The following is a 140,421-nucleotide window of genomic DNA, read 5'->3' on the forward strand; positions in this document are numbered from 1 at the left end:
TGTGGGTTTGTCCTGATGGGGATCACGTTCCAGTTTCATTCCAGGATGATGCTCCCCATGGTCCTGCCTCTCTCACTGCCTGCCTGGCAGCTGCTCTGCACCCTGGACTTGGCTGCAGCTCGGTGGTAAAAGAATTCCTAAAGAATTTGTCACTGGGGAGCACTTTGGGATGAATGGTGTTACATAAATGTAAGGTTATGATTAGGCTGCACTGGAGTAAGGAGGAATATTTAAATGTGCTTTTTTTTCTAGCAAGTCTTATTTAATATGGAGGGGTATCAATTTATCACTGTCTTGCTATGGCTTTTCCCTACCCCTCCAGCTAATATTGTGCATTGCAGGGGAAAAAAAAAAGGGGTGGCCATCAATAACAGAGTGATTACACGGCTCCCTGTGACTTAAAAATCAAATCAAAGTTCTTTTTTTCTCAGTGGCTTTCGGGATTCAACTCTCAGTGCCTGTGACCCTGAACCTACAAGTCTGTGTTACACAACATCTGGGATCAGGTCTGGGACATGGAATGGCAGATCCAACCCTTGGGCACTGAGGCTGGAGGGATCAGCTCCAGGGAGTGATCTGAGTGCCAGGAAAATTTGGAGTCTTGCAGAAGAGCTGACTCGGAGTCTCAAATTTAAGACCTTTTGCCTGGTGTTCAATCCCTTCTAAGTAAACCCAGATCTGATTAGAGACACTAAAGTTCTTTAATTACTTGCCTTGGGTACCTTGATGAGCAGAAGGAAAAGCCTTAGGAGTCAGTTCTTGTTTTTCAGCCTTGTGACTCCGGTGGCTGCACAGCAAAGATCACGTAAAATTTCCCTGTGAAATCCTCCCCAGGAGGAAGAGGAGCTGCCCAGCTTCTCCTGGATCAGCCTGACCACAGATCTATCAGGAAGTTGAATCCTGCTGATAAATCCATCCTGGGCATTATCTGTCTTGCTCTATTATGATACCAGAGGATTTGCAACCATCACTTCCAGATTTCAGGGTTGTGCTACAACACAGAGATCTTGTGTGTCCAAAAGAATAGAGAGAAAACACAGGAGAGACCTGAGTTGTTTTATTTCAAATGCAGCTTTGGGTGGTTTGAAGTGCTTGGCAGCGTTTCTAGAAATATTGATCTGTTTTTGTGCCAGTTGCCTGGTGTTAGATCTGGTTAAACATCTCCCTGCACAGGGTGATCCTTGGAAACTTAACCCCAAACATCAGGGCTCTGTGAATGAGCTGCTGTGGCTTTCCCATGAACTGCTTACTCAGTTCTCTCTTTAATTTCAGATAGAAAGAAGTGGCCCCAGACATGATCAGTTTGTTTGGTGACATTCACCACAGAGGGACAACAGGGGATGTTTGCTTACTTTGTATTTAACACCTACAGCTTCACTGTCAACAGAAAACGGACTGAACTCACTTAAAAGTTGGCTCACTTCTAATTCCAAGCTCGCTCGAACAGGCCTGTGTAATTAAGGTAGTTCATAGTAGAACTTCCAGTTCTTTGTGTGCAGATGGGGAGCAAAAACAGAATTATGGACTTGGTGGGAAGAAATTACAGTCCTTTGCTTCCCCGTGGGAGGGCAGCTCTGCCCTGACACCGGGTTAGCTGGGAATTGGGAAGGTTATAAATGACGAGTGTTGAACTGGCAATAGGCAGGATTGTATTCCAACTGTTGTGTTACTCATGCAAAAACAATCAGAGGTATTTTTAGCTCACGAATTCTGTTGGAAAAAAAATCTTTGAGGTGTCACCTTGCTGGCTTAATACTGTAGTCACATCGTGATCAGGTTCGTGCAGCATGGAAACCTGGCAAAAATTTGAATATTGAATTGCAGAAGAGTTAACTCACTAAGGCTGAGAAACTGTCAGCTTTGTCAACCTAAAAAGAAAGCGATTTTTTTTTTTTTTGGGTTGTCTAAAACATAATTATAATTGTAAAAATGTAATTATTCTACTATTTTAATACAAGAGGCTATTTCATTGTTTGGATTATCTGATGTCATTACACATCCATATTTATTACAGCCCTGAAGACTCTGTAGTCCAAAGCTTTTATTTCATGAGCAGACATAACATAGGAATTCAAAACAAGACATACATATACATATATATATATACCAATATACATTTAAACAATGCAGAAGAGGTAGTACCGTTAATTAAGAAATACATAACATGCAGTAAAAATACCAAGACAATTCAGATCTGTCTTTATTGCACCCCTTTCAAGTATCACAAGAGGCTACAGAATGATTTATTCAGCATCAGTCCAAATTTAAAAGTGTTCTCTTACATGATTTTATCTTGGATTTTCTGCTGGTGACCCTTCAGGTGAGTAGCTGAAGGGGACAGTACTTAGCTCAGAAGTTAAACACCATGGTTGTAACCACAGACAATGAGCTTTGAATTCATTACTTGGAGGAACCAGATGGCCTTTATGCCTCAGGATGTAAAGTTAGGCCTGAACACCAAATATTTCACCTGATCTCTTTTTCTTTCTCTAAAAAGACCCAGTTGCACGGCTGAGCTGTGTTTTGGAGGGCTGCCTACCCCATAAAGGGAAAAAAAATAACGTATAAAACTGGATGGGTTTTGCTGTTGACCTGAAGAGAAACCTCGGTGTAGCCTCCAAGGTCTGTCAGACATTAAGGAACTGCAGAATTTAAGGGGGGAAAAAATATGATCTCTATGGAGACAAGATCCTGAAAGTATTGCCAGGTAAAGATGGGAAGTGTCTGTCAGAGCCCCATCAACCAGACTGATTCTTTCTCAAAGAGTTTGAAGCTGAAAGCAGCTGAAAGATTTTGCTCAGTGAAAAGTGCTTCAGGAAAGAAGAAAAAAACACAGTTAAGAAGCTGTTGAGGCTTCAGAATAAAAAGCAAAACAGACCTAGACCTCAGTAAATGCACCTTCTGTTTGCATTTCCAGATCTAACCAAGGAGGATCTCTACTCAGAAGATTCAAGAGTCCAAGGAAGGCTGCAGTGAAAGAGGAAGATGCTTTCCTTTTTTAGGATGGTTTTCCAGATTTCCTGGTTGTTTTTTTTCTGTTGTTTAAGCTCTGATGGGCTGTCAGGAAAAAAAAAAAAACCAACCCAAACAGCAACAAATCCAGGGAAGAGGCTGTAGATAATCCCATTTATCTGATGTACTCCTCCTCAGAGGTACAGGATGGATCTTCATCTGTGCTTTCCTCCAAATCTGGCAAGTTGCCCCAGAGCAATACATTCACACCTGGTGGGAAGGAGGTAAGGAGAATAAGGAGGGGGGGCAAAAAAAAGATATTTTTGGATTGTGACCTTAATTTTAAGTCGTACTACTGTCTGTTTTGAGAGGAAATAATCATTGCAAAACCCGTTAAGTCACGTCCCTGATAAATATATCCCTTTTCTATTTTTCTTCCGAGTGATCTTGGAAGTGCTGTTGCTGTTTACATCACAATTCAAGGAATAAACCCACTGAAGCTTGTTTCTATAACTAATTCATGGAGCTATTGATAACCCCCCCCGTGGCTGATTTACTTTTAAAAGCCCTGCTCTGAGACCCAGGTGACACTGAGAGGTTGAGGCAGCGAGTCTGTGAGGAGGAGAAGTGCTTTGTCAGGGGGGGCTGTGGATTCCTGAGGACTCCAACCCTGCCAGACTCTTGGCATCCCACCAACACCCAGCTGAAGAAGCTGCAAACTTCAGCTTAACGAGGATTCAGTGGGAGAGTGTCGGGGGTGACAGCGGGTCTGTCAGCACCTTGGCACATACTGATGAAGCAATAGATGTTGACCAGATCAAAGTATACCCCTGAGATGGACTGAAAAGAGAGGACTGAAAATGGAGGCCCTGATCCTGACAACATACTGATGCATCCTGAAGAAGCTGTGTGGGAACAGAGAACACTGTCTCATGAGAACAGGAGCACTGTCTCATGAGAACAAGGACCTGTTTTGAACGAGAGTGGTTGGGAAGAACATCAACATGAGAGAAAAATAAGAGCAGGTGCTCGGGACTGTTGTGGGAAAGAACTGGGCTGTTTTGAGAAAGAGCAAAGTTGTTGTGAGAAAGTAGAGTTTAGAAAATGCACCTATTAGCTGTAAGAATTCTGGTGTGAAAGTTTGAACTGTCCTATCCATGTGCATTACGTGTGTTCAAAAACTGTACTTAAGGGGCTGCGCAGCAGCCCCGGGGTCCCTGCTTTTTTCTTGGAATAAACTTTGCTGGAACCTTTTTTTGTGTCGCTTTGGCCGTTCCGACACTTATCAGCGACATCTGGCGACGCCGACGTGATTGCAACGTTGAAGATGGATTTATCTCCAATTGCGGAGCTGCCGTGACTTCCCTCCTAGAGGGGGAAAGAGCAGAGGATTTTCTCTCCTAGAGAGAGATTGGACCTGTGGGGCGAGGCACAGGGGGAACGGAGCCCGGTGAAGCTTGAGAGCGGGGGGTTCCCGCGAAATGGTCCGGACCTGAATTTTTTGACCCTCATTAGGTAAGCTAACGGGGGTGCCACCGGGGACTATATTTTAACAAGGGGACAGCACATAACGAAGGAGGAAAGTGTGGTTCTATCCACATGGAAATCCCTCTTAAACCGAAAGAATGTCAAGGTTGTTGAATTTAATTTACGACGTGTGCTGTTATAGTACTGAAAATAAGGCTTTGAAGCTACTACGTTAGGTTGCATTTCATGTGTTTGCCTAACACTTGCTCCGTGAGACTTTGAAAGATTTAGAAGAGTATGGGAGGCAACGATCTATGCAATAATTCATATAAGAACTAAAACTCTGAAACGCAGTTGCCCAGAATGATAAGCAGGTTGCCAATGTAACAAATTGTCCTTGAACTACACCTCCAAGCAAAAAAATGCAGAAAAATTTAATAATTCACTCCCAGAGACAGAAAAGAAGTAAGGACCCCCCCTCTCCATTGCCACTGCTGCAGAAAAAGCAGTTTTCCCACCAGATAACTCCACCAAGAAAACAACTAAGAAAAGAAATTCAAATCAAGATATATAAGCGAATGAAGAGGGACAGAGATAAATTAGAACAATGGGAGCTGGGCAGAAAACAAGACAGCAAAGCCCGTCCCTGTATAAGCCTTTGAACTTAAAAGTCAGCATCTACCTCCTTTTCTTGCTTCTTCGCAGCCTGAGTTACCTATTTTTTGTTCATGTACTAATTGGCTGTTTCAGTCTCACAATGTGTGTAAGATAAAACACAGAAAAATATGCAACAAATCAAGTTTGGTGTCATGGAAGCCTGAAGATGACGATCCCTACTGGGGGGGGAAGAAAAAGGGGGGCAAAAAACTGCCTTCTGATATTTCTGTTAATTCTCGTGTTAACTGTAGTGTTTGTTGAATGTGTTTTTGTGAGCTCTCAATATTCTTGTTACTGTGTGTGTGTGTATGTGAAGAAACAAAGTTTTTTGCCAGGAGAAAAAGGAAAAAGGAAAGTAAAAAGCCTTCCCTTGAAAAGATTCAGCCTTGCCAGGGAAAGAAACAGAGTGTATTTCACATGATAGAGATGGTCTGTTGCTTGGTAACTAAGCAGAAACTTTATTCACTCCCTCAGAGCTGGGAGGAGAATCAAATATCCTACTTTGTAGAAATTGCAACTTTGTAACCTTCTGATTGGAGAAAGAAATTGTCTTACAATTTCATAACATAGTCTCACTAACTGTTTTCTGAAGTTGTTCATTAAAATAAGCAAACTTGTTTTAAAATACATACATAAATGTAATGGAGAAATAGAGTTTTTAAAGTAACTGCTGACAACTGTCTGTAATAAGAAAATTCCAATGCATGTGGGGGGAGCGGTTCTCCGGCAGAGCTCTAAGCACAGCTGCTCTACCTTCCCTCTCCCCCCCCTGCTCAAACAGCTCTGTAAACATTCTTTTGTTGCTTCTGTATTTTACAGTTAGCTTTAAGGTAGACTTATTTGGTGGAATACCTAGCTCAAAAATATCTTATTTGACAGGGGCAGTTTTTGCCAGAGCAAAAAGGGAAAAATAAATAAACTGTTTCTAGCTGAAAGTTTCCACCTTTGTGGAAAGAGAGATAAAATCTAAAGATATAATACAGGAAACTGCCTAACAACAGACAGTGTTTCAAGTTTAAACTGCATCTGTCCTAGTCTCTTATGCTAAGCAGCAGAGGTGTGTCCCTGTTATCAGGTGACAAGCTTAAACCAGAACTGTTGCTGCTTTGCAAGGTGTGCATTCTGGATCCCCTGGTATACTCTTATGAGCAAAACCCTAGTTTAAAGCAGCCTGAGTGAGTTTTACTGTGGCTTTATGTAAATTGCTAAAGTTGAGAGCTACTTTAAGAGTGTTAACTTCTTAAATACATGGATATAAGTTAAACTGTTACACCTATTTTGTTTAAATAAGATGTTTAAAGTTTTCAGGCATATCCCAGAAATATATATATAATATCAGTAAAAATTCAGAATTAGCTGCTTATAAATCCTAGCTGATCATATCGTTTCAGAGGCTGGGTGAGACTGCTTAAGTTTTAAAAGGACATGACTGTTCTCCAGTTTCATTTTTACATTCAGAGAGGCAGGAATCTGCCCTATGAATTTGTGAATCCTGTTCAAATCACAAGCCATGTGTGGCTTGATAATAGAAAAGTAAAAGATACAAAACTATATTTAATCCAATTATGCAACTGAGACCTTATAAAAATCAGTAATCCCATCCTCTGAAAGATTTCCATATGCTGGGATTTTGAACGGTCAATTGTTTCTTCATAATGAAAGCTGCTATTTGCTTTTATTGAAGTTACAGTGACCTTCCTGAAATTCAGTGTTTTCCTTTACAATAGGAGAGAATTTTTCTGCAGTACAATATGATAAAATGCTGCTCAAAATGATAAAAGCAAAGTAAAAGTAAATACAGAAGTTAGAGACCTAAAAAGATGAGCAAAAACTAAATGTGATTGTTCTAACCAATGTTCTTTGAGAAGCAGGATTGAAGAATGCTCCAGGAAAAAATTCATAAAACCAAGCCATATAACCTATCTCCTACAGAGAGAATTATACTGCAAAGAATCATCACTAGGCCTTCAGATTCAAAGAAAAACTGCAAAATTACCCATGATACCCACTTAAAACTGACTGAACTATTAATAACAAATTTGTGAGTTTTTTATTAAAGGTGAAGAACAACTAAAAGAAGCAGATGAACAAGAACTGAGAGTCAATTACGTCCCAGACATCAGAGACGACTTGGACTGACTTCTCACAGAAGACCCTGAATTTCAAGCTGTATTAGCAGACTGTAATAATGATTTATCTATTCATTTTTCTAGGTACCGACTATAGACAGAAATCATGTGTTGCTGCCAATCACACATTACTCATGCAACTCAGACATTGCTTTAATTCTCCACAATTTAGGAAGTTTTGAAAAACTGTAAGGACAAGTAATGTTGTAATTTGCTGGTTTTCCAGAGCTAAAACAATTATGCAGAGATTCCTAACTCACTTATAGGACAAATTGTTGTCAAGAAAACATTTTACACGTCAAATGAACATTTTAAAATATAAAAAGGGGGGAAAGAGACCATGCAGGTGCATAAACAGATGCTAAATCGGAGTAGATCTCATTTAAATTTGTTAGGCCTTATGTTCCTTGTATGTATTCCTTTTCAGGCCAGGTACAGTTGTTGGACGTGACTGCCAAAGATGACAAACTGAGAAGTACACAGTCAATAACTACTTAAAATATAAAGTGTGTAATTAAAATGTAAAAGTATAATAGAAATTCCAGCTATGTGTGAGTGAAGTGTGACTGAGGTGGCCACCAATGAATGACTGAAGAGAGATTGTGTGAGAGAGAGAAACTGTGTAGATATATATGTGTGTAGACTTAAAAATACTTTACATGAGTGTCAAGATTTTAAAGGAATGTGTTACATGAATCTGTCGGACCATAGTGAGTCCTTATTCTAGATGGTAGATGAACTCTCTTTTTTCTTGGTGAAGTGTTGTTATTCATCCTCGTTGGAAAATGGTGCATTTCTTCTTAGCTTTGAATCAGGGGTTGTCGATACTGATGCCTTGCTTGATCAGCCTGTTGCAAAGGGCCCTGCAACAGACTGTTAAGGCCATCTTTGTCGCACAAATACAAAAAAGGGGGAATTGTCGGGGGTGACAGCGGGTCTGTCGGCACCTTGGCACATACTGATGAAGCAATAGATGTTGACCAGATCAAAGTATACCCCTGAGATGGACTGAAAAGAGAGGACTGAAAATGGAGGCCCTGATCCTGACAACATACTGATGCATCCTGAAGAAGCTGTCCCGTGGGAACAGAGAACACTGTCTCATGAAAACAGGAGCACTGTCTCATGAGAACAAGGACCTGTTTTGAATGAGAGTGGTTGGGAAAAACATCAACATGAGAGAAAAATAAGAGCAGGTGCTCGGGACTGTTGTGGGAAAGAACTGGGCTGTTTTGAGAAAGAGCAAAGTTGTTGTGAGAAAGTAGAGTTTAGAAAATGCACCTATTAGCTGTAAGAATTCTGGTGTGAAAGTTTGAACTGTCCTATCCATGTGCATTACGTGTGTTCAAAAACTGTACTTAAGGGGCTGCGCAGCAGCCCCGGCGGTCCCTGCTTTTTTCTTGGAATAAACTTTGCTGGAACCTTTTTTTGTGTCGCTTTGGCCGTTCCGACACTTATCAGCGACAGGAGAGGGTCAAAGTGACAACATGACTCACCCAAAAAAGAGTGTCCCTTGGCCAGCTGCCTGCGAGCCCAGGAAAGCCACACACCCCCCTATAAATAGCTGGGTTTGGGCTGGTTGTAGGATTGCTGCAGAAAACCCCGACTTGTGGCCACAGAGGGGGGAGGTTAAAGTTTTCTGATGGAGATCAATTTACACTCAGATTTTCATTTACAGCTCCAACCACCCCCCCCCCCCCCCCCCCCCCGAGCAGTTTTCCAGATTAGCAGTGCAGTAACACTTCCTTGTGCCTCCATATGGTCCCCTCCCTCCATATGCTTGGACTATATTGAGCTGCCTCGTTAGAATGGGGACTTTGGGAGTCGAGATTTTTAGGGAAGAGAAGGAGACAAATTTACCAGAAGGGTCGAGCCTGTTGATGCCAATGACTGCTTGGCTGTGGAACATCCAGAGGTGGCCATTGTTGCAGGACAACAGGCAAGGTTTGCAGGGAGAAATCACATGGTAACCAACAACGTTACCACTGGAAAGGCAAGTGAAATAATGAGCAACACAAGTGCCTGATGAAAGGACAGATGTTGGTGGCTTTTTCCAGCCCAAACTAATGTTAAATAGCCACGGTACCAGACCATTATGTAATGCTCCTATTTTGATTAAGTTAAGGGAACGTAGTTAAACAAGTATCTTAAATATTTAGGGAACATCTGTCAGGAGTTACAGAATATCTGAGTTTCAGATCTTTGGCATAGAGAACCATTAGTAACCTAAATTGTGTAATCCAGATTAGTTTACATACCAACAAATGCTGGTGCATTTTTTTTTTTTTTGGAAGGCCTGTGGTTGCATTGGCATCAGCTCAGAAGTTCATCACACACAAACCCCACCTGTACAGGAGCCTCGTGCACAGGAGAGAATCAGTGGTAGGAGTAATGAGACTGAGACTCATGGAATGGTTTGGGTTGGAAGAACCTTAAAGACCATCCAGTTCCACCCCCTGCTATGGGCAGGGACACCCTCCGCTAGCCCAGGTTGCTCCAAGTTTATCCAGCCTGGCCTTGGACACTTCCAGGGATGGGGCAGCCACAGCTTCTCTGGGCAACCTGTGCCAGAATATTGAAGCCTTATCAATTTTCCTCAATTAAAACCCAGAACAACCACTTTTCTGCTTTCACATGCTCTGGTGAGATATTTCTGTTTCTCTGCTTCTCCCTAAAAACTAAAATATTGTGTTTCTATCACAACCCCCCCCCCCACTGTTTAAATCTGAACAGGGTAAAAGTCTTGATTAGGAAGCCAAAGGGATCATCTCAAATGACTGTGAGCTATTTGAGAGTTGTTGTTTTTACTCTTAAATATCAGATACTAATAAGGAGGATAAAAGAACTGCAAGAACTTTAGTGACAGCATGTTCCATCTGCTCGCAACAACTCGATCTGCCAAGAGGATGTTCTATTAATTAGAATATGAGTAACTGCTTCTTACTGGGGCCTTATTCACACAGTTATCTCAGAGTTGAAGCAGACATTTAATCAGGCAGGTGGCACACAAGCTTTCCCATAGACTCAGACTCCTGACAAGGTTGTCACATTTTCACTGGGGACTTGCACAGAAAATGGACTGGCAGCCATGCCCAGGAGTGGTGGGCTGAGTTTCTATCAAGCAGCATTAAATCTGCGACAGAGAATGCAATCTGTTCGTTCATCCCTTAACCCTTGCACTGCAGGAGTCGACAGGGAGGGGGTTAAGCAGTATTTTGGAGTGTCAGGGTCACGGGCTGTGCTCTCACCACTTCAAACACGCGATGTTCTTCAGTTTGCATTTGCAGATTTCGGTGAAATAGCAGCTTCCTATGAAATCAACAGTCCTGGTTGGGAGGGAAGGAAAGACAGAGGAGTTTAGATGTGGCTGTGATCACAACTGTCATGTTTTAATAACACAGGTCTGAAGTCACAACAAAGTGATGCTGCTGCTGGTCACAGTCTGGTTTTAAAGTGCTCCAAGACCACAAGGTTATATTTTCCTACCGACTGCCAGCCACACTCATATGGAAACAAGAAGAGACCCACGTGACATTGCATTAATATCACAAGTCCTCTCAAAATAGCTCAAAAAGCAGAGTTTCTCTTGGTAGAGACTTGCAGGCTGGGGCTGGGTGGCACTGACAGTCAGAAACCTGGTTACAAATGTCGCCAGAGTTCCTGGCAAATCCCAACTAAGATACAGAGCAATCCCTTAAAGGCTGGGACATTTAAAGCCAAACCTTTGATTTCTTATCTCCTTTTCAACCCATACTTTCTGATTACCATGTCATTTCACAACCTGATTTCCTTAGTATTCAAATCTTGCTATGGGAAAGCAGCACACAAACCGACTTTGGGGGAGAGCCCTTCTGGGAGCAGTGACAGATCAGGTTTGTTCTGTTTGCAGGCCTTTATTTCAAATTCTAATCTCTGCTTCTGCAAGGAGCTAGAGGAGCTCCTGAGACTGTGTCATCCCCACGAGTGAATTAAATTTGGAGGGGGGGGGAGCGGGGACAGCCTTGCTCTTGCCATCCCATGGTTTCTGCAGGGCTGAAGGAGAGCCAGGTGGGACTAGAAATAGAGGGATGGGCTGAACTGCGCCCTGTGGGGCTGTTTCGCTGGCGACAGCGGGTTTTTAAGTGCTGGAGCCGCGGTGATGCTCCTGCAGCTCCTGACCCCGCTCAGCTGGGTCAGGCTGAATCCTGGCACTGCCAGCGCCGACCCCTCCCCGGAGGGACCCCGTGGGACCCCCCCGTGCCCGGCGCTTACCCAGAGGGCGGGATGTCGGTGGAGTAGAGGTCGGTGTCGGTGTCCGCCAGCAGCACCGCCCGCATCCCGCGGGAGCTCAGCACCTGCCGGCAGAACCGGCAGCACAGCACGGCCACGCTCCGGTCCTCGAACGTGCAGCCGCTGGAGGTCATGGCGGGTGGGGTGCCTGTCCCGATGTCCCGATGTCCCGATGTCCCGATGTCCCGATGTCCCGATGTCCCGATGTCGATCCCGGTGCCGGCGCCTCCAACGGCCACGCTCCCACCTGTCAGTTTGAATTCCCGACCTCGCCCTCCCATTGGCCGCGAGAGGCCACGCCCACCCCCCATTGAAAAAATCGGGTGGCCCCACCCCCGCCGCGCTACTATTGGCGGGAGGGTGCTCCGTGCCTCCCTCCCATTGGCCACGCCGCCTGTTACTCCTTGCGGCGCGCCCCGCCCTTACTACACTTCAGGGCGGGGCCGCCGGCGGGGCGGGAAGAGGGGGCGGGCCTATCTGGAGGTGGGGGTATTCGATTGGTGGAAGCGCGTGTCGGTCATGCCCAGCGCGGCGCGGCGATTGGCCGAGGCGCGCGGGGGGCGGGGCGGCGGCGGGCCGGTGCGGGGGCCCGGGCGGCGGGCGCTCAGCGGCCGGAGGACGCCCCGGCTGCGGGAGGCGGCTCCGCAGCGCCCAGGTAACGGCCCCGCCCGGCCGCCCGACCCCCGACCCTCCTCTACCACCTCCCCGGCGGGGCGGCCAGCGGCGGGCAGCCCTCCGCTGCCTCCGCGTCCCCCCAGCCCCGGCCCCCTCTCGCCACCCCCCCCGCCCCGGGACCCCCCCACGCTTCCTCTCTCCCCGCCGCCCTCATTGTTCTTCCCGGGCGGGATGCGGATCCGGCGGGTGCCGTGTGTTTATTTATTTCTTCCTCCCCGTACGCGCATCTTCCGCGGAGGGCTCGCGCCCTCCCTCCTCCCCCCCCCCCCCCCACCCCAAAAAGAAAAAAAAAACAGGGAGAGGAAAAATTAAAAAAAAAAAAAAAAAAGACGGGGGAAAAGTTGTGTCCCGCCCTGCCCCGCGCTGGAAAAACCCCAATCACTCCCCCCCCAAAAAGAAAAACCGGGGGAAAAGTTGTGTCCCGCCCTGCCCCGCGCTGGAAAAACCCCAATCACTCCCCCCCCCAAAAAGAAAAACCGGAGGGCGAAGCTGCGGGCGGAGCCGCCCGGTGTGCGGGGGCTCCGGGGCTCCGCCGGGGCGGGGCGGGCGATGCTGCGGGTCCCGCCCGCCTCCCGCAGCCCCGGGAGCCGCGTCCCAGGGGACCGCAAAGGAGTCCTCGCTTCCCGGGACCCGCTCCCAAAGGAGCCCCCCGAGACCCGCTTCCCAAGGGAGACTCGCACCCCAAAGGCGCCCCCGCTGTCCCGGTACCTGCACCCCAAACAGACCCCGCTTCCCAAAGGGGGACCTGCTCCCCGAACAGACCCTGCTCCCTAAACCAGCTCCCGGTTCCCAAAGGAGCCCCCGCACCCCCCGGGAGCCGCTCCCCGCACCCCGAACCAACCCCTGCTCCCCCAAGGAGCTCCCACTCGCCCCCCGGGGACCCGCTTCCCAAAGGGGGACCCTCTCCCCAAGGAGCTCCCAAAACCAGCCGCACCCCCGGGACCCGCTTCCCAAAGCAGCCCCCGCTCCCCCGGGACCTGCACCCCAAACCAACCCCCGCTCCCGTAAGGAGCTCCCTCTCCCCAAACCATGCCCTGATCAGCCCCCTCTCCCCTGGGAGCCTCTCCCCGGCCCAGCCCCGGGGTGGGTGCGTTCCCTGGGTCACCTGGCGGGGCTGCAGCTGGAACCCCGCGCTGCTGCTCCTGCTGCTGCTCAAAGGACGATTTGCAATGTCAGGGTGGCAGGGCAGCGTTTCTTCCCATCACAGATTTCGTCTGCAAGCTGCAATTTTTTAACTATCTATCTACATATTTTATTTTATTTTTGTTTTCTTTTCCATTTGCAGGCGAGCAAAACACCAAAGGGAAAAGGCTTCTCGTCCTCCGCTTCTGCTCTCAGTTGGGGTTTGATTTGCATCATCTCCCGAGCCCATTAGGAGAAATAAATAAATAAATAAATTAAAGGAAAAAAAAAAAAAAAAGAGAAAAGGCAAACCAAACCCACACAAAACATGTTGTGCGGAAGGACTTCCACTCCCTGGCTGTGCTGTTAAGGATCAGGAAGAGCCTTTGGGGGCTGCAGGATCTCACTAGGCTGATGCTGCTGCTCAAGGATTTGGTGCAGGGAGACAAAACTGCTGCCTCTTCCATCCGCTGATCTCAACATCTGCATTTTCCTGCTGCTGTGCTCCCTCTCACACCCTCTCTCCATGGACTGATTTTTTGGATTTTTTTTCCCCCCCTTTTTTTTTTTTTGGGTGGGGAGGGGGGAAGGACGAGCAGAAAATCGAGGCATCGCGTGGAGAGGAGTGAAATTGCCCTTTATATCTCGCGTTCTGGGGGGATCTCTTTTGGAGGCGAAGCTTTTTTGGAAAAGAAAACATGACGTCGCCAGCAAAATTCAAAAAGGATAAGGAGATCATAGCCGAGTATGACACTCAAGTTAAAGGTAAGGAACGGTTTTATTTCCGTGCCTTTGGCTGCTGCAATCCTGACTCGCGATTGTAGGAGTTTGCAGTGGATGTTTGGGTGGGGAAGGGGGGAAATCATTTGCAGATTGCCTGGAATTTGCAGGGCTTTTTCGTAATACAATGCTGGGTCGGGTTTGCAGCGCTGTTCCTCGTCCCCATGGGGTAGTTCCTGCTTTGGTGTTGCCGTTTTAAGGTGTCACAGCGAGGGCTTTTCTTCTTTTTTTTTTAACGGAATACACACATTTTTGAGTTGGGAGAGATCCGTATTTTCCTGCCTGCCCGTTGTGAAATACGGCTTTGCATGTGAAATACGAGAGCCGGGGAATTGCTTTTTAATCCTCTGCCTGTCATGGGAATCTTTCAACAATCTGTGTAGTGTCAGAAGAGCATATTTCCACTGGTGGTAATGGGGACTGTGCTGAGGGTCCCCGTGAAGCTGTTTGTGCTAGAAACTTCCATTTTTCAGGATTTTGCTCCTGCTGAGTCCATAATATTGCTGCCTGGTTTTCCTGACTGTGCTCATGAGTGTAACACCTTAAGGCTGCAGTGCGTGGGTGTGGGTGTACACACACACATATATATATATACACACATATATAAATGAATAAAACTGATGCATCAGTGTTATCCCCATCATCCTAAGGAATAATAAACAGAGGTGGATTTGCAGTGACCGTGCAAGTCTTCTGCAGAATTCAGCTGGCTGGGTTTCAGGCCATCATGTGCCTTAGGTTACAAAAAAAAAAAAAAGCCCATAACATAAAGGATGGTGAAATGCCTCCCGAGCTGCTTAATTTCGCCGAGTTTTCGAGATAATATGTATTTAAAAAATTAATTATGGCTTGTGCACGGCTTGATGTATTGCTGTTAGGAAGTTATGAGATTCAGTGATTTATCTAATTGGCTAAAACTTGCTTGGTATGCTCAGAGCTTGCAGGAAAGATGGCCTTCGGGCAGGGCTGATTGAGCTAAATCAATGCAATTTGGCAAAAAAAAAAAAGATTTAAATCTGAGTAGGAAACCTAAATTAAAGCTGACAATTAAAATATTGTTTTGCAATTAGGTGCTGGGTTCTTTTTCCTGCTGGGGGGGGGGGGCTGCTCGTTGCTTGCAAATCATTAAAACATGTTGTCCTCCAAGTCATGTCCTACACTGACCCCAGTGCCCTGTACCTAGAAGCAGTTTGGACATTTCTGTTGAAAATGCTTATCTGAGCAAATATAAAGCTGTGTAAGAGTTTATTTTGATTATTTTTTTTTTTTGAGTTCTTATGTTCTCCAAGTTAGAAATGGAGAAGGGCGTGTTTCTTTTTTACTGGGTTAGTTTCTATTCCTGTTTTCTAGCTGTCTTTGGAAATGGGAATTGAAGGCAGTGTGAAATTAGAGGCTTGTGTGTTCTTTCATTATTTACCCCATCAAAGTGTGCAGTGATGGATCCAAGCCTGTAGTCACAATATTTGGGAATGACGAGAAACCAGGCTTTAGAATTAGCGAAGCGCATCTTCTCACCTCTCAGTGCTTTCATGAATTGGAAATTTTCCCTTCCTTTTCAAACAAGAGGCCAGGAAAATGGGGAAGATGGGAATGAGCCTTCCCCCTGTGCAGAGTGTTGCTGCCAGAACTCAGCTCATCTGTGGAGGTGCCAACGCAGGGACCTGTAAATGTGATCCCAAAAGTCACCCATGATCACATGGAGTGGTGGCACGTGGATTTTTTTTTGCTTTTTGCCTTATAAAATGTCCCTCTTTTGAACAGCTGAGGTTGAGAAAGCTGGAAGTGTGTAAATGGATCAGGAGGAGCCGGGAGAAGGGGGTTTCCTTCCTGAATTGGTGTTGAGGGCAGCGAGGAGTTTGTCTGGGGATGTTCATCCCTCTCACAGTTCGGCTTTCCCCGCACAGGGATTCCAGGAGGTGCTAATCCATCTCCTGCTCTTCCTTGAGAGGGAGGTGTGGATGGACCAAACAGCTCAAAAACACACGTGACAATCCTGTGACAACCCTCTCCTGCATCCCCTCATTTCTTTGGGAGCACAGAGGGAGCTTCCCTTCTCCACCTGGAATGAACCTCTCAGCTTTGACCACAGCTTTGTCTCTCTGCTTTTAGGTGTCAACTTTGAGGGCAGACTTTGAAATCATCTACTCCTTTTAAAATGCCATTAAACTCGCTTGACATCTCACAGAAGCCTTGGTTCTGAGCTGGACAGTGACGTGATTCCTTAGGGAAACTCCCGGGAGCAGTGAGACCCCTCACCTCTAATTCCAGGGATGTGCTGGTTTCCCACCCAGGGAATGAGATGGTGCTAAAGACACATTTAAATCCACAACTGTGGTGCTGCCTCACCATCAAACATCACACAGAGGAATTTTGGTGTCCTCATCAAATTCTGACCTTAACTGGTGGGAACAGCATGGAAATGGTGTTAACTCTGATTAAGGTTGTTTGATGTCTTTTCTCTTGTGTTGTGAAATGAAGCAGTAGCTGTGGGGGTGAGGTGAATGAATTGTAAGGTATCATCTGCTTCTCAGATGAGAAAACTGATATTTTTTACTGGTTTTTAGAAACTTGTGACATTTTTTTTTCCTGCTCTGCTCCGTCCTGGAAATTGTGTTTAGAGGCTTCATTTAAAACCATTAATCCACAAACACCTACTTAAGCACTGTAAATGATTGCTAATGGAATGATGGGGCTTTGTTTAAAAAATTTAATAGTCTTTAAGTTGCTAATCAAAAACTGTTTAAAGAATAGTTTGGTTAATAGATCATTGTTATGCAAAATTTTTGATTTGCTGTTGCTAAATGAACTGGGGGGGGGGTGGTTTGTAAGAAGTGCACGGGGGTGACAGGGCAAAGGGTCCTGGCATGGTTTGGGTTGGAAGGACCTTAAAGACCATCCAGTTCCACCCCCTGCCACAGGCAGGGACATCTTTCACTAGCCCAGGTTGCTCCAACCTGGCCTTGGACGCTTCCAGGGATGGGGCAGCCACGGCTTCCCTGGGAAATGTGTTCCAGGATATTGAAGCCAATATTGGAATCAGGCTGGACACAGCCTTGAGCTGCTTGGTCTGACCTTATTACTGAGCACCAGGGTATGGGCTGGGTGACCTCCTGAGCTCCCTCCCAAGCTGGATTATCCAATGATCCCGTGGTCTCCAGCACCTGGAGGTTGAGCTACAAACCTGGTCTTCTGCAGAAGGGAATTAACCCCCAGAGATGCCCAGACAGGGTGATTTTCCTCAACACCCGCCCTGACCTCGAGTCTTTGGCCGTCAGATGACGCCGAGAGCCCACGCTGTGCTTGGTTTTGTGGCTGTCCCCTCTGCACTTGGAGAGGTCCCCACTATTAGAGGGCTCTTCTGGTGAGATTTGGAGAAGCCTCTCTCTTGGAGGAAGCTCTGAAATGCCTGTGTGTCATGCGGGAGGAATTCTCCTGACGAGATGAACACGGGGTCAGCAGGGGAGGGAAGCGCTGCTTTGATACCTCTCTGTACCATGTGCTCACAAAGATTGGGGAGTTCTGTGAAGCTGGAAAGTGAGATTCTGTGGTCTCCATATGGAGCCTTTGATATCTCAAGCTCATCCCCTTGTCTGGATTGTCTCTCCCAATTCCTTTGTGCAAGTTGTGGTAAAGCAGAGATAATTAATTTATGCTGTGCAGTGTGTTCCATGTGAGATTTGGATGCTGCCTATCTGTGCCCAACCAAGGACTGTCAGAGTGTTTTTTGGTTTAATATATTAAATTGGAGTGTACACTTGCTGAGGAAAGAAAAGCCAGTGATTTATCTCTTAATTCTCCTTTTCTTTCTCCTCGTGTCCCACGAGAGCCTTATATTTAATTAGTTTGTAGAAAGCTTCAGTAAATAGCTCCATGGTTTGAGCGGCAGAAATTTAATACTGACATTTTTTTACACAGCGAGGGTTCACAAACCACTGCTGTCCTTGAGTAGTCTCTAGCAAAGGTTAAAATGCATCTCTTGCAGATCTTGCAGCACTGCCCAAAAAAGTGCTAAAAATATGACAAATGGATGAGGTAATTTACAGCAGGAGCAAGCACAGCCCAGAGGTGGCTGTGTGGTTATTGAGCTGTGCCTCAGCTGAGAGAAGAATCCTGATTAAGAACAACTTGCTGCCATCACACTCAGGCTGCTATAACGCCCGAAACTTTCTTTTAAATCTCCCCAAAATGGCTGATAAATTTCGGATAAGTCCCTTTTCCCTCTCTGGGTTGAATGTCTGATGGTGTGTTTGACCTGATTGTGATTTGATTTTTTTTTTTGCCTTAAATGCTGTGTGGAAATCTCATTTGTATGGTCCATCTCCTCGAGTGGAGGTCGGCAGTTTTTAATCCTGGCAAGTTCTTTGGAGTGGTCCAGCCCTTGAGTGTGTGAAGGATTGCAAAAGTAGCTGTGATGGGGTCAGCAGCTGTAATTTGGGGGCTGGGAAGGAAGTGTGATGCTTTTGGTGGCGATTTGAAACAAAAATTGCCGTTTCTCTTGACATTTGCAAGTTTTCTTGTGAACACTGAGCTTGTCTGGAAGGAAAATATTTATAGAACCGTCTTTAGATTTTTAGATCAATGAGTTGAAATCGCTGCCATTTGTTTTACTGCTGAACCTGTGCACCTGGGGGTTGTCAGTGCTGTGGATTTTACACATAAATGTTGATTTCTCTCCTGTGTTCATCTTCTGTTCAGGTCACCAGGTTGGTCACTGCACACCGTGACTCCAACCCTTGCACCACACGTGTGGGGATCCCCAGAGTTAGGGCTGAACTTTGTCAGCCCCTATTTAATACACCCTGTAAATAGACTTTTCAGCCCAGTGTGGTTGAGTGAAACAGTCCTGAACTTTGATATTTTGACTTTGCACGTGTTGGATTAACGTTCACGTTTCAAATGAAAAACTACCTTTTAAGGGGTTTTTGCAGTTAATCACAGCTCTGTGCGTGTAAGTGATTCCATTTGTTTGCAACAATGACTTGCTCCAAGCTCTGGCTGTGGAATTGCTGGGGGAATCATCTGGTTTTCTGCAGTTCCTGATAGTGTTAATCCCTTGAGTTTTGGAGCTGGATTGAGCCAATGGAGCAGCCAGTGCCAGGAAGGGGGGAAGGGGCTGTTGGGAGACGGGTTTGATGTTCCAACACTAGTTTGTATTTTTTGTGTCCTGTGCACAATTCCTACTAATGGATTATTAACGAGGATGGGAGGAGGTGAAAGAATGCAGTGTCTTCCTTCTTTCCTCCTCTCTGGCTCCAAAATCCCTCTTTTGCAGACTCCTTTGTCAGGTATTGGAAGGCTGGAGACCAAAGCTGACCAAAGCACTCTGTCCACTCAAGTGTTGCACTTTCCTCCAAAAGCAGGAGGAATTGCCAGTGTAACTCCAGTAGGATTCCATAAAAAGTTTACAAGTAATAGCCAGTTTTCCCTAACTCCCAACCAAGGGAGCCCCACGACATTTTTCCTCGGCTCCAAATGATTTCCTTTCGTGGTGAGGTTACACATCAGTATCTTTTCCTTTTTTTCCTCTTAGCTAAAAGGCTTGACTTCTCTTTTTATTCTTTTCCTTTTAAATCCTTACTAATTTTTGCCCATTTTGGGAATTCACTTGGAAGGATCTGCTTGCCTGGTCAACTCTTTCAGCTGTCGTTACGGAGAGCGAAAAATCTGAACCTTTGTTGAGATGGAAAGTCTGTTTAAACACATGTTCCCTCGAATAGCTTTTGCTGTGCCATGCACAGTTGATATTCATTACTCGTGACTTTATTTAGTTCATTTTTGTACGACTTTCACAGATTTCATGCCTCCTTCTTTGAGAATTCCTACGACATGATGGGACTCCTGCTCTTGGAATGTTGTCAGTGTTTTGTAGGCGATGGAAGCGAACTCAGAGTTATGGTTTGATTTGCTGTGGGTTGAAAAAGCGCAGGAGAAAACGGGAGAAAGGGTCTTGACTTGGCAGTAATTCCATCCTTAGAGATCATTCTTCATTTCTACCTTCTCTTTTCTCCTTTCCTTTCAAAATAGCAACGTTGCAGAAGACAAAAAAGGACCTTTTTGTGGAATCCTTTAAGTGATGGGTCAGTGAAACTCTTGATGTCTTTAAAATCAGAAACCATGTGGATGTAGAGTAACTGTGTCAAGGAAGCTCAGCTGGTATTTTTTTTCCAGGCAGATGCTGCAAATGGATTTGAACCATTTAAAATGTTACTTTTTCTTTTTTTTTTCTTTCTTTTTTTTTTTTTTTTTGCCACTGAAGTAACTGTTTATTGTTGTGAAACTCAAAATCTTCCGACCCTGTCGTTTTGCTTTGAATTGATGCAGGGAAAGTTAATCACAGCTTGGCAAATAAAGTGTAAATGTGGATGTGAGTGTAAATCTCAGCTGGTACACCCAGCACAGCCCTGAGGTTTAATCCAGTGTGCACCCTTAGCGCAGTGAATCTTTGGCATGAACCACAGCAGCAAATTTTAAAACATTCCAGGGTTCCCCCCCCTCTAATTAGCACTTTTTCTCCAATATTTTCCCTCAAGGTGTTGCTAAACGTGCTGCAAAAATTCTTAGGTCTTAAGTGTTTCCAGACCTTTTTCTTCATGTATATTTGTGTGAAATGGGCTGAATTAGGCTGGGGGATCTGTCTTAGCCCGTGGCACATAAGCAGCTCCTGCCTTTTTGACTCTGGAGAAGGAGCCAAATAACCAGATTAACTCTAAACCAAGCGTGGATTTTAATCTCCAGCCCTGAAGTGCTGCAGCACAGGGTGAGTTTGATCAGTCCCAGTAGTTCTGACGTTGATTTTTTTTTTGTTTTGTTTTATTTTTTTTAATCATAGGACTTTCCAGGAAGAGCCTCTTGGCTGCTTCTTCTTTCGAGCAGGGCAGGATTTTGGGTTTGTTTTTGTAGGGCTGCCATTGGATGACGGTTTTTCCTGCGGAGAGGAGCCCGTGGAGCTGTGCAATTTATAGATGGGGAGTGCTTGCAAATTGAATCTGGCTTAAAATAACGACAGTTGTTGCCTGGGAATTAGTCCCTGAGCGGGTTTTTGGCCAGCAGTGCAGTCCCACTCGCATGGTCTGCGGGGAAGGGGCTCTGTGGCTGCCAAAGCTGTGGAATTCCTCGCTCTGAACAAGTGGATGGATTGTTTTCCACCCCAAGATCCCGATTCTCAGTCAATCCCAACAGTTCCATGCCCCTGGTGGGTCTCACAAGGCAAACTGTACAGGGTAACGAGAGTGTTTTTCTTGCTTGTAGCTTTTGTTTGCTGCCTGAGAAGGGCCAGGATGATTAGCAGCACAAACTAGAGCTTATTCCGTGAATGGGTTTGTTTAGAAAGGTATTTTTCTCTTTTCTTTGGGTTTTAGCCTCTGCTTGACCTGCCCATGGCACGAGGGAAACCCGAAAAGCTGCGTTTTGTAGAATCCCAAAATGGTTTGGGCTGGAAGGGACCTTAAAGATCATCTCATCCCACCCCCTGCCACGGGCAGGGACACCTTCCATTAGCCCAGGTTGCTCCAAGTTTATCCAGCCTGGCTTTGGACACTTCCAGGGATGTTTTAATCCATCCAGTTTTGTTCTGACTGTGCCTGGGTATTGCAAGAATAAAATCTGATCCTGTCTGGTGCTGCTGGAGGAGGCTCAGTGGGGAGAAATGGAGGGCAAACCCACTTTGGGGTGATCAGTCCTTCCCAGCAGCAGCTCTTTGTTGCTGTAGGGATCTGAATGAAACGAGGAGGAATTGTCATTTCCCTGTGTTAACCTCATATTTAGGCATTCATTGATCTCCTCCTTCCCCTTCTCAGCAGGGAGCAAGTGATCCATGCAGGGCAGGAGGAAACTAAATTGGTGGACAATTTTAAGGAGCTTTCTGGACCGTGACATGTTGTGTATCATTAAGCCTTTATTTGGGAATATTTAAGATGCCTGTTGGATGAGGTTTAAATGTAGTGGGATGAATTACTCTGGTATTACTCTGGAATTACTCTGAATTACTTTGAGGATACTCCTACTCATTAGCACTTGGTTTGTGAATTTAGGTGTTAGAGGAAATTCCACAAAATCCTTTTCTTTATGCAGGTTAACGCTGAGCAGGATTCTTGCTGTTCTGTTGCTGTCAATCTGGTGCACATCTTATGTGATGTTCCTGCTTTTAGGGAAAAAATAGGAGCTATTCCCACGTTTCATTAGAACTGTTTGTTGTTCAAACATGAAGAAGTTTTAGAAACTTCCACTCAGATACCAGATGTAGTTACTCAATCTGGGCCGTGCTGTGGCAGCCACAGACAGATGGTGGCTGTTGTGGGCTCTCTGGAATATGACAATTCTCCTTCTTCCACCCCAGTTCATCTGGGGGGGGCCTGTCTGAAGTGTTTTACTGGGAAATCACAGCTATGACGAGTTGACTTCTCCTGAGGGTATTGGTGGCACTGTGAATAACCATCCAGGCAGTTTTGATCTGTGAACAGACGTGAAGTTTGCTGGAAAGCTGATGCTCTTCCACCTTCTGGGAAGCCCAGAGCTGTAACAAATGCCTTTAAAAGCAGAATCTGTGCTGCACGTCCAAAGGCAAGACTGAGGGAATCAGAGGTTTTATTTGGGTTTACCAAGATGTTGACACGTCTGCCCTCTGAAAGGGCTCAGGAGCTTTCCTGAGCGGAGCACTTGGCAAATCCTCTGTCTAAGCTCTATTTATTTATTCATTTATTTATTTATTTATTTATTTATTTTGGTCGTTGGTTGTTGTAAATTCAGACCCATGGCCCATCAAACAGGTCTGTTACAGGTGTGTTTTGCAGAGCCCTGTGTCTGATGAACACGAAATGCTTTCAAAGCTCCGGGACAGGAGACACGTAAATGAGAAGCCGCCGTTATTGCTGTTAAAAACCTCGTCTCCATTTTTTTGGTTAATCTGTGCAGTAGATGAATTAATGAGTGACAATGACAAACCAGAGTGTGGAGGTGCAGAGCTCTGGGCAGGCCCGTGGAGGTTTCTCCCCAGCGTTCGATAACCAGTTCCTCAGAAATTTTAATAAACGACGATCCCTGTGAAGTGGTTTTGGAAAGGAGCCCGCCTTTGCTTGGTCTCTTTAATGAACATAACCCTTCCTACTAACTCTTCTGTGTTCTCTCCCATCTGGTGAAGAAGGAAGAGGCTTCATCCCGTTCACCCTTGAAAAAATAAGCAGTAAACCACCAAGTGTTTGTGCTGCCTGTGCCCGTCTGTGCCCCAGCTCGACGGGGCGGCTCCAGAAAGATGCTGAAAAACGAACAAAAGCCTTTGCCAGTAAACGACTTAAAACTGTGCAGCTGGAAAAGGGAGGGGGAAAGGCTTTCTGAGCCCTATGGAGGGAGGAACAAATGCAGCACTACAAAGGTCACAGGATGCAGTAAATGATGTTTGGATGGAAACTGAGCTTGCTATGAATGAAATTGCGCTCTTGTGTTTTCCCCCTGGAGCCGAATGCCTAAAAACTCTGGATACTTGTTGTTCTGTTTCTTTTTTTTTTTTTTTCTTCCCCCCTTTCTTTTTTTTTGGGGCTCTTAGGAGCTTCCGTGAGTTGTGCTATAGAAATGAAAATGAAAAAAAAAAAACACATGGAAAACTGGAGGATGGACAGCACCCACACACACACACTGGGAGAGGCTTGGATAGACTGATCCCTGTCAGGTTAATCAGGGCTGTGACATTATTAGTTTCTGGTTACTCCAGTGAAACTATTTGCAAGTCAAAGTTTTGTCTGTGCTAAGCTGTGTAAGGTTTGTTGGCAGGGAGTTTGTGTTGCCAAAAAAGCCAGCTCTGCTCACCAGGGTTGTTGGATAAGCTCAGAACTCGGGCTGAGCATCCCTTGGGGCTGACTTTTGGACCCCTTGAGTGTTGATTTTATTTCCTGGGTGGTGCAAAGGCTTGTTCCTGATTGCTGAGTTGCCTTTTCTCCCTCTCTGTGCTCTTATCCCATCCAGCTTGCCTGTATTTTCTCTGAGGTTGGTTTGATCTTTTATCAATCCATATGCTGGTGTTACCTTCCATTATATGATTAATTCCTGCCTGTAATGCTAAATTGCTTTACCCAAAACTGTGACAGAAATCCTTTTATTTAGGCCACTTGTCCAAGGCCAAATGCATTTATAAGCATTTTCTTCATACTTAAGGAATTAATCTTTACTTAGGCTTTAAATCAAATTATTCTCCCCATCACGGCGAGTCTGACAGGAGAGAGCTGGGAAGAGTTTCATTAATTTCCACCTTTCAGTCTTTGTCCCCAGAAATCTTGGCTAAAAATGCTCCCCCCCTAAATGTGCCCTTGGAAATCCAGGTAGTAGTTTGGTTTCAGATTTAAATCAAGGGGGAAAAAAAATTCTGGCAGTGGCCTCTCTGGAAAATCCCTCCACGTGGAGTCTTCTTTTATGCGTGGAAAGCAGCGGCAGCTTTTGGCAGCAAAGGGAGTGTTTTGGTTTGGTTTTGTTTTGGGTTTTTGCCTCATTTTGTTCTGAAGCTTCAGGTTATTTTGTGGTAAACATCCTCTGAGGGTTGGTCAGTTCTTGCTGTGATTTATGCATTTTTGCTTGACTGTTGCTGATGCGTTTCTAGCTGGAGATTAAGGAGTGTGGAGCGGGCAGGAGTTATTACAGTAGGGGTATTACAGTGCTACAGCCTTCACAGGATCACTGAGGTTGGAGAAGATTCCTCCAGGATCTCCCAGTCCACCCTGTGCCCCATCCCCACCTTGTCCCCCAGCCCAGAGCACTGAGTGCCACGGCCAGGCCTTCCTTGGACTCTTCCAGGGGTGGGGACTCCAAACCTCCCTGGGCAGTCCCTTCCAATGCCTGACCACCCCTTCCAGCGAGAAATTCCTCCTGATGTCCCACCTGAGCCTCCCCTGGCACAGCTGAGGCCGTTCCCTCTCCTCCTGTCCCTTGTTCCCTGGGAGCAGAGCCCGACCCCCCCCGGCTCCCCCCTCCTGTCAGGGGGTTGCAGAGCCAGAAGGTCCCCCCTGAGCCTCCTTTTCTCCAGGCTGAGCCCCCCCAGCTCCCTCAGTTCTCCTGCTGCTCCATCCCCTTCCCTGGACACTCTCCAGCCCCTCAGTGTCCTTCCTGAACTGAGTGACCAGAACTGGACACAGCAGACAAGGCTCCATCAGAATTTTGGGAAGGAACTGCCAGTCAAACACCTACGGAGGGGACGAGGCTGGAGGTTGGTTTTGTGCTGCTGGAGGTTCCTCCAGAAAGCAGCATCTGCAGCTTGTGAATTCCATAAGAAATCCTTGCTGGGACCTGAGGGAGCAGCTATAATTTTGCCCGAGCTCTGTTGCCTTTTCCAGCTCCCTCCCATCGTTCCAGTGGTTTTATGATCAGGCTCCATGCAAATAGTTCTCATCGTGCCCCACCCTCTCCCAAACCCAGAGCAGCTCCACCAGCTGCTATGGTTGGGATGAAAGTGCTGCTAATTTGCTGTTACCTTTAATTTAGGGATTCTGGATCCTGTGGAAGGCTTGCTGTGGTCCTTGCTGTGAGAAGCTATTTCTGTGTTGACTATTTAAACACATTTATCAGTTCTAAAACATCAATGCCTCTCCTTTCAAGGAGGAGGTTGCTTTGAGGTCCTGCCTGGAGAGGTGCAATGAGAGGATGAGAACTGTGTGTATCTGTAGGAAAGAGTGAGTTGATTTTTATTTTATATTTTATTTTATATTTTATTTTATATTTTATTTTATATTTTATTTTATATTTTATTTTATATTTTATTTTATATTTTATTTTTTATTTTATTTTTTATTTTATATTTTATTATATTTTACTTTATGTTATATTTTACTTTATTTTATATTTTATTTTATTTTATATTTTACTTTATTTTATTTTATTTTAATTTTCTGAAAGCCACCAGCATTCAGCCAGCCCTGCCTGGGCTGTGTGTTGTGGGAAGGCAGCACTAGGTTTGCAGGATTACTCTGAATATTTGACAGTGATGGGAAGAATAAATTCAACTCCCTGCACTAAGGGCTCTGTGATGGACCAGGAAAACAGGTTCATTTTCCTTCCCCACCTCCTTTTTTTTTTATTGCTTCTTGTCGTGTGCCTCTCTTAAAGCTGATTTTGTTAACAGAGCAAAGATCCCCCTGAAGCCTCACTCCTCGTGGTTCTGGCTTATGGCAATAACACCAAAATCTGTTGACCATTAACTTTTTTAGAGTACATTTCCCTTCCACACTGTTCATTTTATCAGACAGGAGGAAAGCACTTTTACTATGATTTTTTTTATCATTCAGTGTATGAAGTATTTATGTACTCGGGAGAGGTGAGTTTGGTTTTGAGCAGCCCAAACACAATGTTCTTTTCAGAACACTAACGAGCTCTTCAGCTGTATCACAGATCTCTGGAAGTTTATATTTTATTACTACATCACTTTCTAAAGTCTTCTTTCACTTAACAACTTGTCTGCACTTAGGTTTCGCTCTCCCTTGCCTCTCAGTGTTAGTGAGGGTGTTCAGGCACTATATATAATATTTATAATTGAGAACTCCTGCATCTTTGATGCTTAAACAAGAAACCTAAAAGCCAGGGTTGTGTTTTGGAGAATTTTCTCGATTCTGAAACTTCCCGTGGCATATTTTCAGCATTATAAGTGTTATTCCTCAGCTACTTTGAAGCTAAATAAATCAAATTATTGGTGGGTATAACTGCATGTGTCTTTATAACATGCGTAAAATAGCAATTTGCTTTCTTTTCCCTTTAAAATTCCATCCATTTTCCTTTCAAAATAGCATTACATGGTTTATGATCCCTGAAGGACCATCCACTGAAATCAGCCTTTGTGCCAGAGCTTTGTGAGAGCTGGTTTTTCCCCTGGGTGAGGAGAGGGATCCTCCTGCCCTTAATTCAGATCTCTTTTTGGGAGTCTGTGTCCTTTGGGTCCCTGAATTGGGGCTTTCAGCAGGTCTTGCTCAGCCATTTGTGCTCCAAGTGGCCTGAAAGTCGGTGAAAAGATGAACTGGGAGTGAATTACTCGAGATGACCTAAATCAAGGTCTCTGGTGAGATTTGTGGGATTCAGTTACAGATCCTGAAACGCGTTTAGGGAACGCTGAACTTCTTTAAATCTCTTTTTTTTTTGGTCTGGCAGTGCAGCCTGCGTGGCTGGACAGGATGTGTGTCTTCTTTTTAAGAAAAGTTACTCAGGCAGAGGAGATAATTGCAGAGTGCTTTAACTTTTTAATTTTATTTTTTTTTTGTTCCTTTTTGGTTTCTGGGAGGCAACGAAATGACAAATCCCAGCAGGATTTTGACTGAGATGTCTTGTCCAGTCAGGAGATGCTCACTGGTCCAAGTGGAAACAGGGAGAGGGGAGGATGATGTAGCTCATCCCTCAAATAAAACTTGTAGTTTCCTGCAAAAAAAGCAGTCAAAAATAATTCCATGAATGAATTCCTACAGCCTTGAACTGGATTGTCAGGAAGCTGGAATGTGTCTTTAGGTATCCCTTCATTTAATTCCTCTCTCCCTTCACTTTTCTCCCTCCCTGCTTTCTGCTGTTTTGAGGAGTAAGTAGAAAATAAACACCCCCCTGAAGTTTCCCAACACAAACAAACAGGTTTGCTATTTTTAAGCACCAGTTTTTTACGATTCTCCCAAAGTTCTTTTTTTTTTTGCTCCGCTGGGATTGACTTTGAATGAATGTTTTCTTTTAAGATTTATTTTTAGGAGTGAAAGGCTTCTGTGAACTTCAGTGCTGGCAAAGATACCGGTTTGCCAGCCGTGGACATCCCATTTCTGTTTTAAAATTTTAAAAATCTTTTAAGATTTTTAAGAAGAGAGACCAGGTGAGAAATGTGGCAGGGGCTCATTTTGCCACCTCCTGCACTGGGGTGGTGTTGCCACTTTTCCTCCATCTGTGAGAAGTCCTCAGTGTTGGAGCCAACCTTCACTGCTCCCACTGAGGTTGATCTTCAGAGCTTTGGGAAGGTTTTCAGTTTAAAGGGGAGGAAGTTTGTGGATGGTAAATATATTTTTTTTTTTTGGTGGTATAACAAGCACAACGAACTCTGTGGGGGTTGATTCCCTGTCCATTAATTGTGTAGGACGTGCTCTGGCTCCTTGGAGTGCACTCCTTCCTTCTCAGGGGATGGATTTTTGGGGTGTCTGTGGGGATGAGGGGGTTGTGCCAGAGCAAACAGAAGAGCCCCTGTGCTGCAGAGACCTTTCCCTTGGTTTTAGTGCCTGGTGCTGGGAATTTTCTCCTGCTTTCTGACCTGTTTATTCTGTCCAGCAAGAGGAGGTTCTGCTGTCAAAAAGAAGAGGCACTTTCTCAATGCTCCCAAATGCTGTTAATCCACATGATGGTGTTAATGCCTTTTTTTTTTCCTGTGTCATCTGGGACTGGAGCAGACAAGGAAGATGCTACAAAGCCATGGGATGTGTCTGAGGAAAGGGAAGAGTTTGTCAGGAGCAAAGAAAAATCTGCTTTGCCTTGTCAGTAATTAGGGAGGACTTAAAATTTTAGCAAGTGCCTGGTTCCTTGGGGATTTCATTTTCCATGTGCTGTAGCTTGGTTTGAGGTCAGACTGTTCATCCCAGCGTGTTTTACACATTGGAAGTTCTCTGCTGGCGGTGACAGTGGGTATGGCTGTTATTCCTGATGGCAAATTGGTTAATAATGTGGTTACTCTAAATAAACTAATAGTGCAGGCTCTGTGTCTTTCATTGCTTGAGTTAATATTTTTATAGACCTACTATTAATTTTCTGGTGTGGGTTTTTTTGGGGGGGTTAATTTTAGTTCTTTTGCTCAGCCAGAGGCAGCTGTGGCTCCACAGATGCAGCTTTTTTGTGCATCACTTCTGTAACCATCTCCTCAAGCCCTTGGAAAGTTGTAACAGCAAGTGGTGGTTCTTCCCTAGAAAGGCTTAAAAATGCCATTTAATGCTACAGGCTCATGGCTTGAACTCACCAAGCAACTTGTTAATGGCTTAATTGCTGTCATTTTGATTTGGGTAGAGGCTGATTTCAGTTCTCCCCTGTTGGCAGGGTTGTTCTAGATGAAGTGAGAAGTCCAGTGAACGCAGCAAGTGAAAGAGAACTGGGCATCAGTGAATTAATTTTTGGGGCTGTTTTTTTTCTTTGCTTGCTAAAGGCTTCCTTGATTATATTTGAAGATCTTGTTCATATGTAGCAAGCTGCAAATTGGGAATAAGCAAAATCCAGTTTAATGAGCGAGAAGTCAGCGTGGATGACTCAACCTTCATCTTTTTTAGGTCCTGATTCAAATCCATCCCCTGTTTGTAGCGATGGAAAATGTCACCAAATGTTCACAGTGTTGGGAGAGCTGGGAGTGACTCCTGTCTGGGTGCTGGAGTGCTCCAGGCTGCCAAAGGTGGTGGGCTCGGGCTCCTCTGGCAGAGAGAAGCAGGAGCCTGGATGGAGAGTGGGAGGATGAATCACTTTTCTGCTCCTTTGGACCCAGCTTGGGGCTGGGAGGAGCTTTTTTGGCCCTGCACAGCTGCAGAGAGAAGAAGAAATTCTGCCTTGGGTTTGCAGCTGTCTTACGAGGCTCTGATGGGGCTCCTGGGGCTTAAGAAACGTGGGGTTTTTTTTAAAGGCTGATATTTCTGTGACAATTACAAATCAAAACAATTGATGTTTATAGACAGCCTGAGTACATGGGTTTATTTTGTGAATGGGGTGTCATTCATAAAGAATGAAGAGGCTGGGCTGAGATGTGTGCAGCATCCCTGGGCAATGGCATTCACTCCCAGGCTGTGTCTGCTGGTTTGGATATATTTGGACTTCCTTACAAATGATGGAGTTTAAACTGATGTTGTCTTGTTCTTGGAAAGCAGAGTGGCTGCTGATTTCCACTTCTGTGACTGCCTTGCCTTATGGTTTTCTGTGATTCACTTAATACCTGTTATCTTTATTAGTAAAGGAGTGATGCTGGATCAGGGAGCACAGTGGGATTTTAGTAATTTAGTGGAAAATTACTGGATTGCTGGTTTAGTGCAGGGATGCTTGGAGCAGTGCAACTGGGGTATATTTACTGGGTGAGGACAGTTCACTGTGCAGTCTGTTCTGTAATTCTCTGTGCCTCTGTCTGTCAACTGATGCTCTTTAAAACCTTATCCAGCTTGGAAATGGAGGTGGCCTGGAGGCAGCAGGAGCTGGCACTCCAGTGGCACTCAGTGCTCTGATCTAGGTGACAAAGTGGTGATGGACTCGATCTCAGAGGTCTTTTCCAACCTCAGTGACTCTGTGATCCTGTGAAGATGTTTTCTCAGGGATATGCTTGTTGTCATGTGCAGCATTCCAGACCCACACTTGGTCCCTAAACTCTTAACAAGTTATTTCCTCTCTTATTGCTTTTATCCACTCTGCAGTGCTCGGTGAGTGGGCAGAGTTTTCAATCCAGCAACCTCAAGCCTGCCTCAGCTCTGAACTTCCCATCCAGAGCTGACATCCAAGGAAAAACTTGCTTGTTTTAGCCTCTAAATAACTCTCTGGAGGGAGGTGGACAGGACAATGTGGCCGTGGGGGCTCGGCAGGGCTATTCTTAGCCCACAATAGCCGGAATGAAAAGCCGTGGCTGCTGCATCACGTTTGGGCCATTGTGTGCCAGAGATGTTTTTAATTCGGAGAGCCAGAGGTTTTTCAGGGAGCTCCTTTCCTTCCACTGCTCGTTGGAGACCCCTTTCTGTTTTCCTTTGCTGGGGAGAGTGGAGGTTTTTGAGGGGAAATGGCTCCTGAGAGGGGACCCAAAGGTGTCACCCGAGGCACAGCCTTGTCGTCCGCCGGTGACGCAATTTTCGAAAGAGGGAACCGAAACCTCTTGAGGAAAGAATTTTCTGTTCGTTCTACTTCGAGTATGTTGTGAAATCAAGGAAAGCACAAGCTAATATTAAATTGAAATGCAGAGAGCTGTTTGTGGTGGAGCAAGAATCGATGTTCAGGGTGGAGTGTGTGGAGGTGGGGAGGGTGCGTCCATCGGGCAGTTCGCAGTGGAACTCTCCTCCTGGGGGAGGATCACCCGGAATCCTCCCTGCAAAGCACAGGTGGGAGAAGTCATTTCTCTCACAACTTCATTTTTAAGGGCAGGGCTTTCTGTTGTAAGGAAGCTGCCACATGCTTCTGCTTCCAGTGGCTGCCACAGGGGAAGCAGCTGCTGTCACCAGGCACTTGGACTTCTTCCTCTGCAGGCTCTCGAGTCTGAGGAGGATAATTTGCATTGCTGAGTGGTGCTGCTGATGCAAGCTGCAAACGTGGAGCCGTTTGTTTGAGTCCACTCCTTCCCTCCATCACCTACAAGGGTGCCCAGGGTGTTGCTCGGTGTCACCGTGGCTAAAAATGAAGTTTTTCAGGCTGGGCTGAGGTGGAAAGCTGGAGTGGATCAGGCTCGTCTACAGATTGATTGGCTTCACTTCCTTCCCATGCAGTGGTTTCTTAGCTACACTTTAGGAGATTAAAAGCTGGACATCCTGTTCTTGAGGAGGTTTTGCCCTGCTGACTTGCTGTCTAGGTTACTTGTAAGTAGGAATGCTGCAGAGATGGATGCCTTATGCTTATCTCATTAGTGTGATGGGATTCCCAGTCCAACACAGAGCAAACTTCCAGCCACGCTGGGGGACAGCCAAGTGTAACATCAGCAGTGGTGCTGTTAAATGCAGGGGGTTTTCTTACAGCTCTTTTTCAGTCTACCCTGTCTGCAGTAGCGTGTATAATCCAGGACTTTAAAGCTTGCAGGCTGACTTGTCTTGCTGCAGAGCATCTGTACTTGCTGTGTAATCCGTGTTCTTCAGGCAAATAATAAACTGTGTCCAGGGTTTGGTTTTTTTGGTGGTTTTTGTTTTTTTTTTTTTTTAAACATAATTTTATTCCTTTTTAATTACAGCATCCTCTGCAGATGTTGGAGTGTCATAAAAATGAAATGTGGAAACAAATGCAAAGTTGTGATGGCTCGCTCCAAATTCTGGGTAGTAATTAAGCTGTCGGGGAGTAGTGGAAAGTTCATCTGCTTTATCTGTGTGTCCTTTGGCAAATGACCTATGGGCTCCTTAATGGGAAAGGCAAATGTGCAATGAGCTGTATCCAGAGCTTTGGCTCTATCAGTGAGCCTGCTTTGGCAGATAAAGGATAAAAACTACCCTGGGCAGTCAAGTCTAAGATTTGAGGTTTTATTTAGTAGCTGGAGCCATTGCTGATCGCTGCCAGGGGAAATCGAGGTGGAAAAGGGCAAAAATACCTGGGCTCTGAGTATTTCTTCTTTCTGGAAGAGAGTGGCACAACAGCAGTGTTGGGAGATTGCTGGAATAACTGGGAAGAGCAGCTGGTGAAGTTGGACAGGCAGGTCCAGAATTGGCTCGACTTAAGGGGGCCGGGGACCAGCTCTTAGAGCTGATGGTGACCTGATCCTTTGATGTCTCTGCAGACACTTCAGGCTGCCTTTAACCCCCAGTGCATTACCTGCTCTTGGGTTTTACGGCTGAAAAAGCTGAGATGTGAGAAGATAAGCCAGAAGTGGATCCCAAAAGGATACACGTTTCCTACCCTCTGTCTGCTTTTACAGATATTTTTTTTTCCGGCCGTCTCTCGCGCGTTCGACAGATCATTTTGTGTAATCCTGTCTGGCAATTTGTTTCAAGATGTTGGTTTTTTTTTTTTTTAAAGCTCTTGTCTGAATGTTTTGTCCAGATGGTCTCAGTGTGAGTCAGACTGGAAGGTGTACAGTGGCTTGCTTTGATAAGGTTACTCGTTCTGTTCCGAGAGCTGATGGCTTTATAGCAGGGAAAGAACAGATCTCTCATGTTAATGAGAAATTACCATTCAGGCTCTTGAAAATGAAAATGGGACCAGAGCATCTGAAGCTTTCACTGCTCCTTTCCCCACTGTAAGTTATTCTGATGTTCCTGTGAAAGTGTTGGATTTTTAAATGGTGATAACAAATCCATCTGTCCTGGCTCTCCACAGGAATGTCTCTTCGTAATAATGGTCCACCACTACGAGAATTTACAAATGTCAGTCCCAGCTTCATGGCATTAATGATTTATGCACCTAATGAGCAATAAAAGAAAATGAAATGTCATGTATTGATAATTTATAATTCAGGGATGTCAATAACCGGATTTCCAAAGTTATCTGAGGCGTTGGCAGCACATAAATCAAATTTAAATAAGTCCCATTGAAAGTTACACATGTAACTTTATCAATGGAGGTTTTACTACACCACTTATTTCTCATTCCATATTCTTAAGACAGTGTTATTTTTAGCTGTTCCTGACATAAGCAATCCATAAGATTGGATTTTTGTGGGGTAAAACCACCACATATAGATATTTCCAACAAGACCCCCGAACACAAACAAAATGCTCCATCACAAACAAAATGCTCCATCACAAACAAAATGCTCCATCTCAAACAAAATGCTCCATCATCGCTGGCATTTTAATGAGACTGAGAAACAGGGATATTCTGGGGGTGCTTAAATCTCTGGATAAACTGCCCTGGCAGTTTCCTCTGTGTGACTCAAAGTGCTTTTTTTTCACGGGGAGGACGGAGAAACGTCTCTCAGCAGCCTGACCCTGACTTCACATGGAACTGCCACGACTGGCCCATAAAGCCCTTGGCACTCTGAAGCCTCCTGGCTATTCCTGAGCCCTGTGAGCCGGGCTGTTGGGTTGGTTGGGTGATTTTGGGCGTGTTGTTTTCGGGGCCTGGTCGATGAACCAACATAAACATTCCCGGGCGGAAGAGCCGCGGCCGAACCTTCACTTCCACGTTGACTTTGGCCAAGGCTGCAGAGACCTCGTTCAGGGGGCTCCTCTGGCCCATGGCTGGGGCTCCAAACAGGGAGGGTAAATTAGTCACACCCAGCATCTGAACTGCAGCAGCAAATGGGTTACGTGTGCTTTGGTTCCCTCCTGCCCAAATGGCTTTAGGAAATCTCGATTTAGGAAATCTTAATTTAAATCTGAGCAACCTCAGGCTGGTGGAAGGTGTCCCTGCCCACAGAACCAGATGGGCTTTAAGGTCCCTTCCAACCCAAACCATTCTAGAATTCTATAATTCTATGAATTTTTTATTTTTTATTTTTTTTGGTGGTGGTGTTTTCTAGGCACTGAATTGTTCAGGTGTAGTGACGTTAAGCGAATATAAAAAAATGAAGTGAGCTGCTCAGGTGGAGTCAGAGCTGTGCCTTATTTTGTCTCCTCCATGCTTTTCTTGCTGGGAAAAGGCTTCCATGCAGTCTGCATGGAAAAATGAAAAAAAAAAAATTCTAAACTGGGTATTGTCTTTTGGAGGTCCAGCTGAAAAAAAGAAGGAAAGAAAAAACAAGTTGCAGATCTTCAGGGGTTTCAAACCACTAAAGATAAAACAGTCAGATATCGTGGGGCTGGAAGGGGAGGCACTTGGCCACGTGTGGAAAGTGCTCAGGTGCAGCACAGTGGTCAGGAAAAGGTCCCTGTGCTTGTAAATGTGAGGGGAAACCAAGACATAATCCAAGAGAGAGTTCCAAGTGATTTTTTTTTTCCCCACTCTTTCTGTGGAATACCCCAGCCCTGCTGTGACTCCTGGTCGTGCCCATCTCCCTGCTGAGGCTCAGAGGCAGATCCCCCTCGTCCTTTAATGACACCCATTTCTCTCCCACTTTTGCCCAGAAGGACTTTTTGTTCCTGCCTTTGGAAAAATGTGTGGTGGTCGGTTTTGCTCTGGTTTCTGCTTAGAGGAAAGAGCTTTCTTGCTGTTGAAGGTGCTGAAGGATCTAGTTTTTAATAGTGGTAATTTTTGATATCTAGGGGCTGAATTTTTCTAGAAACATCAAATCCTGCAAAGCTTTAACTCTTGTGCAGCTTTATTCCAGTATGATCCTTGTGTGTCCCCTCCAACTCAGGATATTCTGGGATTTCCAACCAGTGCAGGCTCTCTGAGTGCCTTTCCAATGCTCTGTAAGAACAGGATTATTTCCTTCCTTCTGTCCCTGCTTCCGACTGGTTGATAAAAAGGCTCCTTTTGACTTCTCAGAAGTGGAAGGAAATGACACTGGATGACATTTCTGCTTCTCAGTACTTGATGTCTGCAGTACATGATGCTTGATTTCAGGGAATACTGTATTGCCTCTTATCTAATTGGTACTGGAAATCCAGATTAGTGCCTGGATTTGTGTCTCATACTCTGGCTTCAACTGATTCTCAGTTTGTGTGTGTGTGTGTATGTATATATATATATGTCTGTGTATATATATATATATATATATATATATATAAAATGTGCTTTTGTTTTTTCTTTCGACTATTAGTCATATTTCTATATGATCACTTAATGCCTGGCTGCAATTCACATGGTGGGTTGCACCTGTGTTTCTTTGGAAAAAGCTTTTCCTGGGAAGTAGGTGTTTTTTCCCCAGAGGGGACTGGGATGGGATCAGAGAAAAAAACAAACTTTCAGATTAGAACTTTAGTTTTATTGCAGAAATTACATGTAGGCTCTACCCAGTTTTTGCACAGTAGTATATCTTCCAAACAGTGTCTGGTTTTCTTTTATTGAACTTGGAGTCATTTACTGTAAAAGTTGGAGTGATGTAAATGGTTTCTAAGTGATAAAGTCGTGTGCATGTGTGTGTAGAAAGCAGGACCTGAATTTTAATGTCAGTTCTCTGACAAAACCTTATGAAAAATAAGCATCTCCTTGTTCCTGCTCTGGTCTAAGCTGTGCTGATTAATGGGTGTTGCTGTAGCTGACAATGAACTGATAGAAAAATGATGATTCACATAATTCGAGCTTTGCAGGCTCTGTCAAACACTCATTTCCCCCTTTACAAGAGGTGCTGGAGAGTAAAATGTGAGTTCCTTTAAACACAGCAGCGCTGTGCAATTACACAGCTGAATATTTATAACTGAAGGAATTAGTGCCGTGGATTGTATAGGAAAAGCTTTGCTTTCCTTGAGTATTCCTGGTGTAAACCTCTTCTGAATGTGACCAGGTTTTTTTTTTTACATAAATGTTTTTTGTGGTTTTCAGTTAGGCTTCTATCTGCTGGTTTTCTAGAAACATCAAATCCTGCAAAGCTTTAACTCTTCTGCAGCTTTATTCCAGTATGACCCTTGTGTGTCCCTTCCAACTCCTGGGTTTTGGGTGTGTTATATATGAATTAAAACAATGCTCCAATTTGATTTTTTGATGTAAACAGTTAAGACTGATTTATCATAAACTCTCCTGGCAGTTGAAAGAGGCGTTACTTTGATTTTATGGGATGTTTTGGTTTAATGGCAGGTGTTGGTGGGGAAAATAAGAGGAGAGAACAAGCTCTGTGATCAGCGTCCACGGGCACCGTGGGCAAATAACTCAGACCTTTTTGATCTTGTTGAAGTCATCTGTTAATGATGCTCGTTATTCACCTCCCCTGGAATGTTCAGGGTTAATTAATAGTCCTGAAATCCTCCCAGACACACACACAGGACAGGGACTGGCAGGGAGGCAGTGACTACACCGGGCTGCTGGCATATATTTGACTCACCCTGTTGACTCCTCGGGACAGTCGCCTTCCTCTTCTCCATGGACTGAGAGCTGTGCCCGGCGTTCCAGCAGGGAGGGAAAGGGGCAGCCCCAGGAAGATCCTTCATGGTTCAGCTCTACAAGTCCCGGGGGTGTTGGCCTGCCCCCGGACCGGGCACCCGCTGGGTCATCCGCGACCGGCCAGGTGGGTCCTGGGATGGGACAGCAGGAGCACAGCCAGCCTCGGATCTCCCGGGAAAACTCAGCTCCAGGAGCTGGGGGGGGTGTGAGGAGGTGGGAGGGAGTTGGGTCTCAGAGAATCACAGAATCAGCTGGGCTGGAAGGGACCTCTGAGATCATCAAGTCCAACCCTTGATCCAACCCCGCTGTGGTTCCCAGCCCATGGCACTGATGCCACATCCAGTCTCAGCTTAAAAACCTCCAGGGATGGAGAATCCACCCCTTCCCTGGGCAGCCCATTCCAAAGGCTGAGCACCCTCTCTGCAAAGAAATTCTTCCTAATATCCAACCTAAACCTCCCCTGGCACAGCTTCAGACCCAGCCCTCTTGTCTTGCTGAGAGTTGCCTGGGAAAAGAGACCAACCCCCCCCCGGCTCCCCCCTCCTGTCAGGGAGTCGTAGAGAGTGAGTGTCTGTACTTGGACCGTGGCTTTACCTAAGTGAGATCAAGGAGCAGGAGGGGATGTCCTGGTGGCACCAGGGAAGAGTCTTTATTTCCAGGACAACCTCCGGAATAGTGGTACCCAAGGTTATCTTTCACTGTTACATAATTACTGGATTTATGCCTCATCCTAATTCTCTTTTTTTTTTTTTTGGATCTTTAAGGTAAATTGGTGTTGGTTCTTTAACACAAAGCAAGGATGAAAATCCTCAATGCAATTAAAAAAAAAAGGGGGATGGAATTTGGTCCATCCCTGGACTGTTTTCCTAAGGAAATAATTAGCACAGTGGAGGATTTCATGTGTCTGTGTGTGTGTGTGGATGCTGCTTTCTCACCTCTGGATGTGTCTGTGAGTGCAGCATAAGGAATGTGGCAGCCAGGGATGGATGGAGTTTAAATTGAGATGCCTGAAGACCATGTATCTGTCTTTCCCTTTGCTGCCTCAACCAGCCCTGGAATTTGGCAGCCTTCTGAAAGTGATTTTGAAATTTAGTTTACTGTGCTGTGTGCTTGAGGAGTGTTTACATGTCCCCTTTTGTTCCTCTGCATTTATTTCTCAATCATTTCTGCATGTTAACGTGTTAGTTACCAAAGAGGAGAGGGAGAAAAAGAAATCCTGAGGTGAAATTCAATTAGACACCAGCATTAATCATTCTGTTTGTATCTCTAAATATCTGACATAATTCACCAAAGGATTTTCCTTTAATTGAAGAGATTAAGACATGTAAGTTGTAAATTGCCACTTTTGTTCTGGCACTTTTATTCCTTTCACAAATACACTTGATGTTACTTTGCATGAAATATTTGTGTGTCTGAGAGTAACTTCAGGTCTCGTGAACTGGGAAGAAATAGTAATTTTTCATATTAATTCTCCTTCTGGATTCTTGCATCCCAATATCTTTCAGCACCTCCAAACTTTACTTAACCTTTGGAGCACCCCTGACAGATAAATGGAAAATTATAATGTCAAATTAGCTTAAGTTTCTACAGAGGCAGCCGGGAATGGGGTCTGGGGAATTTGGTCCATCCCTGGACTGTTTTCCTGAGGAGATAATTAGCACAGTGGAGGATTTCATGTGTCTCTGTGTGTGTGGATGCTGCTTTCTCACCTCTGGATGTGTCTGTGAGTGCAGCATAAGGAAGGTGGCAGCCAGGGATGGCTGGTGAGTTTAAATTGGGATGCCCAAAGTGAGCTGAGGCTCCGAGAACATATGGCAATATGAAATAATGATCACATTACACGTTTCTGATGAATAATTCCATTCAGTTTAGGGCTGTTCCACCGTTAAAATAAACCCCTCACAGCATTTGACACAAGGCAGCTGAAACACTTGGAGGAAAAAAATGTGGGAAGGCGAAAGAAGCCGTTGTTTCACTTCTGTTTTGAGCAGCAGCAGCAGAGGAAACCTCAACATTTAGAAGGAAGACATATGTAAAGTTTTGGGCTGGAGTTGTGGCCACGACACAGCTACTGCATTGTGGAGTAGGGGAGCAGAGTGCAGGAGGAAGGACAGGGGAGAGGTGAAGGGCTGCAAAGAGAAACTACCTCTAGAACAGGCCAGGAAAGCACAGCAGAAACTTCTAGATCCAGTAATTGGGAGAAATGTGCCAGGATTATTTTTAAAATGAGAAGGAGAAAAAAAAATCCTTTTTTTTAACCCTAAAGTTCAGCTTTCTGCATTGCAGTTCTCGTAGAGTTGGGGCAGAAGAGGCACCCAAATATTTCTGAGCTCTTCTGAAAAGAGTTCTGCCACCCTTCACTCCAGGGCTGTGTTTTGGGGAGTGGGAAGTGAATATTTCTGCCACTGCTCAGGCTTGAGAGTTACTAAATGCTCACAGAACTCTGGTGCTGGGTGTCTTGCATGGGTTTAAAAGTGGAGAAGGTGAGGCTTGGGTTTAATTATTCATTAAAGGAACAGGAGTGTTTGGAGTGGAAATTAGTTGTCCTACTTGGGTGGTGGGAAGAGGCAGTGGCAGAGTCGGTACCTAACACTAAAGGTGGGTGTATAAAGCTTAAAGCAGAAACCAGGAATGGAAAATCCCTCTTTTAACTCTGGTGTCAGGCAGCCCATGGCACAGACCAAGGCTGATCCTTCATCAACTGAGCAAAGCAGAGGTAACCAGCTCACTTTGGGTTTTGTTGCATCTGAAGCAAACCCAAAGATAATGCTGCTAGTTCTGCATTTCACAACCCACTTTTCCATTTTTGGGGAGTTATTTTTCCGTGTGTTTTGGGTCATGCACAGGAGAGGTACCAGTGCACTGCAGAAGGGTGAAATCACAGAATGGTTTGGGTTGGAAGCGACCCTAAAGCTCATCTAGTTCCAACCCCCTGCCCTGGGCAGGGACACCAGAATGATCCTACATCTGCTCCTTGGGCATTTCAGAGTGTGGGTTCTTCAATAAGGTAGGTTTTCCCAACTTCTTTCTCTGGACCAGACTCCTGACAGCATCAAGAAATCATGGAGTATCATAGAATACCCTGAGCTGGAAGAGACCCACAAGGATCATCCAGTCCAGCTCCTGGCCCTGCACAGACACCCCAAAATCCTGTGCCTGAGAGCGTTGCCCAAACCCTCCTGGAGCTCTGGCAGCCTTGGGGCTGTGCCCACTGCCCTGGGGAGCCTGGTCAGTGCCCGACCACCCTCTGGGGGAAGAACCTTTCCCTGAGATCCAACCTGACCCTGCCCTGACACAGCTCCAGCTGAATCCAGCAGGTCCTTCCCTGGCCTCCCACGGGTGTTTCCAAACCAGGAGCAAGAGCTGGAGCTCCACGGGGTCAGGAGCATCTCAGCTTTTGTCTCCTGGACCTGCTCTGCTGCCTCTTCCTGATGGATTCCCATCCTGGAATAAACAGGCAGCTCTGTTGAAAGCAAGTGCCAGCCTCTCCCTTCACAAAGGAACCTGAGGTCCTTTGTGCAGGTGAAGCTCCCCAGTTCCACATTCTTCATTCAAATCTCCTCCTGTTTTGAAAGGCAGAGCCCTGGTTCCCTCCCTCCCTCCCTCCCTCTCCACGCCCAGGCAGCTCATTGCTTGCAAATGAATTAACGTGGTTCCTGCAGGGTGTTTCTCTGCATTTCCCACACTTTTTTGGTCAGTCTGAACAGTTCTTGCACTCTGATGCTCCGTGGGTTTAATTCCCTGCTCATGAGCCTTCACTAGGCTGGAGATTTCAGTCCTTCATAGCTGTTTTTTTGTGGTGTTGAAGATGTTAAATAGTGTGTCAGTGGCGTGCAGGGGTTGGAAGTAGAGGGTGGTCAGCCAGGACCAGGGTGGTCTCAGGGCTGGTGGGGGAGCAGGAGTTAAACTTTTCCTTGGATCGTGAGCCTCTTGTGCAACACCCCGTGGAAATCCCCACTCTTGTCCTCTCTCCCCGAAAGGATCCAAAAATGTACATTTTAGTGGTGGCCAGCCTTTGGTTTTGTGGGAAATCAGGAGTAATTTGATTGAAAATGTGTCCAGCACATGCTTAGCTTTATTCCTTGCTGCATTTGCTCCCTGTTGTTGAGTTCTGTAAGTGGGAGCACAAATCCAGGCCCCTTGCACTGCTATAAGACCTTATTTTGTCATTAACACAGTGGGGTTTGAGGAAAGAATCACTTTTTTTTCTTCTGGGAGAAAGGTTTGAGTGGTCAGTAGGAGTGTGTGATGAAAAATACCTGGGTCAGGTGCTTCAGGGAGACTTGGTTTGCCCCGGGCCAGAAGAAAAAAGGGCTTTAAAGCAGAACAAACCAACCCTTATGTTAGAAACATTCACCAAATTTTTAGCCACTGCATCCAGTGTTGGCTTCATCCCCCGGCAGGAGAAGAAACAGTTCAAATACCTATTAAAAAGTTGTTTGGAGAATATATTATTTCAGGTTGGTTAGTGGGCCCAGAGCAATTCCCAGGGCACGCAGCACTTGGGGTGCACCTTTTGGGAGGCTGCAAAGAGTTTGTTGGCTCAAACTTTTCTCTGAGTCCTGAAAATATGAACTCTGTGTGTGTGTGTTTGTGTGTTCCTTTGATTACACCAACAGTCCACGTGTCCAAATGGCTTTTAAATTGCTTGTTAGATAATTGCAGGCTGCAAACCAGTGATAAAATGTAGTTTTACTGCTTGCCCGTGGTATTTTATCCAGCATTCAGAAAGTGGGAGAGCATAAGCAAAGGTTTGTCTGAGGGTTTGGGTTTTTTTTGGCTTGGTGTCATCTGGGGGAAAACCTTTAACAGGGTACAGACAATCCTAAAATAGCTGGGAAACTTCCTGGAGGCAGGAGGAGTTGCAGTGCTGCTGCTGTTTGAGTGTAAATTTGGGGTTTTAACCTATTTGTAATGTATTGATAAACTTTTGTGTTTGTTTTGAATAAGCAGTTGTAGAACACAAACATATAATATTGCCCAGTGACATATTACATATTACCCTTTATCAGGGCTTTTTGGAGGAGTTACCCACGCCCTGCTGTTGGAATTAGGACTGTGAATCCCTGCACAGGGTGATTTAATCTCCATTCTGTCTTTAAACATCCTCCCTGAAAAGTCAACAGCGTGGACTGTGTTTTGATAATAGTAAAGGAGACCTTCATTAGACAGAAAAAAAAAATCTTAAATATTTAATTTGCATTCTGCGTGGATTAAACACCTTGGCAACGTTTAATTGCATGATTTTGAGCGTTCACTTCAAAGCTCTGAAGTTCTGAAGCCTCTCACCAGTTTGCAATCTGTGAATTGCAGATGAGTGGGGGTTTTTTGTGTGGATAAGGAAAACCAATGTACTGTGGTCGATGGGATTCCAGTCGAGGGGTGTTTAAAGTTATAAGTTTTCCAGGTCCCAGGTGGGATGGGGGTGTCACACAAGGCACAGAGTTTTGGCTGCTGGGCTCCTGCAAGTGGCACTTGGGTTGTACCTGGAAAAGCTGGTAGACCCAAGTAATTAGTGATGCAAATATATTGTGACACAGGTAAGAAAATAAAAGGACCAGCCTTAATTTTTGCTTTTAAGCATGTCTTGCATCCTCTTCTTTCACTTCATTAATGCAAATCTTCACGCACTTGTCTTACACCTCGAAACAATTTCGTCAGTCTCTGTTGGAAAGAATTTCAGCTCCTAACGCCTACAGTTCTGTTTATATATTTATAACTATAAAAGGATTCTTATCAGTGTGTGTTACCCATTGCTATTATTTCTCAAATAGATAAGGAATATCCTGGTTGTAAAAAGAATATTTACCTTATCCGGGGCACGCAGTGGTTGTGAACCCGAAGCTCCCTCCTGGCTCTGGCCTTAAACAAAAGACTGTATTTCCTCCTCTTATATCATTTTCACTTCAAAGCCCAGATTTTAGACTGCCAGGGAGAATTTTAAGGCTGTGAAGATCAACTGCTTTTGGCTAGTGGCACAGCTTGTTCTGTGAAATTCTTGCTGTTACTGTAGAAAGGCTTTTCTAAGTCATTAAACCTCCCAGCCACGGTTGGGGTTGCTGGGCTGTTGCCTGTCATTTGTCACAGCCCTGTTTGTAATCATGTACCAGTGAAAACATTCACAAAACTACAAAGCCCTTCACTTTTGGAGGACAGCCTCTCATATGTGATAGCTGGGCAAATGTGAACAGTTCTTGGTGATGGGATGAGGACACGTCGAAATACGTGATTCGATGCATTCTCTTAAAAGTCATTTGTGTATTTAAATGGTTTTTTACTTTGGCTCTGGGTCGTGGTGTTGGCTGGTTTTAATTTGTTGAAACTGAGTGGGGTGTTAGCATCAAACTAAGCTGTGATCTTTAATTTAACTTCCCTGGAGTCTGCAAAGAGGGGCAGGTGGATGCCTGTGCCACTGCCTTTCTCTGATGTTCAACACCAGAGTGTGTGGCAGCTTCCAGGAGATGGCAATTTAAAAGCTTGTCACAGGCAAGGCACAAGGTTTAAATCCACAGCTCTGCTCTTCTGTGTGAAATGGAGATTTTTTTTGTCCACTTTGGCCTGCTTTGTCTTTCATGTTGTGTTAGAGCTGTGTGTGCAATTTAACACGGTGTTTCCCAGTCCTTCCACCCAATTCCTTCTGTGTGCTGGCTAGTCAGGGATAACTGAGCTACACCCCAGGGTTTTGAACCTGCTGGCTGCCACCTTCCCGTTCCTGGCTGGATTCTGCTTTCCCTTGATTTTGGCTTGGTTTTGAGCTTCCATGGCATGGGGGGACCACCAAGGCAAGGCTGGGTTTGGAGCTCGGCTCCGCCGGTCGCAGCGGATCCGTGTGGGTGAGAGCGTTGCTGTTTAATCTGGGCGGGAGCTGGGGCTTGGGGCTTCTGTTTGGTTGTCATCCCACTCCTTTCCCAAGCTTGTCATGTTTTTTATACAGCGTGGCACTCGGGATGGGGGTGGGAACATCTTGGGAAAGCCGCAGAGCGGATCCGGGGAGATGGAGGGAGATACTGAAAAGCAGCTGGGGCTGCTCGTGCCTTCTCCTGCTGCTCTTGTGCTGTCAGGTGGTTCACTGGGTTGCTATCCAGTTAGAGCTTATCACTGGGAAGAGCTGAAACCCTTCCTAGGGCGGGAGATGATCCTGCTTGGAGCGGGAACGTTGCTCAGAGTGCATGGAATGCCCAGGCAAGGTTGATCTGCCGGGGCTGAGGTTGCCCTGCTGACCTATTGAACAAATCACTACAGAAATTCATTTCCAGACTTCCAGCTTTACTTTATGGGATGCTTAAACCCTAAAAAAAAAATCATTTTGGTAAGTTTTTTTCCAGAAGGTGAATGAACAGCAAGGTACAGTTCCAGTCTGTTCCACCAGCTCCAGGTGGAATTGTTTCACGAAATCACAAATTCTTGCCAGGAGCTTTGCAGAAAGTCACTCCTGTTTGGTGTAGTTTGAGGAGCCCCTATGCTGGTCTATAATTGCAGCACAATTCTTATAATCTGCTCAAGTTAAAAAAAAAAAAATCAGTTTTTTTCAAAAATAAGGATAACTTGCTCTTAATTTTTGTTTGCTGGATTGTTCAAAGATTGTAGGGTAAGAATGTTGTGGGAGCTTGGATTTGTCATAAAGACAAATTATGAAGATCATGCAGATTTTTGAAAGATATGACCAGGTATGCTGGTGCCTTGAATGTAGTGTGTCTTTTAACTTCCATGACCTTTCCATGGAAGTATTAGAGACACCATCCCTTAAATAGCAGCATTTTATTCAGGGGCAGTTCCTTCATGGTAATGCAGTGTCATTTATCTATATGCTTTGAAATTTTAAAAGGAAAAAAAAGGTCAAAGAGATGATAAGTGTTGAAAATCATGGAATCCTAAACTGGTTTGGGTGGGAAAGGACCTTAAAGCTCATCTTGTTCCGTGGGCAGGGACACCTTCCACTAGCCCAGGTTGCTCCAAGCTCTGTCCAGCCTGGCCTTGGACACTTCCAGGGATGAGGGACCCACAACCTCCCTGGGCAATGAATGACAAATGTGGCTAAAATACAGAAAGCAGAAGATCCTTCCTTACCCTTTGAATTCATTAAAAACTAGTCATGCCTGCAGAGTGCTACAGGGAATGCTGAGAAGGTGGTCGCAGAAGGGATAAAAGTTAAAGTTACACAACTGTGGAGGATTATACAGTGGTCTGTTCCTGGGTGACCCAGGTGACTTTATGATGGAAATGAATAAATGGTTTGTTTTAAACAGGTGGAAAACTTTCCTGTGGCTACAAGAGACCTTCAGATTATGTGGTTGTCAGCCACGTGGGCTTGAAATACAATAGAAAGGATTCAGCAATACAGGGCAAGGCTTAGAATAAGAATACCTGGTGTTTAATCCTAATTTTGCCACAGGCATCTTGACCTTGAATTAGTCACCTTCAGGCACTTGAAGCACTGGCAGCAGGAGCAGAGCCTTCAGGAGGCTGTTCCTTGTCTTGCATGATCGCAGTGGGTGGGATTGCCACGCTCTAAAGGAAAAAAGGAGGGAGGGGGGAAAGGCTTTTTGGTGTTTAAAGTGGCTGTTAACCTAATAACCTGTGCAAATTAAAAGATGCAGGAGCGCTGAGTTCGAAATTAAAGTGGTTGTTGTGACTGCAGACATGAAAAGGTCCCGTGTAACTCGGTGACCCGCGGGGTGAGAGCACGGGCTGCTCCCGCTCCGCCGGGGTATGTGCTGGGAGTAAGGCTGGAGAGGAAAAAAAAATACCTCCTGCTTGTGTAAGCAGTGGGAAAACAAGCAGACACTTTATACTCCAGAAAGCCCAGTGTAAGCCTCAGGAAATTCCTGCATTCTTGATTTTTCATTTTGCGGCGGAGGGCTCGCGGGGCGTGTTTTCCAAAGATGAGCAAGGTCGCCCTTCTCCAGCCCAGCGCCACAGGACCCGATAAGCTGGAGCTGAATAGCTCATTGTTCCCTACGGGAGCCCGATCAGCTGTCACTGCTCCCCTCCAAAAACACTGGGTTTATTTAGAAAGGGAAAGTGCTGACGGCGCCTTTCGTACCCAAGGCAAAGTTCCTGGTTCTTGCTGCTGTTCGGGCAGAACCGCGTGTGAAGTGTCCCACCTCGAGAGCTGAGGGCTTGAGCTTCCCTGTGATTTTATAGTTAAGATCATAGAATCATAGAATCACAGAATCAGCTGGGTTGGAAGGGACCTCCGAGATCATCAAGTCCAACCCTTGATCCAACCCTGCCGTGGTTCCCAGCCCATGGCACTGATGCCACATCCAGTCTGTCCTTAAACACCTCCAGGGATGGAGAATCCACCACTTCCCTGGGCAGCCCATTCCAATGGCTGAGCACCCTCTCTGGAAAGAAATTCTTCCTAATATCCAACCTAAACCTCCCCTGGCACAGCTCAAGACCCAGCCCTCTTGTCTTGCTGATGGTTGCCTGGGAAAAGAGACCTTGCTTTGTAAAGTCTTAATGGCAAAGCCCCAGGTGGAATGGGGGTGTCTGGTTTGCATTCACCTGGCTAAAGGTGTCACTTGGCAAATATTTGGGTGGTTGTGTGTCCGGGGCTGGAGCTGAGTGGAGATGTGTAGAGAATATGTGGAACATCAGCAGCAGATTTTGACAGAAGTTTTGGCAGATCTGATGTGTGTAAATATCCATTCTTTCCCCGTGCCCCTCCCAGGCCCTGCCAGTCCTGAAATACTGGAAGAAACAACAAAGGCATCTCAAAACCAAAGAACTCTCCTAAGTTGCAGTGAGTGCAGTGTGCAGGTTTTACCTGCTGTGGTCCTGCTTCCACGTGCCACCTTCCCTGAGGCCCGTGGGTTTGATTAAAGAAGTACATGGACAACTCAGGCCGGTGTATTTGTGTGTACTTGTGTTTGCTGATGAAGAAACACAAGTTTTCTGTTTCCTGAAATTCTCTCCTGGGGGAAAAAAATAAACCTGACCAGCTTTTCCCCCTTCCTCTACTTCATCCCATGCCATGACCTTGCTGCTTGTGTTCTCTCCTTGCTGTGGAAGGCCCTGGGCACAGTCTGGGAGAAGTGGAACTACCAAATTAAAGTGCTAATCGAGCCTGAAAATGCCACATTCATGCAGATTGTGATTTTCTTTTAATTTTTTTTTTGGAGGGGCAAGTCTAACTAGAAGCTGTAATTTTATTTTGGGTTTGGGAGTCCCTAACATAAAGATGGGTCCCCTAAAACTGCTCCCACAGATGTGAGCAGGATTCGAGGCAGCTGATGCTCAACAGAGCATGGCAGGAGTGAAGCCACGGAGGTCCAGATGGTTTGCTTTTTTCTGGGCAAAGGGACAAGCACGCCAAGGAGCCAGGCTGGCCTCTGAGATTATGTATTTCAGGAATTAGCCATGAAGGATTTGATTAAAAAATTGCATTTGGGAAATGATCCCTTCCCCACTTTCAGCTGTGGCGACAAACTCGCAGTCGCAGCGTGTCGATGGGAAGAAAAGCTGTGAGTGCTGGAAATGTGAATTTTAGTTATTTTATTGCTGGTTCTGGATTCAGCTTGGAACAGCACAGCTTGGAAAACCTCTGGAAAGAGCAGCACTAACAGTCAGGCCTCTCTACAGTTTGACTGCTCAAAGACCTTGAGATGAAAGTGCATATTTTATTGGTTTCATGTTGAGTTTATTGCCTGTATAAAAGCCAAATAACCTTTACTGGCTGCATCACTGAATATTTCTGCATTTTTAGACTGAGAGTGACACGCTTCTGCTGTGTTTTCTTGCCCTCTTTGACCGTGAGTGAGTCACTTCACTGTTCTGTCCCTCAAATTCAGGATCAGTGGGATAAGGAGGACACCTGGCTCTGTGCTAATGGGAGATGTTTTCATATTTGTGAAACGTTTGAAAACTGTTTGTAAAATATTGTGTTCATGTAGATATATTCATAATAATTACGCTGCAATTATGATGAATATGTGTTAATAATTAATATCATTAATTACAATATTAACACTTACATCCGTGTGCTTTACGAGTCCTTCAGACATAGATATGATACTTGCAGATATTTTTAAAAAGCATCTTCCTGGAGATAATTCCCTGCTGGGAAGTGCTGTCGTGTTGGCTCCCTGAAGGGGTGTCTTTTCTCTGTTTCATGGCTTGGTTTCTAACGAGAGCTGCACAGCTGGAGACTCAGTAACCAACTGAAGAATCCAAAATTGGTGCCTTCGGGGAGTGCCCCAGAATGTGCAACGTCTTGTTTCTGCATCAGGAATTGTCTGCAGAGGAATTTGATAGAAATTCCCTGAAGTGATTTTCGGAGCTGACGTGGGGTATTGCAGCATTTAGCCCTTTTTCCAGACCGAGATTCAGTACATTTTTAGGCAGTGACCACTTGTTCTTGATGCCAAAAATGCACTTGACACTTGTAACTGATGCGCTTTCCAGCAGTGAAGCTTTGCTGGTAGGTCTGTGCACCAAACTGCAGGTTTTTGGCTGAATTTCCAAGATACAACTGCAATCATTTTCTGTCTGCAGGTAGAGTCAATCACAGTGATGGAGCTTTGCTGACATGTCGCTAATGAGGGAACGTATTTTTAACTATATTTTCTTGGAGATTTTTGATGGTTTTGTTTTTTTTTTTTTCTCTGATGGGATTTTGTTTAATCTTTAGTGCTTTTTATTTGTTACAGAGATCCGTGCCCAATTGGTAGAGCAGCTGAAATGCCTTGACCAACAGTGTGAGCTTCGGGTCCAGTTACTGCAGGACTTGCAGGATTTCTTCCGCAAGAAGGCAGAGATTGAGATGGATTACTCAAGGAATTTGGAGAAGTTGGCTGAGAGATTCCTGGCTAAAACTAGGAGCACCAAAGACCAGCAATTCAAGTAGAGTATTTGCCTTTTGTTTTTGCCCTTTTTTCTCCCCCTCCTCCCTCCCCCAGGAGATTTGATTGCAAGGGTAGGAATGGGAAAGAGAGTTGATCCAGTGAATGTAGGGACCAGCGCTGCTGTGAATGTCAGAGCCAAATGTTTCCCAGGTTTGGGTTGAACACAGAACCCATTCCATGTTCCTGGAGGCTTATTTCAGTTATTCCTGGTAGGTCAAATGCTGTCAGTAGGGAATGAAATGGTAAAAATTGGCATGTCTAAAAGGCATAATTTTCTTGGGGAAGGTGGGCAAAGCTGTGCACCACGTTTGGGGGACAAAGCCAGGATTTCCTTCAGTGCCGGTGGCTTTGGTCTGTTTTTTGGGGTTTTTTTAATGGATGACTGTTTCCAATCTGTTTTATGCTGTCAGCTCTCTGTTTTCAATATCCCACACATACTCAGTGTGGGAGTTGAGTGTTGTATCTCTGCTACTATCACTTCAAACAGTAGAGAAACGGGGCCAGGAGTACTCCTGAGTCCAACAGAGCTGTGCCACTGAGGGCAGGGGAATCCCAAGGTACTAAGCTGATGGGACTCAGTTAAAATTTAAAGATGTCCTTATTAACAGTCAATTTTTCCCCTGCTTGAAGCATGAGGCCGAGTGGATCTGACTCTATTGCTGTGGTTGTTCCTGGTTTTTGGTTCTTCCCCACTTATCTGAGTTGGGATGATTAACATGTGTAGGAACGTGGTTTCATGGATTCAAGTCTTTCTGATTTACTCCTGACTCCTGCCAGGAGGTGCTTTTCCCAGGGAAGGGGGGGATGCAGGAGAGGACCTGTGGATGAAGAAGGGGCTGGTGCAGAGCCACCAGCCCGGCGAGGAGGTGACCGGCGCAGAGCTCCCGGGGTTGACATCTGGGCAGAGCACGGGGCTTGTTGGGTTTTGTTGTCAGGGCAGCAGCTGGGGAAAACACAACGGAGCTAAAGCAGCCTTGGGACCTGAATCATTTCTGCTTTGGACAGATTGGGCTGAGAGGATCCATCTGGGTCTGCCCCCGCCCAAAATGCGGTGTCACTTCGAGCGTTGTTTGGGTCAGGCTGTTCCCCGGGTTTTGTGTTTGGTTGTTGCTGTGTTTGCAGGGATGTGGGGATGCAGCAGCAGCTTTCCTGCTCCACCAGCAGCTCCTCTTGTGGAAGCCATTAAGGAGGCACCATTTTAGTTTCCTTTCTGTGCAGCTTTGATGTCGTTTAATTTAGTTCTCCTTTAAAACACACATTGTGCTGCGTTGTTGGGAAAGCCTGACTGCCCAGCAGAGCTGTTTGACAGGCTGGAGAAGAGTTATTCTGCTTATCTATAGACCTGTCATTGTCTGAAGTGTTTTTTCTTTTCCTCTCCAGTGCAAATGTTGTTACAACCATAAGCTTGTGTGTATTCTGCACATGCCTTTAAGATGGCACTAAAGAAATTATGCCTTGAACTGTAATTTTCCTTTGCATTATGATTGGTCTTTTCAGTTGATTTTGTTGTTGTTCCTGGTGAAAATTGAGGTGATTTCCTTTATATTACACCGTGTGAAACATCCCATAGAAATGCTTTTATATCCAGCTTCCAGTGTCTGGAAAGTTCCTATTTGGAGATTTAGAGTGAATGTGTAATGTGGAAGTTTTGACTGTAGTCAGACAGACTCCTACATGGTGTCATACTTCATGTGAATTAATACTTCATCCTAGCTGTGATACTGCAGGGTTTTAAATTTTTTATTTTTTATTTTTTTTTGCTCTAATGCGGTTTCCTTCTTGACCCCTGCCCTGGTTTTTGAGCTGTTTGTCCTTCAGATAAGATTTACAAAGTTGTACCTGGACAAAACTGACCTCAGGTATCCCAGCTGTGGAGTGTAGCCTGAATTGGAGAGGTGATTTTGTCAGCACATAAAACCTTAGCTTGAATTTCTGAATTAAATGTCGATGCTTTTCTGGTCAAGTGCAGGGCATTGCCCAAAATACTCTGAAAGCTGTTCATGAGCATCGACTTCAGTTTGCAGGGAAAGAGCTGATGCTGCTCAGGCTCCTCATTTCACTCACATTAAGGAGCAGAAAAATGACAGAAAAATACCTTGCTCTTGGAATATGTTACCCCTGCAAAGCCTGAGTCCCAAGTGTATGAGTTGTTAAGTTGGTCAAGAGTTGGAATAAGAGAAAAAACCAATTCTGTGGGCAATACTGGCCACAGCAGTGGCACAGGTCAAGCTGTCTGTCCTGGGCACCTCCATCTAGGACTTGTTTGGCCACTTGTCTGCTGTCTGCGACAGTCAGAGTTGTGTCAGAATCCCACAGGGATCAGTAAGGAAGCAATTCCAGTTCTAATTACCTCTCCTCACCACTGCCCTGTCTGAGCTGGGGAGACTATCTTGGCTGGTATCTCCTCTGGAGATGCTGAAGCTGTAATCTCCTTGGGAAGCCCCCAGAAGCCCGTTTGATCAAAGGCAGCCATCAGATCTCTGCTCCTCGGGAGCCTGGGATTACATGTCTGTGAGAGGAGCCCTGGGCTGTAATTGCCTGGCTCTGACCCTATAAATACCCCGTAATAGGCTGCTCTCCCCAGAACCTGGCAATTATGTCGGAAGGTACCGTGTCATTCAGGGCCTGCTCCCCGTGTCACTGGCCCTTTTTAGATCCCATAACACACGCTCAGGGAGGGAATGTGCCAGGCACTCACCCTGTAATTTGCATGTGCTTTCCTACTCAACAGCTATTATGTAATTGCCGAAATGCTCCGACTGTGATCGTTTCAGGGAACGCTGTCAAGGGCGGGAGGCTTCAGGCTGACCCTTGAAATTGGATTGTGTGGCTTCCTCCAGCAGCTGGAAAAAGGAACAGGCTTCAAGGAAAGAGCAGGGCAAAGGGCAGGCTGCTGGGGGGGTTCTCACAGAGGCTTTGCGTGGGGTTTGTTTTCCTGCCTCGGAGGGGGAGCCGGTCAGGTGGGCACGTTTGCACAGAATTCCAGAATGGTTTGGGTGGGAAGGGACCTCAAAGATCATCTTGTCCCCTTGCCATGGGCAGAGACACCTTCCACCAGCCCAGGTTGTTGTTACAAGCCCCGTCCAACCTGGCCTTGGACACTCCCAGGGATGGGGCAGCCACAGCTTCTCTGGGCAACCTGTGCCAGGGCCTCCCCACCCTCAAAGGGAAGAGTTTCTTCCTCATATCCAACCTAAACCTACCCTCTGTCAGTTTGAAGCCATTCCCCCTTGTCCAGTCACTCCAAGCCCTTGTAAATAGTTCCTCTCCACCTTTCTTCTCAGCTCCTGCAGGTATGGAGGGGCACAGTTAGGTCACCCTGAAGCTTCTCTCCTCCAGGCTGAACAAATCCAATTTCTCTCAGCCTGTCCTTGTAGGAGTATTTTCCATATGGGTTCTGAAATGTGGGCAGTTGGGTCTTTACAGCAAACTCTACATAGCTGGGGCTGGACTGAAAGGGTGTTTGCACAGTGCTCAGCTTGAAGCTTCACTGGGGCATCTTAAAATGATTTACAGAGGTAGGTGTGTGTTATTCTCATCTGAGATGTCTGAAGAAGGGGAACAGATTGATTTAGCCAAGGTGACATACGAGTTGATGGCAGTTGGATATATCCCAGTTTTACTTGCTTTTAACTCTCCACCATGGCTGTTAGACCTCACTTTGCCTATTCTCTTCTAAAAATGTGGGTTTTTTTCAGTCAGAACAGGCTATGAAAGAGTCATACACAATGTATATATTTGGAATATATATTATATATATTCCTCAGAACCCACTGGTAAATAGGAGTGGCACAAGGAGTGGAGGAAAAAAAAGGCATTTTATAGCCCAAGTCTTCTAACTCTGGCTGTTACAAGAGCTTGGTGGTCACAGGTTTGGTGTAGTCATTGCTCCTTAAAGATCTGCCTGAATAAGCTGTGTAGCAGGTAAATCAGAGCATCCACCTCACAGATGTCTCTTGGTCTGGGGGTCTCTTCTTGACTTCCAGCCCCAGAGAAGGGCTCTGTCCCACTCCAGTGAGACCCTGGGACCTTCAGCTCCAGCCTTCAATCCTCCTGTTTAACGTGATTTTTGTCCTAGAGGCATTTGACTATTCAAAAAGCCTAAAAACCGTGGCAAACCTTGAGTGATTCCTTTCAAGAGAGAAAATGGAAAAGAAAAAAAAAAAAAACTAAAACAGAAAAAGGAAAAAAAAAGTGAAAAGACAGTGCTATTTTAAGGCCATATTTTAAATCAAGATAATCTTTGGAAGCAGGACACTGAGTAGCAATTGTCAGCTGGAGAGCTGAATGTCCAGGATATCCCAGCATGAAATTCAGATGGCTTTCTGGCAGCCCTTGCCTTGAAGTAGAAGATGCAGAATAAGTCTGGCAACCTTCAGGCTGAGCACTTGTAAACAACAGATGTTCATAACTGGGATCTTTTGGAAGAGAAGGGCAGGGAGCAGCATGGATGTCCATGCTTGTAATTCTCAAAATTTGCAGTTAACACTGAGCTGTGTCAGGGAAAATCAGAGCTCGAGCTGAATGAGCAGCTTGCAGAGAAGTTCAGCTTTAATTTTCCTTAAAAGCCAAATGGTTTCTTTAAAGCAAAGATGATACAGGCTTGTGAGGGAGGTATTGACAGAAGCATTTGGGTCATGTGGACTTCAATTACATTATCATCGTTATGATAATGTTTGTAATAATAATAATGATGATGATGATGATAGTAAAAAACATTGTCATAGGCTATTTTGACCTGTGATTCTTTTTGATGAAGCTGAGTCCTGCACATTTTTGCCCGAGTCTGTCAAGTACCAGCGTTTGGGAGGTTTTTCTAAGCATGAAACATTCATTTATTCAGTGACCTCCTTGAATGCAGAGAGCCAGGGAGACGTGACCAGGGAAAATGGATGGAAAGCCTCAGGGGGGGATTTCTGTGCTGCTTTTCATCATATCAGTGATCCCAGTCTCGCCCTGTGTTGCTTGGTGTGATTGCAGCCACTGTTGCCAGAGTGCAAAATTCAGAGAGGTTTGAAATAGTGTTTACAACAACAATTAAATCTCTGCTCTGCCCCTTGGCCTGGCTCCAGCTCCCATGGTTTGCAGGGTGGACTGTTTTGGGATGTGTTTTGGGTCTGGAAGTGTCCATTGAACACCCCTAGGGAGCAGGTCCTGAAAATTTTGGGGAGGTGGAACAGGAAACTTCTGATGTTGTGTGTTACCACCAGGAGACTTGTTTTAAAACCATCATTCGCAGGAAGGGTTGTTGGGAAAGTTTTCTGCTCCCATGGACAGTGTGATGTCCATTGGAGAGGAGACCCTTCGTGAGGATCTGAGGGGGGGATAGGTTCAAATGGAAAGAGGAGAAGTTTGTGTTGGATGTACAGAAGAAATCCTTCCCTGGGAGGGTGGGGAGGCCCTGGCACAGGTTGCCCAGAGAAGCTGTGGCTGCCCCATCCCTGGAAGTGTCCAAGGCCAGGCTGGACAGGGCTTGGAGCAACCTGGGCTAGTGGAAGGTGTCTCTGCCCATGGCAGGGGGTGAGAGCTTTAAGGTCCCTTCCCACCCAAACCATTCTGTGATTCTGTGTTCATTCATTTAAGTGTTTATTTAGTTATATTTTAATTCTCATCTGATTCATTCCCTTGTCTGGTGCTCCTTATGGAAACCCAATATTCCTATTCCTGATTTGTGGATGTGGTTTTTGAATTTTTCAAATTTTTAATCACTTTTTTTTTAATTATTTTTTTGTTTGTTTGTTTTGTTGTTTTTTTTAATCTATTTTGTGTTTTCTGCTGTTACTTTGCAGTGCCCAACTCTGTGTCACTGTCGTCTGTCTCTCTCTCTCCTGCTTGCCTTAAAGCAGACAAATCTTGGATTGTCTGCAAGGTCCTTGTATGAATGAGTAATTTAATTAAGACATTTCAGATATTTGAGGCTCAGCCTTCCCTTCTGATCTTTTGAGACCAGCTGAAAACTTTGAAGTGGAAGTTGCACAGGACCCCATCAAGATAACGCCCGAGAAACCACAGAGCTTCATACTTTGTGGTTCCCTAAAAATCTGTGCACAACTTCCTCTTCCTGCTCCCAAACACCCCTGATTGCTGTGATCTGGTGTAATTTAGGCTAACCTAAATAAACTCTCCAGATTCACTATCATCACACCATCTTTATGTGAGTATAAATAGTGCTTGAAATAAACCTGGATCTTGGCGTCTTCCTCCTCCTCCTCTTTCTTCTCCTCGTCCCCTTCACAGGGCAGGGGGAGTTTGACTCCAGCAGTTGTTGTGAATGTGAAGTTGCCAGCACTTTGGGAAAATTCATATCCAAGTCCTAAAGTTTTGGGTTGATCTCATCAGTTTTTATCACTTCAGGGTGAACACTGACTCCGTCATCCTGCGGAATGGGTGGAAATGGAGCTTGTTCTTGGTCGTACCCAGCGGTCCCTGTTGCATATTTTCCTTCCCCTTTTCACCCCTCCTCTGTGGTGACATGAAACTGGAAGCAGGGTGTATTTGCCAGCTCCTTTGAGGATTCAAATGGTTAATGAAAATCACAATTTGCCTCTCTGCCATCTGCTCGTGGTTACGATTGAAAAGGGTTTGCTGTAAACAGTTGTAGAACTTCTGCTCCGTGTTGTGAAAACTGTGGCCACGTTCCACCCCAGGAAATGCTGCAGTTTTAGAGGTGCTCTAAGCTGTGTGGAGTTTTAAAGGCTTCTTGGAAGGTTTGAAGCAAGTCACTGCCTCTTTCCTTTTCTGTTTCATTCCTGCCTTTCTCTGCTTTTTGCTGGGAAAATCGTCGCTAGCAAATAACGGGGAGGTTTTGCCTCCCTTCCTGTAAAAACCTTGTCATGGAGACATCAAACCTGTTCAACAGCAAAGGGCCATTTCAAGGAGGCACTGAAGGGGTTAGTGAACCCGTCAGACACCGGGAAATTAAAGGAATTTAAGTGAAAAACCTCGAAATGTGCAGAGCTGGGGCTGCCTGGGGTTGAGCTCCGGGTGCGGCGCTCGCGGCGCATCCCAAGGTGACAATCCCGGCCGCGGATTGGAAACATGTGGGGTTGGGATTTATTTTTTTCCTGCAGGATGGCCTTTCATGTGTAACCACATGGAGTGTGTCAACAACCCATCTGGCGCCATTAGACACCAGTGATTTTACTCACCAGGCTTTTCATGGGCTCCTGGTATTCCTGCTATGTGCTGCCTTAGAATAGCTCGGGGTGTTGTGGCAGGGCAGGCTGGACAGCTGGGAATTGTCCAGTTAACTATTGCATCTCTTCTGGTTCCCCCTGGTGCTTCAGTTTGCTTTGGGAAGCAAGGCCCTTGTACCTGCTCTCTGCTCCTCTCCATGCATTCATAACTCGTGGTCCTCGAGGCTCTCAGCTCTTCCAAGCTGCTCGTGGTGGGGTTGGACTGACGGTCCACTGGGGATGTTGAGGCAGGATTTTGAACAGCTAGAACAAGGTCAGCTGGTGGAGAGTTTGAGCTTTTTGTTCCTAAGTTTCATTCCCAAACTCTTCATGGTCGTTGGTTGATTTTTCCCTTGTAGCTCTGCCAGCTTTAGAGGGCAAACACTGAGTCAGTGGGTGAAGTGCTGTGACATCATTGGTGTGAAGGAGCAAACCAGCCAGCTTTTAATATCTTATAGTCCTGTCCTTCATAAACTTTCCTTTATATGCTTTCTTCTGCCTGAACCACAGGTTGTTGGCAGGGTTGGTGGCTCTTCATTTGGCCTGTACACCTCTGACCCAGCACTGCTCCTTGGAGAAGCTCCTCCTGGAGATGCTGTTTCTCCTCCTGCCCTCTTTTTAGTGGAAGAAAAAACCCTTAATGTGTTCATTACCTTCTCTTGTGGTGGCAGCTCTTATCTCTGTCTCAGCAGGCTCAGAGCACATGGCTCCTGCTCTGCTTTGCTCATCACTTTGGCTGCAGCCTGGTCAGCACCCAAAGATTCCCAATTCTATTATGTAGCTCTCACAGTCACTAATTAGCTCTGTGGCACATTAAGAAAACGAGCATTATGCTGCAAACACTGGCTGCAGATGAGGGGCAGCTATTTGATTTACAAGGCTCAACATCTGGCAGTTTGAACCTTGTACAGTTCTGCACTTGGATCATTCCATCTGGGTTTGTACCTGCAGTGCAGGACGCTGGAATACGAAGGAAAATACTGTCTCTAAATTAAATCTGTGCCTTCTCATGTTTTTTGTTGTTTTTGTTTTTTTTTTTTACCTCAAAAAGCCCAGAGTCCTTTTTATATCCCCTCCCACTACACACACACTCTCCAAACATTGAAGCAGTTGAGAGGCACAGGCTGCAGTCATTCCTGAGCTTTTCTTTTTTTTTTTTTTTTTGGAAAAAAAGCATCGAGCTCAGCCCTTCTGAACTGTTCTTCTTTATCTAAAATTATCCATATTGCACCACAAATCCAACCGCTGATGTCATGAGAAGGGTAATCAAAGTCTGCCCTGGCTTAGTTTTCCCATTTTCCCAATGTCAGACATTTCTTGCAGCAGAGATTGCTGTCCTTTCAAGTGCAGAATATTCCCTTTTCAATGGAAATTAAACCACATTTCTTTTTAAGAGGAAAGAAATCCGATCCAGTCACGTACAACAATCAAGGAGAGCTTTGGCTTTGCACCACAGATCTGACTTGGTCTTTTCTAAATAAATATTATTGTGCTGTAAATGAATGATAAACAGACCTAGGGAGAAGTAAGTGATGTTTTTAAGGCTCCACCTGGATGTGCCAGTTCCAAGCACTGCTGGAGCACCTCACACGATCCCTGCTCACCTCCCTGCTTTTATCTGGGATAAAATGGTGCCCCCAAAAAATGACTTACTCCTTTCAGCAGATGAAATGCTGATCCAAAGAAACTGAGGTTCCTCTCATCTCCCTTTGTATTGCTTATTTGCAGGGTGCATCAGCCATAATAAGGTGGAGAAGGTTCAAAGATGAGAAAATAAAGCTGCTTGTGCGAGTGTTTCTGTCTCTTTGGCTCAGGACAGATAGAGATGCTTTCACATAATTGGGTTTGTACATGAAACACAACATTCTGTTTCCCATGCAGATGCTTATTTAGCCAACTGGGTGCTTGAAATCTTTTTATTGTGGTTAAGACACAAATGCTCGAGACAGGACCGTGAAACCTGTTGTCAGACACTGGAGCCACCAGTCTCCCTCAGGCACTGATTTATGCACAAAATCCTGGACTCAGAAGGAAAAATTAAAGCCTGCATTTGGCACACTGCAGCCTGCATTTGCAGGATCTGTTTGCTGGGGGGACAAAAGCCTGTGGCCACGGGAATGGAGGGAGATGCAGCTGAGGGGGTGTTTTCTGTGTTTTCCTCTGCTCTCCTCTCCCTCAGCAAATCCATCCATCCCAGGGCTGCATTTCCAGCGTTTATGGACACAGAACATCACGAGCAGAATCGTTGTGTTCACCTCAGGTGAGTCCTACCCAATTTTTTCTGTTTTGTGCCCTTTCTAGGAAGGATCAGAACGTGCTGTCGCCAGTGAACTGCTGGAACCTGTTGCTCAATCAGGTGAAGAGGGAGAGCAGGGACCACACCACCCTCAGTGACATCTATCTCAACAACATCATCCCTCGCTTTGTGCAGGTCAGCGAGGACTCAGGACGCCTCTTCAAGAAGGTATCTGAGACTTTTTTGTTCCACTGATTTATTGTTGCCTGTGCTGAACACCTGAGCTTTTATTCCTCTTGACTTTTAATTTTTTTCAGTAACTTAATTCTTCTAGCATTTTAGGATTTTCCCAGATGAGGCCAGTTGAGATTTGTTGGTCTAAATTCAGGCCATAGTTTTTTTTCTCCTCTTAACCTGCTCGCGGTTTCGTATGGATGTTGAAACTTTAATTAAATAAGCAGAAGTGCTTCAGGTCTTCAGCTCTGAACATAGTCAAGAACAACTCTCAAAAGACAGAATTACATCTGCCATGGAGGAGAAATTGCTGTTAAAACTTAGGGAGAATTCCTGCTATGCCAGACAATAAAAGGGTATATTGTCATTCTCTGGAAAAAGGAAAAGATGTAATTGAAGTCTCTTTTGTTTGCCTTCTCCCCTTTCTCTCCCCTTGATTTCCACCTGGGAAGAAAGGTGGGACAGTGTGGGAGGGTTTTGCTATTAAGAATCTGTTCTTCCAGTTAAAGAAACACGATATGGAAGCTTTGAAACTCCTGTTCCCTGGTCTCTGCAGAGATTTGCCCGTCGCTGGAACATCTGCTGCTTAACATGTTGAAATCATTGCAGCTCTAAACTTTGAAAGCCATTTCTCTGCCCCCACCCCCTTGCAATGTGTCAGGAGCTCGGGGAGTTTATTTCTATTCTTGCAAGGCCTGGAGAGGGGAAAGAGTGTTCAGATATTTCTTAACCTCTCCCTGTTGCCCGAACTGCTGGAGGAAGTCTATAAAATGCAGTTTGTTCAGGCTGCTAGAAAATGAGCAGTGCTCAATATTGTGTGAGATATTTCGTGTCAAGATGCACTTGAAGGAGCAGCATCTCTGTGTTACCTGGAGAGCAGGATGAATTTGCTCTGTTGCAGCAGGATTTTGTGTGTGTTGTGATTTCTAGGGAAAATGAAAATCAGTGCAAGTGCACTGTGGGGTTCCTTGTCCTCTGCCTATTCCCTGAGTTTTTAATGGAGTATGAAAAATACATTCAACTGTTACACTCTGTTTCTCTTACACTTCTTTATTTTTAAGTCATTGCCCAAGCAGAGGAGGGATCTTTCTCATTTTCAAGTAACGTCACACTGAGGCCTTTTTGACCTTTTAAAACTTTCTGGTAATTACATTATGGTTGATTAGATACTTACACGGGATTATTGAATGGCAGTTACTCTTCAATTCCTCTAATCCTTCCAAAGGAGAAGTAATCTCCCCACAGAATTTCAACAAGGGCTGTGCTTGAGCAAAGTGGCCTGGAAAATGCCTTGGCAAAGTGGAACATGGAAATGGATATTATCCCACTTTGACTGGGAACTGGCATCTTCATTTTCAGCCCCTTTATAAAACAGGGCAAACCCGTGGTTGTGCTTTATTTTGGGCTGCAGGACTGGAATGAAAACAAATAAATAACTGATCAGCAACAAAATACACCTCTGGTTTCTTTCTCACAGACCGAGGGCAAGCTCCATATTTATAATTTGAGCAAACAAAAGGCACTTGTTAATAAATCCCAGCTACTTGTTGCCTGACTGTTTGCCAGGAATATCACATTGGCTGAAGGCCAAAGCAGGTATTTGATTACTATTCCACTTGTGCTGGGTGGTTAAAAACAAAAATTGCATTCTCTCTTATCTGGTAGCAGCTGATAAATAGAGAAATTTGGCTGAACTTGGATCTGCTGCTGCTTGTGCTTTTTCACTGGAATCCCTTCCCTTCCTGAGCTGTGAGGAGCAGCAGGAATTGGTACAAAAGGTACTGCAGATTAGAAAACAGATGAGGTGTGTGGTTAAAATATTGCAAATCAGCTTTATCATCCATGGATTTGAAGAAATGTTACCTGTATATGAAACCCTTCTGCAGCATGTTCATAATATATCCCAAAAGCAGCACAAAGAATTGTCAGAATATCTTTGGACCATGAGCAGACAAAATGGTACCTTTTCTACCTTTTCCTGGATGAAAAAACAGGGACAAGTGGATCAAGTCACTTCTCCAGGGTTGTTCACTCAGGCTGCCTTTCTGATCAGTGTCTGTAGGTATTGATGGGGAATTATTCAGTGGCTTGGCAGCATATTTAGGAATGACATGTATTTTTGTGCCTCTGCAACCACATCAGCCCAAAGGGAAACTCCTCCTGTTGATGAGGAATCGCTGAAGAACTTTCTCTTCCCTCTCCCCTTAGGATCTCCCAGCCTTTTTAAAAATTTGAGGCATCCTTTCCTATTTTTCAGTGGAGAAGAGCTGCTGTAGTGTGTGACAGCTCAGAAAGCCGAGCTCTTTTTATCTGCCTTGAAGCAGATGGAGTTTATACAGGAGCTACATGGAAAATAAAGCCACTGTGCCACGCTGCAAACCCTCCCACGGAGCTGGGCAAGGCAGATCTGGAGGTCCTGATCAAAACCCAAATGAGAGTGAGTTCCAGGGGCATAGCTGGCTGAGTGTGCTGCTGCAGCTCAGAAAATTTTATGTGGCTTCTCCACAGACCTAATTAGCCAGGCCATGGCAGTGAAATAACTGGCTGTGTTGCTTCTGAGACCGGAGTTTCCTGCCTCTCCTGTGCCAGGCAGTCGTTCCAGCTCGTTCTCTGGTTCTACACCATCTCCTCTCTGCTCTAACCATGCACTGCAGTTTAATGAAGTGCAGCCTTAGCTCAGGTGCTGTCAGGGCACTCAGGTTTAGTTTAAGACAGGAGCTTATTTTTTTCTGTTTTCCAGTGAAAATGGTAGCTGTTGGAATTGTGGTGCCAGTCTTGCTGCTGGTTTGGGAGCTCTCTGCCCTTGTTTCATGGAGACTCCTTGTTAAAAACAAGGACACTTCATTATTTTAGAGTCTGAGAAATGTTCTTTTTTCACACTCCTCTTTGGAAAACAGCTTCTAAAAGAGTTATACATGTGTCTGGCTGATTGCAGGTGCTCTGGCAACTTATATTTAGGAACTACTCACCGGGTTGTAAATAATGCTTTGAAATATGGAGAGGAGAGCAGCACAGAGATCCTCCTCTGCTGAGGGCAATGGAAATCAAATCCTGGGGCACAAGATCCTTTTCTTGGGCCATTTGTAACTCAGGGCTTCCTCGAATCAGTGTTTTGTGTCATGCTGGGGTGGAGCAGGTGAGCAGGGAAGAAAGGATGTGCTCAAGGTCCCTTTTGTTGCTCAACTCTTGAGCTGCTGTATCTCGCCCTGTGTGAAGTGGAGAGCTTTTTCAAAGGGAATCTGAGTACAGTGTGCAGCTGTAATCCAACCTGAGGGCAGCAAAGGGCCTGGCTGGGTGTGATAAGGTCTGTGCTGGGAAGGAAATGCATCCTCCTGGCAGCAGTGGGAGCTGGAGCAGCACAGAGCCTGAGGTGGGAACACCAGGCCCTTCTCCCTGGCCAGAAGAACATCAGCAGTGGTGGCAGCGTGTGGGGTTTGACTCTTCCAGTGACTGGGATGGAGAATCCTCAGGCTGAGGTTCTCATGTGCTCCCCCTGGACCCCTCAGACCACTCTGCAGCGGGCACAGCAGAGCTTGGCTGGGTCTGTCTTAAAATCATCGAACCCCCCAAATTCCAGCAGTGGTGCCTGCACTGCACACAGGTTTCCAAAGGCTTTGTGTTGGCAGTGTTGGGATGTCCTGGGAAGCCTGCCTGGTCTGTGGCTGTGTCTCCCAGTGTTCCTGTCCCTGGGTTGGGATGGGATCCCTCTCCAGGGCTGTGTGACGACGTGGAGGGTCCCGATTGTTTGGGTGTTGGATGGAAGCCTGGCAGCCACTTCAAAGGGATCTGTGCTGATAAGAGGAGCTGTGTTTGCTGCCAAAGCCAGCACTGAAGTGGTGCTGGATGAACAGTGTGTGTCAGCCCCTTTCTTCCTGCCCCTGGCATTTGTTTATTCCTTGGTTACCTCTCCCTGCAGAACCTTTCCATGGCTGAGCACTGTCTGCACCAAATGTGGGTTTATATGTAATTAGAGAATAAATTATGTGCTGCAGGTTTATATCTTATTGGGAACTCGCAACCTGAGCTGTAGGAATTCTTGGAGCACTGTACTTTTCCGTGCCCTTTGTTTTGTGCTGAGGAAACTCTTTTGGGGGTCAGTCAGAGAGGCTGTTGGTCAGGGACTTGCTGCTCCAACAGTCCTGCAGATGAATCCTGGTGGGATCTGGGATTTGTCTGACCCCAGGGACAGTGTCAGTGCAATTCTGTGCTACTGCAAAGAAAAGGAAGATAAATGGTGAAATAACCACCTTCTCCAGCAAATAAAACCAGGGGGAGCCAATGGAATCATCCAAATAACAAATAGTTACACCTTGGGAAGGGGGTTATATTTTCTTGTTTGTGCAGCAGTTAATGATTTAGCCCTGGGTTTTGTACAAGGCTGAAGTTCCAAGCCCGTGTGCCACCGGGTGTTGCTATTCCAGTCACCTCTCCCTCTCCTGCAAGATGATCCTGCTTTGATGTCTGTTCTCCTTTTCATTCCTTCATCTCCTTTTGTGGAGAGCACTCCTTTGATTTCCTCCTGCTTATCCTCCTTCAGCGTGGCCCTTTTATTTATTTATTTCAATATTTCTTTATGTCTTTATTTATATATATATATAAAATATTTTCCTTTTTGAACTGATTCCCACTTTGATTTCCCCTTTTCCCTCTATCCCCCTGCCACCCTCTCTATTTAATGTGACCCTTCATTTCTCTGCACAGTACAACCTTTCTGTTTCTTGCATGGTTATCAGGTTCTCTTTTGCCTCCAGATGTATCTTTTGAGTGGGATCCCTTGGGATTATTTATACATGTATAGCCTTTTGAGCAGCAGTCTCTTTAATTTGGTATCTTTAATCACTCTTTCTCCGTTGTCTCTTTGAGGTTTCCCTAGAAGCAGACTGATAACCTTGTTCAAATTTAAGGAAAAAAAATAGCTTTTTTGAAAGAACAGACTGTGGAAGCTTCAGCCACTTGGAGTAGTTCATGAACAAACTGATTTTTTTTTTTTTTTTTAAGTTTGACAGATTTTTACATAACAAAATTGTGCAGTAATTGGGAAATGTTAATAGGCAGAAAGGCAGATTTAGTCAGTGTGTGCATGAGTTGGTGTGTGGAGGGGCCTCAGGACAAGCAGTGCCCCTGAGCAGAGCCAGGTGCCATCTCAGCATCTGCCTGCCCTGCTGGTACCTGTCCCTCACTCAGGGTTGGTCCTGCTGTGTTCAAAACACATCTTTTTAGCTGGAAAAGCTCCCAGGGATGTTGGGAGCAGTGACCCTTCCCTGCTCTCTGCCTGCTCCATGTGGATGCATCCTCTCCCTGCAGAGAATCTTACCTTGAGAGCTCAGCATTCCTTTGCACTATTGAATCCCCTTAATTGGGGATATTTATTTATGGGGAGAAAAAAAAAAAACCCTGTGTGGAATCAAGAAAACAAAACCGAGGGTTTGAAATTCGCTTCCCATTTAACACCTTTGATTGTGTTAAAAAAAAAACCAGTTTATCTTGTACTACACTGCAGGGTGTTTGATGTGAAATGGAAAATCCACAATGAATTGGTTAAAAGCCTTGCAGTAATCAAGGAAGAAGAATTATTAATTCTCTTAGGGGTCTGTGCTTGCAATGACCTACTTTACAGCTGCAGCGTGTCTCTTGCTGCCTTGGTACCAGAATATGACAAATCTCCAAGTACTCCACACGTGGGAGAGCCAAGCACATGAAAGAAATCTACTGCTTGAAATGCTGGGCATTTGTAAAAGTATTTTTTCCCTAACAGTGGAAAAATGCAAATATGCAAATGCCACAAGTGAAACCCTGAGGTGCAGAGTTGGTACCTTCGTGCTCCATCCCTGCTTGTATCCTTATCCTCTACATCTTCCTCTGCCTTGGGTGCTTTGAGAAATGGTGATGAGTTCTTTTTCTTTTCCCAAAATCTGAAAAGGACACAGAGGCCTCTTGTGAAATGGCACCACCTGATCCTTCACCGGGGAAATGAAATCTCCCCCTTTTCCGACCTGCTTATTTTTAGAACGAGTGGGAATGGGGGAAGGGAGAGGGAGGGAAATAATTCATGTGCTGCTCTTATCTGAGCTAACAGTGCATAAATTTCCTGCTGAGGTAGGGATTTGATTCCCCCACCTGTAATGGGAGTGGATGGCTCCTGTTCCACTGCCCAGCCATGCCATCAGAGCCTGGTGCCCAGGGATGGACTGAACTCCAGAGCCTGCAGCTGGAGCAGTTTTCCTGCATATGTGACAGGCTAAAAATCACAGAATCATAGACTGTCTCAAACTGGAAGGGACCCCAGGGATCATCAAATCCATTACAAGAGCTTGGAGTGACAGGACAAGGGGGAATGGCTTAAAGCTGAAAAAGAGCAGGTTTAGATGGGATATTAAGGAGAAATCCCTTCCCTGTCAGGGTGGGGAGGCCCTGGCACAGGTTGCCCAGAGAAGCTGTGGCTGCCCCATCCCTGGAAGTGTCCAAGGCCAGGTTGGACAGGGCTTGGAGCAACCTGGGCTAGTGGAAGGTGTTCCTGCCCATGGCAGGGGGTGGAATGAGGTAATTTTTAAGGTCTGTTGCAACCCAGACCATTCCATGATTCTGTGATAAGCCCAAATGTCACTGCTGCTTATAGACTGGGCAAGGAATACGCTGCATTTGGTCCTGGTTTTTGTGCAAGTAGTCCACGGTTATTACATTTTATTTCTGATTTCCTCTCTGCTTACCCTCTCCTTCCCTGCACCAGTGGGATCCCCTCGAGGTGGGAAAATCCAGGTCAGGCAGGAAGGAGGTGACACTGCAGGGACACTCCAGGTCATTCCTGTGACTGATCCCTCCAGTCGCTTTTTCCTAGAGATACATCACAGCAGTTTGGAAAAAAAGGATATTAGGGGATGTTGGCAGCCCAAAGCTGCCCTGCAGAGCATTAAAAATGACTCCAGTATGTTCCAGGACTCCACCATTGCCACTCCAGAAGCCCTTTTCACATGTGGCTTGTCCAAGGAGGGCAAGTGTAGCTGGTTTTTCAACAGGAATGGAAGTTCTCGGCCATAACACTGCCTGGTTTGTTGGGATTGAGCACCTGGAGCCCAAAATTCCATAGGATCAGCACAGAATTCTGAAAAAAAAAAACAACAACAACAGGGAAATAGGGAATGGGGCTGTTGGGAAGCAGCTCCCTGAGCCCAGAGGATGGGAGGCAGTGGTGTGACGTGGTTCCACGTGGGAATGGCTTTCCAGAGGGCAGGATTCTGCTGTTAAGAAGGAAAATTCCTTCTTGCTGACATAGTGGTGGAACAAATCACGGGTGAAATGGTGGAGAAAACTAGATAATAGCAACTCTTATTTAAATATGACTGGCCAGGGCATAATGGATCATTAAACTGGAAAGTGATGATCTGTCACCCAAAATATGCATTTGTATTGTGTGACACAGGGTTTGTTTTCTTAGCTTTTCTGTAGATTCTGGAGAGTTGGAAGCTTTAGGAGAAGTTGTTACAGAATTCCTGGTCTGTAGGGCCACGTGAGAGTGGCTGAGCAATTTATCCATAAAAATTGTGGGAGAAATTTGCCCAGGATTCAGGCAGGTCACAGCCCTCACTGATGGTACATCCTCATAAAATAAGGGATATATTTATAATGTAGGGATTGGGCTGATGTTGATGATGGAGACTTGACACAGTGAAGCTGGTTGACTGTTCAGATGAGAGCATGGAGGTGATAAATCATATTTGCTACTGCATGCAAGTGAATTACAGGCAGGATTGATTAATAAGAGGAAAAATCACTATCAAGAATCTACCTGTAAAGAATTCTAAACTTTAATTACCAAATTCTGTTTAAGTGCTACATGGATCCTGGTAGATTTTACCTTCCAAGCCTTCTCTTTAACAATCTTCATTAGCAGAATTTAACTAGTGCATAATGGATACCCTATGTTGTAACGTGGATTTAGACAGGATTTAAAAGGATCTTGCACTGCTGCACATTTCCTCACTGGTTACAGCAAGACTCATTCCCAGCTCCCACTGTTGATTCAAAAAACATTTAATGTTTCTTCTCCACCTATGTACATTTAATTATTGCTTTTTATAAGATGCAGGGAGCTGATCTTGTTAGGGAGCAGCTCAGAACCAGCAGGTTTGGGTTCCCCGTCACCGTCCGACATCATTTGAGGCGACACAATCAGATAAAATCTCTTATCTGGGTGTTGTTACACATTCACCCACCAGTGGTTGGAGTCCTGGTGTTGAGTTGGTGGGGAAAGCACCTCGTGAGCTGCACGGAATGTTTGTTTTGAAGCCGTCCCATCTCCTTCTGTCAGATCTGGAACCAGCAGTTCCCGAGGCTCGAGATCCGGGGCACGAAATGTTGCCGGCATTCCTTCGCTCCCAGATTTATTATCCCCCCGGAATATTTTGAAGCTGAAGTCGTTAATGTTTGGTGGAATGCGGAACAGCCAAGCCAGTCCTGCAGTAGATCCCAAAAACATCTTGATTAAATTAGAGGGGAGGTGGAGGGGAGGGAGGGCTGGAACAAAGAGGCCGTTGAGGAGCTGGCACGGGGTGCTGGGAATTTATGTGGCAGCAACCTCCAAGCTCTGCACATGGTGCAGATACACCCTGTGGTAACAAAGGAGTAGTGTGCATGTGTGTGTGTGTGTGTTTGTGTGTGCACACACACGCTCAGAGCAGCTCCTTTGGGCTGCAGGAAAGGCTTCAGAGGGGCAATTTGAGAGGAACGTGCTGAGGAAGCAGGTTTGCACTGCTGTCACCATCCTGGCGTGACTTCCTTGGGTGCTGCTGATTGTTTTCCTGATTTTCTGAGGAAGGGAAGCCTGTGGTTGTCACCACTCGTTGCACACCTTGGCACAGCACAGGTGAGGAGCTGCTGGTGCCCCACTGTCCCCCTTCCCCATTCTCATGGGCTCCTGTGCTGTGCCATGTTCATCAGCGATGATCCAACTGGATCATCTCCCAAATCGAGAGCAGAAGGATTTAGCCCTGATGGGAGAAGGAGACAAGGTTTGTGGGGACCTCCCCTCCCCACACACACAGTTTATTAGTAGAGCCAGTTAGATAAGATTTTGTTGCACGAGCCCTTTCAGGGAGGTGCAGATAGACTCTGGTTGTAGGTAGAGCCGAGCATGGATAAATAATAATAAAACTGATCAGACTTGCCTTCATTTATTGCTTTTTCCTGGAAGATTGTTTACAAATGGACTTATTTTAAGCTCTGTCTGCCTTTGCAAAACAAACAGAATAATAGAGAACAACATAGGATTTGATTCTGAAATAGAAATTGATACTGGAGACATTGGTTGTTGGTTCTGTTTTCTTGACATGCATTTCCTTTGTAAATCCATGCCACATTCTGCCATGATCCTGGGATCTCTCATGCCTGTGTGGCAAGGGTTGGGATCAGCAGCCTTGAGTCTGGCTGCACTTTGAACTCCATGGGAAGTCAGGGAAGTTCTCTCTGTGCATCACCTTCACCTCCCTCTACAGCCCTTGAGCAACAACTTCTTTCCCATTTTCTTCTGACTTTCCCAAGGAAACCCTTCTGCTTCCTCGAATGTATTTTCATTTATCAGGGTCAGCCAGCTCAGCTTTTTTCCCTCCTAAACCTTTTTCTTTTGGTGGAATCAGTGCAGGGAACAGCATTACATTAACAGTGCTCACTGCACAGCTCTTGTTTTCATGGCACCTATGATCTATCTCACCTTCATCTTAATGGAAGGTTTTTTCCAGTCCAGCAATCCAACAGCTTCTTTCTTGATTGCTCATTTGGAAGCACAAAGAGTTTTGTGTTTTGACAATTTGGCACTTGCGTGTCTCCTTTTCTTCTTCAGACCCGAATATACATTAAAATATTCATTTTAATCTATTTCGCATAATTGATGCTTCAGCAGTTTGTGCAGTGAATGAGCAATTTTATGCAAGAAATAAGCAAATGGGCTGAAAAGAGCCTGGTGAAAGGCGGATGATTGGGCCAGTCCAGGCAGTTTCACCAGCACAGTGGAGCGTGTGGCTCAAAAGCTCCTTCTGTGTGAAAAGTTCAGTGCTCAGGGCGTTTAAAACAGACCCAGCCAGTCACTTCCATTAATCATCTCCACGTTGAGAAAAAGGCAGTCAGAAAACCCTTGTGACCCACATCACTGCAGGGATGAGCAGCAGCTTCAGCTTTTTTTTTCCTGCTTTCAGAGATGGAAAAAACTGTAGATTTGTTGCTGCGAACTCCCTTGGGGATTGGGAACCACCAGCTTCTCGCTTTTCTTTAGATTAAAGACTCCTCAGAAAAAAAGCAGGATGCTTTCCTTTGTCAGCATTTGTGTCACATGCTTTTTTTTTTTCCCAGTAGCACCTGGGGAGCAGAGTTAGGAACGTGGGACTGGAACATATGGAAAAGGCAAAGGATTGGACCTTGGACACTTGTGCGTCTCATTGTGCTGGGGAAACAGTCTGGGATAAAACAACCATCATCTCAGAAACCTGCTCTGAGCACTGCTGAGCTGGACAGTGTTCAGAAGAGAATAATTTAGATTTAAATTATATGAACTCTCTCTTTTGGCTTTTACATTTATCAGTATGGTCTTGGTTGTTTTTTTTCCCTCACGGCTTAACACTATCTTGACTTCCAAGGCAGCAGTGTTGGTTTAAGTGTGGGTTTGTCTGCTCTACCTCTTTATCTTTTTCTTTTCCTGAACTTTGTAGGCATAAATAATCTTGAACTTATCAAATTTGCTGCCCCAGTAGATATTAAATACTTCTAACACGCAGAGCGTGAAGGTTCAGTCACGCAAACGCTGCCTTAGTGGGTAGTGAGGGACTAAAATGTCTAAGCTGAGTAATATTCTTCTTACATGCTGACTTCCTTACCCTGCATTTCTTCAGCTTCCATACCAGGCTGTCCTGTATCCATAGTCTTCCTTGATCCTGCTAAAATTGCAGGATCTGTGTGTTTCCAGGCTTGACCTTTGAAAATCCCAAATTCTCTGGCCTTTTCCATCTCCATACAGCAAAGCTTTTCTTTCTGTGCTTATAAAACATTTCAGTTTATTAATACTCTTGGTGCAACGTGGCCCTAAGTGGGCTCTGGGCTGGGCAGTTTATTGGATTTACCAGCATAGACAGTGGTGCTTAATTGGGCCTAAATTATTCGTGGGTGCTCCGTGTTCGCTTCCTCCGCCTCTTTTCCGTCTTCCCCAATTAACTTTCGTTTCTCTCTTCTCTTGCAGAGCAAGGAAGTGGGATTGCAGCTCCAGGAAGACTTGATGAAGGTCTTGAATGAACTCTACACGGTAAATCAAACTGACTCCTTGGCATCTTTTCAGGCACAGGGAAGTGTTTGGGTTCTCCCACCAACGCTGATAAATGTCTGCAGTCCCTGCAGTTTGAGGCACCTCGTGTTCACCACCTACAGAGCACCATAAATCCCACTTTTTCCCTCTGTCCCTGTGTTGTTTGAGCTCTGTGAGTGTTTGCTCCAGGAAGATCACACCTTCTCCTTCGCTGCAGTGATGGTTTTAAATTAAGGAGAGTCAGAGAGAGTGGAATTATATCTAAATGTGCTAAAACCCTTCAGTTTTGTGTGGTGTGAGCAGACAGAAGGCAGCACGGGGGGGCCCACTGTGTGTGTTTGTTCCTCAACCCTCAGCAAAGCAGTTCCCCTTAGAGTAATAAGAGTTTTCCATCTGTGCTTTTTTTTTGGATCTCAGTAAATCCACTGGAGGCACCAAGGAAGAGGTGCTGCCTCAGGGAGGAGGAGGAGGGATGTGTTCCTGGGAGCTCATGTGCTGCGTGGGGGTTTTTCTTCTCACATTGATAAATGGGAAATCCTGTCGTTGGACGAGATTTTTGCTCTCTGCAGCTGTTGCTGAGCTAGTTCTCTTTTAAAAGCAGAACTTGCACGTGGTTTAGTTGCTCAAAATGTCTTTTTATTTTGTGCTTCCTTAATGATACGCCGGGTCATGACACGGAGGTACAAGTTCTGTCCTTCCTTCTTTCAAGAGATGATCTGGGGATGTTCCTCAAGCCATGGCACATCAACCCTGTGATGAAATTCAGTAAAAATATCAATGTTACAATATTTATGGGGTATCCCTGCAATTTCCTACATCAATAAAATGTTCCGTTACAATTTGTTACAGTTACAGCGTTGAAACCAAATATTCAGATAATAATAATAATAACAATAATAATAATAATAATAATAATAATAATAATAATCAGCACTGCCTACTCCAGAAATTGTTTTCTATTTGAGGGCATAATCTGATACAACTTTTGAGTCATGTCCTTGGATGGGATCTTAGGGAAGAGCTCAGCTCTGTTTCTAACCACAGACTTTCAGGAGCTGAGATTTCTTTCTAATCCAAGTTGACCTGGCAATGAAGGGGCTGCTTCCTGGAGTTTCATAGATGTGGGTAATAATTTCTGTGTGCCAGGCTCTGACAGGTCATTCAGCCAAATACTGAGTCCTGGTGGTTTCTCTGACCGTGGAAGGAAGATCTTCCAGAATTCAGCCTGTGATAAACAAAGAGATGTAGGATACAAACCTTTCTAATGTCTGTGTTAGGAACTTGAAATCTATTTATTCCTTCCTTCTGCTGCAAAATCTGAAGTTGTGCCTTCACCAGAAAAATTCTTTTCCTTTGAAAAAACCACTTCTGATCACATTAAAAGACCTTTTCTTGCTGGACTCAAAACAACCCCAGCAGTGATTAAATTTAGTGCTACTTTCTAGAAATGCTTCCACTTCTTGTCCTGCTGGGTCTCTGGTTTAACTGGACGTGGCACAAGGTGCTGATCAACCAAAGGCTGGGCTTGATGATCTCGGAGGTCTTTTCCAGCCTAAATCATGTTGTGATTCTGCACCCAAAGCCTTGGCAGGATCCCTGTTTTCAGGCAAAATGGATGTGGGCGAATTCTTTACTTTCCCTGTGCCAACAAAACACAGAGGGGTTGTTACAGCCTGTAATTTTTTTCTTGCCCTGGATTGTCCCGTGCCCTCTGCAGACTCCAGTGAGTCACCAGTGACCCCAGCAGCAGACTGGGGTGGGCAGTGGGATGAAACCATTCCAATCCTCATTTCTCCTCCTGCTTCTCTTGCTCTCTGCCAGCTCCACTCTCAGTGAGAGAGGGAAAGAAGCTCCTTGGAATCTGTTATTCTAAATGCCTGCTTTATAGTCGGAGCGTATGGGGGAGCTGGGAGTGCGTGTGTGTAAATTATTCAGCACATCTCTCCAACACTGGCTGCATTCACATTCCCTTTCATGTTTAAATCCAGTGTCTCTTTGTAGCTGAGAACCTTTGCTGATCACTGCAGAGGCAGAGCTTGCGTCCTACTTACGTAGAACTGTGTCATGTTGTGGTACAAAACAGGTATAAACAGATTTTCCTCTGAAATCAAGACCCCACTTGCATAAAAAAATTGATTTATTTGGGGTGATTTTGTGCAACTGTGCTTTTTTTTTCTTTTTGCCCCCCCAATGAGAGTTACATCATGATGTTTGTTTTGGTGTGTGCTTCGAATTGCTTTGCGTTTCTGGATAAAAAACTAGTTTATGTATCGTGCCCTTTGGTTTTTTAGTTCTTTTTTTTCTCAACACAAAGCTAGACATTAATATCCTGTGAAACAAATGGGGGTTTTTTGTGACTTTGGGGGATATTTATCTATATTTAATTATAAAAAATGTGCTATAATAAAAGTTGTCCATATAGTACAGAGTCCAGATCTCCCTAAACAAAAGGACAACACTCTTTTATTAATATTTTTATTACATAAGGTGAACAGAAGTACTTTTATGTACCAAATTTGATATAAACAAGTGGAACCTGAGTTGCTTTTGCAGCCATTGTGTTCAGACATGATTTACATACAGTTCCTGGAGACTTGTGATGTTTAAAGGACTGATTCATCCAGATGAAAGACTGATAGGCATCCCTTTGGAAAACTTACCTGCTGATGAAAAGCTCTCATTTTCCAACGCTGGCATATCATTTTCTTTGAACAGTAAAGGAGGCTGGATTGAGTCTGGATCTTTTTTTGGATCTCATGCCTCCTTTATTGGCTTGTACAAGAAGGCACATGCCAAAGTTAAACAAAAGAAACAGCTGCAAAATAATCCCCTCTGATTTCAGATTCGTTTCGAGAGCCACACGCTCGTTTGTGGCATCTTCTGAGAGGGGAAGTTTCCCCTGAGTTTTTATTTTTTCCAGCTCGGATTATTTCGAGTTTAACAACCTTGCTGGGCTCTGACTCTTGGCTCTCTTCTTCCTGCAGGTGATGAAAACCTACCACATGTACAACGCCGACAGCATCAGCGCCCAGAGCAAGCTGAAGGAGGCCGAGAAGCAGGAGGAGAAGCAGATTGGGAAGTCTGTGAAGCAGGAGGACAAGCAGACCCCCCGCTCCCCGGACTCCACCTCCAACGTCAAGTTCGAGGAGAAACACGTCCGGCGAAGCTCCGTCAAGAAAATCGAGAAGATGAAGGAGAAGGTACTTGCCTGGCAGTGCTGCTGCTTGTGCAGGGGGGATTTTTGCAGTAGATCAGCACGGGAGATACAGAGTTCCCTCCTCAAATGCAAAATCTCTTTTTTTTTTTAAAATTTTTTTTTTTGCCATTTTAAACGCTCGGATTAAGGAAAGGCCAAAGGTCGCACTGAGCATCCTTCAGGACGATCCAGTGTGCGTTTTGTGTTAACACAGGTAATGCAGGCCTGGCACGGAAAGTTAAAACACAGTGTAAAAGTAACAATCACCTTCTTGGAAGGTCTGGTTAACGTGTTTTTCTTGTACAAAGCACAAGTGATAGGAGGGAGTCAAGTAATCCCACAAAGCCAGTTGCCTTAGTAGTCAGTCAGCTTTAAGTCAGTTTAAGATTATTTAGTCACTAATTGGCCAGTTCAGCTCTAAGGTTCAAGCCAATAGGAAGGAAAAGAGTTATTTTTTAATGGTTTTAGACTCTGGAAGTACCAAGTTCAAGCCTAGCTTCTGTTGGAAGAGGTAGGGTGCCTGCAGCAGCCCTCAAACTGCCTGTGATCTTCTGGTAGTGCTGGAGCTGGACCATAAATAACCTCATAAAACCCACCTTGTTCCTTCATTCTCTCCTTAATCTTCCCCAGCCCACACCCTCAAGAGAAGACTTTCAATCCAGAGCTGCCTGGTACAGAAATGATTAAAAACATCTAAATAATTAATCTACAATTATAAGTCTTGGGAGTCTTGATAAAACTGGAATTCAAATGGACAAAATCTGTGTGGGCAGAGCAGGCTTTGTTCGGTATTCTGAATGCTGCTACACCTCTTTTAATGCTGTATTCTCTTTTTCTTTCTCTTTTAGCGCCAGGCAAAGTACACAGAGAACAGGCTGAAGGCCATTAAGGCAAGGAATGAGTATCTGCTGGCCCTGGAAGCCACCAATGCCTCGGTGTTCAAGTATTACATCCACGACCTGTCTGATCTCATTGATGTAAGTGCTGCTGCTCGGGGGCCTGCACTGGGTGGCACTGCCACGAGCCCTCACCCCTTCCCCTCCTCCTTCAGCATCTTCTGCACCAGCACAGCTGGAAACCTCTGCACAGCTGTGCAGGGGCAGGCTCGGATGGGCAGCTTGGAGGGTGGCCACAACCCTGGTATTTGTTCATGGAGCTGTGACATGAGCTTTTCTTAGGTGGCCAACTCGGTTCGTTGCACAGGGAGACGAGAAGCGTGGCTCTGAAAAGCAAAGGGAGTTGCTTAGTTAAAATGAAACCCAGCTTTGGTGTCACACTGTTGCCTGACATTTTCTCTTTGCTATTTTAAGCAAACCCGCAAGATTTTAGCTCTGAAGCACATTTTGAAAGGAGATTTTGAGCTGTAGAAACAGTAGAAGAAATTTGGGAAAAGAAATGGGAGTTCAGAAGCATTTCCTGAAGTTGCTTTTCACTTGTTTTGAAAAATTCAGAGAACCATAGGATATCCTGAGTTGGGAGGAACCCACAAGGATCATTGAGTCCAACTCCTGGCCCTGGGCAGGACACCCCAAAATCCCACCCTGTGCCTGAGAGCGTTGTCCAAACACTCCTGGAGCTCTGGCAGGTTTAATGCCCTGGGGAGCCTGGTCAGTGCCCAGCCACCCTCTGGGGGAAGAACCTTTTCCTAATATCCACCTGCAACCCTCCCTGACACAGCTCCAGCTTGTGTCCTGTCCTCCCTTGTGTCCTGTCACTGCTCACAGAGGGAATATATTCCAAACCCCGCAGTATTCAGTGGGAATCAATTCTGCTTTTGGTAAAACTCACAATAAAAAAAAAAAATCAAATCTCTGCTCTTTGAAAACTCAGAAAAGCCAGTTGGCAATCCTGAGTTACTCACAGGGATGTAACTCCCCCCTTCAAGCTGTGTCTGGGTCACTGCCTCGTGCTGGATCCAGGTCCCTTTCCAAGGCCATCCCAGTTCCATCACTGCTGGAAACACTCGGCTCAGAGCCTGGAGGGAGCTGCAGTAGGAGCAGGGAGTAATGAACACAAGTGTCTCTAGACATAGGCAATAAAGAGCACTCAGAGCACTATTAATTACTCAGCTATTATAATAACTAACAGTCTATATAATACATTTATTCAGCTGATGATAAACTCGCCTGGAGTGCTCTTGTGCCAGGTGTTGATTTAAACCTGTCCTTTGGAGGTCAGGGCTGTCAGTGAGAGTGGGCTTGAAAAATACTGTTATTTCCAAATGTCATGATTTGCAGAATTGCTGCACTGAAGAGGCCTGGGTTGTTTATTCCTGCTGCCTTTTTAGGAGCCCTGTTTTGGTTAACATTTGCTCAACCTTAGTTGTGCGGTCTTGGGTTGTTTTTTTTTTTTACAAATGATAACTTTTTGTACGTGTTTACATTGAAAAGTTGGTTGGGATTCGCTTCCCTGCCATCAGCCTAAATCAGTTATCTCAGTTTTTACTTCTACAACCCATCTATAAGTCCTCCCCCCAAATGCTGCACGTGTGCTTGGTTCATTTGTCTGCCCAGTGTATTTTCATGAGTCAGACATAGTGAAGAATCCTTTTGGATTTCATAAGCCCAAACCAGCTTCTGAGCACGGACCTGAGATGTTTTAAGCAGGACATGACAAATCTGGGTTATCCAGCTTGGAAAGAAGTGCTTCTCTCACAGTCCCAGCTGTCTCTGGGCCATGGCAGGCAGTGCTGCAAGACAAGGAGCCAAACTGCAGCATTCCAGGGATTTCCTAGAGAGGAGCTATCAGGGCTCTGGGTGAGTCCGTGCCCGTGTTAACCCCCTTCAAGCATTCAGTTTAACACTACATTATAAGTTTTCATGATCTTTCAAATAGAAGTATTATCTGTTCTGTTTTCAGGCATGGAAGAATGTGGGACTTGTCTGGGAGCACAGGAGATGGAGCTCAGTTATCTCATTGTCAAGGCACAGGGAATATAGATTTATTAATGCCTTTGATCCTGAAGGATTGAAAATTAACAATTATAACCAGTGATGGTTATCTGAACCGTCTGAATTAAATAAAAATGTGATTTTTAAGCCAGGCTGTAATGCTTTCCCTCAATCTGATCATTTGATCATATTGAATTTTGAAATATAATATAAAAGTAATCTTCAAAGTTACTTACAAGTAGATTGTGTTAGACCAAACAGCATTAAACTTGTCATGTTTATACAGCACATTGTGTTCCCTCTCCAGTTACAGGGAAGGATAACAGGGAGTTAATTCTTCATTGAGAGTTAAGAACAATAAATTGTTCCTGACATAGCCCAGTAGTTTTGAATTTCCTGACTTTGGGGACTGAGGCAGCTCTTTGATGCTAATGAAATATTACAGTAATGGGGAAGTTTGCATTAGCTTATATTTATAAAAGGGTCACTAGGACAGGATTTAAAAAAAAAGAAGGTAGAAATGTGTGTGTGAGTGACTCACAGAGCTTACTTTACTCTTCTAGGAATAGGTATTCCATTGTTGTTTACTCCAGGATCCCATCCTTTCCCTTCCAAATGTAAATTGCACTTTACAACAAAGGGCTTTTTCTCCTTAAATCTTCTGGTTTGGGTCTGTTTGAAAACTGCTAACTGGCAAAGGGTTAATCAGCTGTCATGTCGGGAAGGGAATTTGAATGAGTTATCATTAAATTCTTATAAAAAATTGATTTCCTTTGAGAATGATTCCATCAAACATTTATATAACCCAGAAAAGGGACAGTGGGACTGGTACATTTATAAACACGGAACGCTGGACTTTAAAAACCTTTCCAGTGGGGGAGTGGGCTGGGGAGTGTTTTCTGTCACTGCCTTCAGCAGCAAAAAGCCAAAACACTTTGCTTTGAGGTGGGTGTGGCAAATTAACTGCCCTTGGACCTCCCAGTTCCCCCAGTGCTCTCCCCTCCTGCAGCAGTTCCACTTTCCTTCCAGGCATGGATGTGATGGGAGAAAGGGAGCACGGGGAGGGCAGAGTGGGAGCACTGGGAGGCTGCACAACCTCCTGGCCCACAGCAGGAATTGTGTCCAGTTCTGCTCTCCACAACTGAAGAAAGACCAGGAGCTACTGGAGAGGCTCCAGCAGAGAGGCCACAAAGGTGATGAGGGGTCTGGAGCATCTCTCTGATGAGGAGAGACTGTGGGAGCTGGGCCTGGTTAGTCTGGAAAAGGGAGGATGGAGAAATGTTTCCAAGGGGTGTTGGGATGATGCCAGGTCTGTTCAGTGGTGCCCGGTGACAGGACAAGGAGCGATGGCCATGAACTAAAAGAGAAGTTCTACCTCAGCATGAGGAAGAACTTCTTTCCATGGAGGTGGCAGAGCTCTGGAGCAGCTGCCCAGGGAGGGTGTGGAGTCTCTCTCTCCTTCTGGAGACATCCCAAACCCACCTGGATGAGTTCCTGTGTCACCTGCTCCAGGTGACCCTCCCTTGGCAGGGGGGTTGCAGTGGGTGATCTCCAGAAGTCCCTTCCAACCCCAACCTACTCTGTGATTCTGAGGACAGGAGTGAGTGAGTGCTGCTGTTAAACCTGAGCTGATCCCAGTCCTGGCTGCAGCACTGGCCCAACTCTGCCTTTCCCCCCCCAGGACTGCAGGGAAGGACTGCAGTGTGTGTGCACTGAGCAGTAGCTGTGAGTGGCTCTTGATCCAAGACTGCCTCCACACGTGCAGATTCTCAATCAGGCCTCTTTTGTTTTTGGTGTTTGGGTTTTTTTCCTTTTTTTTTTTTTTTTTTTTTCTTGGCTGGTTTTGTTCTTTCTGATTGAATGTAAAGTCCTTTAATTCTCTGCCTCCAGCCCAACCAGCAACTGCAGCTCTTTTTACAAGACTCCCCACCTGCCAGAGCTTGTTGGCACAAGAACCAGGCATCCAGCAGCACCCGGTGGCAGAAATTCTGTGAAAGCAGGGAATGGTCCAGTAGCCTCTCTCTTCCCTCTCCCCCCACCCCTCCTTCTCTTTTTTCCCCTTTTTTTCCTTTGCTTTTGCACACAATGACAGTGATGAGACCCAAATGATGGGCGAGGAGGAGATTTCATGTGAATTTTGCTTACAGAGCAGCACAGCAATCAAGCAGATGGTCTCTTTCTTTCTTTCTTTTTGGATATTCTCCTAGTGTGTGTAATCTTGCTTTTGTAATTCCAAGAAGGTGGGCTCCTTCTTGCTCACTCAATTCGATGGCTGAAAAAATCCAGGCTGTTTCTGACCAGTTAATGAAAAAGTGCCTTTTTCCCCTTCTGAAACATGAAAACTTGGCTCTGCAGCCCTGGTGGAGATGAAGCTGCTTGATTGTATCCCAGTGACATCACCCTAGTGTCAGCCATAGCCAGGAAATTCTTGACCATAACCACTTTCTGCTTCAAAGTTTTTTTGCTCCTCTGTTTCACCCCAGCAGTGAAATCATCCCAAGCAAAGGCTGCTTGGCTTTTGGATGACTCTGTTCTCATGCCTGGGATGTCCAGGTCATGTTCCTCCTTCCTGAAGTACACTGAATAAAGCAGTTTTCCGTGTTTTGGGTGGAATTATCTAGATGCAGATTAACTTTTATACGTGATCCAAATCCTGTGTCTTGTTTCTCCAGTAGTGCCTTGTTTTCCTCTTCCTTTGAATAATGTTATTTAAGGATTTTGGAGCGTGCTTATAGGAATCAGGGCCCCTAAAAGTGAGGTTAGAATTTAGGGGAATACACTGGCATGCTGTTGAACACACCCAGTTCTAGGTTACTTTTTTCTGACAGCATGAAATGAATATCTAATACTCCACAAAAACTCCACAAACTGTTATAATTGTTTAAGCTGTGCTTGTCTTGGTTATTAATTATAACACGGTGGTAGAATTTGTGTGGAATTACAGGTTGAGGTTCTCTAAGGCCCCTGGGCAAGATGCCTCTGCACTGAGGGAGGGGTGTGGGACCACTCTGGTACCCAGAAGATGCTGAAATAACCACAACTTGTTATCCACTTAGAATCATAGAATCAGCCAGGTTGGAAAAGATCTCCGAGATCATCAAGTCCAACCTTAATCTTTCAGCCTTGCCTGCTCTTAAAGCAACCTCATGTCAGCAGCCAAACAGAGGGTCAGCCTGGTCTTAAAGACTGAGATACTGGATCATTTCCATGGGGAGAATCCCTCAATCCAAGCCAGGGGGCACAAAGAATGGGCTCATCTCCAGCAGAGGCTCTGAAGCTGAAAATAGATGCAGAAGGCAAGTTTGCTGGTGATCAGTGTTAGGCAGAATATCTTAGCTTTGAAGATATTGTTCAGGAGGAATTCTGCAACTCTATAAAGCAAAAAGTTCCTCCTTTAAAATTAAGCACAAATTTGGTATAGGTTTGTCTTGGATAACTACAGGGAACATGTCCTTAATTCACCTAGAAAAACTATTAAAGAGAGATGTTTGCCTTTAGACTGTATATAAAAGGCTTCCTGCATTAAAAGAGGTAAATTTCCCCAGCTCTAAACTAGAGCTATTTGACACATTTTCCACAGAAGAGTTCTCTGTTGAAAATGCAGCCTCATTGAAGCTTTTGGTGAGAGCACGTTGACTCCAAAAGCGCTTTTGACTTACGCAACTTCAGGCTTTGGATTTCCATCCTGGAATTCCTCCACTTTATTCACGTGGGGTGGGGTGGCTGTGTGTGTGTTTTTCCAGCAGTGCTGTGACCTGGGGTACCACGCCAGCCTCAACAGAGCCCTGAGGACGTTCCTGTCGGCCGAGCTGAACCTGGAGCAGTCGAAGCACGAGGGGCTGGACGCCATCGAGAACGCCGTGGAGAACCTGGACGCCAACAGCGACAAGCAGAGGCTGATGGAGATGTACAACAACGTCTTCTGCCCCCCCATGAAGTTCGAGTTCCAGCCACACATGGGTGACATGGTCAGTTTGGGTCCCTCCTCCAGAATGGGATTTCCGGCTTGAGTTACATTGATATGGAATGCTCTTTTAAATCAGTGTTTTTCGTACAGTTCGTATCCCTCAGCATTTTAGCACATCATGAGGTAAAAGGGGATTGAAAGCTCAGTTCTGCTCTGCACTTTGTTTTCATCCCCTACACAGAGAATGTCTCACCCAGCTCTGCCCTCAGCCTCATTAATACTCATCTGAGCATTTCCTCAGACACTGAAAAAGCTGCTCCTTGGAGATTCAAAGCTTGGAATCTTTATCAGGGATATTTATAAGCCTGGTCAATAGCAGATCAATCCAGCATCTGATCAGGCTGGTTAAAGAGGGTCTCTGGCTCCCACTCAGTCCAAGGCCACCTGTTTGGCTCTGGGTTTGGGAGGTTCAGGGGAGCCTGAGAAAGGGGAGGTGATGTAAAGATTAAGCAGAGGCTTCTGGTGTGGATGCCTGAATTTTACTGGCTCTTTTTTGGCCGTCAGAGGTACTGAAGATGGAAATGCTTAATTGGGTTTAATGCTAAACAGGAACAGGATGCTCCATTTTACCCTTTCATTTAACCTACGAGTTAAATAAATAAATAAATAAATGAAATGAGGTAAATTCCTGCACCCTGAGACAGAATGTGAAGTTAGAAATTCGAGGGGACAGCATAAAGAAACTTAAATGCTGATTTTTGATGCATTTGGGTGCGTAATCTTGGAGCAGAAATGCTTTCCAGTGGTGCTTTTTGCATCTTCCTTGTGAGACGAGGCTGTCAGAGGACTTTCATTTTTTGGCACGGAAAATCCCTCTCTTTATAGGTTTATCAAGATGTGGTTACTCAGCTGGGAACTGTTTAAAAGTGGCACAAGCTGAAACCGGTTCTAAATGGGAACACATGCACAGTGTGCTAATTTAGGTCAGTTGGTTGGATTTCTAGATTATCCCCTGAACACTGAGCACAGACTGGAAGGATGGTCTCTTGCAGCCTCTTCTTTCCAGCCAGGAATTACAATCACTGCTTCAGGCTCTTCTTTGTCTCTTCCATTTTAAGGGAAACTCTCAGACTGCAAATGACCTTTCCTGTTTTTTTTTTTTTCTGTGCTTTGGTGGTATATCCTGGAAGATCGTGGGAAGAAAAAAAGAATTACCTGCAGTCAGTCATTCAGCAGCAGCTCCCATTCACTGAATCATTTATCTTGGTAGTTCTTAAGGCCAAATGAGTATTTATAATGCAGCTGATGGTCTTGTTGCAATAGTCCTACATTGAATACATGATGGTGTGTGTGCATGTGTGTGATAAAACTCCCATTCCAGTTTCTGTCTTTAAAAAAACAGCCTTAGGCAGTGAGGGCAGTGTTTTCTTTTAAAAAAGCCCCCCCTCCCCCCCCAAAAAAAAGAACAAAACTAAGGGGAAAAGCTGCCTCATGCTGTGAAATAAGAGTAATTCTGAGCAGCCCAGGGAAGCTCAGTGTTCTGGTGTGTTTGACAGGTCCCTAACCTGTTCTTTTTTTTATTTCAACTCCCCTGAATTTATTAAATGGTGACTCGTGCCTGTTGCTGTGGTGTACAGGTAGTTCAGCTGAGGGAGCTCAGCCCCTTGTACCCCTGCCCCAGGATGCCTGGCTAAAACATTGAACCACATTCTTCTTGATCTGCCACGTGATTTAGCCCAATATCTGAGGTAAAGCACCTTCAGACTTCCAAAACACACCATGAGCTTACATTACTGGAATTAGCTCGTTTTTCCTAGTTCTCCTGTGATGTTCTCATCCTCTCTTTTGCTCAGTCCACCCAAGAAGGGAATAGCAGTTTGGGAGAACCTTTGCCACTGGTTGAAATCCAGGGCTGCAAAGTTTGAAAGTTAAGCACTTTGGAAAACGTTTGTGTATAATAATCAAATGACTAATTGCAGTGTTCTTGATGATGTGGGTTTTTTCCCCTGTGCTGTTTCCCTCCCAGGAGTCCCAGCTGTGTGCCCAGCAGCCAGTCCAGAGTGAGTTGGTGCAGAGGTGTCAGCAGTTGCAGTCCAGGTTATCTACACTGAAGATTGAAAATGAAGAGGTCAGTTAATCCACCAAAAATCAACAACTTCTCTTACCCACTTCCAGTCCATCCTGGGGAACTGATTGTGGCAGAATCTTGTTGCTGTGATCCTCTTTTATGAAGAGTTGTGTTAAAATTCAAGGCTGAGGCAGTTGAAGCCAGCAGTTCTTGAGTGTGTGATCCCACATGGAAGTTGGGTGTGTGGAGAGGATCCTTTAAAATGCCTCCATGGCTCTTTCTCCCCACCCTGCAGTTGATAAGACTGGCTGTGTTGCAAAAGTTGTATTTGGATAGCTAAGGGAAAAAGAGGAACTTAATGTTTTGAAGTGAAGACAGTGAATTTGCATCACCTGGGGTAAGAGTGATTTTTGTTTAATTGGTCATCTAAGATGAGAAGACTACATCAGTGGTATGGCCTGTCTCTGCACATCTCTGTTCAAGAACTTTTAATCCTCCTTGGGTAAAATTTACAACTCCTTTATGTCTAGGAAGTCGATTCAGATTTACCCTCAGTAAAAATGAAAAGTGCAGCAAAGTCCTGCTTGTAACATCCAACATTTGATGCCCAGTAGATGTAGTTGCAGAGGACAATCAGACCATCTTTGTTCCACGCTCTTTGAGGTTAAATGTCTTTACATCTGCTCCTGATCACAGCTGATTTCCTGCTCCTGGCAGGTTCTGGGTGCTGCCAGCCCTTGGGCTGTGCTGTTAATGAGCAAAACTTACCCCTTAATTACGTCAGGACGTGAAACCAGTAATATCTGTTTATTACCAAAGTGCTCCAGGGCACTTGCTGCCTCTCCTGTTGACACACAACGTGCTGTCCTCACCTGTAAGTTCTCTCCTTCTCGCTGGGCAGGTTAAGAAGACCATGGAAGCCACTCTGCAGACAATCCAGGACATTGTCACCATAGAGGACTTTGATGTCTCGGACTGTTTCCAGTACAGCAACTCCATGGAGTCTGTGAAATCCACTGTCTCAGAAACCTTCATGAGCAAACCCAGCATTGCCAAGAGAAGGGCGAACCAGCAGGAGACAGAGCAGTTCTACTTCACTGTAAGGGGCTCCTTTTTAGGAGCTTAGGAATGTTTTTTCTTTTGGGGAAGAAGTTCTTCCCTGTGAGGGTGGGGAGGCCCTGGCACAGGTTGCCCAGAGAAGCTGTGGCTGCCCCATCCCTGGAAGTGTCCAAGGCCAGGAAGGAGCAACCCGGGCTAGTGGAAGGTGTGGGGATGGAACTGGATGAGCTTTAAGGTCCCTTCCAACCCAAACCCTTCTGTGATTCTCTATTTTCAGTGTGATTTATTTAGAATTATACTCACCAGAGAGTGCAAAATGATGCTCTTGTCTTACAAAAACACTTCTGTCATTGATTTTTGGGCAAGCAGAGGAAGCACGTTGGGTTTTTTAAAACGTGTGCTCTCAATTCTCTGCAAATATATTGGGATGCCTTTGTTGATGCAAACGTGGTCTGTGGATAAATAGTGTAAAATTTGATTTCTTCTGCATCTGAAAAGGAATTGTCTGAGAAAGAACTTAATAGCTTGTAAATATCAATTTTCAAAACTAATAGAAGCTAAAAGGATGTTTAGCTCTTTCATTTTTTGTTATTATCATCTTACAACTCCAGCTCACAGCTTTTCACTAAGTCAGTGCTTTTTACAAGATGCTAAGAGCTTTCTGATGTTGACTTTCATACCATACTATGTGTTTTTTAATAAATCAGATTTATGTTAAACTGTTGAATTTGGCTGGATTTTCAAAATATATCAGATTAGCAGATGAAAATCACAGCTCTTATCCTGGTTACTTTGTCATTCCTTTGGGCATCTTTTGCTATATATGATATCCTTCATGTTCTTCTTCCCAGAATTATTAAAAGTCTGAATTTTCTGTGCAAATTGCAGTAGCTGGATGGGTTCAGGATGGTTCATCAGGCCTTGACTTACAAATATTCAAAATCCTTTGTAGAAGGTGAAAGTGGCTATTGAGAGAAGTGGGTGGAGAAACGGCTTCAATTAAGAAGGGATTGACCACCCTGCCCAGGGTTATGGAACTAGAAAAGTGATTTTTAATTGAACTCCCAGCACTCCCTCTCTAGAGAGGGACTATTGTCAGTTTAAATAGGAGAAGGAACCCAGGGCTTCATTTGGAGGGGATGTTTTTCTGTTTCGTGGTGTTAGTTAGAGAGACCCTCTTTAACCAGCCTGATCAGATTGGATTGATCAGCTGGATTGATCTGCTATTGACCAGGCTTATAAATATCCCTGATAAAGATTCCAAGCTTTGAATCTCTAAAGAGCAGCTTTTTCAGTGTCTGAGGAAACGCTCAGATGAGTATTAATGAGGCTGAGGGCAGAGCTGGGTGAGACATTCTCTGTGTAGGGGATGAAAACAAAGTGCAGAGCAGAACTGAGCTTTCAATCCCCTTTTACCTCATGATGTGCTAAAATGCTGAGGGATATGAACTGTACGAAAAACACTGATTTAAAAGAGCATTCCATATTAATGTAACTCAAGCTGGAAATTCCACGTGGTGCATTACTAGCTGGGCAGAGCTCTGGGGTAAATAGAGTGATGGGAATTTAATTGAAGATACTCACTGTAGTATCTCCACGCTGGAATAATCTGCGTTTCCACTAGAGGCACATCCCTGCACGCTGATGGATGTGTTGTTGGGCTTTGAAGGAAGATTTGTATTCAGAAGAGAAGCTTAAAACTTCCCTGTGTGAGTGGAAAGCAGAGGAATGATTGACTTAGCAGTGAGCTAATGCAGGTGGCTGAAGCAGGGAAGCAGCAGCGACTTCAGGGAGCCAAAATCCAGGGATGTGGCTGCTGCTGCCATGGATACAGACCTGCTTCCTGGAATTGGAGCTGTCAGAGCTGCTAATCATAACACAGCTGGCACTCGGCCCCACCTGAGGAGTGGAGAGGGGATGAATGATTTAATTCTCTTACCTCTAAAACGGGGTAATTTTAGTCCTCGGACGAAATGTTGGGGTTTTTTTCCTCCACGAAGATGAAGAGCCAGAGCAATGCTCATCCTGTGAAGTGCTTTAGAATTAATGTGAATTTATTATTAGCAAACCCTTAAGCCACGGGGCTGAAGTGTGATGTGAAGCCTCCCTGCCCATGAGTCCTGCAGCAGCGTCGTGCCGGGGGTGTCAGTGGGACACTGGGCCTGGGGTCAGTCAGATCCAATTCCCCCTCTCCTGCAAATGCCTGGGTTGAACTTGTTCTTGGAGGGTGTAGAGAGGGGATAAAACTGCTGAGCTTTCTGGGCTGGGGGCAGATCAGGATGTGGGACAGTGGCAGAAATGGGTTTTCTTTATAGCCAGGGTACGGTTGGTTTGCATTTCACTTCTTCCCGTGTCCCACCTGACAACTGGTTCTCCCTGGGAAAATCCTGCAGTGAGTTTGGGCTTGAGGTGTCCAAGTTGCTTGGTTTTCTGGGTGCAAAACGCTCCCCAGCTCTGACTCAGAACAGATCTTCACCTCTTAATTGTCACAGTGCAGAAATAATGTGACTTGAGGATGTTTCTGCTGCTTTGTTCTGATTGCACTTAGTGTGACTCCAGCTGTGCTCTGCCAGGAATGGGATCTTTAGGAGTTCTCCTGTAGCTTGATTATTATTTTTTGTCTGTTTTTATTACGCCAAAAATCCAGTGCTAATGCATCTTTGTAATTCATTGAACAAAGCCCGAAGCCTTATTTTAAAATGACTTTTTTTTTTCTTTTCATAAACATCCTTGCAACAGGCAGAGTACAGAATGTCAGGCACGAGGAAATAAGAGTAAAATCTCCTGAGATACTGCACTGAATAGGAACCTTCTCTTTTTCTCCTTTAAAACATTCCCTGGTACAATCCCAGGCAGGTGATGTTCTTACCATGACCTGAGCCAGAGCACTGGGACTCCCAGCGCTGTGTCTCTGCCCTGCCCTGCCTGCAGCCACCTTAGGCCGAGCTTAAGTGCTTAGATCTGCTTCAAAGGGGAGATTAACTCTGCCAAATCAAGTTGATCTGCTGATCTTTAAGCTTCTGTTTGAGCTGAGCCTTTCCAGCCCTTCCTCTCCCTTCACCCTCCTGTGACTCTGAGACCTCCCAAACCAGATTTATCCTCAAACCCCCCCCCCACCTCAGATTCTGTGGTTATTTTTGCAGCTTTAACTCTTAAGTGTTTTCTTCTGTCAAGGTCTGATGTGAAGTTTTTGACTGAGCAAAATATATAGTTAGGGCTTGGTCCTACGGGGTAATTCCAAAAGCAGTGTGATTTAATTTTTTGTCACTGTGATCACGCTTCCTGTTTTCTTCTAAAACAACAACCAAAAAAACTGAAGTGTTAATATAGGAAGCAGGAAATGCTGAGACTCTCCAAAGGGACTTAATTCTTGTGAAATGTTTCTTCCAATGTTGTCAAGCAAAGGGACATAAAACACAGGCTTTTGGCAGTTAATTAAAGCCATTTTTGTTTGTTGTGTCAGTGCACAGCACGGCTGGAGACCCCTCAGGGGAAACTTCGTTAGTTCCTGGAAGGTTTTCCCTTACCCTCAGTACTGCCACAGTGTATATATATATTTCTTTATTTATTTATGTATATATTTCTTCTTGATCCTTTACATCCTGCACAGAGGCTGCTGTTGTGACCTACAAAGGACAAGCAGGGGCCAGGCACTCTCGTTGCTAAAAACACCCTTTTTTACCTTAAACATTTGCAGTCTAATTTGGCAATCCTAGGCCAGAACTGGGAGAAAGTGGAGAGAATTGGGAAAAGCCAATGGAAGTGTCCAAGGCCAGGTTGGACAGGAATTTCAGGGCTAGTGGAAGGTGTCTCTGCCCATGGCAGGGGATGGAACTGGGTGATCTTTAAGGTTCCTTCCAGCCCAAATAATTCGAGGATTTAATGATAAGAAGAACATTTCATTATTAAATGAGAATCCTCTCTTTGTGTTGACTTTGCTGGCTGAATTAAAATATCACGGAATGGTTTTAGAATCTCATGATTCTAAAGAATGGCCTGTGATATTGGAAGAATTATGTGCTATTTGTGTTTTTTCTCAGTGTAAATGTGTCCTGGTTCCAACATGGACAGCTACTGTATTTTATGTGCTGCAGCTCAGTGAAGATAAATAAAAACTGCTCTGAACTGCAAAAATAAGAGATGAAAGACCTGTGAAAAACCAGCATTTGCAGAGCTGTGAAAAATCAGGAAGCAGTGGGGAAAAAACCCTTTCGTGATTGTATAATATTTCACCGAGAGAGTAGATCTGAACTTTAAAATAATACCTTTATTTGTTTTGTCCCGTGGCCCCCCTGCAACCCTGTGCATCATCCAGCGTGGAGGCAGCCCCAGCATTTGACAAGTAAAGTGGGGTGAGGGAGGTTAAGTGAGAGAATAAGCACAGTAGCAGCCTTTTAGTTGGTTAGAACAGATTGCTCATTCAGCTGCATTTCCATTCCCCCCCTGGCTGCAGAGGGATGGGTGACAGCTCCTCTGATGGCTTCAAACATGCCAGACATTCAGCTGATTCCACGGTGGAACAATGGGAATTGCGCTGCAGACAGGGAATCAGGCAGTCGTTAAGGTTGGGAAAAAAGACCTCCAAGATCAAGTCCAGCCTTTGTTGGACGTGAAATATGAATGGGCTGAACTTCAGACTTGCCCAGAGAGATAAACCAGGACTCAACTCGTCCTTTAACTGTGAATTTCAGTGTCATTCTGTACTTGGGTTCAGAATCAAGGGACATGAAGGTGCAATAAAAAAGACATGAATTGTCTACTCATGATCCTTTTTGTTTTTTTCCCCACCTTCCCAGAAAATGAAGGAGTACCTGGAAGGCAGGAACCTGATAACGAAGCTCCAAGCCAAGCACGACCTTCTCCAGAAGACCCTGGGAGAAAGTGAGTGTGGGACCCCCATCCCTGCTCCCAGCCAGGCTGTTGCACTTATTGCATCAGTCAGCTGAGTGTGACAGCCCTGCATTAGTGCTGCAAAGTGGCCACACTCATGTTTTATGAATTTATCTCCCTGATCTGTGTGATGGAGCAGCCCAGTGACCTACGGGGCTGCTTGATGAACAAAAGATGCTTAATGAATCACTAAAGTGCCTCGCTGATGGTTGCAGCCAAGCGTGTGCCCCCCTCCTCCATCCTCTCCCCATTCACACACCTCTGCTCCTCACTTAATGATCTGCACCGGGGCAGACCTTGGGATTTACAGTTTGCTGAGGAAGTTGAGAAGTACTGACAGAGCCTGGTCAGAAGTTTCACTTCCGTGGTAGTTTTGCTGCTTCTCACCTCTGGGAGTTCAAACCAAACCAGTGTACGTGAGCCTGGGCTTTTATTGGGAGAATAACAGGCAAATTTCAGAGCATTTAAAATATGTTGCCTGTCTAGAGGGCAGCAGCCAGAACTCAATATGCATTTGCTGTTGGTGTCAGAACAAAGGAAGATTTCTTTCCCTTCATGGTATGGGCAAATCCTGTCGGCCAAAAACACTTAAACTATGCATCCAAGTTTCCATAGAAACCTGACTGCCTTGTATTTGCAGAGGAGAAGGTTTTAAGTCTAAATGTCAGGTCAAAAAAAAGTGGCTCGACTCGTTGCTGGGTTGGTGTGCTGGAGCAGGGCTGGTGTTGTGATGTGTAACTGAGCTGGGCTCCCCACAGTTTATGGTGTGCAAATCTTGTGGATGAAAACTTAACCAGCATGTGGGCTTTGAAGTGCTTTGCTTTCAGTTTAAAAATGCACTATAAAACTAAAATACTTACTGCCATGGTAATTAAAGAGTTTCGTGTTTATCAGACCCAAACCACTGGAAGGCAAGGCAAGGATGTGCATTGGTTTGAGCTTTATTGGTTAAAGTTGTTCATCTCTTCAGCTGTCCCACAGAAGGGGTGGGTGAAGCCAAAGCTCTGTGTCCTTAGGGTATTTTTTTTCTGCCTCTAAATATCTCCAAGGGACACCCCTGCTGCCCCTGTGACTAATCACATTCCTGGATCATAGCTGACCTCTGCATTCCAGGACCTCTTTCCTCTTAACCTGCCTGCCCCCTGAACCCAGCTCAGGCTGTGTTGGGGGGGAAAAGGAGAGGAAATTAAATGTGATTTCTGTATTGCTACATAGATTTAAAGGCTGCTTCTGTTTCCTCCATTTGCTTTGCAAAGCAGAACTTTCTTAGTGGCTCTGTGAAGGGACCCAAAAAGTGTCAGGGGGAGCTCCTTCTGTCATCTGTGAGATCAAAAGGAGCTGAGAAAGGGAGGTGCATCTCTTTTCCAAAACCACATGAGCAGGTTAATGGGACAAACTGGGGACTGTGCCTAGACTTACCCATAAAATGTCACTTAATTGGGAAATGGGCAAATAAAATCCCTTTCACACGTCCCCAGAGCACGTTTAGAAGCTTTACTGAAAAAAATGTTCCTACAGCTGCGTGTCTTCAGTGCCTGGAAAATTCAGGGGTTTGTTGTAATTTTTATTCTTCTTTACCCCCATCCTCAGGTGACATTTATTAGTCGTCGTGCAAATTGCCTTAATCTAAAGATGACAAGTTCCAGCAATAAAAATAGCAGCAGTTTTCCTATCTCCAAGTAATTATGTCCCTGCCTACTGTACACATTTGTCACCCTAATGCAGGAGCCCCTTGATGTTGCCACAGCCGTGTAATTTCTATATATATGAATATTCTATGATGAAAACGGGACAGATGGCTGGAAATTCTGCTTCAGAATAACATTTTCATGTAAATTATGCACTGTTTTGGCTTTAAGTGGGGAGAGAGAAGTGGCTATCAAGACGTGTTCAGCTAATTGTCAGCCATCAGCAATTAGCTGTTTCCCTCCTTGGTTCTTCCATCTCCCCAGGAGCAGGAAGACAACTGGAGGGAAGGTGGATTTTCAACTGTTGGGAATCAGTGTGGTTTCACTGATGATAATCTAGACCAGCAGAGGATCTGGCCTGTGCAATTCCCAGCAGCACATCCTCGTTTTCCTCCTTGTTGTGATGTTTTAGATGCTGCTGCATTAGCAAGTCCCGAGCCTTGGCTGCTTCCTTGCAAACTCAGTGCAAGTTAATGGAATGTTTTTATAAATATGTTTGTGGAAAATACCATTAAACTGTCTGTCTCTCAAAATAGCTTAATGCCAGCACGTTCAGTCTGTGGACTAACAAATCTGGGAATGTTTTCAGTCTTCCTGAGGGGCTTTATAAAGCAGGATCTCTTACCCCACCAATTCCCCCTGGGAAGTGGGAGGGAGGGAGAGGTTGACAAGCCCAGTTTTTTGGCAGAAATTAACAATTAGAATGCACAGGGAGCTGGTTTTCAAGAACAATCCTTTGCAGAGACAGTCACTGGGCCAGCTGTGTTTCCTGGCTGGAGCTGGGCCAGCAGGGATGGGCTTTGGTGGTGTCTCCAGCACCACCCCTGGGGGGGATCAGCCACTGTCCAGCTCCCAGAGCTGCCCCCTCTGTCACCAGTGGTTCCTCTCCTCCATCTCCTTCCCACACTGGCTTTACAGAGGTGTTGAAAGCATTTTCCCACTCCTCTCTCCTAATGCTGGGTTTCTTTGTCTTCCTAACAGGTCAGCGGACTGACTGCGCCCTAGCCAGGTAGGTGTGGCTCAGGGAATTAGATTTTTAAGGAAAATCTGATGCAAATTTATCATTCTAGATCAGTGACCAGCCCAGGACGTGTATCTGGTAGAAAATGATACTTATTTAGAACCATACAGTCGAATCCCAGAATGGTTTGTGTTGGAAGGGACCTTAAAGCTCATCTCATTCCATGCCCTGCCATGGGCAGGGACACCTCCCACTATCCCAGGTTACTCCAAGCCCTGTCCAGCCTTGAACAATTCCAGGGATGGGACATGGATTGAGCCAACACAGAAGCAAAGTCCTTTTCTTGCCCCGGTGCATTTAGTGCAGAACAATTGTGAGAACCCAGAGAATATTTTTCAGACTGAGATTTTTTTACAACCAAATTCCTGTTTCTTTAAGAGAGTTGGGCCCAGGGAGTCTTCAGGGCTTTATCCACATGGTTGGTGCCTGGAGTTGAGTAACATAAATTGGGAAACCCTTTATCCCCTTGACACTCTGCTGTGCCATGGAGCTGAATCCAACAGCACAGAGATGGTGGAGAATAAACTTTTCATTTATAATTAGGACCGATTGCAGAACCATAACCAAGCTCCTGATGGGCTTTTTGTAAAACATAACAAATCTCCATCCCCAAATTGATGGATTCAGGGGGCTCTGCTGGGCATGAGGAGCTGGAGCAGGGGCTGTGCATCATCCTGCCTCGTTAACAAAAGGAAGGTGATTACTACCAGTGTGGAGCCATTACTACTGTTCACATTCCTCACAGCAAAGCAAAGCTGACAGGTCCTAATTAGACCCTGACATCTGTAATAATAAAATATTATTCATCATGAAACAATTTGAAATATCAAAGAACCAGTCCTGCTAATAGTTTAAAATGGGCCTTGTTGTCTGTGACAGCCCGTGGAATCTGATTTTTTTTTTTTATTTTTTATTTTTCGTTCAGTGTTTTTGATTCTTTTATAGAAGGATTTTCCCCCCAAATTAACACATCGTACAGTCCTTTTAAAAATCACACTTCTGATCCCCTTATTTATAATTCAACAGCCATCTGCCCTGGCAGGGAATTGGCTGGAATGATCCATTAGGGCCTCTCTGCTATTATCTCTCTCGCTTCATTTTTACAAGAAACTAAAGGAATTTTAAACCCCAGTAAAAAATTTTGAAGGGGGGAAAAAATCCTGGCAAAGCAAGGCTTTTTCCCCTTTTTTTTCCTACCATTAATGTCCCCCCAACATCAATAAATGAGAGCAGACAGAAGAGGCTTAGCCTGGCTGGTGCGTGCTGGCGTTGGAGGGGCTTCGTGTTATTTATTTATTTGAAATCTTATCAAAACTGTAATAAGGACTCCTCAGTGGCAGCTGTTAAAAGCACAGTGGGAACCAGGCTGCTCCCTCCTGCTCTTCCAGGGAGCAGCTCAGTGCAATTTATATCAAACTTCATCTTCTCCGAGGAGCTCTCGTGCCGCAGAATTCCGCGGGGTCGGAATTAAAACGTCAAGGGCAATCTTTTGTCGGAGCTCCCTGGCGGCTGTTTCGGGGTTTTTTTAGTGATTTAAAGTCGCTTAAAATCTTCCTGGAGTTCCATAAATCCAAGGAGACCCTCGTCATTGTGATTGACTTGGATATCTGGCTCCTTCCCTGCTCCCAGACGTGGGTGGTTGGGAATGCGAAAGGAATGAGCTGGTGATGGGGGGGATTATCCTGACTGTTGTGTTCTGATTATCCTGACTGTTGTGTTCTGATTTTCCTGACTGTTGTGTTCTGATTTTCCTGACTCTTGTGTTCTGATTTTCCTGACTGTTGTGTTCTGTTTTTCCCTCCTGCACCCCCCTGGCTGGTTCTGACCCATCAGTGGCAGGCGCAGCTCCACCGTGAGGAAGCAGGTAATTAAGGTTTCCTTCACTAACGAAGCAGGGCTGTGGGGGGGGATTGGTGGAAAATAAATGTTTTCGTCCCTCTCTCTCTTCCATGGACCTTTTCAGCCTTGTCCAAGTGGTGTCTGCTCGTTCAGTGGCTGAAATCACTCAAAGCCTCGTTCATTTTCCCTGATAAAATATAAAATTAATTTTACTCCCCATTCTGGAACCAAAACCACCAAACAGCCCTGAGCTGTTTGGACAGCCCTGGTTTATGGGATTCGTGCTGTTGTCTCTTTGTCCCCATTCCCTTTATTTTCCCTGGAATCCCACTGCAATGCCATTAAACCTGTAACTGCTCACTTGTTGTGCCTTTATGTAATAAAGACTTACACGGGCAGGCTTTGTGTCCCTGGCTGTGGGGATAATCTGTTGCTTTTTGGTACCCAGTGAGCTCAAATGTGTTTCTCTGAGATAGGCAAAACTCAGAATTATCTCTGGTTGATACTGTGAAGTTAAAATTTGGCTTGGCATTTCAGTTCACAGAGCCTGTCTTGGGGTGCTAATTTGTAGTTTTTAGGATCTTGGAAATTATTATATAAGAGAGCCAGTTGTGGTGTCGGTGTGCAGAGTCAAACCTTTCTTATTTTTTATTCTTTTTTATTTTTCCCCTCTTCACTTTTACTGTCTCTACATTCTGACTGCTCTTTAAATGTCTCTTTGGGCAGGATTCCTCCCAAGCCATTCCCTTGGTTGTGGAGAGCTGCATCCGATTCATCAGCAGGCACGGTGAGTTTGGGGGGACTGAAGGTGTCCTGGGACATTCCTATAAAATGAAGGGATGTAGAAGCCTTATAAAAAATGTTCAGAGCAGCTCAGGACGTGCTGCTTGTGCAGAGCAATCCCAGAGATTGCAACATGAGGAAAATGGCTCTGACTTTCTGGCTGCATTGCTGGTTATTATGTGTATAATCACTTCTCTAAATAACTGACCTTGCAAATGTTGTTCTTCCCACAATATCCCTTTATTCCTTACAAAACAAGGTTCCCATCCATAGATACCACTCATTCCTCACCTCCACTCACCTCCCTTTGAGCCCTAAGTGTGGCCTTCACCAACAACAATCATCCCCTTCCCAGAGGGGGAGGAATACTCTGAATATTTGAATGTGGGAGGTCAAGTGGGGAATTAATTGCCCACTTACTGCCACAGCAAGATGATTTATGCCTGTTTTGAAGGTTAACTTCACAGCCTTGAATGCTATACATTTCTTGTAATTTGTTTTCACTTTTAATTGATATCATTTGTTAGTAGTGTGTGGAACAGCTGTTAATTAACAGATGTAGAAAGGGGTTGAATTTATCTTCATTACCCAAGATGCAGGGCCGGGTAGTAGGTCCTGTTTCAGTTTTTCCTTGTTTCATCACCATTTTAGAAACTATGATCTAGAGTCCCATTCTCATCATCACTTGGAAGATCATCCCAAGTGCTGTAATCCTTCTTTAAGGCCATACCTGGATATTTGGTGGAAAAAAAATCATTGCAACCACGTTGCAGGGGGAACTGAGGCAGGATAAATCAGGGAGATGACACTTTTCAGACTCATATCGCTGGGTTAGCTCGGATTTTCCAAGAGACTCGATGGATTCGTGCACAGAATGTCAGGCCATGGTGCGAGGCACAGTTTGGAATTAGAAGGAAGGTGTTTTACACAGCAAAGCCACGTGAGGCAGCAGAACTGGTGCGATTGCCTGACGCGCTCACACGCGGGGATGGATTTGTTGGAGGTGGCCTGACATTTCCAAGTGTTTGGCTGTGTAGGTGTGGGATGAATGTGGGTTTCATTCTTTTTTTTTTTCTCTCCACGCTGGGAATTGTTTCTTCCCTCTGTAGCTGTGGTGAGCCACACGCTGCAATGGGATAAAACCCCTCGGAGGGTGGGGAGGGAGAGGCCACAGGTGCATCCGGGAGAGTTTATTATTGATGGCCATTATTATGGATATGTGTGATGGGAAAGGGTCTGGAGGGGCCACAGGAGGAGTGGCTGAGGTCCCTTGGCTTGTTCAGCTGGAGAAGAGGAGACTGAGGGGAGACTCATCAGGGGTTGCAGCTCCTCATGAGGGGCAGCTCCGATCTCTGCTCCCTGTGAGCAGGGCCAGGACCCAGGGAAGGGCTGGAGCTGTGTCAGGACAGGGTTAGGTTGGATCCCAGGAAAAGGTTCTTCCCCCAGAGGCTGTTTGGGCACTGACCAGGCTCCCCAGGGCAGTGGTCACAGCCCCAAGGCTGCCAGAGCTCCAGGAGGGTTTGGACAACGCTCTCAGGCACAGGGTGGGATTTTGGGGTGTCCTGTGCAGGGTCAGGAGCTGGACTGGATGATCCCTGTAGGTCCCTTCCAGCTCAGGATATTCCGTGATTCTGTTATAAGTAAAACAAAGACATTACAGCATTCCTGGTTTCAGAAAGTCCACAGAGGAGGGAGGCTGGAGGGAACGAGAGCTGCTTTCCCTTGCTCATGAGTTGATTTGTGGCAGTTGTTGCTCGTCTTACACGTACCAACAAAACTGTTTTGATGGGAGTGTATTGGAATATCCCATCTACTTGACAAAATAATGACATTCCTAATGCTCACTTTTTAGCAGGAATGTCTTTAAGCCTGTCCTAAGCCCGTGGGTCGTGCTGGGAGTAATTAAATGCTTCCGTTTCAAGTGGCTGATTTGCTCCGGGCCTGGGCGGAATCGCTCCTGCAAAATAAACATCGTGCTCGTGGCACTGGCCATATTTTACTCCTGGCTGATACACCGTTAGTTTATGACTTTCTCTGGGTTGTAAAATCCTTTGGGGATCCCCCCAGGATAAAGGATAACATGGTTGTTATAGCCCAGTTGCTGCGGTGGTTTAGGAAGAAGGGTTAATATTTGCTCTGTCTGTGCTGAGTTCTGATTTTACATATTCTGTACATGCCTGGACAGAAGAGAGAAGTGGCTTTAAATCAGCATCCTTCTGCCTGTGTTCTTATCTTTCCTTTATTGTATGAGCTGTAGCTGCTGAAGGTGCCACCTTGTCTAATCTATCTTATCTTGTTGTTATCAGCATCTCTCGCTGTCTTACAGGTTTGCAGCATGAAGGAATATTCCGGGTGTCTGGGTCACAAGTTGAAGTGAACGACATAAAAAATGCATTTGAGAGAGGTAAGGAAGTATCTCAGAAACTATTGCCAAATGTATGTTTGTTTAAATTTGTTTGAATGCCCTGAAATGGCCTGTTTTGAATGCGACTTGCTCTCTTTTATCCCTTTGATTTTTGTATTTTCGAAGTGAGTCTCCCAAACGCTTCCCTAGTGCTCATTAACCTTGAATTCTCAGTTGTTTGGTTTTATGCTTTGTACCTTGTAGAGTGTCTGTATAATAAATATTCTGAATTCAATCTTCTCTCATGTCTGATAGCTTATTGATCATTTGTAACACTAAAGGACGAGGAGAATTTCATTATTAGGTGTAACTGCAATTTCCTCCCCTCTCCCCCCAGCCCTTTGTGAACAGATTGGCTGCTAGAGGATGAAATTTTGTGTTTTCCACGTTGTTGAGGCACAGCTTGGCCACATTTATTTTAAATATCAGCGAGGGAGAGAATAAATTTCGAGGCGCCGTTAATTTGAAATCGCTTTTAATAGATTCGATTTTCTGTGGGAAAGAGCCATTCCTTACAAAGGCAGAGAGCAGTTGGGAGCCTCCTGACTCATCAGCTCCTTGCTGGGCTGTTCTCCCTGGCAGAGCAGGTTCAGAAGAGCTGCTTTTCAGGCAGTTCCTGCAGCTCATCTCCCCAGTCCTGCCTGGGTCACTGGGAACAACAGGCCTTGTGTTAATCCCCCGAATGCATCACTCTCAAAGAACAGAGTCAGTGTGTTCCTGTGCTTGCTGGTGGAAGAGACAAGCAGTAATTAATTAAGCGTTGCAAGTTTATTCTGCTTTTGGGAAGAGAGATGCTTAATGAACAACATTTGTGAAATGTGGTGTGTGATGTCACCTGTCCTCACATCCATGGATTAAAATCCTCGAGAACAGAGGAAGCAGAAATGTGTGTCACAGCAAGGAAGAGGCTTGATATCAGAATCAGACCCTTTTTTACATAAAGAAATACCAGTCAGCTTGGGAAAATAACCAAATAACCACTTGTTCCAGCACTGACGTGCAGAAGTAAAAAGGGGATTTTTTTTTTTTTTTTTTTTAGTTCCTCTCACTTGTCTCTGTAAAGCCAATGATATACAGAACTGCCAAAGTTAACAATAAGATTCCTGCATTTTATTACTTCATCCAGAGCCCTTGGTGGCAGTTAATATCAGGGATAATGCTCCAGTTTGGAGTGGCCCATTTATTATCCCGTGTGTTATTAAGATAATAGGCAAGCTTTGGTAATTTCAGTCACATAATGGATATATATAGCTTCAATTTGAGGATTGCCCCATCATTAAATCTAATTATGTCTGATAGGGAGTTTTCCCTAGGGGACAACTCCTTAAGTGGGCATCTTTCCTTTGGTAATACAGACAAACTGTGGCATCTCTGCAGCAACAAATTATCCCAGAAATGTTCCCACCCCAGTTCCCCACGTCTGCATCCTGCTGAGCCAGGGCTGGGATGCTTCTTGTGCATCCCCTGCATCCACCTGAGCTGCAGCTGGGAGTTTGCCTCGTGGAACATTTCACCTCCCTGGCGGGTCTGTGATGTTCCCACCCTTCCAAAATCCCTGGAGTGTCACTCTTGCTCCAGGACCTCCGGTGCCACACTGAAATCTGGCTGAGAGAAGCTGCCCCAGGTCTCCTGGGATTGCTGTCAGAGCTTCCCACCTCTCTGCCTCGCTCTGGTTGTAGGTGGGATTAACATAAATCCTTTTCTCCTGCAGAGGTGCATCCTTCCAGTATTCTGATGCTTTTCTCCAGTATTCTGATTTTTTTTTTCTTGCCTACTTTTCTTTCCTTTCACGAAGGGGAAGATCCCTTGGCTGGGGACCAGAATGACCACGACATGGATTCAATAGCAGGAGTCCTGAAGCTCTATTTTCGAGGGCTGGAGCACCCACTCTTCCCCAAGGATATCTTTCATGATCTGATTGCCTGTGTCAGTAAGTACATGAAGAGCTGAAAAGAAATAGGGCTGATTTTTTTTCTGGTATCCTACTTTTCTTTCTTCCCTTCCCCTTTTTTTTCCTGATTCCAGAATAAGGGTTTTGTGGTTACTTTGGTTGTTGCCCTGGCATCCTCTGTTAGGCAGCCTGGGCAGTTACCTGGTCACAGCCATCCTTGCTCTGATCTGAATGAACAAGGAGATGGAAATGAGCAGATTTGAAGGTCTGTGTGATGGATTTTTGTGACGGGATTCTTTTGAAACAGAATAAAGCAAAAAGCTTCACTCCTGTAAAATGATCTCTACGACGTGTCACCAGGAGATGTCAGAAAGGCCCTGTCAGAGGCAGGGATCACCAGCAGCCTTGTCTGCTTTCCCTGGATGTGCTGCCATGCTCTGTGTGCTCTCCTTAGCTGACAAGGTACCACTTATATTCCTTTTAGCTTCGTAACCACGAGGGACCATCTTCTGACTCCTGTTAGAGAATATCAATCATCAGGGCGGTCACAGCCGAGCTTTTAACATCCTTGGTGGTTTCTAAAGGTGCTTCTGGTAGGCAGAGAGTTGTTTGTGGTTTTTCCTATGTGAAACAACCTCATCTGAAGCGGCCTGGCCCTTGCCACGTCCTCCAGAAAATTGAAGAATGATTCTATTGTCTGAGCAGAGGAATGGCCCTTGTGGTGGCAGCCTTTGAAGTGGAGCAGAAGATAACTGCTGCTGATATGGCTCGTGGTTCTCTGCTCCTGAGAAATGCATTTGCAGAGTTGAATTCACATTAGGGGGGAGAAGTAAAATCCGCTTCCAAATAACTTCTCCCTTCTCGGATGATTTATGCTGCCCACTTATTTCTCAGCAGGCTGCTGCACACAGAGCCTTTCGCCTCACCCTTTAACTATGTTAATTTTCCTTCTGAGCGTTACACAGTTTCTTTTTTAAACACCCACCTTTCTAAGCAAAGACTTGAAGGAGCCATTGTGCCAGAACTATTGGAACAGATGACATCCAGAGCTCCCACGCTGGGAAGGAACTTGCAGTGAAGTTTCACGTGTTCAGGGACCTTCACTGTCAAAGGCTTTGCCAGCAGGTTCTGCAGCCTTTGCGTTCCCGTGCCAGGCAGCGCTGGAGCATCCCGAAAAATGGGCAAAATTCCTTCCTCCTGCTGCTGCTCTGCTGCCCAAGGGAGCCATCACAGTGCACTGGACCCAGTGGCAGGTGGTGGGTTTGGTGGGATGATGACTCTGGTGCTCTTTCTTCCTTTCAGCAATGGATAATTTACAGGAGAGAGCCCTGCACGTCCGGAAGGTGCTGCTGAACCTGCCCAAGACCACCCTGATTGTGATGAGATACCTCTTTGCATTCCTCAATCAGTGAGTGTCCTTGGGAGCACCAGGGCTCTGCTGCAGGACCTGCTGTAAACACAGAACCATTGAGGTTGGAGAAGACCTCAAAGGTTGTGGAGTCCAACCATTCCCCCTTGGCACTGCCAAGGCCGTCACTGACCCGTGTCCCCAAGGGCCCCATCCCCATGGCTTTTAAATCCCTCCAGGGGTGGGGACTCAAGATCATGGTTTGGGTTGGAGGGGACCTTAAAGCCACGGGCAGGGACACCTTCCACTAGCCCAGGTTGCTCCAAGCCCTGTCCAACCTTGGTCTTGGACACTTCCAGGGATGGGGCAGCCACAGCTTCTCTGGGCAACCTGTGCCAGGGCCTCCCCACCCTCCCAGGGAACAATTTCTTCCCAATATCCAATCTGAACCTACTCTTTCCATTTACATCCATGGCAGAGGGGATCTGTAGCTCTGGTATTGAGTGTTGGGGCTCAGAACAGCAATAATAAAGGAATAAAGACAGAGATTAATGTGCTGCCCTTATAAAGTCAGCACTCAGTCCTTTTCACATAGTCTTGAGCTTTCAAGCTCCCTTGTGGTTTCTATTTAATTTCTCTGTAAATGCCATCAGTATCTCGTTTTTTACCTGGATCCAGGGCATTCATGTCCCTGAATCAGCTAAAGCTCATCAGCTTTAGAGAGCAGAAAGCCCAAAGCAAACCTTCTGAGCTCAGCTGTGTGTTCTGCAGCAGAGGAGGATGATGATGATGATGATGTTTTCTGCTGTTCACCCTCCTTCCCACTTGTGTTTTCTTTTGCAGTTTATCTCAGTTCAGTGAAGAAAACATGATGGATCCCTACAATTTAGCCATCTGCTTTGGGCCAACGCTGATGTCAGTGCCTGAAGGTCACGACCAAGTCTCTTGCCAGGCTCATGTCAATGAATTGATCAAAACCATCATCATCCAACATGAGAACATCTTCCCAGGCCCAAGGGAGCTGGAGGGTCCAGTCTATAGCAGAGGTGGAAGCACAGAGGATTACTGGTATGATGGGTACCACTGAGGAGGAGATGAATGGGTGGATGTTTATCTGTGGATTGGCATGTTACAGTCATGAGTTCTGCCTCCTCTAATTCAGGATTGGAGCATCTGGCCCAGCCTTTCAAAAATCTGTTTTATGGAAGAGAAGATGGCTCTGGTATCTCTGGAGAGCCATCGACTCAAAAGAAATAAGCTGGTATAAAGTAGCTATTCAGTTGTCAAACCCAGCTCACTTATCTTGAAGGGCAAGGTTGTGTAGGGATTTTCTTGGCTATTCTGGTTTGGTAGCTGCCAAAATCAATCTCTTTTTTAGTTGTTGTTTGTTTTTTTCCCCCCTTCTTTTTTCTTTTTTATTTTTTTTCCCTCCTGCTTTTGCCTTTCCTTTCTGCCTTTGCTGCAGACCCAGGGGTCACTGGCAGCTGAACCTCGAAGGCTGTGGCACTGGTATAATTTTCAGGGCTTGGTGGGGGAGGAGAGAGGCAGGAATGCAAAATCACCATTTCCATGCAGCCCAAAAGCTCCAGAGGCCCGGCCGCGCGCTCGGGCTGAAGCCACATCTGGAAGCAATTCAGGCAGAGCGGCTCCTGTCATCTGGGGTGGAAGGTTGGGGAGTGGGGGAAGGAAAGGAGGTGTTTTCTTTCCTACTGGCCAAGCTGATCTCTCCCTCTGAAGATGAGGAATGTTAAATTGTGTCCTGCTTCTCCCCCCCTCCCCTGCCCCGGCTCCTTCTCTCCTTCGATGCCCCAGGAATGCAAATGATTATTTTCGTGTGCTAAAATAAATACGTTTTTTTTAATGAAGTCACTGTGGTGACAGAGCAAGCCTTGTTTCCCCTGGCTTGTTTCAGAGTAGCTGTAGCTATCAGCTCACTCCTTGAATGTGTGGCAAGGAGAGGCTCCTCTCAACTAACTGCTGTGTGCTGAAGACTTGCCAAAACCTTTTGGAAATTCTCTTTAATTTTACCCTTCGCTCTGATGCTTTTAGCTGATGTTACATGTGAAAGAATTGTAAGGGAGGGGAAAAAAAAACAACCCAACTTAGTAATATTTATGACCTTGAGGAAAGACATCAACTTTGACAGGAGGGAATAAAACTGTGCAGTGTTGAGTACCCTCAGTTTGGGTGTCACTGCACAGGAGTGTGGGGGAGGCACAATGGCCTGGAAGGTGATATCAGCTTTGGTTTTCCTTCCTTGCCCTTCCTAAGCACCCTGACCTGGGACCCTGTTAAGCAGAGAAAGGGGAGAAGCAAGCAGAGGAGGCTGCTGGAAGCCAGGAAGAAGCATCTGGTTCCCATTCCAGCTTTCTCATAGTCCTGGTATTTCCAGAGTTGTTCGTTGTTGCCCGTGGGCTCCTCACTGTGCAGGCAGCAGAGGGAATCCTTGGGGTTCAGCTGATTCCTGCTGTAGCTGGGATATCCTGGTGCCACTTCATGGGTCAAGCCCTCTGGGAGCTCCCAGGAGGTGTTTTGGTGTGGAGTTGCTGGGGCTCAGCACCACGGCCCCCGCTCTGGGCTCCAGACCTGCACCCTCGCCTGGAGTTGGCAGAGCTGTGGAACAGCTTCCCCTGGGCAGAGCAGGGTAGGGCAAGGTTCAGAGTTTGTCATCAGCTTTGAAATCCTGCCTGTGAGTCAGGCCTGGGCCGTGATGCGTCTGTCTGTCTGTCTGAGACTGCTCAGGGAGAGTCCAGGAGACCCACAAGTGAGGCCGTGGGAATGGCAGGGAAGGAGATAGAGTGTGGATGAATCATGGAATATCCTGAGTTGGGAGGGACCCACAGGGATCATTGAGTCCAACCCCTGGCCCTGCACAGGACACCCCAAAATCCCACCCTGTCCCTGAGAGCGTTGTCCAAACCCTCCTGGAGCTCTGGCAGCCTTGGGGCTGTGCCCACTGCCCTGGGGAGCCTGGTCAGTGCCCGACCACCCTCTGGGGGAAGAATCTTTCCCTGAGATCCAACCTGACCCTGCCCTGGCACAGCTCCAAGTCCTGTCCCTGCTCACAGGGAGCAGAGATTGTTGCTGCCCCTCCACTGCCCCGAGTGACTCCACTCTCACAGTGTTCCTCTGCCAGCATTTGTTGTTCTCACTTTTGGAGCCCTCAGGGTGAAACCCAGTGCTTCCCACTGCAGCATCCCGGGGCTCTCACCTCAGAGTCAGCAGTAAGGATGGGTTTTTTGGTGGAAAATGCTGCTGGAGGCATGGATAGGAGGAGGCACGTGGCCTTTGTGCAGCGTTTGGAGCTGTGTGCGACATGACTTCAGAGTCTGTGTGAAACCTTAGCCCTCAGTGCTGCCTTCCTTCCTCCTGGGGCCTCCATTTGGCTGCAGATTCTTCTCTAAACTTTATGAAGTAGCACAAAGGCTTTGCAAAGGATGGGAAAGGTTGATTCCAGAGGTGCTGGCTCAGGAGATGTTGGACAGCTTGGTGTCCTGTGGATTAAGCATAACGAGACACCAGAATTACTCAAACACTTCACCCCTTCTCCTTTTTCTGTTTTTCTCCTCTTTTTAAAAGAGTGCAGGAGGGGGATTGCCAGGGGGAGAGCACTCCACATCCACAGTCACTTATTTTAACCACAGCAAGACCAAAATGAGGGATGAAGTTATTCCTATGTGAGGAGAATTAAAAATCACCTTTTAGGAGTTACAGTGTGAGAGGGCAGCAAACGAGTTTTCTTTAGCAACAGAGTCTGCTAAGATGAAGAGCAAGCACTATTTTTTTTTATCCCTTTTTTTCCTCCTGAGAGGAGCAGGCAGGGCAGGCAGGCAGGGCTGCCAGCTGGCAGCAGCTCCACAGAACTGCTTGGGAGAGGCAATGGATCCTCTTCCAGCTTCCTTTCTGCTCCTGTCCAGAGGGAACTGCTCGTGCAGCTTCTTACAAAAACATAACCTTTGGTTGCCACTTGTTGTCTATTGATCCTTCCAAGGCTTTTCTTCTTGCCAAACATAAATGAGTCCTCTTGGTGGTTTAGGTGCTCTGGAATCTTTATTTACAGGCAATTAATCAGGCCACGGGAGTTGTTCAGTGAAATGAATGGAACAATTTAAAATGGTGATAAAAGGGATGGAGGGAGATGACAAACACAGACCTGAAAATATCATTATGAATCGAGAAATGATTTCCCCCAGGAAGTGGCAGCTTTCTCATCAACCATCTAATGAGCTAATTAGAGCAGTGGAGAACAGAGCTGAGGGAATAATCCTGGCATGGCAGAGAGGAGCTGGACCCAGCTTGCCCCTGCTGCCTGACTGCTCAGCATCTCCAGAGGTCCAGGTTGTAAGAGTTGAAGTTGGACTGCTGACAGCACACGAGAAGGGTAACCTGGATGTTTGGGTTGGTTGATCAAATAAGAATTCAGCTTGATTTTCAGGCACACTGACTTCAGCACGTGCAGATGCACCGCAGAGCGTCGCAGTGGAGCCTAAATGTTGGCTCCCCACGTGGATGTTCCCAGTTATATCTGATGGCTGTGATGAGGAAACTCAGTTTCCATCAGTCTAAATCACTGTCCCTGTTTCCTTCTGTTGCAGTGAGAGTCCCCATGGAGAGAGAGCCTCCACAGAAGACTCGGTGCAGGACGTCACGGCCGAGCACCACACCAGTGATGATGGTATGCAAAGCCTCTGAGCTGCTGGGATAACTGGTGCAGCCAGCCCTGGGGGAGGCAGGGAGGGAAGTGCCTTGGAATTGAGGTTTAAAGTTAGCTCCAAAGTGGAGTTTGAGTCAGAACAGTTGCTCGAAACATCACATTGGCAGCGTTTGGTGCCAAGAAGTAAAAAGGTGTAGGATCACAGGGAGCTGTAGAAGTTACCTGAGTGTTTTGAAAGCATCCTTTCTTCTCAGAGGTTGTCTCTTCTTAGCAGAAGGCCTGGGCACACTCCAGGCTTGGATTTGGAAGTCAAGGTGGAAGCACAGAGCCAAAGGCTGGATGTGTTCCATCATGCTCTCCCACTCCTCTGCCTGTACCAGGCATTTCCCCTTTTGGGAGCTCTGGCAGGGGGTTCTGAGTGCTCTGAGCCCCAGTGGTTCTGCTGTAAAGAAGGGAGCAAAACAAAGTCAAAAACCCGTTTGTCTTCCACTCACAGCCAGGTTTTAGGGTGGGGAGTCCTGAGGGCCTCTCTCATTGATAATTTTTGGGTTTCCTTGGGGACCTCTGTGACATTTCTGGTCTGATCAGTGAAAAGAGGAGAGAATTTCACAGTATTTCCTAAGGAGAAGGTGACACTGCAGTTGTGAGTGTCTGTTGTTGATACTTCCCAAGCCTCCTCCTGTGACAGGGAACATCCTGTGAGCCCCATCCAGAGCAGAGGAAAGATTAAATTACTGGTGTGCAACAATGATGCCTGGAATACTGAGCAGCATGGAGAGCAGACTGACCCAACCAGCACAGAGTATGATTTTATTCTTGCATTTAGACCCTTTGCAGTTGTCTATGCGAGTTCTGTGATGGTTTTACTTGTGACCTCAGTTGTAAAGGTGGGAAATAGTTACCACTCCCTTAAAATCAGGTGTCATCCTCTTTTGAGCTGGTCAGGAATTTGCTCAGCAGCCCTGCCAGGTGCTCCTGTGCTGCCTCTCTGCTTCAGCAGTTGCCCAACAAACCCTTCCCAAGACATCCCTGGGCTCCCACTGGTTTCATGGCTCGGTGATCTTAAAGGTCTTTTCCAGCCTAAGTGATCCTGGGATTCTCTAGTGTTCACACACCAGTGGTGAAGTAAAGGATGTTTAGAAATGCTGGGAAATCAGTTCTCCCTCAGCATGGTCAAGCACTGGCACAGTGATTCCTCACCAAGGTTGTTGGGAGGGAGCACAAAGCCTGTGGGAATGAAACATGAGCTCGCTCTCTGTCTCGAACAGAGTGTTCTGTCTGACAAGTGTTAGCTCTTAAAAATGCATGAAAATGTGTCCTTTTGGAGTTTGTATCTAAGAAAGAGCAATTTAATAGCTGCGAGGAAGGACAGGCCAACTCATCCCACATCTGCATACAGCCTGGGACTAAAGCCTGCAGGCTCCCACACTGGGGTGGGCACTGGGGCTGTTTCTGGAGGGGATTTTTAGGTCTCTTCTGTGACTGAAGGGGGGACAATAGTGAGAAATGAGGAGTTAGAGATGAGAGAAGGACACTGTTCTGCAGCCTCTGGAACTCGATCGCGTGGGGCCCCCGAGCAAGGTAAAACTGGGAGGTGTTTTGGATGGAGTTCTGCATCCTACATGGAATATTCCATAGGAAGCATTTGGGAGGGAGCCTTTGGCACTGAAGCAGAGGAGGGAGCTGGGGCTGTATCTCTTTGAGGGAGCTGCAGGGTCTGGTTAAGTGAGGAATCTCATGTCCTAACTGAGCTGTGCAGAGTCACACCTTGCTCATACCTGTCAGCAGTGCAGGTACAGCACCAGGACTCTGGGATGGGTGTTCCTGGGTTTTTCTCCCTCCTTCAGTCTTTAGATTCTTTAGCACTTGCTTCTTAAGCTCTTTTGTGAGCCTGGCACTAATCTTCCCAAAGCAAAGCTGTCATCCCAGCCACCCTCACTGAAGGAAGGAATTTTGGGGTGAGGGGAAAGAGGTCATGTTTTGAAGAGCATCCAAGCTGTTCTGCAGCCTCACTGTACAAGTGAGAGGACACTCTGGTTTGAGACAGGTATAAGAGGTCAGAAATGCTGAAAAACAAGCAGATTATATGTTTGTTAAATTACACATATGAGTGGAAACATTTGAATCTGCTGCTTTCCTGCCCAGGCTCTCAGCCTGGCAGGGGGAATTGTTTGGCTTAGCCTTATTGCTCTTTATTCACACAGCTTTCTTGTCTGAAAGTGTAGTAGGAAAAAAGCTACTGGAAATTAAAGTCTAAAATCAGTTCTCTGGAGAAGAGCCAGAGTCCTAAAAAGCAAATTGGAAACATAAGAAACCTGAGTGCCGCTCTCATCTGGAACAATAAACACTTCCTAATGAAACAGATGGAATGTACCAAACCACACTCCCATCCCTTTCCTAAATGCAGGGGGGACACCAGAAAGCAGCATAATTGGGGTTTTTAGTGTTAGGAAGAAACTGGCTCCAGAGGCAAAACAAGCAAGAGGAAAGAAGGAGCCAAACAGGGCTCACCACGTGCTTCGGGCAGTTGAGAGCTGCCAACATGGGCCAGGCTTTTCCCACCCTTCCAAATCCCTGCCTGGTTGCTGAGGGCTGATAATGGGATTTTGTGTGAGGCTGACCCACAGGCTTACCTGAAATGTGTGGTTGAGAGAATTCTGAGCTGTTGGGTTTAGCAATGGAGGAATTATTGTTGGGGGGTGGATCTGACTGATCTTGTTGCCATTTGCCCTCAGTCCTTGGTCACTTTGTGCTGGGTAACTCAGATGCTGGTGGGGCTTTTTGGGGGATGAGATGCTTCTGCTCTGCTCCCTCAGCTTGGTTGATGAGGTTCAGCCACATATTCACCATTTATTTTATCAAGCCTTGCCTGCCTGTGAACAGACATGGAGACCCAATTCTTGAGCATCTGCTCTCCCAAGGAATAACTGCAAAAGCTGTGGCTCATGTTTGGCCTTCCAGTGTTATTTGTATGGCTCTTGCACTGTAGAAGCTTCCTGTGATGCAGGGGAGATCTCTATATGGAATACTGGACCTTTCCTGGTCCGGGAAGAGGAAGCACAACTCTTTTTCTCCAGGAAAGAACTCAAATTTCCATGGACTGCTTAGCTGTGCTAAAGCTCCTTTAAAGTAAGAAGCAAGTCCACTGGGGCTGTGTGGTTGAGCTCATCCCCATTCCCCTGATTCCTGCCTAGAATTGGGAGCTGGCTTAATATATATTTAGACTCAACCAGTGTCAAAATTTCAAAGTCTTACAAATAATCCGCATGAATTTCATATTGATCTTCCTGAGTGTCTAAATGCCCTTATTGTCCCTCTGTATAATATCAGAGTCCTGCAGGGACCTGGATTAGTGGCTGGTTGCAGACAGGGCATGGCTGGAGCTCGTCTGTGAGCTTTGCAGGCAGGTTTGGAGCACGTTGGGCAGCTCCAGGCGTGATCCCTCCGTGCTCGGCGGACCCGGAGCATCCCAGCTGGATGGAGCTGGGAAGCAGCTCACCCTCCCCATCACTGCACAAAGCACAGCAGTGGAGGCCCTGGATGTTTTCCTGAGCTTCCATGACAGTTGGATGAATAGCACGGCCTCCCACGGTGCCAGAATCCGGTCTCCTGGGTCAGGTGAACCTCGCAGGCAGCAGAGATTTCCCTCTGAATAGACCCTTTATTTCTGAAGCAGCTTGGAATGAGAGGATGTTTCCCTCCCCAAATGCTAATAACAACTCCTGCCTGCCTGGGAGGTTCAGCTTAGCTGCCTTGAAGGAAGTGTACCATAGGCAGATCGTTGTCTGGAACACACCTGGTTGCTACCCAGCTTTGAAATGCTTTTTGGTTCAAGGAGACACTAATTTTGCCATTGCCACTTCCATGGCAATGTAGGCTTGAATCGCTGTGAGTGGGTTTATGACTTGGAAAACATGGATGCAGAGATCAGGCAAATGCTAAAAGTGCAAAGTCCACACGTTTTGGGGGAGTTCCCCTCTGAATTTTGCTGCTTCAAAACACTGCAGCCTTAAGCAGCAACACTTCATCCTCTTCGTGCTCTCGCCTACGGGTTTAAACAGCTGATACTTAATAAACCCAAATGTTTAGTGAATTGTTGTTTGTTCCCTTCTGTCTCCTTAGAGTGTGAGCCCATAGAAGCAATAGCAAAGTTTGACTACCTTGGCAGGACAGCACGAGAGCTGTCCTTCAAAAAAGGAGCCTCCCTCCTGCTCTACCAGCGGGCCTCGGACGACTGGTGGGAGGGACGGCACAACGGGATCGACGGCCTCATCCCCCACCAGTACATCGTCGTCCAGGACACGTATGTGACACCCTGGCCTTGCCCAAAAACTCGGGTGTGGAGGGGAGTGTTTGTGCCCAGGTGTTGGCACCAGGTGGGGGCAGTTCCTCCTTCAGCCCCCCCTGCGGGAAGGGGAGCGAGCAGAGCTCGGGGAGGTGTCGGTGCCCAGGGGTGTGGAGGTGTCAGAATGGTTCTGGTGCCTGGGAAAGATGCAAAGCTGGGATCTGCAGGTTGCTCACAGGAGTCAGGCTCTCAGGCTGGAGGGGGATTTTTCAAGGGGGAATGGCCTTAAGCTGCAGGAGGGCAGGTTTAGGTTGGATATCAGGAGAAAATTCCTCCCTGTGAGGGTGGGGAGGCCCTGGCACGGGTTGCTCAGAGAAGCTGTGGCTGCCCCTGGATCCCTGGAAGTGTCCAAGGCCAGGTTGGACGGGGCTTGGAGCAACCTGGGCTAGTGGAAGGTGTCCCTGCCCATGGCAGGGGGAGTGGAACTGGATAATCTTGAAGATCCCTTCCAGAAAACCATTCTATGATTTGAAAGATGATTCTTAAGAGAAAGACACCAGCACTGTGCTGCTGCCCCATGTGTGTGTTTTCATGCACAGTGCTGCATTTGAAATTCAGTGCTGTTGGTCCTGTTCTGGTTGTGATGTGCTTCCCTCCTCCTTCCTAGTGAGGATGGAATCTCAGAAAGGTCCAGCCCGAAGTCTGAAATAGAAATAAACTCTGAGCCACCGGAAGAAAAAGTGACAGCCAGAGCTGGTGCCAGCTGCCCGAGCGGGGGGCACGTCGCAGATATTTACCTTGCAAACATCAACAAGTAAGAACAGCCTTGCATTGTTTTCCTGAACTGTAAAGAGCTTGGTGGTGAGCCCAGTGAAATACTTCCTTCCCTGACAAAGGTTCATTAACCAGCACTGCCACCATTCTTCTCTGCTTCCCCCTCTTCTAACCCACTCACGTTTTGCTGCCCGAGCTCTGTCACCAGTGTGGCCAATGCTCATTTAAAACCCCACTGGCTGCTCTTCCCTATCCCCAAGGTGCCATCTGTTCCTGTTTTCCCAAATATGCCCTATTTTACGAGCTAAGCAGAGGAAGGGAGGGGAATGGTGGAATGAGATCTTGTATCGTGCGTCCCCATTCGTTGTTGCGTTCCGTGATCTGTCGTGTCTTGTCCACATTTAACAAGTTTTGTTTGATGGGGTGGGGGGACAATTCCTTCGGAAACTGGTGTCCCATTTTGTGATAAATGCCATTCCTGAAGTCCCACCATCTGGCATTGCCTGTAACACTCTCTAGTTTCTCCAGCACTTCTCACCTCAGGTTACTAACCATATGCTTGCAGTGGAACAGCACAACCCCCTGTTGCTCTAACCTTACTTTCTCTACCAGAAATTGTTGCCTTAGCCAACACTCAACATAGTAAAAAAGCTGAAAAAACCAAGCCAGTAACAGACTAAATTTCATGATCTGTTATTTCATTTTTCTGAAGCAGACTTATCTTTCTGATCATTTCCTTAGCATTAAAACCCCCACATCTCTATTGTGCAGTGAAGGTATTATGTGATAATTACAGTTTGATGGGAGGGGATAGTCTTAACCTTCAGTTAATTTAACAGAATGTAGTCTATAAAGGCATTAACAGAAATGCATCCTTTTAAAAGGTTTGGACCTGCTTATGGCCTAGAGGGCCTGGTCTTTAGTTATGGGATTCAGCAGAGCTCCACTGATATCTTTGAAGCCATGTTAATCTGCATCAGCTTGGGATCTGGGCTTTCCTTTATGATATTTATTGTCTGAGCCACTGAAGTAGCCATTCTGCCAGTTTTGGAGAGATTTGTGTAATCACAGACCTATGTTGGAGCTTCACCATCTGCTGGCTTTGGTAGTGTTGTGTGTAGTGTTTTTAAGAAGCCTGGGTAATGTCCACTCCAGTTTTTTTTTTCCCTTTACTAGGGAACCTGATATTTAGCAACAGTAGCATAAGACTCATTTTGTTGTTTTTTCTTTAGGAATGAATCTTCTGACCTATGTGTGAACAGACTTGAGCAAAATTAAATCAGATGGTTTCGCAATGACAGTTGTGCCACCCACTGAATTATTATTTGGATGCCAAAATCCTACTGGAGTTAACACTTTCTTGCAGTTATTCATGGGGCTGGTGCTATATATAAATGGATCCTTCCCTGTATAATGGATGCCAAGCTTCAGACCTATGGCATAAAGTATTCTGCTGCATTGGCCTTCCTATGATTTGAGAGGAATCGTGCTGTCAGACCGCAAGGTGCTGGGGTAGAAACTAAATTCTTTGGAGCAGTTCATCCATTTGACATCATCTTTTGGTTTATCTGTAGCCCTGCATAGAAAAGTGCCTTGTGGTCCTGCCAGAGCCATGAAAAAGAACCACCTCTTACCACCAGCAAATATTGGAAATGATCATTAACCCCAAACTGGGGTTCTTTGCTTGCTGATCTCTGAAAATAATAACTTGATGCCTTGGGCCAGGAGCTTAGTAGACTTATACTGTGTCCTCCAGTCAAAAATTGTAGCTCTGCTCTTCGAATGTAATAAAAACACATCATCAAAACCTGTTGAAGGCACAGAGGGTTTTTTTTGTCTTCAAATACAGATTCTTTTCCTCTTGACCAAGTTAATCACGTTCCATCCAAGCTTTCTGGTTTTGCTCTGAACGTGCCCAGCTGCCAGAACTCAGCCTCGTTGTTAGAAGTGTTGAACTGGAACGATTTATAATTTCACTGTATCGCAACCACTCCTAAAATCCTGGGTGTGTTTGTAATCTGGGTTATCTTTTTATGTCTCTTCCCATTGTCCTCTGTGTTGTTTTTGGGGGGATATCTTCAAAAAAAATGACAGCTGGTTGTTTGTACCTGCTTGTATTGACTTGTTTTGCTTTTGTGACTGAAGGCAAAGAAAGAAACCAGAGTCAGGCAGCATCAGAAGAGCCTTCCGTCAAAGTGACAGCCATGGACTAGGTAGTTCACTGGCAGAACCAGCCTCCCCCGGAGCCATAGCCGGTTCCAGACCCTCATCTCAGCCCATTATGAGCCAAAGTCTTCCCAAGGAGGTTCCAGATAAATGCTCCATCAGTGGCCACGGCAGCCTCAATTCCATCAGCCGACACTCGTCGCTGAAGAACAGGATCGACAGCCCCCAGATCCGGAAAACTGTCACAGCAGGGAGGTCCAAGAGCTTCAACAACCACCGGCCCATGGACCCCGAGGTCATTGCACAGGTAAGGAGGAGGGGTTTGCCCTGAAGGCTTGGCTTGGAAATTTGAAGGATGTTTTAATGAGGTGTTTTAATGCGAAGTCTGATTTAATCTCGTGTCCGTTCCCTTCTGGGGGATGGACCATCTCTGTCATGGTGAGAGTCTGCAGGAGCTGGGCCTGGGTAGGCTGGAGAAGAGAAAACTGAGAGGGGATCTCGTCAATCCTTACAAATATCTCCAAGGGGTATCAGGGGATGGTGCCAGACTCTGTTCAGTGGTGCCCAGTGACAGGACAAAGAACCACAGCCATAAACTAAAACACAACAACTTCCACCTCAACTTGAGGAAGAATTTCTTTCCATGGAGGTGGCAGAGCCCTGGAACAGCTGCCCAGGGAGGGCGTGGAGTCTCTCTCTTTGGAGACATCCCAAATCCCTCTGGATGTGTTCACTGTGTCACCTGCTCCAGGTGACCCTCCCTTGGCAGGGGGGTTGGACTGGGTGATCTCCAGAAGTCCCTTCCAACCCCAACTACCCCGTGATTCTCTCAATGCAATATTAACTTACAACACAGCTTGAGTCTACCCTTTCATCCTTGCTTTGTGCAAAGCACTGAGGCTGCTTTCATGAGGGAATATAAACAGTCAGCTCCTTCCTCCATAAAAACTTGGCCCTGTTCATTATTCAGAATTTAATTTCAGCAATAAAAAGCGTCCATTTCAGAAAGTGACACAGATTTCAAAGCTGTCAGCAAGGAATTAAACAATCACAACTCCAAGACCCGAGGAAAGCGAAGTATTTAGCGTCGACTTAACATTCTCCTGTCAGTTGTGCAGACTTGCCTGTGGTGAGACATTGGAAGCACATGGAGCAGCACAGCCAAAATAAAAGCAGGCTGCTGACTCCTTCAGTGCTCCAGTGGCATCTTTATATGCTCACAGGCTTCAGAACCCAACTCTGAACATAATCCTGCTGCTTTTCACGAGCTGTTTATTCAGGCAAGTGCCTTGAAGTGAAGGGCAGGCTGCAAAAGATGTAAATGTTACCAATTTCCCTCTTCCATGAAGGATCTGCCCTGGTGGATGTGCCTGCACTTGCACGTTGCCCGTACCAACTGTTTGCAGTATGGGATGGATGCATCTGTGTAAAGCCAAGGAATGCTCCAGGCTCGGATTACAAAGCCAGCCCTGGGAGACCTGACTGCTCTGCCTGGTTCAGGACTCTGGAGGTTTCTAAGGAGGGGAAAATATGTGAAAATTAAACGTAATTTTTATTGACAAAACAGCAACTCCAAATAATAAATAAACCCAAATTAAAACCTGATGGGTGTTCTGATGGAAGGTTGTATTTTGCTGTTATGAGTATCTTTAGCCCATTTGTTACAGTGGAATTATAATATACAGCTCCTGCTGCCTTCATATTTCCCTGTCCTTCCAGGGCTTTGGTTGATATAAATCAGATTCTTTGTTTTATCAATTAGGATCTCCTCTCCCTACCAGAACACACACTCCATTGTTTCACTGGAGAAGAGTCTGGGGAGAAAAAGGAACGAGGAGGGGAAAATAAATAAAAAAGAGGAGGGAGAAAAAAATCAGACTGTGTTAAATCAGTGCTTCTCTCTGCCCTGTGACATCTTTTCAGACACCATCTAATAACCCTTGTGCATCTTACATATTCCCTCAAACACTTAACTAAAATCTGCCTGGCCTCAGGACAGACTGGGAGGTGTCAGATTACTGTCTCTGCTTTATTCCACCATTCCTTGACTGATTTACCTTCCCCACCCCCTGGAAAACCTCGGGAGGAAGCTGAAGAGCTGTGGCCAAAGTGTGAGTCAGAGCAGGGCTGAGCTCTGCTGCTCCCCAGGGAATTCTGTGCCCCGCTGGGTTCACCAGTGGAGGTCCTGCTCCAGCTGAGACAAAACCGCCACATTTTTGTCTCAAAACTCTCTTTATATGTATTTGTTAATAACTGTGATATTTTATAAGAGGAAGGAGAAGTGCCAGCTTGAATTTCTGTACGTGTTTCTGGTATCTTCTGCGTGTTCTAAAATGCTAAAATTTTGAGTGCTGTGAAATACCTTTCTGGGAACAGCTCAGCCAGCAGGAAAAGCAGTGAGGCTGCAGGAGCACAGGAGGGTTTCAACACTCAGTGTGTGACCCATCAACCAGTGTCAAAACCATCAGCCCTGCAGGAATTTACTCTCCTGAATCTCCTGTGCCAAATAAAGTGCCAGAGTGGGTGTTCATAGTTTGATTCCATTGGTGCATTTGGGGATTTTATTCATCTTTAAAACCCAAGCAGCAAGAGGAGCAGTAAAGGACCAGATCAGCATCGAGATAGTGCTGGCAGTTATTTTGTTCCCTCTTGATGGAAAAAAATTAGTGCTTATTGACTGCAGGATGTGATGCTGAACAGTTGGGCACAGGTTTCACTCTGACATCACAAGGTCCTTCACCCAGGGTCAATTTGAGTGTTGATGTTCACAGGCTGGAAACAAATATGTCATTCTCAAAGTCTTATATATTTATATACTTTTTAAGATCTATATACACATACATATTATAATATATATTATAAGTATATAAGTATTTATATATTTATATCTATTGATATCTCTATATATTATATATTTATATATTTATATACTTTTTAATATCTATATACACATACATATTTATATATAATATATATTATGAATATATAAGTATTTATATCTGTTGATGTATCTATATATTATATATTTATATAGATATATTTTATATAATATAATTATTATTATACATTCTCTGTAGTATTTATCATTTTTATATATTTATTCTATATTGTATATTGTATTTAATATTTATTTTATATAATTGTATATCTAGATTACATATAGATGTCTCTATATATCTATATGTAATATAGATATCTATAGATATAGATAGATATATCTATAGATATATCTATATATATACATATATATAGATATATATATCTATATGTAGATATATACAGATTTATCTATATAGATATATGTAATATATATCTATATGTAATATAGATATATAGAGACATTTATATCTCTATATATTTAATCTGTATTTATATATTTATATCTATGTTTTATATATATTTGTATTTATATATTTGTATGTATATATTTATATTTGTATGTATATATCTATATTGGTATTTATATATTTATGTCTATATTGGTATTTATATTTTATATATATTTATATATATTTATATTTATATATTTTCATATTATTTATATATTTATATATTTATTTATATTTTATATCTATATCTGTATTTATATATCTATATATTTGTGTTTATATATTTCTACCTATAATTTTATATTTATATAACATACATTTATAGATATTTTTATATATTTATGTATATATTTTTTTATATATTTATATTTATATATATCAGTATTTCTGTGTCTGGGCTCTATTCACCAGGTTTCTCCTCTGTGTTTGCAGGACATTGAAGCCACAATGAACTCTGCTCTGAACGAGCTGCGGGAGCTGGAGAGGCAGAGCAGCGTCAAGCACACGCCGGACGTTGTCCTGGACACCCTGGAGCCCTTGAAAACGTCCCCCGTGGTGGCCCCCACCTCGGAACCCTCCAGCCCTCTGCACACCCAGCTCCTCAAGGACTCTGAGCCGCCCTTCCAGCGCAGTGCCAGCACGGCCGGGGACATTCCGTGCACCTTCCGGCCCGTCAAGTCCGTCAAAATGGCCACGCAGGTGAAACCTCCGGCCACCCGCCCCAAACCCGCCGTGTTCCCCAAAACCAACGCCACGAGCCCCGGCGTGGCCTCCTCCGCGTCCCAGCAGCCCCCTGACAAGTCCTGTACTGTGTGATGAACTCGGTGCTGCTCCGTGGAGACGGCTCTTACCCCTTCGGATGGAGAGACTCTGTTACACAAAGACGTTAAAATTCCTATTTAAGTGATTTTTTTTTTTTTTTTTTTCCGAACTGAAGGTTTAGTTGTGAAACTGCCGCTCGCTCTTCCCGGGAGCTCTTCCCGGGAGCGAACTGAGCGGTAACAACCTCGTCCCACGTCCCCACATGGCTGATGTGTGTGGGGCAAAGCGGTTCCTGCCACGCTCGGGGAAACCCGGAGTCGGGTCACTGTGAAGCTGAGCAGGAAAACACACACAGGAGGGATGAGTTGGATCTTGGTTTCTGGTTGATGCCTTGTCCATGTGTTTGGCCACTGAAAGAAACACTCAGTGGCATCCTGTTTTTGGATACTGGTGTAGTGACTTATATATTCTGTGTTTCATTTACCACAGGGAAACAATAGGATAGATTTTAGTCTCTTGCATGTTTTGGTGCCACTGGTTACGTGGAGCTTGGACATGCCTGTTTCTTGTGCATTATTATTATTATTATTATTATTCTGTCGCCCGCCGGTGCCATGGTGGTTTAAGGGTCTGTCTCGACTTCCATCACATCCTCTGGTTTTGTTTGTTTGCTCCCCCTTCCTTCCCCCTCCCCGGGGCCAAAGCCCTTGGCCATCCAGCCTCATGCTTTAGTTGACACTTGTCATGAAAAATAGTTTACTCTGGAACACTCTTAGATTTTTGTGGAGTTCTACGTAATGTGTGTCTGTGCAAATATAAACAAACGTGCTCCTGAGGTTTAGGAGCATAACAAAGAGCCCAGTTGTTGCTTATGGACAATCGAGCTGGTTTTTCCCCCCTTTGCTCTCCCGTATTTAAAAACAGCTTTATTGTTTCAGCGTGACTTCCAGCCCGTGGGCTCTGATGTGCTGTGTGCTCTCGGGAGACTGAATGTAAAAAACAAGTTCACTTGGAAAACTCAAGCATCCCCTGGTAGGAGCCCACTTCCTAACGCACACAATCCTCGGTCTGATCACTCGTCAGGATGGATCCTCACCAAAATCCCAGTGACAAGCACTGTAAAAAAAAAAAAACAAAAAAACAAACTTCGCTCCGAAGTTCTCAAACTTCCTACCTTCTCCCTCTTTCTGGTTGCCAACGCTTCGGTCGGTGGCCGTGACCGCCGCGACTCGATTTAGGGATCTCTGCTCTTATAGAGCAGGGCAGGAAACGCCGCTGGGGACAGTGATGTGACAGCACACGTGGCTTCTGGAGTGGCTTCCCTGCGTGTCCCTTGGCGTGGCTCCTCCCTAGGACTCGGACATGTGAATGGATTCGTAGTATTTGTATTTATCTGTAGGCAGCAAACGCTCCAGCTGCCCACAGGCTGCAAGGACTCTTTTGTACTCCTCTGGGAATTCTCCACAATGCTCATGTTTATTTAATTTAATAATAATAATAATTAAAAACAAACAAACAAACAAAAAACCCACAACAAAGGCATGTGCCACTTGCAGCGCTAAGGAAGATTCACAGCCCTGGCTGACCCTGGTTCTCCTTGTTCCTAAACTTTTCTGGGATGTTAAAACAAGCTGCACATCTTATGTGTTCATCAGACAAATTCAGGCAAGGGCAAGATAAGAAAAATCATTTTTCTCGCCCGTTTAGCTGAGTTTCTTTCCAGTTTGTGGGTTCCTCGTGACTGCGATGTCGGTTTAATTGGCACTTAGTAATTAAAAAAGAAGAAACGAAACGTGCTTTTCTAAGAAGGGCTGCTGAAATGGGTTTTTTCTCGTTAATTTAGGATGTTACTTGGAAAAATGGAGCAGGGTTTTCCTGTGTCCCTGCCCGTCCCCACACGCACACACCCCCCTCTCTCTACAGGAGCAATCAATCCATATTAATGATGGCTTTTCAAAACACCAACTTCCTCTCTGCCCTAAATTAAGAAAATTGTGGAACACTGGAAAGATTTCAGTGAGAACACTCTTTGTTATCCATTTCTCCTCAGCTTTCCCTGGGGAAGCCCCATGGTACGTGTGTGACTGTCACTGGACCTCACAGAAGATCCCAAGGGCGCGACCGGCGACCTTTGCTCTCAGGTTCTGATGGACTTCTACCACCAAGGAATCACTTGTTCTTTTGGGGAAAAATAGAATTAATTAGACTTGTAATTTTTTGCTCAGGCAGAACTTGCTGGCATTTCCTTTTAAGTAGGAATTTTTTTGGTTTTCTTTTTTTTTTTTTTTTGGTCATAAATGACCAAAGTTAATCTGTATCAGGAGCAGGATCTCTGTAAATCGACTTCAACTCATTTGTAATGCCTTATTTTCTTTCTATTTTTATGCCTAGCGTTCATGTTTCTAAGAATAAGTGTCCAGCCACGCACAGCACATTGGAGGAGATGCTCTTCTCTATCTTCCAGGTCTGAAGTGTGAAATTAGGAGATTTAAACAACAACAGCAACAAAAAAAAAGACTTCAGGTTACTGTAACAGCAACTGTCTGTATCTGAATTACTGTGCTTCTCTAGCATCCACAGCTCTGGGACAATCCTGCTGCCAAGGGGAGTGTGCTTGGCAGGATAACCTGTATATGGAGCAACTCAACTGGAATTCTGGTGTGCACTGTGATTGACACGTAACATTTACAGCAAGCAATATGACAGGCTGAAGGTCATCCTTCCTCTCCCTCGTGCTCCGGGTCTGCCCGGCCGGCAGAAAAACTCACACGCGGGGGAATCGAACGACAAAATCACAACCAAGAAAAGGAGGATTTCACCTTGCCTGCTTCACTCTGTGAACACACAAGGCCAAGAGAAGGTTTGCCACAAGGGTTTAATGCCCGCTCGCTGATGGAGAGGTGGGAAGGAGGGACTGGGAAAGTCGACGCCGCTCCCTGCGGGAGAAGAGACCGGCGTAGGGTGGGCAAGGACGACACAGTGGTTTGCTTGGGGAGGTACCAACGTCGCTTCATATCTTCATATTCCGAAGAAATATTAGCTCTTCCGTAGGAATTCTCTTTTCCATGACTTTTTTATGTAATGTTCGTGTCAAATATAAAGACAAGAAGTGTTGGATAACTGGAATAACGTCTGTCTGTTCGATAGTGCTCGGGATGAACAACGGGGCCTTGTTCATCGGGTGTTGGATTGAAATAATCCAAAGCAAAAACTTTTGAAATAGAACATTTAGGTGATCTGAATAGTTTCTGAAGCTCGAACCGTTTCTGGCTTATTTCCCTAGTTGGGAATGGAGCAGTGTGCTTTAACCAGTGCTAAATTTCTGCCTCTCGAGGGCATCCAAAGGCTTGCAGTTGATAAATTGTAAATTTGTCCTTCGTGTCAAAGCCGTGGGACACGATCAGATTCTCTCACTTTATCTGTACTGGATATTCTATTGCAATGAAAATGAGTAAATAATTAGAGTGCACTGTGACAGCAGAAAAAAAAAATCGTTGTATATGTCTGTATTTTGATACCTGTTCGAAAGGAGTCTTTGGGTTTCCTGTGCTGAATACCTCATGTGTTGGGTTTTGGGAGTTTTTTTTGTTGATAAAAATGATTTTTTTTTTTAAGGCAAGATTGTTCTTGCACAAAAGTAGGTTAAGATAACCGAGTTCTCATAAATTTATTTACCGAAACGAAACGCTTCAGTTGGGCAAGAAATTCCATCTGTTGTAGTTCCCCCACCTTGCACTTGGTACAAGGGGCGACCCGGCGCACTTGGAAGAGCTCCAGCAATACTGGGACGAGAGAAGTTCATTGCAGGTGGAGTTTGCTGCCTTATTTCTCTTCTTCTGTGTGTCAAAAACCTCAAATTCAGTTGAACGTTGTGTAGATTTGGGGATTTATTGGGCTTTTGAGAGATGTTCTTCCGCAGAAATCGATGTCTCTAGTTGTTAGCACTTCAGATCCTTTTCCAGACCTGTGGACCAGGTAGGGTGGAAACGCTCCATTGCTGGTGGAATCCACGTTGAGGGAACACTTAAAATGAGATGGTGGTCTCAGTGGGGCCTAGGTTGTTAGTAAGGCAACAATAATGAGGGGAAAATCCCCAAAAATCCCAGTTTGAGACAGTTTGACTCAGTAAGAGGCTCTGGCTCCAGTCCTACACATCCATGAGGACGTGTGGGAGTTGAAGGATGTGCCCCTGTCCCTTGGAGTGTGGTTTGGTGGCCAGGGGAGGGGATACCTGTGCCTGGCAGGATCAAGCCCTGACTGTGCAGGGATATGCTCCTAAGTATAAATATATTTACTTGCTGACCTGTGAACCACAAGCGAGGAAAACTGCTTTCAAAACCAAAGAAACACAGGAGCACTGGGGCATTTCTCTCACTTAGGAGCCTGTCTTGGGCCGAAAACGAGTTTAACAAGATGGGGATTTATTTATTTTGAGATTTTTAGCTTTCACAAAAATAACAGGCCCTGTTGTGGGTTTATCTGGCCTTGGCTAACGCCCCTCAAATGCAGTTGGAGACATAAAGCTGTTTCTTTAGTGGCCTGGTAGAAGAAAAGGATGTTCTCTCTCTCATGGGGAACATTGTTTGTTCCCCACAGGGATGCTCCCAGCGCCAGCTCTGGGAAAACACCGAGCACTTCATGGACTGAACTTTGGGGTCTGAGCTCTTTCCAGATCAGCTCTCTGCGTGTCTCTGTGTCCGTGTGACAACCTGGTACTTGAAAAAAAAAAAAAAATGAAAATACAAATACTTGACCCTCTGCCTTGTGCCTGTGGGGCCGGGATGGCCCCGGCTGTGTCACGCACAAGCGGTTCCAGGCTCTGCCGCCGCCGCCTGAAGGCAGATGGATTCTTTTCCAGGCTCGGTTCTAGGAACAAACCATCTATTTTGGTGGCTCTCGAGATGCCAAAACAGCAGTTCAAGGCCTGGAAAACGTCAGGTTTGGTTGGTTGGTTTGGTTTTGGGTTTGTTTTTTTTTCCTGTTCTATTTTGTGCTTCCTATAACGTAGTTTGGGACAAAAGCGTTGCTTTTCAACGATGGGCCAAAAAGAGGCAAAGGTGGAGAGGGAGGGCAGCTCCCTGCTGTACTAATACTTGATCTACCAAGCTTCATACAGGGTAAATATTTAGCAGTTTGCAGTGGAAATTGCAGATGGACCCGTCCTTTTCAAGGCACTGTAGTAACCTTACTCCTGAGGTGGACTTCACCAGCCTTTTCTCCAGGCGGAGCCCTGAGATGTGAATAAGCCAAGTCCAAAGGACTGGACTCGTGAGTGTGCCAAACTGCTGGAGCAATACTTGTGAGCAGCAGGTTCTTCAAAAAGACCAGCTCTATGTAGCCAAAGCGGGGGCAATTACTGAAAACCATCTCTGATTTTAAGGGATCGCAGTGATGTGGTTCTGCTGTAACGTTGGAAAAGTGGGGTTGCAAAGTCTAGAAATGTGTGTTTTCTGTCTGAACCTCGGTCCTGTGGTGGCTCGTACGGTGCGTTGGGTTTGGGGTCGTCGACAGCAGTTGTTTAATGGTGGGATGGAATGTTCTTGCTAAAACAGTTTCCATTGTTTCATGTCTTCTACACCAATATATATATGGTGTATATATTAAACTGTGTAAAATTGTACTTTGTATATAGAACTCTGTACAATATGGAGGTACAGCCTTCTTTTTTTTTTTTTTTCCCCCTCCCCCTTTTGGTACAGTATTGTACAGTATTAGGAGTCGATGTGTTGGAAATGTTCAGTCCATACTGGGGCAACAAAATGTATCCATTGTCATTAGCAATAGTTTTGGAGAAATAAATGTTTTGGGTATGGTGGAAACACTGACCTGAGGGTGCCGGTGTGTGATGTCTGGAGCGAGTGTGGGTGCCTGGGTTTGAGTGGGAGAGAGGGTGAGCATGGCCTGTGGGGGCTTTTGGAATCCTCAGGATTGTTGCTACAGGCACTGGTAAGTAGGTGAGGAGGAATCTGCAGGATTCAGGAATACAGAGTGTCATTCACAGGCACTGGGACACTCGATCCCAGCAGGGAAGGAGCATCGTTGTAGCCCAGGGATAAGGGGGATCCAAAGGACAAGGGACTCACACGGGCAGGTAGTGATAGGACAAGGGAGAATGGCCTTAAACTGAAGGAAAGTAGGTTTAGATTGGGTTTTAGGAAGAAATGCTTCCCTGTGAGGGTGGGGAGGCCCTGGCACGGGTTGCCCAGAGAAGCTGTGGCTGCCCCATCCCTGGAACTGCCCAAGGCCAGGTTGGATGGGGCTTGGAGCAACCTGGGCTGGTGGAAGGTGTCCCTGCCCATGACAGGGGGCTGGAACTGGATGGACTTTAAGGTCTCTTCCAATCCAAACCATTCTGGGATTCTGTGACTCCACTGTCCCCCCACCCTGGGCTTGCACGCACCGACCACCACCGGCAGGATTCCACAGGGCAAACACTTCCCTTGCAATGACCTGATTTAAAAATGCTTAATCTTCCTCATTTTCCTGGAGAGGATGGACCCCCAACTGTCTCAGGAAAGAGGATTTAAGATTGAGATTATGGACTGGATCATTATTATTATTATTATTACCAGCTTTCCCCAGCCTCGGTTTTTCAATAGGCCTTTTCCAGAGCACGGAGGGGAAAATGTGGCAGGGCTGTGTCATTTTGGATTCCCTTTGTTTAGATATCAAGGAATTACCTATTTATGGTGAGGTTTGATGTTTAATCAAGACATTTTGTGCTCAGATGGGAGTGAGCTGTGGACAGCTGTCCCCGGGGTGAGCTCCCGAGGGGATGGGGATCCCTGTGCTCCCTGTCCAACATCTCTTTTAGGGATTCAAGAGCTGGAAACTCAGGATGCTTTTACTTCTTAGATTAGTAGCCCAAATCACAGCAGCTTATGTGGTAATACCCTAAAGCAGGCTGGGCACAGTGGCATGTAGGTGGTGGTTTTTTGCTTTTTAGACAAGAAGTAGGAGTCAGAAAGGCAATGGGGTGACACAGATAACAAATGATTTTTGATTTTCTTTGGGTCCCTGCTGTCCAGTAGTAGAGGACACTGTGATTCATCCCTTAAACCCTCTGATGGCATCAAACTGCAGGGAGGTCTGACCCTCCCTCACAAACTTCTTGTTATGGTTGTTTTTAACAAGGAAATGTGGTGGCGAGGGGAAGGTTTGGTGCTGAGTGAGGGGAGGGTTGGTTTGCTTGTGAAGGGTCAGTGGGGAAGGGAAGGGGATGCTCTAGGAAGGACCACAGCACTTGGTGTGAAGAAATGGGACCATTTCAGCTTCTCATGAACATTCCCCAGGAGCAGGTTTGTCACAGGGACACTGTGGGGACATCACCGGGGTCGTGGGCTGGGGTTTTCTGTCCCAAGCCCCCAGAGATGAGGTCCCTGCTGCAGGCAGAGCTCGCTGCTTGTCCTTTATTCTTTAGGCTTTGCTGCCACCAGCTGGAACAATTAATTTTTGTCACAAGCTGGTTTCAAGGCCGGGTTTTTGCTCTCCCAGCCTGTGCCAGACTGGTCTCTCCCAGAGTTTATCCCCCATGGGCACGTCCAGTCCCAGTGGGACAGATGGGGTTGGAGTGTCAAAACCTGCTGTTGGGGTACCCAGGGAGAGGAAACGAATTATTAATTTAAAATTATAGCAAAGGAAAGGATAAAGGGGTCTGAAAGGAGCCAGGCAAACCTTGGGGACGAGTTCCTGGACTTGGGCTGGGATCTCCCTCCGAGGCTGGACCTGACTGGGAGAGCTGCTGGGGTAACTGGGATGTGCTGGAGTCCCTGGGCTCCAAGGGCTGGCACCACACTGGCATCGAGGTGTGCTGGTGTTGCCTGTGGAGAATGGACTGAAAAGACTGGCAGCACAACCTGAAAATAACCTTTTCGAGGTGCTATAAAATATTTTAATGATTTCCTTCCTGTCTGTCTTTACGCCCCACCAGCCCAGACCTGCTCACTCATCAGTGAAAGCTGAAGCAACACGGTCAGAAGTCTCAGAAAACGCCTGAGCCTGGGTTTTCTGTCTTAAAAAAAAATCTTTGTTTCACTTTCTGAGCTGAAACACAGGACGGGCCCTTTCCTCTCCTCATGCCCTGGATGGGTTCCTTGTGCTCCCAGGGCTCCAGAGTAGCTCTGCAGAGCTGCAGAGGGTGCAGGACTGAGTGTGGTGTGCAGGATGAACCATCACTGATTGTACCCTTGCCCACTCTGGGCCTTTGGGAAGGAACTCAGCTGGAATTCCCCTCCGAAGGTTTCGCTTGCCCCTCTTCCTCGTGTTAACTGCTCTTCATCTGTGATTTCAGTGCTGAGAAATGACATGAGAAATGAGCTGCAGGTTTTTCAGTGTGGGGAAGGGCTTCTCAAGCATCTCCATCTCAGATTTGATGATCTTTTAGTCTGGTGAGCGAGAGGCACGGCACAGCAGCCCAGCCCAGCCCTCGCTGCACCCACAGCCCAGGAGCTTGGCCAGAGCTGCAGGGACAGATCGATGATCCTGTTTGAAGGACACAGTTGCCACATGCACAGAAAATAAGACTAAGAATGATTTCAAGAAGTCACCCCAACACTTTCTCTTCCTGTTAAGTGGGCTGCAGCAGAAACAACTTTAATCAAAGTGATTTCAAGCTTCACGTGGTTAAACCGACGTCACTGCGCTTCCGCTGCCACGGGCTCCGTCACCCCACACCAGCCCCTGCTGCCCCTTAGATAAGCTCAGGGCAAGGGCCAGTCTGTGCCCGCAGTCTGGCAGCTTGGCAGCTCTCCAGAGGGTTTTCCAGGCACACTCACACGTGGCTGGGAAATGAAGCTCAGCAGGAATTAAGGAACTAGTCCCCTGTGGAGTTTATGTGCAGGCTGGTGAGGTGTCCTGTTGGGTTTTGGAGGTACCACACACTGGTGTGCTCACAGACCATTGCAGGCTTTGTTTGTGAGGATGGGGCCTTCAGACACACGTCCACACCAGCCTGAAGGAATTCCTGACAGTGGGAGCTGGTGCTGGTTCTGATCAAGGTGAAGTGTGGGTGTCTCTGAGCCAGGGAGGGAGCAGGAACATGAGCAGCCCCACTCTGCCCTGTGCAGGCACAGGAGGGTACCCTGAGCACCCTGCATCCTGTACCCCACCCTGCCTCCCACATCCCACCCTGCCTCCCACATCCCACCCTGCCTCCCATATCCTGTCCTGCATCCTGCACCCCATATGCCACCCTGCATCCCATCTTTCTTCTCACATCCTGCCCTGCATCCCACATCCCACCCTCTCCTACATTCCACGCTGCATCCTGCATCCCACCCTATCCTGCATCCCACATCCCACCCTGCACCCTGCTCTGCATCCCACATCCCATCCTGCATCCCATATCCTGTGCTGCGTCTCATATCATACCCTGCTCTGCATCCTGCATTCCCCCCCCCCCGCATCCCACATCCCTGCCAGGGCATCCCAAGAGGACAGTGGCACACACATTCCACTGGGTGATGCTGTGTCCGTGCCAGGGCCGAGCTGGCACAGATAACAAAGGCTGGACTCTCACCCTGGACACGGATCCTGATCCCACGCTACTTCCCAAATCCGACGGTGGCCGGTGCACCTTTTGGCGTTCCCGGAGCCCATCCCGGCCCCATTTGCCCCCCGGAGGAGCCCAGCACGCCCGGGGATCGCTGCAACACTGGGAATTTTTTTTTCTCGAGCAGGAAGCTGAAGCATTTCCTCCTCCAGCGGGGCCGCCGGTTGCCGAGCGGGTTTTGCAATCCGTAGGTTTCAGTTCCCGGGGTGGGGAGGTGCCTCTCGCCGCTCCGCGCTTGTTTGCTCGTAATTTTTTTTTTTTTTTTTTTTTCTGCATCTGTCAGAGTTTCTTCTCGCTGCCAGCCCCGACAGGTCCCGGCCGGGTGGCTTTTGGCAGCGCTCGCGGCTCGGTCCATGCGCAGCCTTCGCGTGGTGCTGCCGGCGAGGTTGGAGCTGCCCCCGGGAACATCCTTGGCCGGCGTTTCCCTGCGCCTTGCCAGGCAAGGACGGATCAAAGGCTGGGATTTGGTGGCCAGCGGCCCCCGGGGTGACCCCTGTGCTTCCCGCTGGAGATGCAGAGCACCCCCAACTACCTCTGGAGCACCGAGGACCTCCTGGGCCAGGGAGCCACAGCCTGCGTCTACAAAGCTCGCAACAAGGTGAGCGGGGGCAGCGCTGGGGGCAGGAACCCCGAAGCCACGGAGCCCCCGTGCCCCCCATCCCTCCTGCCCCTGTTCCCCTCAGCTCGCCCTCCCGGCAGCTCCCCGGCTGGATAGCAGCCCAGGGGCTGCTCTGGGTTTTGTTTTCATTTTCTATGTGGCTCCTTCCCCTGGCTGTGCGGGTGGGGGGTGGTTTTTGGGGTGCTCACAGCCGGGTCCTGCTCGCCGGCTGCCGGATTCCCGAGCAGCGCAAGGGGGAAGAAGCTGTTTTCCGGGGAATGCCCAGAGGTTTTGAAAACCCCATCCCCGGCTATTTGCATACTTCATGCAAACACTTGCCAGGCTTGGAACAGACTCTTCTCCTCAGCAGCCTTTGAAGTTTATTGAGCAAACTGCAGGCGCAGGGCAGGAGAGGCGGCTGCGAGGCTGGGTTGGGAACATCCCCATCCCGTGCAGAGCTGACAAGGAGCTGCCAGCCCCGGCTCCAGCTGGGAACTTTTTATGGAGCTGAATAAACACGCTGACACGCAGCACGTGGGTGCAGGGACAGGAAGCAAAGGGAGGTGAATACCAGCAGTTTGCTCGTGCAGAGGAGAGTCGACGTCATTTGCATCCCAGGCGGGATGTGGGATCAGTAAAGGAGCTCCTTTGAATGAGAATGGCACCACCTCCCATTTCCTTTTTCTCCTTTTCCTCTTTTCCCAGAAATCAGGGGAGCTGGTTGCTGTGAAGGTGTTTAACAATGCCAGCTACCTCCGGCCCCAGGAGGTCCAGATGAGAGAGTTCGAGATGCTGCGGAAGCTGAACCACAAAAATATTGTCAAATTATTTGCCGTGGAGGAGACAGTAAGTGGGACCCCATCTGGGAAGCCCCCAGCCAGGAATCCCTCAGCTGGGAATCCTGCTGTGCCCACTGGGCCAGTGCCACAGGGGTGTGGGCTGAGCTGCAGGAGAGCAATGATGGTCCCGCTCTGCCACCTCTTCTCACCACCCTCTGTCTCAGCCCAACCCCTCAGCACTGGGAGCACTGGTGGCACTGGGACACCGGGCTGGAGCACGGCTGTGACCTGCTGTTGTCCCCTGACCAGGCAGCTGGCACGGTGGGGACATTCTCCAGCACTGGTTTGGCCAAGCAGGAGAAACCCGGGGATCCACCAGCCGAGGGAGGGGATCTGGTCCTGCCTGGGTGGGGGGGACAGGCCCACAGCTGGGACACAGGGCCAGCCCAGCCCTCACAACATCTCCCACCACAGGGCAGCAGCAAGCAGAAGGTGCTGGTGATGGAGTACTGCTCCAGTGGCAGTTTGCTGAACGTGCTGGAAGATCCAGCAAACGCCTTCGGCTTGGCCGAGTCCGAGTTCCTCATCGTGCTGCAGTGTGTGGGTGAGTGGGGGGGCCCGGGACCACCAGCCCCCTGCCACCACCACCAGCCCCCCGGGACTGAGACCCTGAGGCTGGGGACATTGTGGTGCTGGTGGGACCCTGCAGGCACCAGCCGTGGGGTTTGGAATGAGGGGTCAGGAATTGCACCTCTGAATGGGGTGGGGTTGAGCTCCGGGCCCATGGGGCTGAGGGTTTCTCCTTGCAGACCTGCTCTGGGAAGCAGCTGTGGGAACAGGCTGTGCCTCACAATGGAGGAACACTAGGGCAGTGCTCCTGTGCTCACACAATCACACTGGTCCCCACTTCAGAGCAACCACCCTGGGGTTTGTCCCCTTTCCAGCCCTTCTCACATTCCTAAATTTGAGCAAAGCCCGCTGGAGCCCAGTGCCCCAGCCCCACGCAGGAACTTCCCCGTGTGCCCAGTGGCAGGGATGAACCACCCCCGTGAGAACGGCGTTGTCCACAGAGACATCAAACCCGGGAACATCATGCGGCTGATGGGGGAGGACGGGCAGAGCGTCTACAAACTGACCGACTTTGGGGCCGCCCGAGAGCTGGAGGACGATGAAAAGTTTGTGTCTGTCTATGGGACGGAGGAATATCTCGTGAGTAGAGCATGTCCCAGTCTGGTGGCCCCTGGGGGAGGCTGGTGCCCATCCCTCAATCCGACAGCTGGGCGACTTGTAGGGAGCAGCAGCGACGTGGAGAGCCTGATCTTAAAGGGTCCATATTTTTGAAAGAGGGGGGAGGGCTCAGCGTTTTTGTTGCAGATTTCCAGGTGATGGTTTTGGGGGAGGATCCGGTGCTGCTTTTTGGGAGGATCCAGTGCTGCTGTGCTTCCCCCCGCAGCACCCCGACATGTACGAGCGGGCCGTCCTGCGCAAGCCGCAGCAGAAGGCGTACGGGGTCACCGTCGACCTCTGGAGCATCGGGGTCACCTTCTACCACGCTGCCACCGGCAGCCTCCCCTTCGTCCCCTTCGGGGGGCCCCGCAGGAACAAGGAGATCATGTAGGTACCAAGGAGATCGTGTAGGTACCGTGCCCAGCCATGGTGTGGGGAGGTGGGACCGCAGCCGGTGGCCTCCGGGGCTGTGGCACCGTGGGGTTCCGTGATGCACTTTACTGCTTGTTTAATCCCATAAGGACCTCAAAGCCCTGACATGTACCTGGCATTCACCTGTGAAGTGTGTGCGCTGCGTGGGAAAGACTCTGTGCCGTGTTTGCCAGGTTTTCCCTCTAAATGGGATGGTTGGATGGGACTCTGAGCAGACTGATCTAGTGGGTGGCATCTCGTGGGTTGGAACCAGATGGTCTTTTAAGTTCCCTTCCAATCCAAACCGTGCTGTGACTCTATTATTCTATAAAATGCATTCCTATGACTTTGTGGCTAAACAGCTGGAAGAGGAGCCAGGTTGTCTTGGAAGTTTGTGACTGTTTCTTGCAGCATTTTCCCTCTGGGTATTTTTTTCTCTCTGTGAATTATCTCTTTCCCAGCCCATCCGTACTCTGCCCTTTCCCTACCAGAGGGACACCCAAACAGAGCTCACTTGGCTCGTTTCAGCAGCAATTCCCTTTCCACAGGTACAAAATCACCACTGAGAAGCCTCCTGGAGCCATTGCAGGGATCCAGAGGCAGGAGAACGGGAACATCGAGTGGAGTTACGAGCTGCCCATCACCTGCCGCCTCTCCGTGTGAGTGTCCCGTGCCAGGGTGGGATCCCACCACAGTTCCCACATCCTGGCACCACCTCAGACAGCACAGGGGGGTTTAAGGAGGCAGATAAGCTTTTCACCTGCGAGTGTCACAGCTCTCAGACCAGGTTTTTGCTTTACAGCCGGGAAAAGGGGGTGCAAGGCAGGGCAAGCTCAGTGCAGGATCTCCCGTCCCCGCGGCCGCCGCGTTCGTGGCTTGGGGTTACACCAGACTGTGCAAACATCTCTCCTTCTGCTGTTGCAGGGGGCTGAAGGACCAGCTGATCCCCATTTTGGCTAACATCCTGGAGGCTGATCAGGAGAAATGCTGGGGATTCGACCAGTTTTTTGCAGGAACCAATGACATTTTGCACAGGATCGTGGTGGACGTGTTCTCCCTGCAGCAGGCTTCCTCCCACCGCATCTACGTCCACTCCTACAACACGTAAGGCTGTGTTAAAGCAAATTTGGGAATCAAGCTCGAGAGCCTCGGCCCCTCATTTCACTAGGTGAACCTTGGGGCAGCACCTGTTCCCCTTGCACCACACCTAAGCCAGGTTAAAACAAACCAGGCTCAAAACAGACTTTGCTGGGAGCACGTCTGACCTTGTGGGATATTTTGCTAAGAGAAAACATCAACATTTTGGTATTTTGAGGGCAGCAGGCTGCTAAAGCCATGGAAATCTGAGCTTGTCCCCACCCTTTCATTCCTTTTGGATTTCAGTACCACCAAGTTTTTAGACGCTGTCTTCAAACAAACGAACATAGTCCCTCACCATCAAGAATACTTTTTTGAAGGACACCTGTACGAGCTGGATCCTAATCTCCAAGCTCACAATTTCTGCAAAACCACAGAGAGCAGCCCCCTGACCTTGCTGAGCACAGCTGAGCACCCCGAGGACGTGGTGGGGGTCCGGTACAGAGACCGTGAGTACCCGTGGTTGGAGATGCTCATGGCATGAGGGAGGGTGTAGTGAGAGGGATTTGCTTCAGTTTTTATCCCAAGAGCTTTCCCATTCCCATTCCCTGTCTGGGTGATGGGCCCATGTCTTGGGTGATCCCTGGTTTCAGTGCCTGAGCAATGTTGGACCCTGATCCCAGTTCCCAGCAGGGTTCCAAGTTCACCAGACCGGTCCCCAGGTCCTGGAGCAGTGCCAGCCAGTGCTGCTCCCATTTCCCACTTCCAGGTGGTGCCAGTCCCCATTCCCAGAACTGATCTCTGTTCCCAGCAGTGGGGAGTGCTGGTTCCCAGTGCTGGTTCCTATTCCTGATGCCAGTTCCCATTCCCAGTGCCAAATCCAGGTCCCATTTCTGGTCCCTGGTGCAGGGCAGGAGGTGAAGGGATTGTGCTGCTGGAGCAGGATTAGGAGGTTTTAGGGTCAGTTTTCCCCTGCCATGTGCTGGTGCTCCACGCACCACACTGGGCTTTGCAGGCAATTCCTGCCTTCATCCATGTTTCCTAAATATCTTGGAGGGCTGCACTGAGCCTCCAGCAACCCAGCAGCTCCTGTTCCCAAGCTCCTGAGTGGCTGCAGGGTTTGTTGGTGGGTGTGAGGTGTCCCAAAGCCCCCTGACCGCCGTCTGTCTTTCCAGCGGCACTTGAGTTCCCGAAGTTTGTCCCCAAGGTGGACGTGGTGGCCGACTGCAGCGCAGCCAAGGTAGGTGAGAGTGCCCAGGGGGCTCGGGGAGGGGCCCGTGGGGCAGCCTCAGGCCACTTTTTTGGTGCCCTTTGCTTCGCAGAGCGCGGTGGGCGCCGCACACCAGACCCTGCGCATCGGGCAGGCCCTGCGGCGCGGCCGGGAGCTGCTGGCCAGAGGCCTCCACTGGGTGATGTGAGTGACAGGGACACCCTGGGGGGGTGGCAGAAGGTGGGACATGTCCCTTCCCAGGTGTTCAGTTAAAGCACTTGGGGTTTTCCAGCCTCTTCAGCCAGTGTGGGACCACTGGGGATGGTGGGATGGGGTCCTGGGGTACCGGGAGGGAGCAGAACATAAAGATCAGGATGGATCCACGCAAGGGGCACAAGTGCCAGGCTGTGAGGGGGCTGCACCTGTAGGAAAATACCCCTCAGTGTTGTGAGGATGTTCCTGTCCCCACTTGTTAGTTTTGAGTCACTTTTTTCAGTTTAGGAGGCGCTGAGGAAAAAGTATCATTATTATCATCATCATTATTATTATTATCACCATTATAATTATTATTATCATAATTATTACCATCATCATTATTATTGCTATCATCATTATTATTACCATCATCATCATTGTGCATATCACTGTGGAAGGTGTATCTGCCCATGGCAGGGGGTTGGAATGAGATGATCTTTAAGGTCCCTTCCAACCCAAACTGCTCCATGATCCTATGATGATTTTCACTGTCCCACCCATTTCCTTCAGGGCAGGAGCCTCATGTGCAGTGGCAGGACCAAAACCCAGGAGCTGCACCCAGTTTTAGGGGCATCCAGCCCCCCTTTTCTGAGAGAAGCCACCAGCTCCATCCTCCCCTCACCACATGCAGCTGGCCCCAGGATGGAGTTCCTGATTCCAGGGAGCACGTGTTGGACGGGCTGTTTTCTCTCTTGGCAGAGGGGACCTGAAAACAGAGTGCTCGAGGATTTTGGAGCAGAGGAGGGGGGCTCTCTCAGTGCTCAGCTGCCTGCAGCTCACCGAGGTGAAGACCCGTGTGCTGTAAGTGTGGCCTTGCACATGCTGGGCTGTGGCAGAGAAAATATAGGGCTCTCAAAGGGGAATTATCAGAAATCAGGACAATTCCAGGAATAACCTGGTATCTGGGAGGTAGGAGGCCTTTTCACTGTATGTTGAGGCTGCAGGAAATGAGCCCCTCTGGCTGTTTGTCCCTCTTTGCTTCAGTTTTTAATGATCCCTGGTTTCACAGGAGCCCAGAGTTTAGTCCTGGCTGTGGCTCCTGCTCCGGGGTTTTCCAACTGTTACAGCCCATGAGCTGCAGAGTAAGTGCAGGAATGGGACAGGGCTGCTGCTCCAGCTCGGGGCAAAGGGAAAAAGAGCTGAGTTAAAATAATGGGCAGGATGGCACCAGCTGCCAAGGCCCCTCGGGGGTCTGGCCCCCACCACCAACCTGCTCCCTGCAAACAGCCCTGCAGAGCTGGGCACAGGGAGCATCAGCAGTGCTGGGATGGGTGACATTCCCATGGATCCAACATCCCTCCTCACACCATCCATGGTGAGATTTCTCGTTTCCACTCAAGAGTCTCCACTAATGGAGCTGAACTACAGAGGAACCCTGGGCTGCCCTCGACCTTTCCACTCCCCACATTCCCACCCGGCTGCCCCGGGGTGAGGGGGGAAGCTGAACCCGTTTAAAAAGCAACCCAAGGATATTTTGCTCTTCTCTTTTGTCGTAGTTGTAGTGGAAAATTCTTTGCTGCTGGGTAGCTGTTCTTTTATTCTTTGCCATTTAGCAAGTCTCTTAATTTCCATTTCATCTCAAAAAAAAAAAAAATAAAAAATAGGGACACATGGTTCCCATTGAGTTCAGCGGGATTAGAGCAGGGCTGTAGTGCCAAGAGCAGTAATGCTGCAGCTGGATGCTCTGGCTCATCCATCCCTTCCAACATGCTCTGGATCAGGGATATTTCTGCTGACTTAGCCCTCCCGTGCCAGCTGCAGGGAGCCAGACGGCATCTGATCTGGCCTAAAGCCAGCGGGTATGAAACCAGCAATTTTTGGAACAAATTGGACACAACGGGGTGAGTTTTTACCAGATCAGCACTTTGCATCTTGTGGCTCAGATCTGTCACCCCTTGGATATAACTTTGGATGAGTTGTTGCCTGAGGAAACCACCTCCCAGCCCCACAGGAATCCATCCAGCGCTGGCTCCACCGTGGGATGGGTTCTCCTTGCCCAGGTGATGCTGCCTCTGGCTCAGGTTCCACTCCAGGAATATTCATTTTCTGGCTTCCCTCAGGTACGAGGCTGTTCCTGCAGGCAGTGGGGTGCCAGCTGTGATGGACATGGCCATGGTGAAGACAAGGCTGCAGAGGGTGAGCCCCCAGCCCGGGGTGGAGGAGCATCCACAGCTTCCAGAGCTGCCGGTCCCAACCTCTCCTCCTCACCCACAGGTCGCAGAGGAGCTCTCTCAGTGCTCCCACAACATCTTTGACTTCCAAGGGGCGCTGGATGGGATTTTGTCCGAGCTGGTGAAGGACAGGCAGCAAGTGCACGAAGACAAAAGGTTTGTGGTGAGATCCCTGATGACACTTCGCTGTTCCCAGCTGGGTGGAGTAGCTTTGCTGTGGGATCCACGCAGGGCCATGCACAGCCCTCCCTGTGATGTCCCTGCACACAGACACGGGGAGCAGCAGTGACTCTGAGTTTAGATTTCACCCCAAAAGTGCTGATTTTACCCCAGCCTCCCACCCTTCCTCTCGGGGACCCTCATGCCTCCTTCCCTGTCCCATTCCAGCATCCAGCAGATCGAGTGCTGCCTGGAGAAGATGCAGCTGATCTACAAGCAGTTCAAGAAGGCCAGGACGTGTCTGAGTGAGTGATGGGGAGGGGGGACACGAGGTGTGGGGCTGCAACAGGAATGTCCCTGTGCTGGTGGAAAAATGGATGGTTTCACTTTGCTGGGTTTAAATTATTTCATACAATCATCGAACCACAGACTGGTTTGGGGTGGAAGGGACTTTATAGATCATCTATTTCTGTGCCATGACAGTGGCCCCAGGGGCTGAGCCCTAAAAATCCCCTTGAGTGATTTCTGCGTGTTGTGAAATTGCCCATTTATTGGGGTGTGAACAGGAAAATATGTGGTGAGTGGTGACCTGTGTCTTTCCTCCCCAGGGCTGGGCTACAATGAGGAACAAATACACAAGCTGGATAAGTGAGTCCCAACCCTCTCCCCTTTCCAGGACCTGCCCCTTGCTGTGTCCAGGCCGGTGTTTGGTAGTTCTGACTGAATCCTAAAGGGATATAAAAAGTTCTCTGGTCACCAGTGTTGCCAGAGGGCACCTGTAAGTTGTTCCTGTGATGGTTCATCCAGGCAGGACCTTTCACAGGGAAGTTTTCAAGCTGTGAACTATTTCAGATGAAGAAGTCAGAGAACCTTTGGGGACAGAGAGCTGCTGTTGGGCCAAATCCCTGTGTTGGATGTGGGGATAAGCACATTCCAGCCTATTGCTCACACAGGGCTTAGTTTGGGGCTATTTGTTACAGAGATGCTGATTTAGGAAGTGTCCCTGCTTAACTTCCACTGGGAGTGAAGTGCCTGATGGGTTTTGGACCTTTAAAAATCCTCCTTTCTGTTTCCACTGAAATCAGGGGAATTTAACACAGGCAAAAAATAAAAATGCCCACTTCAATGTATACTAGGAAGGGCGAAATTTCACATGCAGCTCCTTTAACTCAATTAATCTTCAGTCTAAGACTGAACATTTGCCTTAAATTCCAAGGTGAAGACTACTCAGAAGTGCCCTGGAGGGGATGACAGCCCGACTGGGCATCCCCCCCAAAACCTCTTGCTCCTCTTCATCACAATTAGGGCTTGTTTCCTCTATAATACTGATCCAAAATTCATTACTGAGCATCCAGCCCTTCTTTCTCTATTCAGCAGCCAGCTTTAGGTCTCTGGCCACGTGAGCTGTGATGTTCATTTTCATACATATAAGGAAGTAACAGTGTTGTCTCTTTTTTTTCCTGGTTTTAGGATGAATTTAGGGAACTTGGCCAGGAAGGTTCTGTCGATTTTCCAGAATGATTGTGTCCAGCAGTACCAGGACACCCTGGCCCTCCACAGCAGCAGGATGAGGTACCAGCCCTCTCTGGGGGTTTGGGGGCTCTGGATTTGAGACCCTGGTGTGGATGGGAGAGGGAACTTTCCAGTAACCCAGGACTTCTGAGTGCTCTTTGCTATGGATCAAGATGGGGATGGAGATGATGATGCTGGGAACTGCTGAGGGACTGCAAAGGGGCAACAAGCCCTCAAAGCAGCTGGAAACCCCACTTTGTGGGCTGGCTCCTAGCCCATGCCATGTGTTCTGCCCTGTTAAAGTTTATTTTTAAAAAAGCCCCTAAACCTGCAGCTTGAGTCCAGGCAGCTCTTTCCTCGCTCTCTGGGTGGGGAGAGGTTGTTTTATCGGGACAAAATTGGTATTGAGACAAAGAGATCCACTTACAGGGAATGATCTGCTGTTAAATGGTGCTTGGGGAATAATGCAAAGAGCAAATTACCCTGCGGTGCTGGAGAGCAATCCAACGACCAGGGCAGCAACAAAGAGCAGGGGGGGGAGGCAGTTGGGAAGAGGATGGGGCAAGAATTGGATTTTCATTGCTTTTAGAGAGGAGCATCAGTGCCCTGAGCTGCCAGTGTGGGCAGAGGGAGTTTATGGAATTCCTTAGAATTAAACCCAGCTTTTGATCTGGTCCTGTTTTTGATGGGGAGCAGCCCCGTGTAGGATTTGCCAGTGGGAGGGATTTTTAGGCTGGAAGTTTGTCTCAGAAATGCTCCAGGAGCCGCAGGCAGGGTCTGTCCTGTCCCTGTCCTCTCCCTGCCTTCTCCCTGCCTCCTTTCCTGCCTTCTCCCAGTCTTTTCCCAGCCTTCTCCAATTCCCAGCCCCAGCTCCTGCCACTGGGGGTTTCCCTTACTCAGGGGCAGGTTTCACTCTGGGGACAGGAGCTCTGTCCCACAGTCGTCTCCCCCCACACCCCATCCCAAGGCAGTGAAATCTCCCTTGGCTTCACTGGGAATTTTGTCTTGGGGTGAGATTCCTCTGGCTGTGGAGCTCCACAAAATCCATGCAGCACAGGAGCCTCGTCTGCACTAAAACAGGGTTTTAACTCTGCTCATAGGGAGGAAAAAAAGCTTCTTCATGTTTTCCTGCAGTATTTTTGTACCTGGTTTTCTGTCCTTAGGGAGAAAGCATCATGAGTCACAGCTGGGATATTTTTAATTTATTGCTACTTCAGTTCTAATTGTCCTGGTTTGGGTTGTTTCCTGCCAGGGTTTGTGGTGTGGTGGCTGGGTTTTTTTGGGGGACTGGAGGTGGATTATCCACCTGAAATATTCTTTCCTTTGTTTTTTTAAAGCCAAAACAATTTTTTTTATTATTTTTTTTAATATACAACTCATGATGTGCCTGTTGAGTGTTGGGTGCAGCACCAGGGAGCTTTTTTGGGTAGATTCTCAGCCCTCCACGGGACACAGAGGACCAGCCTGTGCAGAGCTGCTGGCAAAAGTGATGGGCCTGAGCTGTCTCTCTTACAAGCAGCACTTTCCCTAATTAATTTGCTATTAGTGCTGTTTGGATAACCAGGCTGTGGTGACTTAACAAAGCTGCAACTGTAATTTCAACACTGCTCTGACTCACTTGCTTTCCTTCAGCATTTTAACTTGGATCCAGAAAGGTCTGCAGGAAGCAGTGCAGAGTTAAAACACATAAAAAAATTAATGATCCCCGCCGATGCCAAACACTGACTGGGAATTTTGTCGCCGTGTTTTCTTTTCTTTCTAGGAAAGTTTGTGAGATAAAGAAGCACCTGAAGAGGCTCAGCAACCGCATCAGCACCTGCAGTGTGGAGATGATGGAGTGCCAGGACTGCCTGCAGGGCGTAGGTGTCCAGGGGGTCGTGCCAGGGATGCAGCTCCACAGTCTCTCCCTGCTCCCTGACGATGCTCCTGCTCCCCTCTCCCAGCTCCCACCGGGTGCAGGAGCACCTGGGTTAAGTAGGGAAGCCCTGGAGTGCTTTTAAACAGCTTGCTGGAGCTCTTTGTGGCTGATCTCACACTGGAGATGGGGAAACCTTTGGCAGTGGAACCCCTGGTTGCCAGGATTGCCTGGCACGGGGGATCTGTCCCCAGCAAATGGGAATTGCAGCAGTAGAAAAATGATGCTTCACCTCCAGCTGCCACGATAAACTGGCTGATCAGCTGGGGCACAACTTCCTAGGAGGTGTCCTGGTCCTTTGGTTGTTTTGTTTTGTTTGTCCTGGAGAAGTGGATGTGCTGAGTGTGGTGTCACTTCCTGGGGGTTTACCCAGGCAGGCACTGCATCCCCCCGGGGTCAGACCCCCAGACAGCCCCTGCTGTGGGGACTGCCAGGTCTCTCCATCTCTGCAGGCTCTGGACAGGTTTCTCCAGATGGAGAAATGGAGTTTGGCCCCAGTTCCTCCCGTGCCTTCCCCCGTCCATCCGAGCCCGGCGCGCCAGGAGATGGCTCTTCGGTGAGTCTCTTGGAAATCTTTTGGAAGAGGGTTTTGGGGACAGCCCAGCTCCTTGGGGAGGAGCAGAACCTCCTGCTGCTCATCCCCTGCAATGGGGGGAGGACTCTGTGTCCACAGGGCTGGAAAACTCTGTGCCAAGCCCTTCACTGTGGCCCTGCCGGGCGTGATCCCTGCTCTGTGACCCCTGGGACACCCCAGCCCTTCTCCCGTGGGAAGCAGGGTCTGAGCAGTGCAGGAATAAGGGGCTGGTCGTGTCCCTGCAGGATGCAGGAGCTGCTGGAGCAGATGAGGTCAGTAAGTTGTGATCTCCAGTTCAACAACAGCATCATCGAGCGGTGAGTGAGAGCCCCCAGAGCCGCTGCTCCAGGCGGGAATTCCTGCTCCTTGCACCGGGAGATGTGGGCACACCCCTGGCAGAAGGTGGAGGGTCTGGGTGGTCTCCCTGGGAGCTGCAGTGTGGGAGCTGTGCCTGGTGCTGAGCACAAGCACAGTCACCCGTGAGCTGGTCCAGCGGGGGTTTTAATGTCACCAAATTTACACCACGGTCTGGCAGCAGAAGAGTTTATCTTTCTTGGAGGTTTAGCCATGATCCTCAGCAAAGCTCTGTCATTTCTACACCCTCTTTCCAGCCTTTTCCCTGTGCTGCCCAATTGCTGACTGCCACAGAGAAGTGGATGTTTTCTCCTTCCGTATAAAACTGTGCAAACCCAGCATGTACTGCTGAAAAAAAACCTGATTTTCCTCCTCTGCCACCTTTTTTTGAGGCTCTTGAGGCAAATCGAGAGTGAGAACATGCAGACCAGAATGTCAGAGAGTTTAAAAAAGCAAAAAAGAATTCGGAAATTCACCCCAGCCCTGTTTTTGTAGGACCAAGTGTGGTGTTGCAGCACATCCACCGTGAACAAGGGGATAAGAAAGGTCGTGTTTGCTTTCTCTAGGAAGAGCTCATCCCAAAAGACACGGGAACAGGTCCAAAGATTAGTGCCTGGCTAGAGCTGTAGTTTGGGATTGCACGTGCCCAGGTGACCCCTCTCTAGCCTAAAGCCTTTGGTTTTGTCCCTGCAGGTTGGGAGGGGCTGCTCCCACCCCTGGCGTTTGAGGGACGTGGGGAATGTGCAGCTGCTGAAGCAAAACCACTTCCCAGCACGGGGAAACCCCAGCACTTGGGGAGCCATCGGGCACTGGTGTTTGAGGAGCTCTCTGTGTCCTACCTCTCTGCCCCAGCACTTTTGCACGTTCACCAGCATTAGCTCTGAGTGCCTTCAGCCTCTGGAAGTCTGACCAGAACACTGAGTGGGGTTTCATTTTTCTTCATTTTTTAAAAAGTGCTTGAAGGACTCCGTGGTGTTCTGGCTTCTCTGTATCACCGTGTCAGATGAAGAAGAGGCTAGACCTTTTGTCTTCTTACTTATTTAGGGATTATTCCCACTTTTAACCTACTTCTTCTCCCTGGGGCTTCATGGAGTGGGGCAGGAGGGATTGCTGATGGATGAGAGACTGGATCCAGCCCAGGAGGTGATGGCACAGAGAATGTGGGAGTCACAAACCTCTGCCCCTGGGCACTGCAGCTTCTACTCCTGCTGCAGGGCTTCTCCTCAGCCCAGCCCCGTGCCTGGGCTGCTGAGGGCTGTGGGAGGGGGAAGCCAAGGGAGGCTTCTCCTTTTTGGTACATTTCTATAAATATAATCTCGTTCTGTGGATGCACGTGAGGGTTGTGCCTTCTCCAAACAACCCTGGACTCAAAACGTGGCTCCAGCCCCCAAACTCGGGGGTGCTACTGAACGCCAAGGCAAAATCTCAGATGAAAGGACTCCCACGAGCCCTCTCCAGCCACACCACTGCAGGAGAAAGCAGGGATATTCCTTTTTCTTTTAGATAAAAGACAGAAAGACATCCCAAGCAGCCCCCCCTGCCTTTGACATGAAGGATGTTTTCACCTGTGGGGGTGGCAGAGCAGGGATGGGGACAGGAGGGACTCCAGCTGTGAGCACTTGGAGCTGCCTTGGGAATGGCATTCCCAAAACTTCACTCCTATTATGCTCCAGAGAAATGAGGCTGGAGAGGAAACACATTACCCCGTCCTTGTTGTCCCTCAGGGCAGCACACAGAGAACTGTGGGAGGACCCTGGTGGCAGGGCTGTCCCAGCTTTTCCTACTGGTTTGTGACCTTGGGTTTGATGAGGAGCTGTAATCCCCTGGATGTCAGCCAGCAGCAGCCTGAGGAGCAGTGATATGAGATGCCTGGGATCTCGGGAGCATTAGATGGTATCAGGGAGATATTTGTGGGAAGGGTCAGTCACACCTTCCCCCATCCACCTCTCCCTGCCCATCCCCAGCATGATTTATGGGCTGTCACCCCAATCCCACCCCCCACATCCCATCCTGCAGCAGAGGGGAGCAGCATTCCAGCTGCACCCAAAGCTGGGCACAGCGACAGCTCCCATCCCACTGGGATCAGACATAGGGATTTACACCTGGGGGGCTCCTGGCACATCAGTGGGCACATTGCCTTGGCTCTCCCCCCCCCTCCCTGGCACACACCAGTGCAAAGACACAACAATCCCTGCCCTGGGCTCTCTGGGAAGCTCTGGCCCCCCAAATCCTCCTGCTGGGGAAGGGGCTGCATTGCTGGGGCTCACAGTGGCAGCAAACAGGCCTTGGGAAGCTCATGCCCCCCAGGTTGCACTGGTGGGGGGTGTTAAAAGATGTTGGGATTCATTCCTGTTCCCTGCACAAAGCCCTTCCCTTTGTGTAAGCCTGGTTACTCCAGGGTGCAAACTGGGACTGGCTGCTGGGGATAAAGGAGGCTGGAGGAGGGACTGGGGATCCGGGATTTTGGGCAGCATCAGCACCAGCAAAATCCGAGGGTGGGGGACCCTCTGCAGCTCCCAGGGACTGACTGTGCATCTGGAAGGAGAGGCTGGGCCATCAGCCAGGCAAGCAAACGTGTCAGAGTCAGCAGTGGGGATGCTCAGAGGGCCTGCCCAGACCTGCCCTCCAGGGAGAACACAGCACCCTGCTCAGCCCTTCGCCTTTCCTCCAGTTCCCTCCCCAGCACCTCTTCTGGAGGTGACACCTGAGCCAAACCTCCAGCTGAGTCTGGGCCTGATGTGGCTGTTCTGGCTGTCCAAGGGTTGCCCCCAGCCCGAGAACCAGGATTCAGGTTATCTGGCAGTGCCCAGGGGTTGAGAGACAGCAGAGACAGGGCAAGGAACTGCCTGCTGTGGATGCTCCTGGGATGGACCCAGAAGCAACCCTTTCTAATCTCTGCTGGGAGACAGAATTGTGGGATAGTTGGGTTGGAAGGGATCTTAAACACCATCTCATTCCAAACCCCCTGCCATGGGCAGGGACACCTTCCACCAGCCCAGGTTGCTCCAAGCCCCGTCCAACCTGGCCTTGGACACTGCCAGGGATGGGGCAGCCACAGCTTCTCTGGGCAACCTGTGCCAGGGCCCCACCACCCTCACAGGGAAGAATTCCTTCCTAATTTCCTAAATAATATATAGGGACACAAGGCAAAACAGTGCATCCCTGGAGCTGAACATCTTGCTGCCCCGAGCCTCAGCAAGGGAACAAAGGGAACCAGGAGCAGCAGCAGCTGCAGGGCTGTGCCCGGCTTGACTTTCTTGTAGGAACACGCCAAGGGTGCCCAGGAGCTCCCCCCGCCCAGGAAACCTTCCCCAGTGGAATTTGGCACCAAACCTTGCCATTTGTTTTAATTATAAAGACCAACATCCTGAATGTCAAACTCATCTATTTACTGTGGAGAGGTGGAACTGAGCCATCGCTTAAAAGCTTTCCTCCTACAAATTATTTTCCAGGATCCTCCTGGTTTTCTAATGAATGTGATTTTTAATCCAGCTCGAATTCGCTGATATTCCCTGTAGGAACGGGGCAGGAAGCCCAGGCAGGGTCTCCTGCTGCACTTCCTTGGATTCAGTGGAGCTGCACTGACTCGCACCAGCTGAGAGTTTGACCTGGAACATGTTTGGCTTCCACAGAAAGGGATTTATTTCTTGGCAAAAAGAAAAAAGAGTTTTTGCTAATAGCCCTTGTCATGCTTAAACTGCCGTAACACAGCAGCTGCAACGGGGACTCCTGGAATCCAAATGAAATGGGAATTTTCCTGCCAGTGTTAATTAGCTGGGTGGTTTTTTCCCCCCCTAATATTTTAACCCGTGGCCTAAGAGAGCTTCATGTGCTGTCAGCCCTGAATACCTGCAGAGACAGATGAGAAGGATAAAGACTATGACAGGTCTCTTGTGCAGGTTTGAGCCAGATCTTCCTATGGGGACGGAAAATATTACATTTATTTAGTATTTACGTGCCCTGGTGCTGCAGAATGGAGACTGGAACTGTGTCCTGGGATTGCACTGGGAAAACAAAAGTCCAGAATGGCTTTAACAGGTTCCCAGCCAGGTGCCAGGTAGACCTTTGCCCTCAGAAAGGTCATTTCCTTTCTTGGAGGTGATTCCTGATACAATTAACAGCCCGAGGAGAACGTAGGATAAAACTCCAGGTTTTTGTGAAACAATTTACTGAGGAATAAATCTGCTGCTGTTCTCTGGCACAAGCAGGAGGCATGAAAGTGAATCAGGATCCTGAATGGGGAAGAAAAAAAACCTTCCAAAAATTAATCTTGCTGCTTAGCACAGAATAAAGCTGCAATTTT

The 140,421-nt window shown here is 46.6% G+C and overlaps 3 protein-coding genes across 7 annotated transcripts; 2 read left to right on the forward strand and 1 right to left on the reverse strand.

The window, feature by feature from the left end:
* Positions 1–2,024: 2,024 nt before the first annotated feature.
* Positions 2,025–12,040, reverse strand: FAM72A (family with sequence similarity 72 member A). Of its 2 annotated transcripts, XM_039387903.1 has the most exons (5): positions 11,457–12,040; positions 10,454–10,531; positions 9,066–9,190; positions 8,702–8,844; positions 3,159–3,222 (listed from the first exon to the last, which is right to left on the reverse strand). In XM_039387903.1, the coding sequence occupies exons 1-5, from the start codon at positions 11,783–11,785 to the stop codon at positions 3,217–3,219; spliced, it is 681 nt and encodes a 226-aa protein (XP_039243837.1). In that variant the 5' UTR covers positions 11,786–12,040; the 3' UTR covers positions 3,159–3,216. The 2 variants fall into 2 exon arrangements, with proteins under 2 accessions (XP_027598797.2, XP_039243837.1); XM_027742996.2 differs by lacking the exon at positions 8,702–8,844 and having other exon boundaries at positions 2,025–3,222.
* Positions 12,041–12,086: 46 nt separating this feature from the next.
* Positions 12,087–116,841, forward strand: SRGAP2 (SLIT-ROBO Rho GTPase activating protein 2). Of its 4 annotated transcripts, none has more exons than XM_027742991.2 (23): positions 12,087–12,129; positions 13,435–14,036; positions 48,251–48,443; positions 57,922–58,084; positions 69,309–69,371; positions 72,356–72,571; positions 73,416–73,544; positions 79,202–79,426; positions 81,392–81,493; positions 82,335–82,532; positions 87,289–87,373; positions 90,052–90,079; positions 91,925–91,955; positions 92,657–92,717; positions 95,040–95,117; positions 96,913–97,047; positions 98,311–98,416; positions 99,200–99,424; positions 102,952–103,031; positions 107,133–107,313; positions 107,963–108,109; positions 110,215–110,542; positions 113,997–116,841. In XM_027742991.2, exons 2-23 carry the CDS (start codon positions 13,970–13,972, stop codon positions 114,378–114,380), a joined length of 3,225 nt encoding a protein of 1,074 aa, XP_027598792.1. In that variant the 5' UTR covers positions 12,087–12,129; positions 13,435–13,969; the 3' UTR covers positions 114,381–116,841. The 4 variants fall into 4 exon arrangements, with proteins under 4 accessions (XP_027598792.1, XP_039243836.1, XP_027598793.1 ...); XM_027742992.2 differs by lacking the exon at positions 12,087–12,129 and adding an exon at positions 12,716–12,853; XM_039387901.1 differs by lacking the exon at positions 12,087–12,129 and adding an exon at positions 12,716–12,853 and having other exon boundaries at positions 79,205–79,426.
* A 7,462-nt stretch (positions 116,842–124,303) lies between these two features.
* On the forward strand, positions 124,304–137,446 carry IKBKE (inhibitor of nuclear factor kappa B kinase subunit epsilon). The gene is made up of 20 exons (XM_027743004.2): positions 124,304–124,474; positions 125,180–125,320; positions 125,728–125,857; positions 126,281–126,462; positions 126,707–126,867; positions 127,440–127,550; positions 127,816–127,995; positions 128,275–128,477; positions 129,144–129,208; positions 129,291–129,382; positions 130,133–130,234; positions 131,494–131,569; positions 131,648–131,760; positions 131,992–132,068; positions 132,372–132,411; positions 133,234–133,335; positions 135,038–135,134; positions 135,643–135,746; positions 136,010–136,081; positions 136,812–137,446. Exons 1-20 carry the CDS (start codon positions 124,388–124,390, stop codon positions 136,843–136,845), a joined length of 2,169 nt encoding a protein of 722 aa, XP_027598805.2. The 5' UTR covers positions 124,304–124,387; the 3' UTR covers positions 136,846–137,446.
* The last annotated feature ends 2,975 nt before the right edge of the window (positions 137,447–140,421 follow it).

This window comes from Pipra filicauda, unplaced genomic scaffold (assembly GCF_003945595.2).
Source record: "Pipra filicauda isolate LSUMZ 115617 unplaced genomic scaffold, ASM394559v2 scaffold599_size242720_pilon, whole genome shotgun sequence".
In the NCBI taxonomy this organism is placed as follows: domain Eukaryota; kingdom Metazoa; phylum Chordata; class Aves; order Passeriformes; family Pipridae; genus Pipra; species Pipra filicauda.

Excerpts from the sequence above, each read along its gene's own strand:
- FAM72A (XM_039387903.1), bottom strand. The coding sequence starts at position 11,785 with ATGGGGGGTGGGCGTGGCCTCTCGCGGCCAATGGGAGGGCGAGGTCGG. Across the intron at positions 10,532-11,456 it reads ACCGACATCCCGCCCTCTGG|GACTGTTGATTTCATAGGAA; the intron begins GTAAGCGCCGGG and ends CCTCCCAACCAG. Across the intron at positions 8,845-9,065 it reads CAACAGGCTCGACCCTTCTG|AAAACTTTAACCTCCCCCCT; the intron begins GTAAATTTGTCT and ends GATCTCCATCAG.
- IKBKE (XM_027743004.2), top strand. The coding sequence starts at position 124,388 with ATGCAGAGCACCCCCAACTACCTCTGGAGCACCGAGGACCTCCTGGGC. Across the intron at positions 124,475-125,179 it reads TCTACAAAGCTCGCAACAAG|AAATCAGGGGAGCTGGTTGC; the intron begins GTGAGCGGGGGC and ends CTCTTTTCCCAG. Across the intron at positions 129,383-130,132 it reads AGAGGCCTCCACTGGGTGAT|AGGGGACCTGAAAACAGAGT; the intron begins GTGAGTGACAGG and ends CTCTCTTGGCAG.
- SRGAP2 (XM_027742991.2), top strand. The coding sequence starts at position 13,970 with ATGACGTCGCCAGCAAAATTCAAAAAGGATAAGGAGATCATAGCCGAG. Across the intron at positions 82,533-87,288 it reads CAGAGCAGTTCTACTTCACT|AAAATGAAGGAGTACCTGGA; the intron begins GTAAGGGGCTCC and ends CCACCTTCCCAG. Across the intron at positions 87,374-90,051 it reads CCAGAAGACCCTGGGAGAAA|GTCAGCGGACTGACTGCGCC; the intron begins GTGAGTGTGGGA and ends TCTTCCTAACAG.